This window comes from Pezoporus flaviventris, unplaced genomic scaffold (assembly GCF_033815535.1).
Source record: "Pezoporus flaviventris isolate CSIRO_AGI_PZ_B2104156 unplaced genomic scaffold, CSIRO_AGI_Pfla_v1 ptg000005l, whole genome shotgun sequence".
In the NCBI taxonomy this organism is placed as follows: domain Eukaryota; kingdom Metazoa; phylum Chordata; class Aves; order Psittaciformes; family Psittacidae; genus Pezoporus; species Pezoporus flaviventris.
Genome location: NW_026892553.1, coordinates 5570057 through 5692155, shown reverse-complemented (window position 1 = coordinate 5692155; position 122099 = coordinate 5570057). Strand labels below are relative to the sequence as shown.

At 51.0% G+C, this 122099-nt stretch overlaps 5 protein-coding genes across 12 annotated transcripts; 2 read left to right on the top strand and 3 right to left on the bottom strand.

Moving 5' to 3' along the window:
* The first annotated feature begins 9558 nt into the window (after nucleotides 1-9558).
* LOC133265356 (G-protein coupled receptor 12-like) lies at nucleotides 9559-13211 on the top strand. 3 transcript variants are annotated; one of them, XM_061445791.1, is made up of 4 exons: nucleotides 9559-9714; nucleotides 10086-10129; nucleotides 10722-10943; nucleotides 11723-13211. In XM_061445791.1, the coding sequence occupies exon 4, from the start codon at nucleotides 11725-11727 to the stop codon at nucleotides 12769-12771; it is 1047 nt and encodes a 348-aa protein (XP_061301775.1). In that variant the 5' UTR covers nucleotides 9559-9714; nucleotides 10086-10129; nucleotides 10722-10943; nucleotides 11723-11724; the 3' UTR covers nucleotides 12772-13211. The 3 variants fall into 3 exon arrangements, with proteins under 3 accessions (XP_061301775.1, XP_061301776.1, XP_061301772.1); XM_061445792.1 differs by having other exon boundaries at nucleotides 10706-10943; XM_061445788.1 differs by lacking the exons at nucleotides 9559-9714; nucleotides 10086-10129; nucleotides 10722-10943 and adding an exon at nucleotides 11345-11547.
* A 12484-nt stretch (nucleotides 13212-25695) lies between these two features.
* On the bottom strand, nucleotides 25696-41390 carry LOC133265355 (actin-binding protein WASF3-like). Of its 2 annotated transcripts, none has more exons than XM_061445787.1 (10): nucleotides 41304-41390; nucleotides 36191-36327; nucleotides 31753-31911; nucleotides 30230-30364; nucleotides 29964-30117; nucleotides 29537-29654; nucleotides 29246-29361; nucleotides 28522-28782; nucleotides 27742-28124; nucleotides 25696-27165 (listed from the first exon to the last, which is right to left on the bottom strand). In XM_061445787.1, the coding sequence occupies exons 3-10, from the start codon at nucleotides 31883-31885 to the stop codon at nucleotides 27008-27010; spliced, it is 1458 nt and encodes a 485-aa protein (XP_061301771.1). In that variant the 5' UTR covers nucleotides 31886-31911; nucleotides 36191-36327; nucleotides 41304-41390; the 3' UTR covers nucleotides 25696-27007. The 2 variants fall into 2 exon arrangements, with proteins under 2 accessions (XP_061301771.1, XP_061301770.1); XM_061445786.1 differs by having other exon boundaries at nucleotides 29186-29361; nucleotides 36191-36340; nucleotides 41304-41382.
* Nucleotides 41391-49948: 8558 nt separating this feature from the next.
* On the top strand, nucleotides 49949-84280 carry SLC16A2 (solute carrier family 16 member 2). Its single transcript, XM_061445785.1, has 6 exons — nucleotides 49949-50423; nucleotides 75780-75924; nucleotides 79301-79763; nucleotides 80178-80321; nucleotides 80852-81080; nucleotides 82313-84280. The coding sequence occupies exons 1-6, from the start codon at nucleotides 49964-49966 to the stop codon at nucleotides 82531-82533; spliced, it is 1662 nt and encodes a 553-aa protein (XP_061301769.1). The 5' UTR covers nucleotides 49949-49963; the 3' UTR covers nucleotides 82534-84280.
* Nucleotides 84281-98916: 14636 nt separating this feature from the next.
* RLIM (ring finger protein, LIM domain interacting) lies at nucleotides 98917-113361 on the bottom strand. Of its 4 annotated transcripts, none has more exons than XM_061445778.1 (4): nucleotides 113167-113360; nucleotides 103203-103391; nucleotides 102268-102351; nucleotides 98917-101422 (listed from the first exon to the last, which is right to left on the bottom strand). In XM_061445778.1, exons 2-4 carry the CDS (start codon nucleotides 103369-103371, stop codon nucleotides 99888-99890), a joined length of 1788 nt encoding a protein of 595 aa, XP_061301762.1. In that variant the 5' UTR covers nucleotides 103372-103391; nucleotides 113167-113360; the 3' UTR covers nucleotides 98917-99887. The 4 variants fall into 4 exon arrangements, with proteins under 4 accessions (XP_061301762.1, XP_061301765.1, XP_061301763.1 ...); XM_061445781.1 differs by lacking the exon at nucleotides 113167-113360 and adding an exon at nucleotides 107804-107823; XM_061445779.1 differs by lacking the exon at nucleotides 113167-113360 and adding an exon at nucleotides 106049-106230.
* Nucleotides 113362-115839: 2478 nt separating this feature from the next.
* On the bottom strand, nucleotides 115840-117979 carry LOC133265353 (uracil phosphoribosyltransferase homolog). Of its 2 annotated transcripts, none has more exons than XM_061445783.1 (3): nucleotides 117881-117979; nucleotides 117002-117163; nucleotides 115840-116230 (listed from the first exon to the last, which is right to left on the bottom strand). In XM_061445783.1, the coding sequence occupies exons 1-3, from the start codon at nucleotides 117888-117890 to the stop codon at nucleotides 116004-116006; spliced, it is 399 nt and encodes a 132-aa protein (XP_061301767.1). In that variant the 5' UTR covers nucleotides 117891-117979; the 3' UTR covers nucleotides 115840-116003. The 2 variants fall into 2 exon arrangements, with proteins under 2 accessions (XP_061301767.1, XP_061301768.1); XM_061445784.1 differs by lacking the exon at nucleotides 115840-116230 and adding an exon at nucleotides 116247-116506.
* Between the last annotated feature and the right edge of the window lie 4120 nt (nucleotides 117980-122099).

The following is a 122099-nucleotide window of genomic DNA, read 5'->3' as shown; positions in this document are numbered from 1 at the left end:
GAGGTCTCCCCTCAACTTGTATGTTTGTGATGGACTCAGTCTGCCGCTCACCCCTCAGCAGCCAATGCTCTGGTTTGGCACCATCAGTGGCTGCTTCCCCATGCTGTTCAAGCAGCATCACCTCTTCCTTGGGTGCTGGGAGAAGCCAGGCATTTCCTTTCCTCCTGTTGCAGTAGAGCTGCTCATGAGCCAGGAGCAGTAGATGGAGGGATGAGCTGGATGGTGCAGCTGAGGGATGCTGGGTTTTAACTTGTCCATTTATCCTGCTGAGCGAGTGGTACTGCCCTGCTCCCAGTAGGGTTTTGTCCTTTTCTGGGGTAGCCAAAACACTGTGTTTTGGGACATTCCTCCTAAGACCCTCCATCCCCTGTGGGTGTGCAGCAGGGGCCAGCACCCATCCTGCTGCAGGACATGGGGAAGGTGAGGACGTAGTACCAGGATTGTGTCACACCATGCGATGCTGTGGGCACCAGGATCACCCTCATCTTGGAAGATTTTGAGGATGAAAATGCAGTGATCTGGGGTAAAAGATGCCGCTGGGGTTGCCTGGTTGTGTAAATGGAGCAGAGGGAGGGAGGTGCTTGCAGGCACCTTGGTGATGCCTCTGCTGTGGCTGCCGGACCTGCATGGGGACCGCTGGTGTCCAGCCCAAATCCAGAACATCCCCAAAGGGCCTTTCAGACCCTTGTCAGAGCGATCACCCCCCCTCTTCCCTTTTAACAGAGACAGGCGATCCAAGCAGTCTGCACTTGGGCTGAAATCCCCCTTTCAGCTGGGGGTCTGGTCCCCAGCCCCAGAGCAGGAGGAGGGTGCAGGGATGCTCCCAGGAGCACGGGATGCTCCCAGGGACCGGGCTCGGCGCTTGCCTCGTTTTCCCCAGCGTTTCTGCGGCGTTTTTCCTGGATGGGGGTTTTGTTTTCTCAAAGAGCCCAAGTGGCTAAAAATAGCCCTGAGCTCGTATCCCGGCGGGAAGCGGGCGCAGGCTGCATGCGGAGCCGACCTTCAGAGCCGCAGCTCCGGCAGCGGGAGCGCGGCTGCCTCTTGTGCTGGGCTATTTAAAGCAGCTCTTTTGCCTCTTGTGTGTCTGTCTCAAGGAGCACCTGACGGGAAGGCAGGGGGATGGTTTTCCCGTGCTGAAATAGCCACCTGGCAGCGCGTTATCCCGAGCTCGGTGGGTTCGGATCGGATTGGGTTGTGCACTGGGCTATAATGAGCATTTAGTTGCATGGGCATATGGCATCTCCCCCTCCCAATGGGACAGAGGGGGATGTGGGCACGGCTGTTCCCTCTGGGGTCATGAGCCTTGGGGTGCAGCAACCCAGAGAGGCAGGATTTGAGTGTGAGGGACTGGCTGAGGCAGGATCTGGACAGTTGGGACTCAGTAAGGTGTGATTTGGGGGGAAGAGACTCAAGAAGGCAGGATTTGGGATGCAGGGACCCAATAGGGCAGGGTTTGGGGGACTCAGGCACCCAACGAGGCAGATTCAGGGACAGACACCCCATGAAGCAGATGGGAACTGCTGCTCCCTTCCCAAAGGATAAGGGGTTGGGCTCTCCTTAGTGATTTTGGCTGCAGCAGCTTCCCTGGACCTGAGGACAGCGGGGACTCTGGTGAAGGAGCACGGACACAGGAGCAGCATCACACTGGGATGAGTTAAGGGGATTCACACTCATCCTCCTCCCCGAGCTGCCTGAAAGCATGCCGGGGGTTGTGTGTAGTGCTAAGGCACGTGTAGTGCATGGAACACCGAAATGACCTTGACACTGGTTTGTGCAGGTCAGGGAGTGGGTTTCAGCTCCAGTAATGCCCTCTGTGGGCTCCATGAGGACAAACCCGCTGTGGTGCTGGCACTGGGTGCTGTGGGGTGCAGCTCGCCCCAGCCCTTGCTCTCTGCTGTCATCTCTGCAGCAGTTTCACCCGCAGTGTAAACCAGAAACAAGTAAATGGTGCTCTGGGCTGCTGCAGAGCTGTGACACCGCATGAGCCTCCTCCTGCCTCCATCCCTCCTGGCTGTCCCTGCATCGCACAAGAAATGAGTGTGGGAGAAAAGGGGTGTCCCATCGCCCCCCATCACTTGGTGTGGGTGGGATGGGTGTCCCCCCCCGGGCTGGCCATGGTGGACAGGGACAGAAGGACCCAGCTATGTGCTCAGTCCCCATCCCTGCTCCGGGGTGCTTGCAGCCATATGGCACCGGCAGCATCCCCACGTCCCCATGCCACCTGTGAGTCACGCTGCAGCTCAGCACATGCTGGGTCCCACCCGCTCTTTGCAGGGAGCTGAGAGCCAGCGCCTGGGAAGCACCATGGTGAGATCTGGGACCCCACAGCACAGGGTTTGGGGTCGTGGCACCCATGGACCAATGTGCTGAGGATGACAGCAAAAGATGGGTGCTTGAGCTGGTCCCTGTGTAGCACCTGGAGGTGAGATCATAGAATAATTACAGTTGGAAAGGACCTTAAGGTCATCCAGTTCCAACCCCCGTGCCATGGGCAGGGACACCTCACACTAAACCATACCACCCAAAATTGCGTCAGGCAGGCAGGGCTGTACCTGTGGGACCATTACTTTACCATGCGTTTTTTATCCCATTGCATCTCCTCCAGTGACAGTTGCTCCCCCGATGTTCTCATTCCCGGAGCTGCTCCAGGACCAGCTGGGTTAGAGGTTTTCTTCCATGGAAGAAAGCTGTGGGATTCACAAACCTTGTGCCAAGCAGCTGATGGAGCAGAGGGGGTGTTCGTAATTCCCTCCCCCCAAGCGTGTTGCCAGCATGAAGAACTCCCAAAACGCTTGTGGAGCTTGGCTGGATGGGGCCAAAGCTGCTTGGAGAGCACAAAAGCAATGGGAGTCTTCCCCAGTGCTGTCAATGCAACCAGGGCACCAAAACATCCACAAATGGGTTCTTCTGCAGTGCTTTGAGCACTGCCCACTGAAGAGGCAACAGGCTGGCTGCTGCCTGTGAGCGTTGGGTCGCCCCTGGTGCCATCCTCCTTTTATCTTCCCCACCTTTTATTTTCACAGTGGGATCTGTGAAGAGGAAAGGATGCTCCTCTCAAACCCCGCGCTGCTGGGGAGTCCTCCCCACTTTTCTCCGCATCATTGAGAGGCACCAAATTCTCCTGATCCGGAGAAAAGGGTGTGAGTGGGCAGGAGCAGCAGAGCTAAATATAACCCATGTACACAGAGCGAGAGCGCTGCGGTGGAACGGCATCAATGAACACTATGGTGGTAATTAAGAGCTTCCTAATGAAGAGCTGGGAAAGCAGGGGTGTCTCTGGGGAGAGCCTCGTGCAGACGTGGGGTTCCTGACAGCAGTGTGGGGGGTCTGCAAGGATGGATCCGGCAGAATCCACCCCCCATGTCCCATGTGGAAGTGGCTGGGAGTCCCAGATCAGTCCCAATAAGTGTTGGCATGAGAGGGGAGAAGGTGAAGCAGAGGATGAAGGGATCAAGCAGGCACCCCTGAGGGGTGCCTGGCTCTGGGGTGGGGATGCCCCATGGTGATGAAACCCAGCAGGAGAAAGGCTGTCAAACAGCGGGCTGGGAGGTGATGGGTACTGGTGACCTTGACCACTGGCCACAGTGACCAGTGGCCTCATAGCCAAAGGTAACAAACAGCCACAGCTCACCTTTGCCAATCAGGGCGCTGGCTGCATTGCAAAGGAGCCACGGATTTTCCTAGGATACATAGGAACAGCCTAAGGAGGTCTGGGCGTTTAGTGAGCTGGTGGTGGGGAGCTCATCCGTGTCTCCTTCCATCGCCACCGCAGTCCCTGCAGCTCCCGGGTTCCCCAGGGTACCAAAGCCAGACATTGAGCCGCATGCTCATCCATATTTCTCCCTGGTCCCCTCCATCTCCCAGCCCTGTGGTGTCTCCAAACTTGAGCCTGTCCCATGCTCAGGGACCTGCCTGCCTGTCCCTGCAGCACCATGGCTGGGAAAGAGCCCGGTATATCAAACTGTGTTGGAAAGTTGGAGTGAAGGGGAGTTTTTGTCCTGGTGTTGTCTGGGGTTGTGTTTCCCCGTCACAAGCAGTGATTAGGGTAATGAAGGGATCCTCTCCCCTCTGCTGCCATCCCTATAGCAACCAGCAGCCTCTTCCCGTTAAACAAGTGACTCATCAAACACAATTACACTGATAGCAGGGACCATGATTGTGACTTCCAGCGCTGACAAAAGAGCTGACCTTTCGGGAGGGAAACATAAGGGAAACAGCTCAAAACTGGATGGGAAGGTGCATTCCCGTGCCTCGTATCCCACCTCTCCCGCTGCCCTCGCCCTGCCTGGGGACTCCCAGGTGGGAAATCAGAGCTGAGAGGTGTAAACCCCCTGTGGCTCCGTGCCGGCGGTGGGAAGCAGGATTCCCGGTGGGCAGCTGGATGGCTCCAGTGCCGGTGCTGCCGGCAGCATGCAGGACCTCAGTCCTGGCTGAGCATGGGATGACACATCCCTGCGGGCAGGTGTGACCTGTGCCATCACCCTGCTTCTGTCCGTGCCGCACACCGTGTTCCTGTTCATGCCCTAAACCTGACTTCCCTCCGTACCATGCATTGTTCTTCTGCACATGCCAGGGAAACTGCTGTTCTGCTCCCAGAAACTCGGACCAAGACCTCCCCAGCCCCTTCACACCTGGCAGGTTTGAAGTGTTTGGAGGGTCTTTACCCTCTCCTGGTTTTCCACTTTCTCCCTCTCTCTGCAGGTCCCTTTCCTCCACAAATCCAGCTGTGGGAATCTCAAGGGAATGATGTCTCTCAGCCGAGCAACCTCCAGCATCACTGTGGGGAGAGGCTCAGCACAGCTCTGGGGTGAAGCCTCGGGGCGGAGGGGCAGCAGCTCACACAGTCCCATGGGAGCACTTGGCTGTACCTGGTTACAGCCCTCCCTGACTCAAGTGAATGTGTTTCCAAGCCAATTACTCACTTTGTACTAATTATTTCAGTTACCAGCAAGCCATGACCTCTTCCTGATGGAGTCCTAGTGCACCCCCTGTTTCAGACTGGGCATCTGGGTCCAGGCAGTGTGGTCCCCAGCCTCATTCCAGGGAATGTGCCTGTGCTCGGGAGATGCTCAGAGGGGAGCCTGGCACCGTGAATCCTTGTAGGATCCTGTTTAAATGTCAGAAGCCAGAATTAAAGCAATGAATAGGGAGGCCTGGCTGTGCCTGGGTGAGGGGGGGTCGGAGCTGCCTTTGCTACACTTCAAAGCTGAGAGTTTGCTCCCCGGGATTTATGGAACCCAGCGTCCTTCCTGCCCAGCGGGAAAGGAGCTGGAAGTGCTTTGAGTGCTGCCACGGGGGGCTTCTCCCACTGGGTGGGCTGTGGAGGGGGGACCAGCACAGGGTTAAGTGCTTGCGATGGAGCAATGAAGGTGTGCGATGGCTGCGCATCCTTCAGTGCTGATGGATCACCATCTCCAGTGGCTTTTCTGCAAGGACCTGGGACCTTCCTGGTCCTCAGGCTGCATCTCTGCGGGGCTCAAGTGATCCCAGAGTGGGTGCAACAACCGAGCTCCTCCGGAGCAGCTCACTCCAAGCTGGAAGCTCACGCTGGTGGCAGCAGGGACTCCAGCAGGCAGGGAAGGCTGCCCGGCACATGGCTGCAGGGAGGCTCCGGATTCATTCTCTTTAAGAATCTTCCTTATTCTGCCCCTTCCAAACCACAGGAAACCTTCCTCTCCCCTGCACCACGTCACGTAAACCAGGTTATCATCAATTATTAATTAACACAATGATTTGCCTTAATATTTTGCCTTGCATCCCACATGCTCCCAGTGTTCCCTATGGCGGCGTAGGCGAAACACAGTCACTGCTGATGAGGTGGCCACTGAGAGCAGTAAATACAGCCTGGGAGAAGGAGGAAAACATGGTGCAAAAGCCCTTTATTTCAGAAACATCACCCTGCCCGAGGAGCCCTGCTTGCCAGAGCTGAGCTGACATATGGTGCCATGGTGTGTGCCAGCAAAGGTGCTCCAAAACATGTTCCTCTGGCTCCAGAAAGCTCGGAGCAAAATCATTCAGGTGGGAATGAGCCCACTGAAGGAAGGAGGAAAAATCCTCCCCCTGAGTGCTTGGTGGGGATGGGGGGGGAGAAGCTGGAGCAAGCAGATCTGCTCCTTCCCTTCTGGAACAGATTGGCATTGCCCCTGCTCATCCGCCCTGCTAGTCCTGTCTCTGTGTTTGGTGTCATTTGGGTCCTGTCTCCATGTGCGCACCAGCGGGGTCCTGTCCTCCTGTGGGTTCCAATGGGAGGCAAGGAAGAGCTTCTGCCTAAGAGCTCATCTCAGTCTCCCCTCTGGCAGGTTAAAGCCATTCCCCTTGTCCTGTCCCTACAGGCCCTTGCCCAAAGCCCCTCTCCAGGTTTCCTGCAGCCCCTTTAGGCACTGGAGCTGCTCTAAGGTCTCCCCTTAAGGAGCCTTCTCTTCTCCAGGCTGACCCAGCCCAGCTCTCTCAGCCTGGCTCCAGAGCAGAGCTGCTCCAGCCCCTGCAGCATTTCCATGGCCTCCTCTGGATCTGCTCAAGCAGCTCCACGTCCCTCTTGCGCTGTTGCCCTAGAGCTGGACACAAGACTGCAGGTACCAGAGATACCTCATGTTGGTGCAAGAAGGTCTTGCACATCTCCGCAGCATGGGCTAGGCTGGGATGTGTGTTCCCTGGTGCTGCAAAAGCCAACCCTCCATCCATAGCTACCGGAGAGGTAAAAGTAGGGTTGCAATGGTGCTGCTGCAGGCAGGAAGGCAGAGGTCACTTCTGCAAGCCAGACCCTCAAATGGGCCCAATCCAGCTACTTGTGAGAGACTTTTCAGCTGAATCAGCTGTTTTTCAACAGGGATGGATGATTTCCTAAGCCAGACTCCTGCCTGCCTCCACCTCCTCCACTGCCCGGATTTGGGCACCTCATCCCAACCCCTAATCCTTCCTTCCGCCAGGATGGGAGGCTGGACCCAGCAACTGAAGCAGCACTGGGAGAAGTCCCTGCTCTCGAGCAGCAGCGTGAAACCGGCCTCATTTCCTGCTCATAGTCACCAAGATTATGCAAAGCCTTTGAATGCAGGACTTTCCGTGCTCTTTGGCGGCGCGCGGCCCCCGATGGCCCCGTTTTGGGGAGGCTGGCGCTTGTTTGCCACCCTGATTAGTCAGCACTGCTAATTATAGCTCTGCTTTACCGTCTTACAGCCCTCCAAGCCCCGCTGGAGTAACAGGGAACAACAGAGGTGCTGAAATGAGGCTGTGTCCGCTCGCTGCGGAGAAGGTGCTGGTACAAATACAGGGACGAGCTTCCAGCGGTGCGGCTTTGCACGCTCATCCCGGGGGTCTCATGCAATGAGCTCAGGCTTTGCTCTGGCAGGAGAGAGAGCTGGGGCGGGGGGAAGCTCATGATGCAGGGAGGGAATGATGTTTCCCCCAGGAAAAGAAATAAAGCTGATTTTAATGCTTTTGGAGGAACAAAAATGACGGCGAACTGCATCACATCTGTTCCACTGGATGTGTCCCAGGTGGGGTTCTATTACAGCCCATGATGGAGAGCACAGGATGCCCCAATGAGCTCCCTGCATGTCCACGGAGCCAGGGCAGTGCCTGTGGAGCCCCATTGCATTAACAGCAGTCAGCAATGGTGCAGGGCTCCCTGCATAGCCCAGGGGAACTAAACCCTTTGTCCCTCGGCTTGGTTGCCTGTGGTTTTCAGGGCATTTTGATGGCTGCAAACCAACGCACAGAGGTGAAAATGCTGCCAGTCCATTATCTTTTGCAGGGTGTTGGCATCGTGGTTATTCCTCTTGGTGAGCTCTGTACCGCCCAGAACAGCAGCCCCAGCACAAACTTTGATTACAGATGTGCTCTGCCTTGGATGAGCAGGTGATTGATCAGTGACTTGCCACCCCATACCCACCCAGGCATTCATTAGCTCCTCATAGGGCCACCCAATCACCATGAAGGTATGGCTATGGGAATAGCTGCAGTGAAGCAAATTGGGAACATGGATTCACCATCCCAAGTTCATCTCCTGCCTGCCAAGCAGCCACGTCACCAGTCATTTCATTTTTAACCAAAAAAGCACAATTTCCAAGGCAGGATGAGGCCCAGGTCATGTCCTGCTGTGGGTTGGCAGCACCCTGTGGTGTTTAGTACTGAAGCTTCCTCCTAAGGGCCAAAAGCCAAGGAGGAAGATGAGAAATGAATGCGGGAAATGGAAGGGAAAGCCTTGTCCTTGCTGAACAGCATTCCCAGGCGAGGCTGGAGGCCTCACAGTGTACTCACAGCACCAAGGTTTTGCTGGTGTCTTTGATCAGTTTGATTTTTACTGCTTGCTGTGGAGTCTAATTTGCATATATAGACAAAGTGTACTTCATATACGGTCAAAAGGTCCTTGCTGATACTCAGGGAGCTCAGAGCATTACATGCGACTATAAAAATCAGATGCTCAGACATTACAAATCATAGAATCATGGAACGGGTTGAAGGGACCTTAAAGCTCATCCAGTTCCAACCCCCTGCCATGAGCAGGGACACCTTCCACTAGAGGAGGTTGCTCCAAGCCCCGTCCAACCTGGCCTTGAACACTGCCAGGGATGGGGCATCCAAATACAATGTGCAGCATTGCATCCTCACAGGGGTAACAGCACTTGCAGTCGGGGCAGCTCTGGGGTGGCCTTGGTTTTTAAATGGCCAGATAATGTCACTGCTGTTACCACGACACTCCTGGGGTGTCCCAGCGGCCCCGGCTGCCCCAACACACACAATTTCCCCTTTCAGACAGACAGCTGTTCCAGCCCCCTGTGAACTGCTGAATCCTGACAGATCCACTGCTGAGCTCTGTGCCCAGCATGGGTACTAGCACCACTGGGAGGGTCCAGGGCATTCCCAGCTAACGGAAATACTCTGGTCCACAGCTGTGTGGCCAGCACATGGGATGGTTTGTGACCTCCTTGATATGGGACCAAAAGGGAGAGGAGGATGGGGATGTGTTGGCAAAGCCTTGAGACCCCTCTCAGCCTGTTTTGTCACCTGGATGCAGACTCCAGCAGCCCAGTTGTGGCATGGGGCAGAGAAAGAGGATATCGGGGCCACCATGAAGTCTGGGATCAGACAGAGACTTGGGTGTTTGAGAGGAGAAGGGTTGGATGCCAGAGAGAGTGGGATGTCCAAGCAACCACCAGTGAGACCATGGGGTTTGGTGTCGGCTGAGACCCATTGGGGTGTATGTGTGTCTGTGCAAGAGGCAGCTCCAGATGAGAGGATCCAAGGGCCAACTTGCATCTGTGTGTCTGAGGGCAATACTGGAGGGATGCACAGTGCATCCGCACATGTTGGACCTGGGGGTCTGGAGCTGCAGCAGCCTCTTCTCTGACAGGTAGGGGATTCGGCAGCCCCCAGCAGATCCGGTGGGGACAGCAGGGACAGCCCAGCTCAGACATGGGCTCTTCATGGTCCAGCAGCCTGGCTGGGCTGAGGCTGCCCACACCCATCTCAGCCTGGGGTCCCTGGGTGAGCCGGGTCCCTGCAGAGCATCCCTCATGGGCTGCAGCCCCCTCCTAGCAGGAGCAGCTGCGGATGGGAGTCAATCAGGGCTCCGCACCCGCCTCGCCTCTCCCGGGCAGTGCGTAATTACCGGGAGCGGGAGAGGATTCATTCAGCTCCTCGCTCGCGTTTCCTCCGCCCCTTTCCGTGCTGCTCATGTCACACAACGGCGCGCAGTCACGCGGCTGTCATCCCCAGGTAGGTGACGATCTAAGTCCCCTGGGATGGGGCTTGGCCTGATTCAGAACCCAGATGCTCCTCACTGGGGTGATGGGGTTCAGCCAAAACCACTGATGCTCACCCGAGTATCTTTGCACGTCAGGAGGTGGGGATCCTTCCCGGTGTGGAGCTTGCTGCGCTGCATAGCTACAGCCTGGAAGAGAGAGGGGGATGAAAGAGTGAAGCTGGAGTGTTATGAAACCAGCGGGAAAGGGGGGAGAAGGTGTAGCTAAAATATTGCAGAGCCGGGAGCTGAGCATCCTGCTTTGAAGATGCTGCTCCTGAGCTGAATCACGGAGCTGTGTGTGGCTGCAGAAATAATCGTGTCTTTGGGACTTGTTCCTTTCCAGGTTGATCCTTTCCTAAACAGTCAGGAAGGAAGCCTTGGGGATGGGTGGGTGCTGCGGTGTGGTGTGGGGGACAGACCCCTGCACCCAAAGTCTTTGGCCAGGTCTCCCATGCAGGAGGGTGGATGCCGGGCTGGGCATCCCATGCAAAGCTCCCGGGTGTTGATCCTCCCCGTCCCGGCTTTTACACTGGCTGCAGGGAAGCCCGTGTGGGATGAAGGCTTTGAGATGTGACATCTGCCCCAGCCTGGCTGCACAGAGCCCCCCTCAGCACCCCGGCTGCCAGCCCCGGGGGTGCGGTGGGGTTGGTGCTGCTGTCGCTGGGCATTGCCCTTGAACGGCACAGCGGATCACCCCCTCCCGCCACATCCCCGCCTCCCTTGGCACAGGAGGTAAAAATAAACCTCGGGAGCGGCGGGGCCTGGCTTGTGCCCAGACTGCATCCGCAGAACGCAGGTGGCAGGGCCCGACCTTGGGGAGGTGCGTCGGGAATGCTCATGAATGAACGGCGGGGCGGGAGCGTGCGGGGCGCGGGAGCGTGCGGGTACGCGCAGCCCCTCGTGCCTGCGGGTGTGGACGGGATGTGGAGCAGGGAGTCAGCCTCGTTGTTATTCTGATCACAGCGGCTCTGATTCACAGACTTGGATCATGAATATAAGTGAAGACTTTGACGTCAGAGTTGAGATTTATCAGCAGATCCAATGGGGCAGGAATATTAAGTGCAAGTCGATGCCAGCTATCTGCCAACGTTATTAGCAATGCTCGCCGAGGAATGAGGCTTAACACCAAGAGCTGGAAGGACTGGGAAGGGAAAAAATAAAGACGGGGGGAGACAAGCTGATCCTCGAGCATTAAAGCCAGGTAAAACAGCAGCCGGGCGGTCGCGGCTGAGGGAGGGAAGGGGGGGGGATGCTGGAGGGAGTGGGTTGTTGGCAGAGTCCCCCCGACCTTCACACCTTCACACCAGACCCGGGGGGGATTTACGCTGCCAGGGGACCGCGCCGGGGCAGGGCAGGATCTTGCAGCTCTTTGCAGCCGGCAGGGAGCATCTTGCACCGGCTTTTTCCATAGGATGGGAAAGGAGGGAGGAAGGAGAAAGTTAATGCAGGCTGTTCCTTGCCGCTGCCCTCCCGCTTCATCAGCGGCGCCGCATACATGCGAGGGCTGGCCTATTAATAGCGTTTATTTTTACTCGCTGCGCGCAAAAAAGAAAGGGCTGAAGGAAGGGGGGGGGGGGGGGTGTGCGCTATAAATAGGCGGCAAAAGGTAGTCGTGTCCCGGGGAAGGGGGGAGGACGGGGCCGCCGGTACTGTGCTTCCCCCGGCGGCGGGGTGCGCAGCGCCTGCGGATGCTGCGCGGGCTGAGCGCATGGAGGGTGCTGCCTGCAGCGGGGCGCTGAGTTGTGCTCGGCCTCAGCCCGTCGGGAGGAGCGAGAGACAGCGGAGCGGCTTCCCCGGGGCGAGGGGTGCGTGTGGGGCCGGGGTGGGGGTGACTTCCCTGGGGAAGCCGCAGTCGGGCTGGCGGGCGGGGATGCGCCCTGCGGCGGGCGGGGGCGCTCGGTGCGGGGCTCGGTGCCTCTCCCCGCAGATCGGAGTCCCTGTGCTTCGCCCCTCATCGCATCCCTCTCCCTCTCTCCCCAGCGATGCTGCACGGCCCCGCCGCCATGGGGGAGCCGTGGCAGCCGCAGCCGCAGCAGCAGCGGCTCCCGGGGCTCGGCAACGCCTCGGAGCCCAGCGCCTGGCCGGGGACGGCGGCACCGGGTAGTGGTGGTGGCGGTGGCGGGGCCGGGGCCGGCGCCGGGGGGACCGTCAACCCCTGGGACATCGCGCTCTGCGCCACGGGGACAGCGGTGGCGGGGGAGAACGCGCTGGTGCTGGCCGTGCTCTTCTACACGCCAAGCCTGCGGGCGCCCATGTTCCTGCTGATCGGCAGCCTGGCCCTGGCCGATCTCCTGGCCGGGCTGGGGCTTGTGGCCAACTTCGCCGTGCGGTACCTGCTGCGGCCGCCCAGCGAGGCGGCGGAGCTGGGCGCTGCGGGGCTGCTGCTCGCCGCCTTCTCCGCCTCGGTCTGCAGCCTGCTGGCCATCACCGTGGACCGCTACCTGTCGCTGTACAACGCGCTCACCTACCACAGCGAGCGCACGCTGGGCTTCACCTGCGCCATGGTGCTGCTGATGTGGCTGCTGTGCCTCGGCGTAGGGCTGCTGCCCCTTCTGGGCTGGAACTGCCTGCGGGACCAGAGCGCCTGCAGCATCCTGCGGCCCGTCACCAAGGACAACGCGGCGGTGCTGGCCGTCACCTTCCTGCTCCTCTTCGCCCTCATGATGCAGCTCTACCTGCAGATCTGCAAGATCGCCTTCCGGCACGCCCAGCAGATCGCCGTGCAGCACCAGTTCATCGCCACGGCGCAGGCCACCTCCACCCGCAAAGGGCTCTCCACCCTCTCGCTCATCCTCGGCACCTTCGCCCTGTGCTGGATCCCCTTCGCCATCTACTCCCTGGTGGCCGATTCCAGCTACCCCGTGGTCTACACCTACTCGCTGGCGCTGCCCGCCACCTGCAACTCCCTCATCAACCCCATCATCTACGCCTTCAGAAACCCAGACATCCAGAAGTCGCTGTGGCTGGCCTGCTGCGGGTGCATCCCCTCCACGTTCTCCTCCAGACCAAGGACATCCAGCGATGTGTGAGGACTGAGCACGGAGCGAGAGGCGCGCCCTTGCTCTCCTCCTCCTCCTCTTTTTTCCCCTCTGTCGTTATTGTTTCCTACCGGGAGGAACCCCCCGGGCAGCACATCTCGTTCCATGAAAAGATGGCCAAAAAGAGAGGGGAAAAAAAAAAAGAGAAAAGGGAAGAAGAAGGGGGAAAGAAAGAGAGAGTAGAATGATAATGGTTTCCTTTAGAAATGTTATTTTCTTACACATTTTATTTTTTATTTAAAAACTCAAAACACCAAAAAAAAAAAAAAGGAAAAGAAAAAAAAAAAACAACAAACAAAAAAGAGGATCCTCGTTCGATGGCGTTTGTCTGCTCTCGTGGTAAGGAGCCAGGGGTTCTCCCCCCGCTCCCGAGCCCCCTCCGGCGCCACATCCCACAAGTGGCAGCCGCCGGGAGGGCGACAGGAGCGGGTTAAGGGTCCGGGTGTCGTGTGTGTGTGTGTGTGTGTGTGTGTGTGTGTGTGTGTCCCCGGCGGGGCTGGTCCTCACGCGTGGGGTTGTCGTGCGGGGCGTCCATCCCCCTAAAATCAGGGCTTGCGATGCTATGCAATAACGGGGGGCGGCGTTCAGCACCGCGGACAGCTCCGGCTCGGGGGCCCGGCGTGGCTTTAGGGATGCGGAGGGGATGAAGGGGACCGGGGGGGAGACGACACACTCTTTACATGTCGTTTGTGAAGCACTTTGAGAACTTGTGGGGCGAAAGGCACTTTAGGGGACGGACGCTGTTTGGGCTGTCGCAGGGATGGGGATAGCCGGGGAATCCATTCCCCTGCCCCCCCCCCCCCCCAACCGAAAAAGGGGAGAAAAAGGTGTGCAGGTGGGGGGGCAACCGGAGTGCTGCTGTGTGCTCTGGGGGAGCCGGGAAGGGTTCTCCGCCCTCCCGGCTTGGGGCCGTGGGGTGATGCGCTCCCCCGGCTGCGCTCGCTTTCACACGGATCATTTGCGGGGGGGGATTTTCTTCCAAAGATGGGTCCGGGCTTGCTGGGGTCCCCTAGAGGGAAGCCTCTGTAATCACACGTGTTATTCCGGATGCTACCAGTTTAATTTGCTTCATTGGAGAAGCTAAAGCACCCTCGCATTCCTCTGCTGTGTCATGTGCTTTGTGCGTTAGTGAGACCGTGATGAAGTGTCCTTTACATTGTGCTTTCTTTTGGCTGAGAAGTGGAATAGCGCGTTCACTTAAAAAGCAAGCAAGAAACCCAGCAGCTTTCAGAGAGATGGCAGGGCTTGGGGTGAAGCATCTCGGGTGGCTCAGGGTGCTCACATGATGGGTGCTGCTCTGGGGCCCAGCGCAGGAGCAGCTCAACGGTTGAGGCAGGAGTCCCCCGCCAGTGGTGTCCCAAATACATTTCTCCCCTTTAAAGATGCTGTGATCTCCAGCATTCAAAATGCCTGTTTTGAGAGTAGGAGCTGGGTTCTGCTGCACCATGGGCAACAGAGACCAAGGTTCCTATCAACACCATCTAATGGCACCACCACCAAATCACAGTGTGTACACTGGTGTGCTGTGGAAGACAGAAATGCTCCTGCTTTGTGAGGTTGTAGTGGGTCCACAGCCACCTTATGGCTGGATACACACACAACCATGTTTTCCCTCTGGGTCTGTGCAATGAATTTCTTGCTCCTCAAAGCTAAATACACATGGGGAAGCTATGGATCTCCAAAGCATGCCTGGGGCTTGGGCTTTCTGCCCACCTTGGAAAGGTGGCCAGTCTCTTTGTTTTCATTTCCCTCCTCTTTCGAATACCTTGGGCAATGGGCAGTAGGCACCACATTGAATCAGTATATGTTTTAAAGTAAATAAATATATAAGAAAGAATAATATATAGGGGAACGCTTTTCTCTGCTCATTTTATTTCTCTGGTTTCTGACAGCCAAGTCCCTGCAGTTCTTCAGTGTGAAAACTCAAGGCACAGTTGGTTTAAACCATTTTTTGAGAGGTTGTGAGCATTTTTAACCATTTTTATACAACCCTATCTAGAAGACAGCATTTGTTTTCCTGTGCGGCTCGTTTTGTATCTTTAAATGAAGTGTAGTATTGAGTAATCAACTCTAGAGAAAACTTGACATGTAAAGAGTTGCATTTTTCTTGGCTTTCCAGCCAATGCCCTGTTACTGAAGGTTTTGATTTTAATCATGCTCTTTTTAGAATTTAAGTGTATACTTGAAATCTGTCTCAGTTCGAGGGATCTATTGATAAACTTTGACAAAAGCATACAAGGGTCAATGGAAAATCATTTCCCTCCACAGCAGTAGGAGAAAGATTTGGGGTGTGAGGAGCTACAGCTGAGGATACAGCCGCTACCAGACAGTGAAGCCAGAGAGGAGGTGGAGATGTCCTCGCTGAAATGCTTGGTACTAACCCAAACACATGTACAACAGCTTTGACACAGGCCAACTGAAACCTGGTCCTTGCACTAAGGAAACTTCTATTCTGCTGCACTAAATCCAACCCACAATCAGTATCAAGACATGACACAAGTATATTGTGTGCTCAGATTTAGTATAAAATGCCGATCGTGTTTTTTTTAAGTGATGGTACAGGATCCCTTTCTTGGAGTCTGTTAAAGGTGGCCATGGAAGTGTTAAAACACTTGGTAGGCTTCAGGCAGTCTCAAGAAATCTCTAAAGACCACGTTGGTAAATTGGCTTTTTGCAGTCTTTTGACTAAACAAAAAGAAATGCATTTCCTAGGTGGTTTTCCTTTGCTGGTTTTCCTCTTCTTTTTCATCAGTGGAAGGAGGAGAAACCAAGGTGAAGTGAGGAAGAAGATGAACAGGTAGAAGTTCCCTGCCATGCATTGCGTTGTGGAAATCCCTGATCATTTTACTGAGCCTTTGCTTCGGTGTGGTTTGGTTGTTGTGGTTTGTTTCTTTTACTGGGGGAAGTTTTGTGTGGCAACATTGGAGATCAGTGAGGGTGTTGGATGTCGGAACCTACTTGAGCTGGGCATCAGGAGAGCTAACTTAAGACCTTAAAATATTTACCAAGTTAGTGGTGCTGTGTGCAGGGTGGGATTGCCCTGGTGTTTGCTGTCTTCAGTGCTGGCTTTGGGACACATTTAATACAGAATACAGGACCTGACTTTGGATGAGGTTGTGTTGCTATAAGTAAGGAGCAGCTCTCAGGAATGTAATGGTATCACATGTAGTTGGGGTACCAACAATAAGAGGAACACTGGAAAACAAAAGGAGTTTTCCAACGCTTTGAATTCTCCTGTGGCCACTCCAGGTGGAAACTGGACCTGCTTGGAGAGGGATGGTCAGTGTTTGGTTGTGAAGACCTCCATTCCTCATGCTGCTGAATGGCTCAGATCTTGCCATTGTACCTTCAAAACTGGGCTTTGCAAATAGATTCTGATAAAAGATGAAAGGCCAGGGCTTGGCCCTGCTTCCATTCATATCACTCTGGACCCTACAGGAGCTAGTCTAGATCTACAGCAGCAGAAACAAGCAGAACTTTGATTCTGAACAATTACATGAGGTATATAACCAGCCCTATAGCAAAGATCAGTGCGGCCAGGGAAATGAATTCACTGCTTATTTGGTTGATTTATTCGCAGGTTTCTGCTTGTCTTTGGCTTTTCTACCATGAGTTGCAAGCAGAAAATAGGTATGAAATGCTTTCTGTGTTGTTGGTGGCTGTTTCAGTCAAGAGGATGACAAAAGAGTGAGCAGGAGAAAAGAGAAAACATTCCCCAAATATACCGTGAAAAGGCCAGGGACATCACTGGATGGGATGAAAACACAGCTGTATGAATGCCCTGAGTTTCATGGAGCTATGTTAGGGGTGAGTGTGAGTTTATGCATTTACAACAAGCCCTTGTCCCTGTCTCAGTGTATTTCAACCGAGAAACGATAATTTAAAGAAGGCTGATGAAATGTATAGGCTCTGCCAACAGATGAGCTTGGTTTGGGGTTTTTTTCCCCATTTTGTTCAGTTTGGGACTTTGAGCCATGAAAACGCCTCTTTTTAACCAGCTTCATTTCAGTAACTAGCAGTAAATAGCTCAAGGATCTCAGTCCTGATGTGGCAGCCGCAATTTGTTCATCTCAAAGAGAGTTTTAATTGAACTTTGACTAAAACCCCAAGAAACCATTACTGTTCTCAGTAGGCGATCAAGTACCTCTTCCTTGTAGAAGCATCAAATTTGGGGTGGGGAGGTCTTGAAAAAGATGTTGATCTTGGTAATCACTTGCATTGATGTGTACTGACCAGCACTGATGACTCACGTAATTATTAACAATTAATTAACAGCTCACTTGCAATTGTCAGGAGTAATTGTTCAATGCACATGGTATTTCCTTGTATCTCCTTTCATTCACATGCAACCTTTCCTCTGGGTGAGGCAGTCAAGCTGATGACTTCGCATGTACCATTTGTACCTTTTCTGTTAACAAAGCAGCTGCCTACTGCTAAATTCCTGAGAGCCACCCCTCCTGCTGTCCCTGCATCTCCTGGAACGGAGCTTTCCCATTCCCATTGGAAAACTCTGCAATACAGAACATTATAGAGAAAAAATGGATTTTTAGCAAAGACCCAAATAAGAATGGGTGGTCCAAAGCTCTTTTTTGTCCCTGACTCTGAGGGATGGGAACAGATTGCGTCCAACCCCAAGGGTAATAGTTGCCTTCACAAATCCTGCTTGATGTCAAGTGGAATTGTGTCTAAAGCGAGGTTATTCCTTTACAATTCGAGCACGCTGAAGCGGGCAGGATGCTGGATGTCTGGCAGCACATTGTATCAGTAGACACTGAAATCACAAGCACAGGTTTGTGGCCTTATTGCAGGATCTGGGAGTTGGAAAACATCTGGCTTGTCCCATGAAAGACTCTTTTCCAACTAGGCAGTATCTGGCTAAGGATGAGAGGTAGTGCTGGTCACTGGTGGCAAAACAGGTGGCTCTTGTCTCTGCCTTGCCTTTCCCCTACACCACGTAGAGAGAGATGAGGACAGGGCTTGTTTCTGATGTCCCTTGTGAGTAAGACAGAGTCAGGCCCCTGGCAGGAAAAACAGGATCCTTCCTAGAGAGTGAATCCTCTAGCATGGAGGGAGCTCATCCCCATTCCCAACCTGCCTCCCATCCTATCTGCTTCAGCAGGAACAAGGCCATTGCACAGCAATCAGAACAGCAACTTATTTTGATGTAAGTGTTTTTATTAACCTTGGCTGGGAAAGTTGATCTCAATGGAAAATGTACAGTTATCATTCAATTCTGGTTAAATCAAGCCCCTTCAATGCACTTTATGAACGAGTGAGAAAAAAAAATGCTGTTATTGCACTGTATCTCTATTGTGTATAATATTATACATTCATCTGTAAGAGTAATTTATTTTTATTACTGTAAATAAAACTGTTGAAGTGATTTGTCAAGAGGATATCCAAAAATAGGGGGAGGGAGGGTTAAAATTAAAACATCTGAAGATCTGGGCTCCTGTCCCAGGTACGTGCCATACTGTGTGTGTCTGTGTTTTGATTTCAGATGAAGCGAGTCTAGCACAGGTGTCTGCTTTCCCTCTCCCTGTGCTTCCTTCTACTTGGATTACGATTGAGGATAAGAACTGCTCACGGCATTGATTTATGGGTTGGGAAGGAACGGCTCCTGCTGGTTGGAGCCTCCAAGCACAAGGATGGAGATGTTTCCATCAGCAAGCCATCCTCTGCCCTGTGATTAGCCAGGCAGTCAGGGATTAAATACCCATGGGAATGAATTGATCTTTGAGAGCTGGTTTCTCCAAATGAAGGGTTATAGAGATATCACAGCTTTCTGCTGCTGCTTCTGTGCCCTGGCCTCTAATAGAGAAGGGAGTATCACAGGGCTGATAACTCACAGCAAATGGACGCAGCGAGGGCAAGCTGACAAAAAGCCGAACTCAAATCTACTTTAACCTCTTAAAATCTTTATTTTTTAATATTTTTTAATTTTTTTTTTTAATTAGCACATGCATAAAGTGTCAACAGTTTGGGATTAAGATGACATTGTCTGAACAAATGTAGTTACAAGCGGTGCTTCGGATCAATCCAGGTTTCCTCTCTACACTGTACAGAAGAAAGCTCGTGTTGCCACCGACATAGTCCCTACCTTTCCATCATCGTGTCACGACAGGCAGAACCCACAACACTGGGGAGAAATACACTTGTTCACACGTAGCAACTGGGTACGGTAGATAGATACAAGCAGCAACATCTACTCACCTATTGACTAAGTGCACATGGTTAAAAGATCCCATTAGACAGTGAACATCTCCTTTTTTAATGTCAACTATATAATACTGGAAACCAAGTTATGGCCTGTGGTGGGTGACCCTCCCTTGGGAGAGCTGCCCATCTCCTGTCAACTGCTTCTATCAAATGGCAAGTCAAAGGAAATACAGTAATGCTTCTCCTGGTATTAAAACCAAGCCTTTTGCAGGAGCATCAGGGCAGCCCCACTGATGCTGAGCATCCCGGGAAGCCAACCACAATGTGCCACTGGGATGGCGCCTCCCTGTCCCTACCCCTGCAGAGCTGGAGCCAACCTCTATAAAGAGCAGCCCCAGCCCCGGCTCCAGGCTGTGTGTGTGATTGAATTGACCAGTGCCAAAAGGGGAGAAAACGGCTTTTAAAATGCTCCGCTCAAGCTGGCTGCTCACTGATGCTCTGGTTTAGGAGGGTTGGTTGCTCCAGTGCTCCGGGAGGTCTCCCTAGTTCATAGCTGCTGAGTTTGGGTTGTGCACAGGGGGCTTGGGGTGTCTGAGGTGCTCCCAGCCCAGCCTGGGCAAGCCTTGATCCCTGGGCTGTTGGCCGCAGGGCACAGGAGATGATTCTCACCTTCAATGTCCCCCAAAATAACACTCCTGCAGTGCCTGGCTTGCGCTCCTGCTCACACTGAAGGTGATGGAAACCTGGCAGTGAGATGGCTCCTGGGAGGAAAAAGGCTCTCCAGCCTTTCATCCTGTGTGCATGTGTCACCACAGCAAAGTGGTGACAGGGTTTGTCCCCTCCTGGCATGCCCACCATGTCCTCCTGGGGACTGTCCCCATTCCAAAGGTGCATCTGCACCTGGAGATGTGTAGTTGCTGGAGCCAGGTTTCCTTGGGTTGGCCAAGATCGGAGTAAATGATGCTCCCAAAACTATCCCTGTGCAGCTGTGGGGTAACAACCCATGCACAAGGAAGGAGGAATCCCAGTGGATACCTTGGGGTCTGGGCAGGTCCAGGTTTCCACCCAGGTGAGGACAGCCTGAGCATCAGCAGTGCTTGGAAATGCTCTGCCCTCCCTCAGCCCTGTGAAGCCCCGTGTTCCTTGGCCATGCAGTGGGGACCTCCAGGAAAGGCACTTGTGTCAGTAAGGAGCTGCCACACCATCGTGGCCCCACTGCTGTCCTGACTGGGGAGCACTGGACCTGAGCCCCATGTGTGACACAGCGCTGCTGAAAACAAAGTGCCAGCAATGCCTCAGCATCAACCCAAACTCACACCGGGGTTATCTTGTTCCAGATTCCCCCACATGAATAAAGCAGCCCCAGGATGAACCAAGTCTTTTATGATGAGGAGCCATCAGCCCTGAAACACTCCTAAAAATGCGTTTTGGAGAAAAAGACTTTTTTTTTTTGTGGGGATTTTCTTTCCTTTTTCTAACTGCTCTGATCTGAGATGAAAGGCACCACAAAGAGAGGCCCCGTTCCTGGGAAACTGGCCAGAGCTAAAGGCAGACCTGAAACATCTCAGTATAAAAATGACTTTGGTGGTGTTTGATGCTCGTAACAGTAGGATTTTTGGAGACCTGTCAGGACTGTGCCAAAGATGTGCCAGTGGGACATCAGCAGCTCCTCCACCTGCACCACAGTAACAACATCAGGCCCAAAGTCCACTTTGTTTCTAGTAAGATTCTTATGGTTGGTTTTCTCATGGCAAGAAGATGCTTTTTATGAAGTGTTCCCAGCTGAGGCATCAGGGATGCACAAGCATTGGTAACAGGTGAAAATCAATGGGATTTGAAACACTTGAGCTGGGGTGGGTCCTTCAGGGAGAAAAGTACCTCCCATGGTGAGAAGAGACCTTCTTACACATGTGGGCTGATGTGCTGCTTCCTCTGGTTTTAAACACTGGCGTCTTAAGAGCTGCTTTTTGGAAGTGCTGATGGTGATAACTGCTCTGTTTCCTGGTGGCTACCTGGGAGGAGAGGCTGGGTCTGACTTTCCCTCGAGGTCCAATGGAAGGAGACAGAACAGATTGTTCCTTCTGGACATCACATGTAAGCTGTTTGGTTGGTTTAGTCTGGGGGGGTGGGTTGTTGGGTTTGGATTCCTCAGCTGAGCTACCCTAAATCAAGGGGTGACTTTAATTGTTCACCTTAATGTACCAGCATAGCCCACATGCTGTGGTCTGTGGGCCATGAATGGTCTGGAAGAGCAGGCTGCTGGAACTGCTGCCTTCTAACTGTTGTAGCACAGCAATATCAGCTGCACAGCCTGGCTTTTGGCAGTTAGTTCGCATCCTTCTGTCTCAGGTGTTTAATCTGCAACGTTTTTTATCACTGTTGTATTTGAGGGTCAACATCAACACCAGAAAAGGGGCAACAAAGCTAAGGGAGCACGCAACCAGGGTGCCCTGGCTGACTCCTGGATGGTGTTCTTTGGGATCATCCTATTGTTTTCCTCCCACGCTGCTTGTGGGCACGATACTGAAGGCTTTGGGGCAAGCCCCTCACTCAAGTTCTTGACTGTGGTTTTTCCTTCCCTCCCAAGCCAAATGTAGGCACAATTCTTACCTGGAGAAAGTGGAGCTTGAGACAGTGGTCCTGGAAAACCTGGGGTTTGTTAAAGGAAGATCAGATTCACAAAAAACAACTCTTTGACCCCAAAAGATGGAAATCCTTCAAAATCTAGGTTTGCATGTAAGTGCCTGAAGGAGGAAAGACACTTTCTATGAGCTTAGATGCTATTGCTTGTATTGCATGGGCAGCTCCAAGTGTTGGCAGGTAGCTGCAGTGGTGTGGCTGGGCATGTTTCCTATGGCATGTGTGGTCATCCCAGAGGAGCAGGGCTGTGTGAGGATTCGGAAAGGCGCATCCTGAGGGCATGGTGACCCTTACAGAGATAAAACCAGCATTTCTTGGCACTCCTGTACTTTGCTCAGGCACTTCTGCATGGGGGCAGTGAAGGGGTAGGGGAACCCCACCGCTGTCATCGGTGGGGGATGAGGATGTGGTGCTGGTTGTGGGGTCACCTAAGGAAAGGACAACAGTCCTCAAGGTGCTGCTGCCCAGTTGAGGGTAAATTCATGGGCGAGTGAGCATTTGAGGCTTCTAAAGTGCAGTGCAGGTTATATGGTCTTTGCTGTAAACTGTGAACTCCTCAGGACAGAGTCCTTGCCCTTTTAATCTGGAAAGTGACGTGTGAGCTGAGAAATCCTTACCCCTACATAACTACTACTACTACAGGAGAACAGGAATCATGGTGAAAGGAAGGGCTTTTGTTGCCCTTGCCAGCACCCCATGATGGGGAGTGCTTCCCACACCTCCCACAGTCCATCCACAAGGAAACAGCACAGTGCTCCTGCCAGCCATACACCTCTGGAAAACACCCCTCAAAATACCACCTCAGTTGCTACAGCCTGCATCCCTCCAAGTGGAACTTCCACTTATCATTAAAGCTGAGGTGTTAATTTGGGCTTTGTTCCCAACAGAGTCTGCAAAGCTTCCATTCAGGCCCTTGGGAGACTTGAAAAGGAGATAGGGATGGAAAAGTTACTGGGAGGAAACTCGAGGGCTCCAATGCGAATAGAACTGTCTGCGGAAGCCATGTTCAGCCTTGTGTTTGTCCCCAGAGTAAAACCTTCCCAAGATAAAACAGCTGCAGAAGCAGGAGCTCTAACAGGATAAGATGATTGCTCCTCTCTAGGACTCTATCCAGGATGGAAAGTTGGAAACTACCCAATCCCTTCTTCCTTCAGGGCATGGATAATCTAAGAGCCACTGGTGTCAGCAGCAATGCTCCCTCAAAGTCAAGAAGACTCTGAGGGTGCAAAGTCAGGATGTGAACACTGCCAGACTTCCACCAACCTTCATGAAACTTGCTCAAGACCCAGACTTCACACCTGACATAGCCTTCACAGGCAGTGACCAATGTACCATGGGCATGGTGGTCCCATTATGTTCTTTCTTGGCTATATCGGAGACGTCCAAGAGGTTCCTGATGGACTTTAAGGTCTACAGCGCTCTAAGCAGAACCAAACTGGCTTATTTACTCTTGTTCTGACTCTGGCCCAATTAATTTGTAGGCACACAGAGTATACTTCACTTCACCCCCTTGGCAATTGTATTTATTATTTTTAATCTATGCCCATCATTTGGCAAGTAGGAGAAAGTGGATAAAACGGGAAGAGAAACTCTTGGGACATCAGTTGGGCTCATTAAATGTTTGGCACTCTGATTATCTGTTGGCAATGAAATGCCACTGCTATATTTTAATGTGGAATATGATACCTTAATGTACAGGAGAGCCTCCTCAGCCCAATTCTGGTACGCTTGAGAGAGGAGCAATTCAATCGTCTGCGACCTGGATTGTATTTTTAATGGCTGCCAAGCTAGATAAAATATTTAAGTATTCACTTTTATATCAGCCCACATGAGGATTTGAGCCTTCCAGGTTGTGTAACGCAGCCTGGCCTACTTTTGGAAGAGTCTATGGAAATGGGCACATATGTACAGAATAGAGTACACAGCATATGGGTCAGCCAGCCAGTGTTAACTACTGTGGCACAACCAGGTCCAGCACAGCTAGGCCAGACCAACCAAGGAGTCTGCGTCCCTTGTGTTGGATTTCGTAGGTCACCTGGGCAAAAAATAGATGAATGCAGCTAAAATAGAGATGGTCATCCTCAAATGTGGCTGAGTCCCTCAGGCAAAGGCACTGAGGATGGTGGCTTGCCAGCAGAGCTGACCTTGCAGTATTATGAGACTGGGGCTCTGTGCCACCATGTGCTTGCCTGCCTCGTGGTGCTGCTAGAAGGGAGCTGGGAAGAGCAAGGTGCACCATGATCAGACTAGAAATGGCTGTCTATAGCCCACACTCACTATGCAGGTTATTTCTCCACCAGCTACACAAGAAACCTGACTAGTGCACTCTGATGTAGACATCTTACTGGGGAAAGGCTACCTGTAGATCAGCCCCAACCCTGGTATTAAGACTGCTTCAGTGGAGCTGAGGCAGTTCAGATCCCTGGAAGAGCTGGATCATGATGTCTTCAAGCCATAGGCAATGCTGGGAGGTTATGGTCCTACTTCGGAGTTGAGTGTGTGAAATGGGCCTGTGCTATCGGGCTGGGAATTTCATTAAGTGGGATACAAACATGAGGATGTGCTGGGATGTCCAGGGATGGTGTAAGAACACACAGGTGTGAGGAAATGGGGTGACCTTTGCTACCTGCACAGGGCAGGCTTGAGTTACATGATTGTCAAGTGCTCCACCATGCACTGGCATCGACCCCGATAGTAGCATGGGCTGACTGACTGCTGCCATCCCCAAGCACAGCAAAGTCACTGTGAAGTGACAGGGAAGTGGGGGACGGCACACACAAAGCAACTAGTGCATGGAAAGAAGGGAGGCAGCCTCCTATGGGCACTCGGCTCCTCTCCAGTTTCCACCAGGATCAGTTCAGCTTCGTGTTACTGGGATGAATCAGCCCCTTCCCTGCCTCTATGTGCTGGTGGGACAACTTGGCTCTGCCCAAGTCAATAGCTGGGTCCCTGCAGCCAGCTCTGCAGCCCTTCAACCGCTGTCACAGGTAACCGAAGCTCCAACAGCCCTCTGCTATTCCCTCTGTCACAAAGGGCTATTGCTCTTCCTAACTGATCCAAAGAAACCCAGTTTCTCTTCACATACAAACAGTCTTGTGATTGCACCTATATTAATAACGCTCCACAATAAATGCCACCAGGTGGCTGCTTCAATGCTGCTCTGAATCTTTACAAGACTTTCTTGTGACCTTGCTCCAGGCCAAATCCCAGCTGTGTTCCCAAGGAAAGGCTGTCGCAGGGGCTCTGTGCCTGGACAGACGTGCCAGGCTTTGGCCAAATGCTTTTGCAGTGAGTTCTCTTGCATCTCAGAGGGTTAATATCAGAAATGAGAGGTCTAGGTGAGTGCCAAGTATCAGGAATTTCCTGCTCACCTGCAGTACACTGTCTCCATGCCTTGGTTGGTCAGTCCTGTTTCCCTGTGTTTTGCAGGTGAGCTGTTCTATGCATCCTATTGCTCTGCTCCTCCCTGCCTGCAGTGGGAGATCAGTGAAATGGGAGGCATGGAACCTCCCAGCAGGCTGATGTAGGAACTGGGATTGATCCCTACAGTTAATCCCACACTGTCAGGTCTTCCTCTTGTTGGGAGAGGCTCTCCTTGACAGGTGGAAGAGGACAAGTGCCTGAGCAGCTTAAATGGTGCTGCTGAGATAGGAAATTCTGGGGTTAAATCCAAGGATTTTATTTGGAGTTCCTGCTCCAGCTATCAGCCCTGATGAAGTCAAGAGGAGCTTTCTCTAAGGAAAAGTGTGGGGGGGGGGGCAAACCCGGATGCTTGTGGTATCATTCACACTTGCATTTCTCAGGGTGAATGTAAGGATTGGCCTTTGGGTCCCAGCCATATCCTCCCACCTCCTTTAGCAGTGTGGTTGCTTCTGGATAGTCAAAATACTACTTTTAGAGCCATCACCCTCATAGCTACTTGGAGAGCCAGGAAGGTGGGCTCAGAGCCCAGCTTCTCCCCAGAAGAGATGCAACATAGAGGCTCCGTTTAACCCCATTCAGGGACTCATGGTATACAGGAACACAAGAGAGAACCTCGAGACACCAGGATGGGCAAACCCATGGCTGGTCCTGGCCCATTTTCTGCTGGTGGGGAACCTCTCCCTGCCCTATTCCATACTGTGATATGCTCAGTATTCCCACTCCTTTGCTCTGCCTGCCTTTGCCTCCCCTCTTCATAGCTGTGTGAAAAGCCTTGAATGAATCATGCTCTATTTTGACAAGCAAAGTGGTATTTTCAGTGCCATGCTGAAGGGGGGGCAGCTCTCCGGGGTCCCCCATCAGTGCCCAATGGTGAGGTAAGGGATGGGGCAGGATCAGGTCAGTGGGAACTAGTGCCTGGATCTGAGCTGATCCCAATTGTACAAGTGCAGTTTCTGGGGCTGCAAAGTGCAAGTTGAGAGTTTACCTAAAAGCAGCATTTTGCCTATTTATTTTTTCCCCAAATAATACTGAAATGGTGCAGCACTAAGGCCAAGGAGAGCTGGGCTTGGGGAAGCTCCCTGGACACCTCTGCTCCCTTGCCAGCTGCCCCTTTTCCCCTGAGGACATCACACATTGCACCTTTCCAAGCCTAGACAAGTGCTGTGTTTCCCTGCCAGCTGCACAAGCCTTGCCTTCACCCTTTTCTCCCCAAAAAGTAATCCTAAAGGATGGAAACAGGCTCAGGTCACCAATGCCTTGGTCTTCTCCAGGGAGCAGCAGGACAATGGTGACCATTCCTATATGAAATATGGTAAAATATTGGAACAGGTTGCCCAGAGAGATGGTGGATGCCCCATCCCTGGAGACACTCAAGGCAAGGCTGGATGTGGTTCTGGGCAACCTGACCTAGTTGGAGATGTCCCTGCTCACTGCAGGGGGTTGGATGGGGCCCTTCCAACCCAAGCTATTCTATAATTGAATGATTCTATGGGGAAGGAGGCTCCTGCCCACATGCAGCCTTTGGAGCTGCCAGATCCTGCAAATGCAGGCAGCAGAGCATCCCCAAACCGAGCGCTTGGCCACCCCTGCACACCCATGGTGGCACCAGCTGTGCAAACAGGCTTCTTTTCCAGGAGCTTTCCATTAACACATTTGATGTCTAGCTGACAAAGCACTACTGCCTCTGGGTTTCCCTTCCCTAGCAAAGCACACTCAGGGTTGGTCTCTGCTCTTGCTCCAGGTGTAAACCTGGAGTAATCCTATTTAATCCTGCCTTCAAAGCAATCATTAAAACGTGAAGGTGCTGCTAATTTCGGGTCTCACTGCCTCCGAGCTGTATCCTACCAGTGCTGCTGCTGCCCAAAGGGTTTTTGACATAGTGTAAAAGCAAAGCTCCGGAATGAGCGGGGCTGCCCGCGCTTGTTGGCATCGAGGTTGGGGAAGGTGCCTGCACACCCCTGGTACGGAGCTGGGACGCTCCGTGCCCGCCCAGCCCCGGGGCCCCTCAGTCTGACCACTCGTTATCATCCAGCTCCGAGTCGTCGTCGGACTCGCTGTACTCCACTGCGATCCGGCGGGACAGGATCGTCGCCACGTCGTTGCCCACCGGCTCCTTTTTGGCCTCTTGTTCCCATTGCTCCTGGACTTTCCGGAGTTGGATTCCTGAGGTAGGAAAGGGGGGAGAAGGCTTTAGGGGCAACGTGGCCAGCACCCATGGACGCACCTGATGTGTGGCATCCCACCAGCTGAAAGTATTGGCTGAAATGAGACGGCTGCAGCCCCCTTGCAGGAAGATGCACAGGATTATAAAGCTATACGAGATAACGTGATACATGAGATTATAAGGCTACATAACAGAATAAAGCTGCTCCTCTGCTTCCACTTGACCTGAAGAGGCTGAACTTTCTTGAAGGTTAAATCCACAGTTCAACCTAAGATTTGCACGGAAATGGGAACGACTTTGGAGCACGCCTGCTGCAACACGGAAGGAGGCCACGCACACAAAAGCTTCAAGACATCCCTGCGGAACTCCGCACCACCTCTGATGATGGGTTTCCCCCAGCTCCCTGCACTGCACCTCTTTCCCTCCCCAGGTCCTATCTGGATGCCACCATCTTCACACATCATCTTGCACTCCCCCCCCCCCCCCCCCCAGACCTATACCAAGAGGTGTTTTGCCACCATGCGGCAGCACTCGGGACCTGTCCCCCCCCCCTTCCTCCCGCTGCCCCCGCTCACCCCTGCGGATGGCCGCCAGCAGGTCGCTCCGGGCATCGCTCATGGGCATCAGCGGGATCTGCGGCTTCCGAGGCTCCATGGTGGGAGCCGGTGGCGATGCCGAGTGCGCCGGTGAGGCGGCAATAGCGGGGGGCCCCGGCGGCGGCGGTGGGGGTGCCACCGGGGGTCCCATGGGGCCGGCCTGCGGCGGGGAGGCGGAGTAGGGCCCGGGGGGCACAGGAGGGGGTGAGGGTGCGTAGGACGGGGGGCCGGCGGAGCCGGGGGCCAGCGCGGGGGGAGCCGAGATGGGGCTGTCGAAGGCGGTCTGTGCCGAGGGGATGACGGGCGGGGGGGGCGGCGGGGCGGGCGGCACGAAGTACTCTGCCATGGGCACTGGCTGCGGGCTGCAACGGGAGCAAAGCCGTGTCAGTGGGACAGGAATGACTGCACCCATCACCCATCCCGGGCACCCGACTGGCTCTGCTGTGGCTTGGTTTGCTCTGGACCCTCATGTAAGCTCTGTCCCAGGGTCATGGAGGTGGGGGGCTCTGCTGGTGGGAGGGGCAATAGGGCATGTAGTGGGAAAATGGTCCCCTCCATCCACCTTGTTGCCTTATCTGGGACGAGGTTACCCCAGAATTGCTCCTGACTCATTTGCCCGTGGGTCTCACTGGTGGTTTTGGCTGCAGAGGAGGGCTCTCCCTACTACCCCAGCCCACCAATGGGTGGTCAACCCGTCACCAAGCCCCCCTTCCCCTGGGCATCCCTCCTCCGTGAGAGAAGAGCAGGCTGAAGCCCTACCCGTACTCCTTGACTAGGTGAGGTCTCGGCCCGTTGAGGATGGCCTCGGGGGGCTGCGGCACATGGGGCTGCTGGAGCCGGTTGAGGCTGTTCTGCCGGCTGCCCGCTGACGGGCGGTAGACGTGCTCCTGGGGGGGGGCAGCCACCAGCACCCCTTCCTTGTGCTCCACAGGGGGCTGGTGGGATGCTGGTGTCAGGAGCTGTGCCGGGTGGTTGGGGCTCGCTGGGTATGAGTGGTCGGCTGCATCCGATGCGTAAGATCTATGGCACAGGAAAACCCAACTGTTGTATTCCTGGGAAGGGGGGGTGGCTGGGTGGGGGTGTCAGCGGGATGTGGGGTTTTTGGGAGTATTTTGGGGTTGAGACAGCAAAGCAAGAAATGGGCACAAAATATAGACGTGCAATAGCAGAGAGATAGCGGAGGGGAGGAGAACACCAGCACAGTCTCTTCCCTTAGCTGCTGAATGGAAAGTGCTCCAACTTTATCCCACCACCAAGGCTGCTCCTGAGGTCCTGGCTGCGACCCTAAAGGCACCAGCTGCCTCTGAGCTACCACGAATGTATGGTTTACCATCCCAACCCTCCTACAGGAAACACGTTCCCCCAAAGACAGAGAAAAGCAAAGGAGAGGCGGTGAGCTAAACGTGCAGTAGGTAAAACCTGCCTATTATCTGGGGACAGTGATCCTTCCGATGACGCCATGTGATAGGGGGATGGTGAGAACCTGTTATCGGGCCGGAACTCTTTATCATACGCCATCATGTTCCACTCCAGGCGCCGGTTGCGGGCTTTCCTCACTTTCTTCACCTCCCGGGTGGAGTCTTCCACCAGCCGCTGCTCCTGGGGGCACACACAAGCCACGGCTCCATCTCAGCCCAGCTCCTCCATGGTCACCACCCAGCACCATGAGATGTGCCCACTGCAATGGGCTGGAGCACACGGGATGCACCAGGAAGGTGATTGTCCTCCAGGTCCTGGGACATCCCCCCGCCAAGGATCCCCACCTGCCCCTTACCTTCTGTCTGCGCTTCTCCTTTCTCTTATCTTCTGTTGCCTGCAACATTTTCTCCTTCCATAAGTTGAAGAAGTAGGAGGGGTCAGTGTAGAATTTGAGGCCATCCTTTTTGTCATCCCTGGTGGGTTGGGAGAGTGGGTTATCAGCCATAGGAGAACACCCCCCTTCCCTTGAGCATGGTGGGGTGGTACGAGCACAGTCATAAGCTGTTGCCCCACCACGAACATGTCCAACATAACAGTCACTATCTGGGGTACCACTGCGTCCCAACCACCCTACACCCTGGGGATGGTGGCACAACAACTGGAGAAAATAACCTCTCAGCCCTTGCTGAGCAGCAAATGGGGTGCAACCCTGGTGTCTCTCCTGGAAAGGACCTCCAGGACCCTTTTGGTCCCCCCAAGGAGTGATGCACTGGCCACCCTACCTGTAGGGTGTGAGGATGTTGAGTGGCGGGGGCTTGTCGCAGCGCTGGTACATCTCCATTACTGGGTTGGGGATAGAATTGCGAGACACGACCTGTTGGTTCTGCACCGTGGAGCTCTTGAAGGCTTTCCTCATGTTGATGTCCTGCAGTGAAACTGGGGGCACAAGAAGAAGAGGGGATGCAGGGGTGGCCTCAGCCCCATGAACCTGGGGCTAATCTGGCCCTGAGCACCCAGCCACCACCCCAAAACAGCCCCAGCCCCTCACCTTCCTCCACCGTGGAGTCCAGCTGCGTCACCTTGATGACCAGCAGGTCCACCCTCTCCTGCAGTGAGTTCATCCTCATGTAGAAGCTGTTGGCTTCATTGAACAGCTCTCCGAAGATGTCCTCTGCGTGCCTGCCTGGCAGAGGGCAGTGCGCACACGTCAGGCAGCAGTGGCTGGCAGGCAGCTCTCGCCCTGCCCATCCCTGCACCTCACACCTTCCCTCACGGGCTCCATGGGGCTCCCTCCCCAGCCATGGGTTTTGGGAGCTGAGCCTCATTCTCTCCCAGACCTGGCAAAGTGTTGTATGAAGGGAGGTGAGCACAAACCACCCACCCTGCTCCTGCCCACTCCTCTGTGCACGAGCATCCTTTTCAGTGACAGTGGTACCCACAGGAGGCACTAAATCATCACTCTCTGTGCCATAAAAAGCCTTTGGATCTACCAGGACAGATGCAGCCAAAAAACCCACCATCATACAACATGACCTGTGGAAACCCAGTCCTGAAGGTGGAAAACCAGGAGCAGGGGAGTGGGGAGAGTGCTACAGCAGGGGGAAACTGTCATTTATTTCACTTTAGCAGTTATTGCCCTGCAGCGCTCGGTGTTATGATAACTTCATTAGGGCTGTGACTATCACAGGACTGAGCAGGGCACCTGGCAGAGCACTGCTGACATCTGCAGGCTACAGCACCCATCCCATTTCATCCCCCAGCCCAGCACCTGGAGGTTTCCTCCAAAACCATGCATCGAATGGCTCCTGGAATCAAGGCACTTCTGGAATCCTCTCAGCCTGTCACCCAACTCAAACATTTGTATTTGATTCCCTTTTCTCCTGGATGAGAAGCCATGGCCTGAGCATCCATGGGTGCTGCTCATGTGAGCGCCTGTGCTTCCAGCAGCTCCCTAAAGACAGGGTTTATTTTTCTGGGAGTATTTTAGAGAAGAATCTAGTTCTGGAGGAGGGGGAAATCAGAGGGGGGGGCCTGCAAAGCCTGTGCTTCTTTCTCTATTTTAAGTCAATACTCAGCAGTGAAATAGGTTGCCCCTATTAAATCTGCACACTGGTGTGTGCAGTGCTCTCATCCTCCCCTTTTCTGCTGAAAGCAGTCCCAGCATAGGAAGACAGATGAGGATTTAGACCTTTTATATAGACCTCTCTTTCACACAAAGCTCTAAGATCAAAATGAATAGGTTGGGGTTTTTTAATCTTCACCTGACCCTCCTGTTTCAGGCCAACTCAAGAAGCAAGAAGCTCACAAAGGCTTTTTTGTCCCCCACTGCACAGATCAACTACGGGAGGAAAACGGGTCTTAAAAATGTCATCAAGTCCCCATTAGGGCTTGACCCTGAGCATCCTCCTTTTTTAATTAGCTGGATAATTCCCACTGAATTCAGGGTGGTTGCAGCCCATATGGCTCTCACATAGCCCCATTTCTCTGTGATTGGAACTGGACCAAGCAATTGCGGTGTCCCATCAGCATCCCACCAGCATCCCACGCCGAGGTCGCTGTGCTGTGACTTACTGAGGCTGCCCAGCTGCTTGATGATGGCAGCCAGCGTGCTGTTGGTGACACATTCCAGCTCACTCGTCACCCCCTCCGGAAGAGCCCCCCGGCACAGGTGCCGGGGCTCGATATTCCTCTTCACCAGCGGCATGCTGCCGGCGAGCCCTCACGCCTCTCCTGGGCAAAGAGAGAACAAGAAACACTCAGCTTTTACCATTTGTCTGTTTTTATCCCCATTCCCTCTGCTCTCTGCCCAGGGCACTCATCCTGCCTGCACCGGTACACAGCAAGTGCAGCCCATGCAGTGGCATCAGGGCTCTTCCAAGCAGGGGATGCTCTGGGGGTGCAAACCAGTGAGCACATGAACGCCAGGATGGAGGTGAGGACCCTACCCTTGTGCTCCACTGCCAAGCCGCTGTACCCAGGGAGCTTTTCCCACTTCCCTTCCTGGAGCTGTGCGCAAACCAGGAGCAAAGCCCCATGTGCTGCAGCTCTGAAAAGCCTCATCCAACCCAAACAGCAGCCAGAAGCGAGCAAGCGCTTGTAATGCCATTACTTCCAGCTCAGTGCAAAGCTCTCCGGGGTTTTATTTGTGCACACCGAGGCAAGCTGCCGTGGCCAGCTCTCTGTCGCACCCTACATGCCCCCTGCGCTCCATGCCATCCTTGCCTGAACTGGGGATGGTTCTTTTTCTATGGGTCTTGAGGAGATGTAGGGAGATGCCTGCACCCAGCAGTCCCATCTCCAGTGAGAACACTTCTGGCAGCTGGCAAGGAAGGAGGATAATGGGTGCAGTGGGGTAGGAAGGGGGTGCTGGGGGCAGGTCACCCCACTGATGTAAAGGGCAATTGGTGTGAAATAGGCTGAGAAAGGAGCACAAAAAGGGGCATTTATTAACCACGGTGCTGTCTCCTGGGGTGCTGCAGGCTGGGACTGGGACATGGACAGGCACAAAGCACACAGGCTTGCACAAGGGGGTCTTATGTGACACGAGTGCATCAGGCCTCAGATCCATCCCTAACGCAAAGACAAACTGATGGCTTCAGCATTGCAATCACCAGGAATTGGATCCAGGGCCGGTAAGGACCGGAGGGCATGAACAGTGAGATGAATCCCCCCATTTCACACCCCCATTAACCCCATCCTTCACAAACGCCCGCTCTGCTTTGGCAGTGAAGGAAACGCAGCTCCCGAGCAGTGCTGTTAATAGCTGGGAGCAGAGCAGCTGGGCACAGCAATCCCAACCACGAACGGAGCCAGAAATCTGCAGAGTTCACATTTTTTGGCCCCGGGAGCATTCGACAGAACAGTTTCCCATTGATGGCACCCGTCCCCCCACCAGCACCGCCAGCTCCTTCGCAGTTTTCAAATGCAAATGCAAGCTGCCTCCATGAAAGAGTCCCAAACTTGTCCCTAAATCATTCATATCGAGCTTCCCAAAGGGCTGATTGTGCTTCCGGAGCTGTATGCGCAGGGTTGGGCTCCGCTCTGCCCCAGGGCAGTCAGGGCACTGGGGGAAAGACCCCAGCCCTGAACCCTCCTTAGAGCCTACCGTGTGTCCTCTGGCGCTTCCCAAAGTCACTGCACTTGCGTGGGGAGCTGGTACTGTTCCTGGCTCCCCAAAAATCCTAGAGGCTTCTGCCAGCCGGGTGTATTTTGGCTGAGAAAACTGTGATGGAGTTTGCAGGGGAGGCTCTGGATGTTGCTGATGGATGTTTGCTCTGGATACACACAGCTCCTCTTTGCAGGCACCCCCTTAACCCCACTTGGGCTTATAAAGAGAGGAGCAATGCTGGCAGCTTCACCCCAGGCTCACTTCGAGATGGTTTCACATTATCACCCCAACATGTGCACTCAGAGGCTGAGCCCCAGCATGTCCCCATGGCAGTGGCTGCAGGGACCGGAGGGTGCAGGGCAGAGCAGTTAATGAGCTGCTTGGGCCCAGCAATTAGAAACACGGAACAAAGAGCCATTCTCACCATCCGCTTGGGACACGGCCACTGGCACCGGGGCTTTTTGTCCTGCGCATGGGGCCTGGGGGGAATCAGCCTCCAGCCCTCATGGGGACCACAGAAGGGAATGAAGCAAAGAAGGATCTGAGGTCTGATACTTCCCAGCAAGGACAGCGGGGCAGAGGGTAGGGATGTGGTCTGATAACAGCATGTGAAACCATGCCACGGGAGAGCATCCTGGAGAAGAAAGGTCCCTTTAATCTCCCCCCCCAAAAGCACTAACAAGACTCAGAGCTTGCAGCAGAAGAAACCAAGGAGTTAGGCACACACATTTTTAGGCCAGGCTAGCCAGGACAGGCAACTTTTCAGTTGCTGGGTTTAACCTCCCCAGTTAATGGCTCATATTCCAAACATGGACAGAGTTTGGCCAAGAGCACTTCCTGATTTCTTCCACACACGTGGCCACACCAGACTCGACCTCAGTGCTCAGCACCACGGGCCATCACTGACACACCATGTGCATCAGGCTTAGCAGCAACCACTATGGCACCCCCAGTACAGCCCAGCTTGCCAATGCTCCAGTAAAGCCACATCTGGGCAGCTGCAGGACCAAATTACCATCTTCCCATAGGCACTATTAGCCCCTGAGCAGCCTCACCTGGGACCCATATCCCCACCCATGGGCCAGGAGTTTATTTAAGCTCAGCTGGGGTGCTAGTCCTGCCCTGAAGGATGCTCCAGCCTTGCTCCTAGCCAGACCCTGCTGGGTATCACCCCTGCAAGCAGCTCCTGCCTCAGGTGGGTGCTGGCACGGATTTGGTGCAAGGCATCTGAGCCATGGGCTGGGTTCTGCTGTCAGATGCCTGTTCTGGCACCAAGGGTGTGGAAAGGAGTTCCTAAAATCCTCCCTTGGGATACATGTCTATCCTTGCTGGCCATGGATGCTTGTAGGTGGGGATGAAGCCTTCCCTTCCTGCTCTCCTCTCTGATTGCAGCTCAGGAGAGGTACCAGCCCCTGAGGGCTCGGGTCTTTCTTTCCTTTCTAGCTGAGGGTGCATTAGGAGATGCAGCAGATGGCTCTGAGGCAATGAGGAGATTCCAGCTACAGCTGCCCCGCACAGTCCCTCGCATCCCACCCTTCTGCTGCTTTGGCATAACGGTACAAGCCCCCATGATGGTCCATCTTCAAAGCCTCACTCAGGTTTAGGTGGCTATATGGGCTTTTCCAGCCACAGTCAGCAAGGTTAGCTCCTCTTTATTTCTTTCTCATGGACAGTCCCAGTTTCTCTAGGTGCTTCCTGGGTGTGGGATTCACAGATGCAACCTCAACCAACTGCAATGGTCTGAGGCTTCTCATTCCCATGCGCATCCGTGGGATGTTGTTGTAGCGTGAGCATCTCTTCTGCTGGGTCTGGGGACATCAGCCAGGTTTTAATATTGCTCCCATGGACTAAAATCCATGAGGTTTTGTTATCTCCTCAGTGGAAGTGAGGAGCAATCAGAGGGGTAATGCCAATGTCAGGCTGCAGGAGGAGGAAAATGGGAGCCACAAACCCAGCAGGAATTTCCTGGAGGTGGAAGGCAGGAACGGGATCAACTGGGGGCTTCCCAGGAGCTGCTGCCATGGCACAGGCACACTGTAGGCTCTTCCATCACTCATCTTCTCTCCCTAACTACTGAACAGGTCAATAACTCTGGGTCTTGTAGTACTGGGAAACACTGCAGGTGAAAGGCAGTGGTGACAGCTCAGCTGTAGGACCAAGGACACAGTTGATGATGATGGTAACTAGAAAGTGCTCACTTCTCCACATCCAACTCACTGCTGCCCAAGCAAAGATCAGCTGAAATACCCAGGCAGGGGAGATGAGACAAGGAATGAGCTTTATCTTCTGCCCTAAGAAGCTGATTTCTCCCATGGAACAATCAGCAAATTGACTGCAGCATCCCAAACCCTGGAGCAGTCCCTGCTTTCCCAGGCCATGCAGGGGGCGAGAACAGGAGGGATGGAGCTCAGTGCTGCCCTGGACCATGACTGCAAGCCCCAGGTCCCTGCAGACCAGATGGGCAGTGTGATCTGCAGGTGCTGGCTTACAGGTGACCCCTACAGCTGGCTCTTTCCAGATGTCATCCTTCATCTCTGCAGGCATCACATCTGGCAGCTTAAGTCCTCGGGGTCCATCAGGGGCAGGCAAGCAGCTCTTGTTTTGTCAGAAGGTCCAAAAGATTTGAATTTCATGTCCAGCTATTGCTCCTTATATTCTTTGTAATAGCTCTTCATGTACATAACTGTCTCCTCACCTTCACTCTGCCCTCAGACCCACTTGCCTTCTCCCACTGAGACTGAGCTGTGACTTGCAAAGCCAAGCTGGATTCCTGTGCTGGCGTCCAAAGTGGCCTGAAGAATCATGCATGCTCTGGGTGGCCCTGCAAGGAGGGACAGGCTGGGTGGCAACAGGTTTCTCATGCTGGCTATTCCCCATGACAGATGTTTGGTTTGTGCCTACCTGCACCTCAGCCTCAGTGTCCCGCTTCATACTGCATGAGAGAGCAGAGGGATGATGCTCTGCTGCCATCCTCCTTCATGGGGCCAGGGTGGGACAGAAGGCAGTTTTGGAGTTTGTTATCTACTGCTGGGCATTTCCTGCAGGAGAAACCTGGACTGGAAATGGAGCCATGGCAGTAATGAGCAGAGCTGGGCTGGGGAGGATGATCAGCCATGGAGGGTACTGAAGCACAGTGCACACCCATATGGATGATATATGAAGCAGCAGCTGAGCTTGTATGAGATGGCCAAAAGAAACCTAATTCACGATGTGCCAAATGGCCAAGACCAGCCCTGAGCCTGGATTTGGGGAAGACATGGGTAAGGGTGCAGTGAGCACAACCATCTCAAGACCAGGAGCTCAGCTCTGGGCCAAGCTTTGAGGACAGTCCCTTTGCTCCACCCTTGTAATCAAAGCTCTTGCCCAAACTGGGCTCCCCAGGGTGCTGCTGAGCACCGAGGACCAGACAGTGCCAGGAACTGAAGGGTTTTGCAAGGGAGCAAAAGCTTTGGTTGGATGCCAGGAGCCCAAGCAGTGCAGAAACCAAAGGGATATGTTGAAAACTCCATTATCCTCGAACAGAAGACAAAATAGGTTACAAATTAATATCAAAACAAGAAGGGCCAAATCTCACAGTGCCTGTTCAGGACCGCAACCTGTGTTTCAGTGCAGGTACCCTGGCAATGGCAAGGTTCAGAAGGGCTGTGGGCATAGGAGCAAGGAGGAGACACAAGGCAGTCCTGAACTATTGAAAAGAGGGGGAAAAATGCCAACTCTGGAGCGAGGAAAAGGACAAGAGGCAGAGGTGACACTCAGTTGGGCTGGTAGGTGCCTGAAGGAGCCTGTCCTGTGGAGCCTGGCAGAGCAGACCTGGTATGAGAGGGCTGGGAAGGGTCTCTGGGGTGTGCAATGTTTCCGAGCAGAGAGAAGCAAAAGCAGCAGCAGCCCTTTGAGCTGTTGGTTTGTGGAGCTCTGCCCCAGAACGTGCTGTAGATCAGTGCAGGAGGGTTCAAAGAGCAACAGGACAGATCTGCAGGGTCACCAGCAGCTACATAATGGTTGAGGGGCAACCTCTGCCTCAGGGGAACCTAAATTCCTGCTTCTCAGCCTCAGGTGCTTGGCTGCTGTGGAGCACAGGCAGCCTCAGGAGAGAAAGCAGAGTCTGTAGCCTGAAGGGGCTGAAGCTTTGGTGCATCAGGAAAAAATCAACCAGCAGAAACTGTGCAGGTGGCTCTTTGCAATGCGGAGAAACCTCCTTGCTAGAGCTGGACCAGATCTGCTGATTTACTTCACTCAAAATGGAGCGTGATCTGCACCACAAGGACTCGTTGCTCTAATTTATGAAATGCATCTGTGACCACCTTTTAATCTTTTGCTAGTCCAAACAACTGAATGCTACCAACGTGACAAATGTCCCTGCTTTGTGCGAAGCCGATCATCACTCCAGAGCTATTGTCCGAAGGTGAAATGTATTAAAGCTGGTTGGATCTCCAGCATTCCCCTTGCTTAAAATAAACCAGAGGGCAGATCTTCAGTGGGAGTAAATTCTCATTGTGCTGAGGCTGATGGGTATGGGAGAAGCAACACCACCTCCTGGACCTCTCCGCATCCACGTGTCCACCTTTACACATGATCTAGGGCCATGGGAAGCATCCCAGCCCCATCCCAAGTGAGAAGGATTAGAACATCTCATGTCAAAGCATTGGATGGCAAAATGCCTTTGGGACTGAAAAGCCTCAAAATGTGGGATGCTGTTTGTGGTCCCCCACCTGCAGCTGGGGGCTGGGGACTCACAGTTGAGAGGTCTCAGCCCTGATCCTGGTGGCCCAGAGGAATATTTGCTGTTGGCCAAGAACAGATTAGGGCTGAGCTGCAGCAGCAGGGGAAGGGTCAGGCCCCCCAGCCAAACAGAAGGAGGGAGCTGGGTCTCCGGCTGGCCCTGGGGCAGAGCTGCATCACTCTCTGGGCTGGGACTGCACCAGTGACCTGTGTCCCATAGGAAGGCACACCACCCACCCCGCAGCAGCACCTCTCCTCCAGTCCATCTGCAGCTCTCCTCCCCTGCTAACTCAGCTAAAGGCAGCTCTACCACAACTAACAACTGCCAGGAGGCTTCAGCGAGCAAACACTTCACAGCAAAGTGCAACATAACGTTAAAGCACAGCTAAAAATATTCCTAAAGAGTTTTATTAGTAAATGCCACAGTAGTTTTTTCCCCCCCTCCCTTTCTACTGCAGAACGCTTCAGCTCTAGGAACAGCACTTGACTAAATTGCCTCTAAATCACAAACGCCTCTGAAGGCTGGGCTCTGCAACACCAACCTTCAACAGAAGCCTGCTTAGGAGGATGCCATAAATGCAACGGCCTCGTTACCTTGGGGTTAGTATAAAAAGCTCATCCTGCTGCTAGCTCGGTTTAAAGCAAGCAGGCTCCTTGCACTGTTTTTTTATCTAAATGATGTTTCTTCACAGGTTTGCGGGTAGCAAACAGTGATTTGGCACATGGGTTTTCAGATACTTGTTTTCCTTAGGTTTTAGTTGATGTGTGGCTTGATCTCTCAGTGATGCTGATGGAGCCAAGGGCCACTTCACCAGGTCCTTCCCATCCCATAGAAGCTGCTGCGAGCCCCAGCTCCACAGCCACCCTTTGGCTCTGTCTCTGCTTTGGATACAAACAAAATCCATGCAAACACAATGCCCCAGTATGCTGAAGGGAGAAAGGGGTGGATAAAACTATGTGTGATCCCCCTCCATCATCCTTTGGTGGCTCTGTGTGTGGCTCCCGTGCTGATGCTGGCTGGGAGCAGCAATGCCTGCCTCGATCTCCAGAGGAGGAGTCAGGGGATGGGGTGGTGGGAACAGCGGCACAGATCCCAGCTATGTTTTGGCTGGAAGAGATCCCTGCTGACCGGGGAATCATGTGTCGTTTCTCATGACTCTCTATCACCAAAGGAAAACCCTCAATGACATTTCTCTCCCTTTTGTGCTCAGCTCATTAACAGAAGGACCCCTCTTGCTCGCCGGCGGTTTGTGTGACCAGGATGCTGCTGAACAAACCACCCTTATTCTGCCCAGTATAGAAGGAGCTTTGATAAACCCAGGAAACCCTCAGCAAGCAGCGAGGGTCCTTCTGGAAAGCCGGCTCTCACTGCCTTCGGGAACAGCTGCAGGACCGGCATCTCCAGCCAGAGAGCTGGCATCTCCAGCCAGCTCAAATGCGATTCCCTCAGGGCTGTGCCATGCGCTCGGGTGGTCCCTTCCCAGAGGGTGCCTTTTGGGATAAGCAGCTCTGCAAAAAGGAAAGCATTCCTGCCTGTTTTATTTTAACACTTTGGGCTTGAGGGCTGTTATTCGTAACTTGTCAAGATCTTGGCATCTGCAGCTGATTTGTCATCCACCATAAAATGGAGGATGAGCATCTTTGGTTCAGAAGTGGGCCAAGTGAGATGATAGCTCAAAGCAAAATAGGCTTCATCTCGAGTTTTCTCCGTGGGCTTCAGCTCCTTGGGGAAGGAGCGGACATTTGGGGTCTAAGTTGCATCACAGGCATCATGTGTAAGAGCCCTTGGCGTGCTCTGCGTCTGTGACAGAAGAGCACGGTGCACATTAACCTCCTAGCTGCCAGATGAAGTTTTGCTTGGCTGATGCCCTCTTCAACCTCTCCTCAGTGCCAAGCTGTTCACCTGCCATGGGGGTGCTACTGAGATACACAAATGCTGTTATTATATATATATATATATATATATATATATATGTGTATGTTAATGAATCTAGCAACCTCTTTAAAACCCAGGCAATGAGATGCAGCAACTGAGGGGTGTACCTTGGCATGCTGAAGTTTGGAGATAGATAAATTATTAATTCTGCCATTGCTGATCTGCCCATAGCTCTGTGCTCCCTCCCTTCGGCTTGTGTCCGGCACTGTATCTGGTCCCTGGCTGCTCTCTGCCAGGCAGCCGCAGACAAAGCAGCCACAAACTACACGAAAAAGCATCTTAATCCATAGGTATTTTATCGTGCTGACACCACCACGAGGCAGCAAGAACTCGAGTTTGAAGCCATAGAATTAAAGCTCTCTGCAAGTAGCTGAATCATGGAGGATGGAGGCCCCAGCTCTGCGCTCTTTGGGGGGTGTGTGCCTGCCTGCAACCTGCTTGTGGGGCTGCTGGAGGGGCTCCAAACCCCAGGGAGGGCCCTAGGTTAGGAGGTTCCACGCATGGCAGCTGCTATCAGGTTTCTGACCTGCTTGGCCTTGTCCCCTCTGCTCCTCTAGGCTCGCACCGTGCTGCAGCCCCTCCATACCCTCCACATTCCCTACCCGGGGGTGATGAGCCCTACTCTATGCTGTGCCTCTCGCTGCACACCCTCTTATCTTCCACAATGATGTAAAAACGAAAAGCAATGGTGCATCCTCCCTCCCCACGATGCAAAGAGGTAAAGTGATGTGCCACCCCCAATGCAAGTGTGAAAGGAGTCAGTTACCCCACTGTCCATGCAGGAATGCAAAGTGAAAGCACCCCCACACACATGCAAAGGTCCAAAGAGGCTCAGAGTACCATGATGTAAATGTGTTAAGTAATTTGGGGGCTCCCCTGCATGAAAAGGTGCAAAGCAGCCTGACTCTCTCCGTTCCATGCAAAGGATCATCCTTACCGCCCCCCCCCCCCCCCCCCCCATGAATAGGTGTGAAGTGACAGGCACTCCCCACTCAGGGATGCAAAGAAGCTTGGACAGCCCCCTCCTAATGCGAGGCTGCAAAGCGACATACACACACACACACCCCCATGCACGATGCAAAGCTATGAGGGACACCCCTGCAACCCAGGGATGCAAAGCGGCCCGGACCCCCCATGCGGGGATGCAGAGTGGTGGAGATCCCCCCCATCCATTAAAGGATGCAGAGCGCTGGGGGATCCCCTCCATGCACGGATGCCACCCCCCTCAAAAAAGGACGCAAAGCCAAGGGGGACCCCAATAACGAGGCTGCCAAGCAATGATACCCCCCTTGCAACTCACAAATGGGGGTACCCCCCCTTTCCCCGTGCCGCGTCATTCCCGCATCCCTCCCCGCTCACCTCCGCCGGCTTCGGGGGTTCGGGGGGGGGGGGGTCTCTCCCTCCGCGGCTGCCCCCGGGGCTGCGCGGGGCTGCGCGGGGCTGCGCAGGGCTGCGGCGGCAGCCGCGCTCCCGCTGCGCGCCCCTCCGCGCCGCTCCGCAGTGCGCGCACGGCGCATGTGCCCGCTCCGCCGCCTCCGCCCCGCTCCGCCCCGCTCCGCTTCCCACGGCCGAGCCCCGGGGCCGTTCGGGTCCCAGCGCCCCGGGCCGGGCCGGGCCGGGCCGTGCGGACCCCGCTGCCTGCCCTGTGCCACCCGCCGGGGCTCCAGCAGGGGTTTTCCAGGCTGGCTCGGCAGCGGCATTGGGAATGACTCGCTCAGGGGCTGGGACTGCGGGTCCGAGATGCCAGCGGAGCCAGGGCGGGCTCTGGCGACCCTTTATCCCCTCCCCAATCTCCTGGTGACCCCTTACCCATCCTCGGACCCCTGGTGACCCTCTGCCCCCTCCTCAGACCCTTGGTGACCCCCTTCTACATACCGTTGGTGAACCCCTATCCCATCCTCAAACTCTTGATGATTCCCCACCACCTCTTCAGACCCCACAGTGACCCCCTCCCTAAGCCCTGGTGACCCCCTATCCCTCCCCAAGCCCCTGGTGAGGCCCCGCTCACAAACAGCCCGTTGCCGTAATTCCAGCCGCTACTAGAGGGCAGAGCGAGCCCGGCGAGGAGCAGGGATGTGGGAATTCGTGTCTGCTTCCCACTGAGGCGTATGGAGGAGAGGGAGAACTTCAGCAGAGCGAGGGATGCTGTGAAATGGTTTGAGGTTTGGAGTAGGATGATTCACGCTTTGATTTTTTCCCATGGAGCGCTCCAGGGCTGGATTAAGCCGTGTTTGCAAAGAAGATACCGCTGAGCTCCCTGTTCCCCAGCACATCAGGGTGCTGCACCTCGGATCCTGAGCACCCCCGTGGCCATTCCTGGTCCTCATCAAAGACAGAAACCAAGAATGGATGCATGGCACGGACATCCCAAAAGGGACAGCTGATACACACTCTAGGCTGGGCCTAGGGGTCTGGCACAAGGCTATGTCCCATCCCAATGCCTGTCTCTTTTGCAGGCTGCAGTGTTAAGGGCAGCTACGACATGCCTGGAGGTACTCAGGCAGGTCTGTAGCCTGTGCCAGCACCAGCCATGGGTGTCCTCATGGATCCTCCTCTAGTGGCTATAGCAGCTTGGCTGCTCAAGCTGGCTGCTTCAGATTCAGCCTGGACTTCCTTGTCTGGCTGTGCCGTCCCCATGCTGATTCATGAGCTGGTGCTACCAGAGGTAAAAGTGTTCCCTGACCCTAACAGAGCCAGAAGTGCAGCTGGTCAGGGTGAGGCAGGCTGATGCTCCTTCCAGGACCAGCACAACCTTCATCAGCACCTTGTCGCAGAGACAGGGAGATTCAGGGGATTCACCATCGGCCAGGAGGTGTGAGCATCCCCTTTGCCATGGGTGATGTATCCGAGGTGAGAGCTGAAGCAATCAGTCACACCCAGACCATACCTGGAGCAGCTCTGGGGCTTGTTGTGCTGCAGGAGCAGGTCAGCACATCATGAAACCACAAACTGATGGGTGTCACAACCATCTTGCTCCTCAGCCCCAGGAGCCCCTGATAGTACAGAGGCCTTTTCACCTGGATTTAGATGCTTGAATGCACTAAAAATTGATCCAAATCCCTCCTGTATGGAGAAATCCAGTGGATAATGCATGAGCCGGTGTCAAGCATCCCATGACAACCCACAACAGCAGCTGCTTTCCTCTGTGATCCAAGCTCTAGTCCTGGATCTGCACTCCAGGAAAGGAGATGATTTGCAGGGAATCCTAATCACTGTTGGTTTGTTCTTTTCTAGATGTGGATGAGTGTGGTGCAACCTCTGGCGTGTGCGATGGTGGCGAGGGCACTAACACAGCAGGCAGCTACGTGTGCACATGTCCATGTGGTTTCATGATCAGCCCTGCTGGATCACGCTGCATTGGTAAGATGCTAAACAGATCTGAGGACCACAGATACAGGGAGAGATCCCCTGCTGAACCCCAAAGGGGAAGATTTGCAAATCCCTCTCTGGTGATCACCAGGTTTGCAGATCAGAGGGCACATTGCTTCTGCAATAGCTGGGAAATGCTCTTTTCCATGTGCTGTCCCTCATGTGCCTGTTCTGATCAAAGGTTTTGATGCTGTTACATAGAATCATAGAATAGTTAGGGTTGGAAAGGACCTTAAGATCATCCAGTTCCAACCCCCCTGCCATGGGCAGGGACACCTCACACTAAACCAGGGCACCCAGGGCTCTGTCCAACCTGGCCTTGAACACTGCCAGGGATGGAGCATTCACAGCCTCCCTGGGCAACCCATTCCAGTGCCTCACCACCCTCACAGTAATGAATTTCTTCCTTATATCCAATCTAAACTTCCCCTGTTTAAGTTTTAACCCGTTACCCCTTGTCCTGTCACTACAGTCCCTAATGAAGAGTCCCTCCCCAGCATCCCTATAGGCCCCCTTCAGATACTGGAAGGCTGCTCTGGGGTCTCCACGCAGCCTTCTCTTCTCCAGGCTGAACAGCCCCAACTTTCTCAGCCTATTTTCATACAGGAGGTGCTCCAGCCCCTGATCATTCTCGTGGCCTCCTCTGGACTTGTTCCAACAGCTCCATGTCCTTTTTATGTTGAGGACACCAGAACTGCACACAATGCTCCAGGTGAGGTCTCACGAGAGCAGAGTAGAGGGGCAGGATCACCTCCTTCGACCTCTGGTCACGCTCCTTTTGATGCAGCCCAGGATACGGTTGCTTTCTGGGCTGTGAGCGCACACTGAAGCCGGCTCATGTTCATTTTCTCATCAACCAACACCCCCAAGTCCTTCTCCGCAGGGCTGCTCTGAATCTCTTCTCTGCCCAACCTGTAGCTGTGCCTGGGATTGCTCCGACCCAGGTGTAGGACCTTGCACTTGGCATGGTTAAACCTCATGAGGTTGGCATCAGCCCACCTCACAAGCGTGTCGAGGTCCCTCTGGATGGCATTCCTTCCCTCCAGGGTATCAACCGAACCACACAGCTTGGGGTCATCGGCAAACTTGCTGAGGGCGCACTCAATCCCACTGTCCATGTCAGCGACGAAGATGTTGAACAAGACCGGTCCCAACACCGATCCCTGAGGGACACCACTCGTTACTGGTCTCCAGCCGGACATTGAGCCACTGACCACAACTCTTTGTGTGCGGCCATCCAGCCAGTTCTTTATCCACCGAGTGGTCCATCCATCAAATTGATGTCTCTCCAATTTAGAGACAAGGATGTCGTGTGGGACAGTGTCGAATGCTTTGCACAAGTCCAGGTAGATGCCATCAACTGCTCTACCCCTGTTCATCAGTTCTGTAAGGAAGTGCTGTCCATCAGCAGCCCCTGGACCCTCTCCTGCACTGCTTGTGTGTTTACAGCCCTGCACATGCCCGAGCTTGGAGGGCGCAGGCAAGAGAGCAGGCAGCATGCCCGGGGTGCTCCATGCAGCTTGGCCATCTGGTCCACACATGGCAGGGTTGGGCAGGGAAAGGCAGTGCGCTACTCCTGTCACAGATAGAGGGAGACCCAGGGAGCATCAGCCTCACTCCTGCACACAGGGGCCTTTGCTGTCTTTCTGCTGCCTCAGGTGGTGGCCAGCCCCTGTGCTAGAGGACATGTTGGCAGACAGTCTGTCCCTGGGAGCTCCTTGCAGATCTCCTCTGACTCTTTACCAACTCTGCAGATTAGGAACTTCTCTTTCCATGCCCTCTGCAGAGCTATGGGAAGGGATGCTTTGTGCCTGGTATCTCTGCTGTTTCCAGGGGTGCTGCAGCATGGTTTGGGAAGGCAGGCAGGCAAGCAGCACCCTCAGAGCTGAGCAGCACCTCCAGCCCAGCCCAGCCTCTGCCCAGGCTCTTCCCAGCTCTGTGTACACCAGGTGTGGGTTTATTACCCAATACTTTTTCCTGTCTCACTCGCAGGCTGGGTCTTAGACCAGTGGTGCACTCCTGCTTGATCTCAGCTGCACGAACCAGCTGCACTGATACTCCTCTGCTCCCAGAGCTGTTAGCCCTGGAGATGTTTGTGCTGGCTTTGCTATGGGCCATGGGGCAGGAGCAGGCAGCCCTCCTGGCCATGCAGCTGTGAAGATGCTCCAGGCTTGCTGCAAGCAGTGGAGGGCCAACCTCATGCTGTTCTGGAGCTAGGATGTGTTCTCCACCTCCAAACTCAGGAGCTGATGGGGAATTTGCTCTGTCCCTGGATAAACTACGCAGTTATCAGTTCCTACCAGCAATTAAGGTACTCTGGGAACAACTTCTGCTAGGACCACATCCACAGACTTCTCTGCTAGCAATGCCAAGTAGGTAGCACCTACTTGGATGTCTCCCACAGTAGTGGCACTGGGGACAGTGACACTGGAGTAAGCACCGAGCCCAAAACCCCACAACTCCAACCCTCCATCACACTCAGCTCAGCAAACCAAGCTCTGTGCATCCAGAGTCAGATGCCAGGAGGCTGCCAAAACCTGGCTGCTCTATGGTTTGGGTCAAAGACCCCCAGCCAGCACAGGAGGAGGTGCTGGTGCTGTGCCGCTGCCGCACGTGCCCGCCTCCCGCGCAGGCTGCTGCAAGGGGTGAGGTAATCCTGGGTAATTCCTGACTTCCATGGAAATGCCTCGGGGCCGAGATGATTATCGCTGTAATTAGCCTCTCTGATTTTTCTTGGTGTTCTATAAAATATTAATTTACAGCTGGATCCTTGCCTCCTTTGTGCGCCGGTTTGAGCTCTTCCCGTCAGCAAAGCATCTCTGGCACCTCTCACCAAGGTCTTGTGGGGTTACACAGCAGAGCCAGGGCGGCCGCTGGCGGCCGGACTGTGGTTGGGATTGGTGGCTCCAGACAGAAGCTTCCACTTTCCCACAGGAACATGCCCTTTAAGCTCCTATTTCAAAGGAAAGACACAAAATCAGTGAAGCACTCTCGGGAAGCGCTCTTCACACCTCTTCAACTGTATGATGAAGGTGAGCAGGCAGCCAAACCACTCCAGGAAGCCCTATAATACAACATGAATTCATCTTCTTGCTCTGTTTGGTCAGAAATAGCATTTTTTTGCTCGACTGTATGGTAAATCAGGCAGGACTGCAACTGTGGTTGAGCCAGACCATGTTCCCTACCCAGCCTGCAGCTGCTAGAGTGAGCATGGTGCTGTGATTTCCACCACCAAATAAAGACAAATGTGGGGCTTGACGGCACATAGTGCCCTGAAAAGCTGCTTGCTCACACCAGCATGTTTAAGTTGCCTCATTTTTCAACCCAACTAAGTAGAATCGACTTTAATCTCGTTAATGAGGCAGAAAATGCCACCTCTAATATGTTGATCCCAACCATTGTGAAGGTCAGGCAGTGGAAGGATGCTACAGAGTGCGTTTTACCTTGGCTGGGTGTAGCAGGCAGCAGCCCTGCAGTGCTGCCCGCAGCCTGGCTGCCTGCTGTCAGGGCTGCTCTCCTTTGAAGGCAGCACCAGCAGCATTACAAGTCCTGGGATTCTCTGGTATTCTTACTGCCTTCCTACCATGACAAGCCCTGGGCTCTGCACACTGTGTCCCAGCATCCCTGCCAGTGGGTGACTGCTGCCGTGTCCCTTCAGGCTGCTCTCAAGTTGTTTATTCCTCTGGGATAATGTATGTGGTGTCTTTGTCAGGCCAGATGTAACAGCTGTCTTGACTACTGCTGAAATCTGAAGAGAAAAGCATTGCTAATGACAGGAAGGGGTCGTGCATAGCATGTGAATGTCTCTGCTGGAGCTGCTCGCTACCAGAGCTGTTTTCCTGGTGCTTTCAACCAGGCAGCAGATGCTGTCAGTGATGTTTTGTCCTCAGTGTGCCCACGCCACTGTGCAACACCCACTGAAACAAAGACAGGTTGCAAAGCCAGCAGGAATTTGTATTCTCTTAGGCCACATCCCGCTGCAATGCTTCCCAAGGTGTTTGCATAAGATGTTTTATTCTGTCACTGCCCCTTTCCGCAAAGCCAAACACACACATTTTGTAGCTGCCAATCCCTTTGGCAGAGGCTCTGGCACCACATTTTGGAGACAAGGAACAAGCTGATGAAAGCCACGCTTTGCCTGGGCAACCAGAAGCCTTTCAACCGCGACATGAGGTGCCACACGCCAGCTCTGCAGGGATGTCAGATGTGGGTACCAAAGAGCTTCACCATATCCCATACCAAGCCAGCAGGTTGGGGCTTTGGGGAAAGCCATGCCATGGACGCAGGAGGGTATTTCTATCACTGAGTGTAACCAGGCAAGAGCAGCTGTAACTGTGTTTTTCTCTCTTCTATTTTTAGCCATGGTTACTGAGCTGCAAACCCTCTGGGTGGGATGCTCCAGTCTAAATAAAAGCTGGTCTTACACCGGTAGCAGAGCTGCTTCTGCCTAATGTTCCCTGAGCTTTCCATGCTGCAGCTCCCTTGTGGATGAAGCCTCCACTAGCTCGCCCAGCTCAGCCCTTTAACCCCACTTACCCCTGCCCTGTGATTTTACCCCCAGCCCCACTGGTGGTGTTCAGCTCAGAAAGCTGCAGCAATGCCTGGCACGACCAGCACAAGAAAACACTCTCAGGACCCTGTGCAGCCAACATCCAGATGATGAGAGATGCTGCTCAGTGGGTTTTGTGCCTGCCTTAAGGTCCACAGTACTATTCACCTCAAAATTCCCACTCCATGAGAGCCTTCCTTAGCACTGGAGGGGGGAAGTCCTAGTACGATGGTGTGGGCTGTGGCTAAGGGCTCTCCCATCCCTCTCTGCTGTTTTTAATCCAGCCCCAGCTCTGCAGCATCAGGGACTTAGCACTGGAGAGGGGGCAGCTTCTTCCCCACAGCCTGGGGTCCTCCAATCCCTTCCCTCTCAGGTTGCTGGGCCTTCACGAGATAAACCCCGCAACCTCAGGCGGCCCTACGCTGAAATGGTTGTTAGAATCCAGCCCTGCGGCTCCTCGTGTCGGCAGAGGGCAGTGGAAGACGCGCCCAGAACTCCCCAGCCTCGCTGCGGAGACGGGGATCCGGGGAGGAGACTGCACCGGAGAGGAAGGGAAATAAATGCAGTTCCTCCGGCAGCGGGGCTGAGCTGAGCGTGGCCGCACCGCCGGGCACCCTGCCGGGAAGGGGGGGATTTAGGGCTCATCCATCGGCGTGGCGGCGATGCGGGATGGCGTGGGGAGGAATCCGCATCGCCCATCCCCGCAGCCCTCCGGCTTGTGTCTTTCCAACGCACACGCAGGCTACTGGGAGCCAGGGGGAACCGCTCACTGCTCCTCATCCCTGGGCGGGAGAAAGCGGACGGCAATGGAGCAGACCTGCAGCTGGCAGTGATTCGCACCTAGGAACAGGCAGGCAGGCCGAGGAGAGGCTCCTCTGGCTGTAGCCGTGTCCCGGAGGGTCTTCGCCAGGCCCGGCGAGCCGCAGCACGTCGGCAAACGCCTTCCCACCCTGCAGCCCGCCCGTGGGCCGGTGCTGCTCTGCGGCGGCGGGAGAAGCGAGGAGACGGTGCTGGAAGGGGGGGCCCTGCCTGCTGCCTCGCTGCTTGCTCCGCACCCTGCTCCGCTGCCTCGCCAGGCGATGGTAATTAATACCCCTGGAGGTAAAGAAAGAGCAGCGTGAGGTTGGGATGTATTATTTTACTCTGATAGGAATCTGACACTGACACAGCCATTAGGGTAAAGAAAGAATAATAACTTAGACTTGGCATATATTAAAGTGCAAATACCTTCAGCGTGTGAAAAGACAGGCTTTAATATATTGGTGGGTTTGTAATTATTTATTGAAAGAAGAGAAAAGGCAGAGCTTATTGCAAAAAGAGAGCGAGGTGAGAGAGTAGCTCCCTGCCGCATCCCTGCCCGTCCTGCTCGGTGAACCACAGCGCAGAGGTAACGTGGGGTGACCCACAGCCCTGGGGAACATCCCGCATCCCGCTGCTGGGATTTACGTCGTGGGCTTCTCACCTCCCCACCCCACAGCACGGAGCTTGCGTGGCTCGGGGCTGGTGTAACAAAAACGTTCTCAAAACTCTCGGGGTAGGGGATGCCAGGAAGCCAAAGATCCCATAGGCGACCCGGCATGAAATGGGATAATAAATTCCTTCATCGAGGCTGCGTTTTGCTACCGCTCAGCCTGTTCCTGGTGCTTTGTGTACCCCGGTGGGTCAGAGGGAGCAGCAGCACCAGCGGCCCCACCGCCGGGCTGCTCCCCTGCGGGATGCTCCCGCAAGCCGGCTGCCGGGACGCGGGGCCAGGGCTCTCCCGGGCCGGGGGTAGCGGGAGCAGCCGGTGTCTCCGGTGTGTCTCTCTCCCCGGCCGGGCCCGGTGGGGGCGGTGCTGGCTGCGGCCCGCCCCGGGGCTGCGCCCGCCGCAGGATGCAGCGGCGGCGGCGGCGGAGGCGGTGCGGCTGCCCGACGGGCGATGCGGGGCCGCAACCGGGCCCGGGGCCGCCTTTAAGCCCTGCGGGCGGGCGGCGAGCGCGGGCGGCGTCGGGGAAGCGCCGCCTGCCGCTGTCCGGGCCCGGGGAAGGGGGAGGGTGAAGCTTGGGGGTAGCGGCCCCCCCCCTCCCCGGCGCAGGTAGAGACCCGGGGGCCGAGCGGCGCGATGGAGGAGGAGGAGGAGGATGGAGGCGGTGGAGGGGAGGCGGGGAGTGAGGCTGCGGCAGGAGGGGGCGGGCGGGGGGGCCGGCCGGGGGGGGCGGCGGGCATCTGGGACCGGCTGCGGGGCAGTCGGGCTGCGGGCGGCGGCCGGAGCGCGGCCGCGATGGAGCAGCGCGAAGAGAAGGGGCCGGTAGCGGCGGCGGGCGAGGGAGAGCCCCCGGCCGGGGCAGGAACCGGGACAAGCACCGGGACCGGGGCAGAGACCGGCACCGAACAGGAGCCTAGCGGGGCCGCCGCGCCCTTCCAGCCCCCCGAGGGTGGCTTCGGCTGGGTGGTGGTCTTCGCTGCCGCCTGGTGCAACGGCTCCATCTTCGGCATCCACAACTCCTTCGGGATCCTCTACATGATGCTGCAGAGCGACCTGGGCGAGGGCAATAAGGACCCCGCGCTGGAGTTCAAAACAGGTACGGGTTCCTCGGTCCCTTCCCGCAGCTTGCCGAAGCAGAGCCGGGTCCGTGGCCGGCGGGGTAAGGTGCGGCTCGGCAGCCGCTGCTTCCCGGAGCGCACCGAGGTGGCTTCGGGGCTGAAAGCTCCTTCTCGGATGTGTTGAACCGCGATTGCTCCCTGCCCCCTCCATCCTTGTAGTTGTGGCGATATTTATCTCCTACAACATCATGTGTTTCTAAGCTCCTATGTACTCAATTAAAATTAATACATCTGAAAAGCATGCCCTTAGCTTGTCCTGCCTGGTGTTTTGGAGTAAGGAGAGCAGTGCTAGTGAATCAGCTGGTGTGCGTGTGAGCCACCCCCTTTATTTTTTATTATCCCTGTCATTTTGTTACGGGTTTTTCAAGCTGTTTGTTTGTCTGTCTGTCTTCTCTGCTGGATCGCTCTCGGGGGTGGCTGCAGGAGAGCATCAGCCTCACCAACATGCATCCTCCGAGTTGCATCGATTTGGTGGGAAAGCCTACATAGGGCAGGTCTGGCAGTGCTGCCTGCACGGCCACGCCGAGGGTGCAGGGTCTCCAGTAGTTAACACCTGTTAATAGGGAGACTCACGACCTGCACCCCGTTGTGTGTTTTGATAGGACCTAACAGGGTCAGGCAGCGTCAAGACTGTGTAATGTTAATACAGAGAAAAGGGCTGCTTCTCACTGCAGACACCCCAGTGTTTAAGTAGACTTGGCAGAGGGACATCAGCCTGACGGGGTGCTTGTCCCCAGTGGTCCATGGTGGACATTGGTGTTAGCATGCCTAGTCTTGTCCTAGGTCTTGGTATCCTCCCCTAGAAGACTATATCCATCCTCATGATGGACATCCATTTCCCAGCTTGCTTTTATCTGGTAGGTAGAGACAACCACTTGGTGTTGAAGGAACCTGCTTGTAGTGTGCCCTCACTCTGGATGGGACATTGGCAGAGTCAGAAACTGAAGCGGGAGTGTGCCGCAGAGAGCGGCAGTGCTGGGGTGGGGGGGGCTTGTGAGGTCTTTAAACTACTATTTTGGGGACCAGTGTTGCCTGCATTCCCTCTGCTCAGCTGATGCATGACCAGTGATCATGCTGATGAAATGCACTATGAGATACGCCACAGCTACAATCACAAATTAACTCTGAGATAGTGTTACTGGAGAAACGATGTGACCGTGTAATTATGGGCAGTAACGGAGTTCTGCGGAGAGCTGAGGACATGTGGCCGGTTGTAATTAGAGTGATTGATGGGCTGTATGTGTGTGCGTGTATGTGTGTGTGATCCCCAGGAAGCTCATCGCGTAGCGCTCTGTTTCCTGCTCTCTGTGATCATATCTAGAAAGCCTAAGGCAGAGCTCTAAAGGTAGAAGCGGTAACAAAAGAAATTAAATGCTGCAAGTTCTGGTGGTTTAAAGGCTCCATGCCCAAGACAGGGGTTGTAGGAGTCGACATTTGCCTCTTGCTCCCTATTTATTTATGGCTATGACCGCACAGAGGCCTCGAAAAAGAAATCGTGTGGGTGTGTGAGGTGAATCCAGGCTCGGTAATTAAATTGCCTGAGTGACGAATATATGCATTTTGGCCTGGGTGCTTAATGAAGAGGCCATTAATAACCCTTGTGCCGCGCAAGGGCTGCGTCTCTGCTCTGAGGCTGCGGTGCAGGGGCTCTGGCGGTGGAGGGGAGAGGAGGTGGTGATGGAGCCCATCTGCAGCCACAGCGCTGTACCTCGGGGGCTGCAGCTGCGCTGTCTGGGGCCGAGGGCAGCGGGGTGCAGCGTGGGGCCCCCCTTCAGCCCTTCCTCCCTTGCTCCCACCCCTCCCTGCTCAGGGTTGCATAATTTCCCTGCGGCGCTCGTTTGCGTGCAAACACAATCAGGAAAATATTGTAGCTCCTTTCCAAGCGCTAAGTGATAGATAGGGCCTTCCTGAAAAGACTGGTGCTGTCTGTCTGTCCTCTGACATCCCTCTGCTCCTGCTGGCTGCAGCAACAGCTGGACCCTGGGGTCCCCCTCGTCTCCCATGAACCAGCAGGTCCGGGGGATGAGGACATGGTGCAAGACCGGCGTTCAGCACGTTGCTTAGCCTTTTGTCTCTGCTCTTAAATCTCCTCTCTGTTCTCAGGACTGAGGAACAAGATGGGGTTTGTATCAAAGAGGAGATCTGGAGGCAAAATTAGGAGTGATGTTGTGAGGCATCCCTTTAAAAATAGGGTTATGTTTATGCTAAAACGGGTGCTCGTCTGCACTAAACAATAGCCGCCCCGGCACTTGGCTATAATTATCAAGGTTTATTTCTTGTTTGCATTGGTCACGTTTTCTCGCGTTTGATCTTGGGAAATGCAGGATCTGCGGAGTTCAGGTTTGGGGTCAGGCTTTGAAAACAAACCCTCTCGCAACAATGCATCGAATGCATAGGCTGCTTTGTCTAAAGAAATATACTGCGCTACGTATGTCAACAAGCAGCACCGGGCTGGCTGGGACCACCGCGTGCCCCTTCGCTGCTGGATGCCAGTGCCGGGACTTTTGCAAGGCACACTCTGTGCTTTTGGGTTTGTTTTCTTTTTGGGGGGGAAATGGAGGGTTGGGGGGTGGGGTGGGTGGATAATGCTGGAGCTGGAATGAAAAAATAATACACATGTGAGCACTCAAGGCAGGAAAAAAATCAGTCTGCTCCGCTGGAGAGGTGCTGAGTGATGCTTGAAAGCGTTTGCTGGGAAATGAATGGTAGCGTTTCCCTCCGGTTGTACAAGGCTTGTTCCGGTGCTGAGGGATCTTATGGGACACGGCTGCTCCAGCGCTGGTCCTGCCAGGTGCAGGCTGATGCTGAGCGGTCCCGGTGTGCTCATCTTCTCCAGCCCCAAAAGCCAATTTGAGTGATAGAATGGTCCTGGTAAGCATTAACTGGGCACCGACCCTCTGAAATCGATATCTGCCACTGCTTGGATGCTCTCCCAACCCTGGCAGAGGTGAGCGGAAGGTGAGTCTGACCCCAGCCAGGGCTTTGCTCTCATCCCAGGAGCACCCAATTGCACTCATGCCACCCAAGGGTCCCAGTGGGTGCTCTGGCTACCTGGGGAGAGCCAGGGAGGATGGTACCTCTTGGTGCATCTCGTTCCTCCAAATGCATCCCTGGTGCTGTGCTTGGAGGTCTGGCAAGTGCTGGTGGGGCAGCCTGGAGAGACACATTGATTTTGTACAAAGAATTTTATCTTTTTCTTCCCCCCTCCTCCACTTTGTGTCAATAGCCCAGGTACAGATTAACTCTCTTTGCTTAATATTTAATGTTTTGGTTGCTGCAAATGCTGCTGCAAGCACTTAGAAGGATGGCCTGAGGAGCTGGTCTGGCTTGCCCACAGCTCCTCTGAGTACATCCGTGTGTCCAGCAGCATCCTCTGGCCTGTGGGCAGGAACTTAAGAGAGCAGCTTTCCCACATTAGTCTAGCAGAGTGGAGGCTGATGGAGCACCCCATGCTCAGGGAATCTGGGCTGACGGACCATATCCCTGGACTTATCATATCCCATTGTGCCCATCAGGCCAGCGCATAGCTGATGTCATCTTTATACCTGAATTCCCATCTGTTGTGGGGGGAATTTCTTCATGAGCACTGATTCACATCCTTAGGACCGTGAGCTTAGCTAGAAAAGGCTGGTTTTACTCCAGTATTGTAACAGAGCCTTGGTAAGAATGAGTTTGTTTCTTGGAGAAAGTAAAGCATTTCAGTGCTAACAGTCATAGTGAAAGATGGAGAGAAGACAAGGACTCCTCTCTGGCCTGAAGAAGAGTCCCAGGGTGGGTGAGTGTGGCTGGAGCACTAGGAGCTAAGAAGGGAAACCCCAAGGAGAGCATAAATCGCAAGAGGTAATTCTTGGGAATGGTCCCAGCTGAATTTCAGCAGCACACCATGGCCCGGGTGACACCAAATAGGGGTGGCTGCCATGAAGTTGCACTTCATTTAGCCTGCTGCAATGGAAGGCACCTACCCCATGTATGAGGTTTGGGTTTGGGAAAGGTGAGGGTGCTCTTATGGACACTCTTACATACAAATTACTAACCAGTGGTAAGTTTGACACCTGTGATGAGTGTCATCACCCAGTGCTGGTGCTTAGGAAGCTCCTGTCTCCTGAAGGTGATACTGTGGTTGTCACCTTTTTACCTAAATCCACAGGATTTGGAGATTTAATTAATTGCCAGGGAGCTCCCCTGGCCCCATTTGACACATGCATTGGCCAAGGGCACTGTGGACCTCGACATTCCTGATGGCTTCCTCATGTCCAACCAGGCTTCCAGTCCTCCTCTGCATTTCCTTACCCCATGGAGGGATGCACTGTCATAAACAGTATTTACATTGCCTGGATGGGGATGTGAATCTGTCCAAAAGAGCCAAAGAAGTACCTTTTATCCCCCAGCCCTGCTATCTGGGGAGTGCAAAGGGCACCATGGAGCTTTCCCAGCTTTACTGGGAATTTCCCACAGTGGGATGCTGGTGCGCTGGGCTCTTCCCCAGCTCAGCTCCTACTGCGTTGGGAGCTGGAGCTTATGACCACAAGGGAATGGGAGTGAGTTTTGAAGGAGCTGGGTTTTCATGGCTCGAGCTGTGTGCAAGGTGCCGTGTGAGATAAAGCAGCCTGAAAAGCAAACAAAACACCGTTGCGTCATCAAACCTGCTTCTTGGGGCCATCGGGAGCGCTTGAGGTTATGAGGAGGCCAGAGCACTGTTTCTAAGGGAGGCTCTTGTTTTTAAAGACTGCAGGGGCCCTCCCAGCCAGCGCACTTGCTGGTTTAGTGGCTTTTAATTCATTTTTAAAGTCTCCTCCAAGTGTTACAGATGCTTTCCCACCTAGCCAAGGAGATGCTCCAGTCTTAGTTGTATTTCCCGATGGCCGTTGTCCTCGAGTGGTGGCAGCTCCCGTGACCTTGCTGCAGTATATGAAGTGGTGCATAGGGTTGTGCAATTGGTTTGGCTTTGTTGTTTCTCTTTTGGTCCTTTCAGTTACAACAAAACAAACAAAACCACCCCTTCTTGCGGAGATTTGATCATAGTTTAAACTGTGAAGGTGCTGGGTTTCAGCTCCATCGCTGAGACAGGGCTGAGAGGAGGAGGGCTTGGAGGGTGAAGGGGCTGGGATGGATGCAGTGGTGTGGGGTGGGATAGGGTGCGATGTACAATGCCATGGGGCTTAGGGACAGCAGCAAAGGAGCAATTTCAATTTCCCTTGGGGGAGAAATCCACGAGTTTGATCAGTCACCCTTTAATCCACTTAAAAACCCTCAGCAGATGGAAGCCAACCATCAACTGCGGTGTCTGACACCCAGCACCTTAAAATAGACCTGACCCGTCAGGTTGGGTGAAGCCCCGTAGCCGGAAGGCACTGCTGACCTCGCTGCAGTGCCCGTTGTGCTGGCTGCACATAGCTCACACGGGCGTTGTCACCCGCTCGTGTCCCAGGGCAGCTCCTCTGGCTCCCTCCCTCCTTATCCCACGTGTTACAGACACCTTCCTGGCTCATCACACTTGTGGGGCAGCACTTCCAGGCACCCATCCCACCAGGTACGAGCTGAGGGGAGGGAGAAGCTGTCTTCCCAAAAATCCAGTGGCCTGATGGAGACTGCCAGGTGGCGTGGATGTGGAGCTGGGGCTGCCGAATTCCCTGTGTGGTCTGTAGGCTGTTTGAGGAAGGAGCAATAACCTGGGTTTCCACCATCCCAAGGCTGGTTTTGTATTCTGGAGGGGGCAAATTCCCACTGGGGAGATGGATAAACCCAGGGTAGGAGCCCTGCTCTTATTGTGTTAACAGGTTGCCAATCCCAGTGGGACGGTGGCACCAGCAGCTGCTGCTCCAGAGGGATTCGGATCAGTCAGCAGCATCTCGATACAGGGTCTGAGTAACTTCTTGCTTTCTTATCCCAGTTACTCCTTGGGACCTCTGCCAAAGCAGTGTGGGGTATGTGCCAGCCATAGGGCGAAGCCACGAGCCGGCTGACAGGGACCTCAGTGGCTTTTGGGTCAGTGCCACATGTACTTGTTCTTGCCTGCTGCCCCCATTGTGGGCTCCCAACACAGTGCCCCGATGCTGGAAACCACCGAGGCTTTACCCTGGCTCAGTAATTGGGGTTTTGCCCCCTTTTTGCTGGTGTCTCAGTGCCATAGGGAATTTTCTGGCATGTCACCGAATACCTTGGTCTCTTCCACTCACTTCTTTTGGGATGACAACCTCTCAGGAGATTCCTATGAGCCAGGCAGGCATGAAGGAGGATGCCAGCATTTCCCACCTGGGGCAGTAGCTGTGCGTCCCCCCTCCTGCAGCCAGTGGTTCCTTGGGGAATCACTTTTCCCTGACTTTCCACAGCCATGAGCCTGTGGCATCACCATACCTGCTCCGGCAATGAGGGGCAAGTGGACTTAGGTACCCCCACCATGTACGCCAATATAACATGAGTACAAAAATGCTGCTGCACCCATTACAGCAGGTATTTGTTGGGCTTTCCCTTCCTCTTCCTCGAAGGATCAATTAGCCCTTATTGCAAGGGAAGGCGGTGCTGCCTTTTGGCATTCATCCCGATGGAAAAGGGCCTGGTGAGGGGCATGTTCCAGGCTGGGCATCGCCCGGGGCCCTGCCGCCTCTCGCGCCGGGGCGTTGCCGGTGCCTGCCACGGGCGCTGCGGAGCTCGGTTCACTCCGGGCTCTTTCCGTTCATCCACCCCGAGACAGTTGGGGCGGTTGCAAAACCCACATGACGTGTGCTGGGAATTGCCGTAACACGCTCCTCGCAGGCGCGAGCCATTCCGATCTCTCCCAGGCACCTCGTACAACAGGTCCTGCCAGCTCCCGGGGCAGGCGGGATGCGGGGCTGCCCGCAGCACCCTTGCCTGCACCACTGCCTGCCCAGGGCATGGGCCGCAGGCAGCAAAGCTCCCGCATCCTCCATCAAGCACACCCTATGGGCAGCGGTGCAGCCGCGGAGCGTGGCACAGCCCTGGGTTCCATCAGCACAACTTCAGGCTCTTTTTCCCATCCTTGCCCTTTTATTTGTAGATCCCTAAAAATTTACCTGGTTCCAGAGCTCCCCACCCTGGAGCACATCCCTCGAGAGCCAGAATGGGGTGAAGCGTAGGGGAAAGCCCTCGGGAAGGGCTGCCAGGTCCCAGCCTGTGGTGGGTTGCTTCGCTGGGACTCGTCGTGGGCATGCCTGGAAGCTGTGCCGTGCTGCCCTCCGTGCAAGGAGCAGCCCAGGCCGCTGCAGGCAACCTTTTCGGCTTGCATGGGATGGGCGAGAGGATGGTGATGGCATGCTGGCAGTTCAGCCCCATCACCTCTTTGCACCTTTGCTTTGCACACTCCATGGGAGCATCAGCCTGGGGATAGCCCGTACCTGCATCCCATGGGACACAGGCAGAAGAGCATCGCACCACACTGCTGTGATAGAAGCTCTCAGCGCTGTGTCCCAGTGCAGGAACCTTGGAGATGGTATTTTGGGGTTGGTGCTACCAGCACCATGGCTGTGGGAGCATCTGGTCTGCAAAAGCCTATGATGGAGGAGCCCAGCTCACCAAGACCCTGTTTCTTCCCATCTCTGGGTGGGGTTTTGGCTCTGGGTTTGGATTTAGCAGCTCAGTGATGGTTTTTATCTTGCTTTCCCTGGTGCAGAGCAGAGAGCAGGGCCGGCAGCCGGTCTCCCTGGGGCAGGGAAGCCCCACATGCTGCCGCTCGCTGCATGGGCCGACTTGTTGGGGTTTGCCCCGAGCAAACACTGGGGCCCTCCTTGGGGAGGAGAAACAACCCTCCTGTAGTGCCTGCAGTGAAGGGTCCTGCTTTGAGCACCCACCCATTACCGTATCCCTATGGATCAGCTGGAATGGAGACCTACAGTCCTCCTGCCCTGCCCGGTGGCATCCCCAAAAGCCCCTTTCTTGGCCATCTTGCGTCAGGCACCAAAACAAAGGCTTTGTTTCAAGCTCTTGGCCTTAATCTGTCCGCCCGCAGCTCCTGTGCGTAAAAGGGAGATGAAATCCTTCCCTCTCGGGGGGATGTTGCGTGAGTGACTGTGTTGATGCTTGCCAAGGAGCCAGGAGTTTGGGCTGGAGGGTTTGCACAAACCTTGTGTGAAGCAGAAGGAGCTCATTTAACAGCACACTGGGGCCCACCGAGGTGGAAACCAAACTGAATGGCAGTTCCTTAAGTGAGGGTTGTGCCTCCTGTGCTCCATCTGAATCGGGTCCGATGGCAAAAAAAACTCATCTGTGATTAAAGATTGACGGTAATTACATAATGGGTATGCACCAGATGATGCCCAGACAAGCTCCCTCCTGGGATTTCCCAACTTTTGGAGTGTTTTAACCTTGCAATCATCCTAAAGTGCTTCTACTATGGGGAGGTAATTGTTGATATTACAGCAGCACCCGATGCGATTGCACAAGGCTTAGCAGTGGCACCATGGCCACTGGAGCTGAGCTGGTGGATGAGCCTCTGATAGCCTGGACAAGTCTGGGGCATAGTCAGGTACTAGAGATGGATCTCCCCATTCCATACCCAGCATTGTTATGGCAGAAAAGAGTGAAAAATAAGAGAAAAGCTGCTTTTTTGGGTCTGGTGCTGCAGTGAGGAGGGTAGTGGGGCTGAGCTCTTACTCTATGGGCAGCTGATAGCAAGGAGACAATGTCAAGACGTTCTTGATGGCAGACCACCTATTAACGCACGTATTTTAGTAAACCCCAGCTTATTTCTTAAGGTTTGTGTAAGCAATGGAAGTGGGGAGCACTGGGGCTGTCTGGGATTAAACTCGCCTGAAAGCCAAGCACGCCAAGCTCGCGAGCCCGGGGAGAGCTTAATTAAAGTCAAAGCAGAAGCGTTTCCAAGAAAATAATACGGGGTTATTTAAACGGGATATTTGTGTTCGGGGCCCAGAATGTCTCCTTTCCCTCTTCGGTGTCAGCTTTAATAAAACAAAATGAGATCTCCAAGAAAAACAAATTGGAACGCTTAAAGGGCGCTGTTGCGGAGATAAAAATCAGTAACACTGTTGCTGGTAACACCTTGGGTTATTAAAACGGAAAGAATGCTAACGATGGGATTTGCATCGGCCTCTCTTGTGGCTGAGCCCCGCCGGGAGACCGCTGGCCCAGGGAGAGGGGCACAGTGTGGACCCGGCACCCCTCACCGTGGCCTCTGGGCTGGAGGTGCAGGGAGCTGGCGGCCTCGCTGGCTGGGCGGATTGGGGGATATTTGGGAAACGGTCACGTGGGGAGGATTTGGGAGGATTTTGTTTTTCTTTGCTACGGCTGCTGAATACGGCTCTGCCCAAAGCCCGTGGGGTCAGGCGCTGAGGTCGGATACTGAAGGACTTGGAAAATGGCAGGAATCAGGATGCAGGGACACCAAACTTAAAAGAACAAATGAAATCAGGGCTGGTTTTGTTGGGAAAGATGCCGTGGCCCATCAGAGCTCTTCCAGAGGCGCTGAATGTGTGGATGAAAAAAAATGCCAAGCTGGACTTACTATGGCCTGAGAGCTGTACACTGAGATGCTGGGCTTGGAAACCAGGGTTGCTGCCTCTAGAAGCAGTACCCTGATCCAGTGGGATCAGCTGAGTGTGCTGAATCCTGTCCTGAGGGGATGCTCTCAATGTGTCCTGGCTGTTGCTGTTATCAGGTTCTCCCGGCTGCGTGGCCACAGGTTGCTCCCAGGATGCTGAAGCAGGGATGGGGAGGGCTGGGGAGCAGCTGGTGACATGGGTTTGCACTTTGGTCTCTCGACCATCTGCCTCTACCTCCCTGCTAGAAGAATGGATTAAAAGCTGCCCTATTTTTTCCCATGTGCTTCCATCCTGTCTAGAGCTGACCATCTCCTGGTTGGAAGCTGGACGAGGCCATCAGTACCTTCCCTGGGTACCAACCGTGGTCTGTGGGGATAGAAGTGAGGCAGCACACAGGCATAGAGGTGATGCTGCTGACCCGGGTCTGGGGTGAAGAAACACAGTGCTCTTTGGGGTCCTGTCTGCCTGTCTGTCTGCCAAGGAGGGGGATTTTGAACGGGGGGGGGCTTTAAAATGCCTGGGGTGATGTTTTCCATCAGCAAACCCAACCCACTGCTGCCTGCCAGCAGGACAGGGATTCAGAGGCCAGCTCCTGCCTAGCTGCCGTGCCCAGCTCCATCAGATAAGGCAATTATAGCTTATCACTTAATTGCAGAGTATAATAATAGCACAATGTTATTGAGATTGGATGTTGCCAAGGGGTGGATATTGGTGCTGTTGGGTTTCTGTTTCTTTTTTCAATCTAAACTTGTCGAGGCCATAGGGCTGCTGGAGGTGTGAAGTCTTCATGGAGCAACTCCTTCCCCTATCCCACCACGTCCCATGCCCACAGGGAGATTCAGCATCAAAGAAGGGCCATGCTGACCATCCCAATGCCAGGGAAGCTTGCCCACAGTCAGTGAGGAGCCACCGGGAGGGGAAGGTGACAACTTACAGGGATGTCATCAACTGCTTTCTGGGTGGCTTTTCTCCTGCACACTGGGAATGTGGTTTCCATCCCTTGCAGGTTTTTCTTGTCCTGCTCAGCAGGTTGTGGGATGCATGCTTGCTGCTGCATGTGTGCACTGGGTTAATGCTGGATAGCTGGATGCCCTCGAGAGGGACATCAGGGTGTGCATCCTAAAGCCCTTGCAGGAGGTATTTCCACTGCCAGTGTTGTGTGCGAAATGCTTGACCAGTGCCTCTGCACCAACATGGGTGAAGGAAAACTTCATATCTGGCAACTCTTTCCCAGCCTTCTGGAGCTGGTGTGGGAGAGATGAGTGAGGCGTCAGTCCTGATACCCAGAGCTCTGCTTTCCTGTGGCCCGTGGGGTCTCAGTTTTCCACTGTCCCCATGGAACTCTGTGGCTGACAAGGTGACTGTGCACTCCCTGCATCAGGATTTGGGGCATTTTCCTGCCCAGACTGGCCTGGCTGTGGATTTTCTGCCTTGAATTTTGAGACCCATACTGGTGCAGGGTGGGTTTCTCACCGAGAGTGGAAGTTTTGCCATGTTTGTCCTGATGTCCTCAGGGTAGGGTGATAAAAACTCAAGATACCTGGGCAGAAGGGATGGTGTTGCAGCTGGGAGAACGCGGCCCTTGCGATCTGCATTTTGGGAGATGGCCTCTTTTAAAGGAGATTCATATAAACCCAAATATGTTGCCCAAAGCTAAGAAATCATGGCATAAGCTGTTAAACTCTGCCCTGCTCCAGTTCATCAACCAAAGCATGAACCAAGGAGTAGAGGTACTTCAGGTCCTAATTCGACCTCTGTGGCTGGCTGTTAACCCTCTCTGACCCATCCTAAAATACACCTGGAGATAAGATTAGCTCTGGTCTGGATTTCGAAGGTTGCTTCCCTCCCTTGGGGCAGCATCCTCCCAAGGCCAGCTTTCCCAGCAGCCCCATCTGCAGCTTCTCCCTGCTAGTTTGTGCCCCACTGGGCTCATAAAGCAAAAAACACCACAGAAAAAGGCAGAGAGTAGTTTTTACAGCAGGGTGGTGGGGAGTTTTTCTGCGCAATGAGGGCGGTTGCTTGGATTTTTATTGCAGGATGAAGAGGGAAGGAGGAAAATAACAGCCCAAAAAGCTTTTGGGAGCATGATGCCAGGGAGAGCAGCTTGAAAAGCAATGACTTTGAAGGTTTTAATGTTTCCTCTGCTTCAAAAAGCAGGAATTAGCTATTGCAAAATGCCATTGCTGGGTGATGGTGGCCCCTTGGCCACACACTGACACTTCTTGCAGCACACAAGTCTTTTCTTTTATCACCCACTATGCTGGAGCAAAGCTCAGGCTTTCTCCAAGCATTTGAAGTTGGGAAGATGCTAAAGAGCTGAAAAAGCAGGATGCTGGGGCTGGTGTGCAAGCAGCAGGTTGTTGGCTGTTTTCCCCATTAGTCAGGCCTGGTGTCGAGTCGATCTCTTGTTCCATTTTCTTATGAATGAATCAGTTCTGGCTCAGCCCGATGGTCAGACTGGTTAAGCGAGAAGCAGGTGGTGTTAGTCTCATTAGAAATCAAGACAGAAGTGAGCCTCTCCCTGGCTCTGCAAACACCCTGTGCTTCCCAGCCGGCCCTCAGCCGCTGTCTCGGTGCCTGGCAGGAATGGCAGCAGAGAAGCCCTGGTGGCTTCTCCATGACCCCATTCCCTCACACCTTTGTGCACCTCCCAGCTCCTCAGCACACTGAAGCTTCATGGCCAGGGCAAAGCAACTGGTGGATGCAAACAAGGATCAGCATCCCGTGGCTCCTGCTGTCCTATTGGTGAGTGCCGCAGCACAGATTTATTGGGGGGGGGGGGGGGAATTTCAGCTGCAAGTTGCTTGCAGTGGTCACTGCTTGTCTGCAGCCAGGGAGCATGGCTCAGCTGTGTTCACCGTTCCATCCCCAGGCAGCCCCAGTCCAAAGGTGGTCCTTGGTTAGCAGAAAGAGCTTTAGCTCTACACTGCTGAAGCTGCTCAGCCCCTGCTCTTCCCTTTGCCCCTGGGCATGCATGGGCTTCATGACAGAAACTGCAGCTCAGGTGCTTGAAAACAAGCCCAGGGACTGCAGCGTGTTACCTTACAGCAATCCCACACCTGCACCTGTGGAAACAGGGTAGTTCTGATTCCTGCCCCTACCCCAAAAGGCACTATTTCCATGGGGAGAAAGAGGAGGCTCCCTCCCACAGAGGTAGGATGTGCGGCTTTCAAACCTGAATTGCAGGAGAACCAAAACTTACCCAGTAACTGATAGAAACTTTCATTAACCTGCCCTGTTATTTATTTTGATTTCAAAGCCCTTGATGCAGCAAAAAGTGAAGGCATTTCTCCAGGGAAGCATATTAATGTTTCACTGGGCTTTGGAGCACTTTGCTGCCAAGGCACTTTGAGTGGAATGGGCTGTCCCTGGTTCCCCTCTGTCTTGTTAAACATTGTGTGGCTCCAGGGAAGCCACAGTGCAGCTCTGCCCACAGCCATCATGTGGGCTACAGCTCTCCAGGGATTGCTTTTTAATATATATGTATATGTGTGTACACATAGATGCTCTGAGGGTTTGAGCACCTCTGCTCTGGAGCCAGGGTGAGGGAGCTGGGCTGGTTCAGCCTGAAGAAGAGAAGGCTCCTAAAAGGGAGATATTAGAGCAGCTCCAGTGCCTAAAGGGGCTGCAGGAAACCTGGAGAGGGGCTTTGGACAAGGGCCTGTAGGGACAGGCCAAGGGGAATGGCTTTAACCTGCCAGAGGGGAGACTGAGATGAGCTCTTAGGCAGAAGCTCTTCCCTGTGAGGGTGCTGAGGCGCTGGCACAGGGTGCCCAGAGAAGCTGTGGCTGCCCCATCCCTGGCAGTTCAAGGCCAGGTTGGACACAGGGGCTTGGAGCAAGCTGCTCTAGTGGAAGGTGTCCCTGCCTGTGGCAGGGGTTGGAACTGGGTGAGCTTTAAGGCCCCTTCTAACCTAAGCCATTCTATGATTCTTTGCACACAGGCACATCTATATGCGCATAGATGGGGGGGTGTGTATGTATTATGGATCCCCATTCAAGGTGGAGGGCCTGGGGCTGGGTTCCTGGGATGCTAATGGGAAACACTGATTGGTGGGTACCAAACCCCAACACCTTAGCTGTGGCTTTTCTCTGCCCACCCCAAGTATTAAAGGGCAGGGCTGTCAAAGCCACTCCGTGTCTGAAACACTTTCAAATGAGACCAGGTCAGCTGAAAGTAACAGCCCAATGGCACAGGGGTATAACCTGTTTCACTTTGGGGAAAAAGGAAATATTAAATACAATAAAATATTGCTGTTCTTCAGTTTCCTTTAGCTATCAGATTTGCTTAATTACAGCATGGTCTGTTTCTTCTGAGCTATCCACTTGTTCTCAGATGTGTGCTTTAATGTAAGGAAACTCCAAAGAATTGAAATCACATGGATATTTCATCTCGCTTTTGGCCTCCAGGCATTTGGTTTAATGTTAATACTCATGCCTTGCACTGATGGGGATTTTCTTCCCCATCAGTAGGCTTCAGGAGCACTATCCCAAAGGCGTTAGTGTCTCTGTGTGGAAACTCTCCAGTACTGGAGGAGGAAATAATTCCTTGATGGCTATCAGAAGAGCCCAGATCTTCCACCACGGAGCCATTTTGCTGCATGGATGGGGCTGGGGCAGGTGTGCTCTGCTCAACCTGCTTACAAACAGCTTTTCTTCGTGTAGTTTAGTGTTTAAAGATGCTCACTCAGCAGAGGAGGCTCCTCAGTGGATCCCCCTCTGCGGTCAGTCATCCCCTTGCGCTGTCCCTTGTGCTGGGGCTGAGCACTGCCACCAGCCCAGGGAGCTGCTGCTATGTCGGGGAGAGCCCAGATGGAAGAGGCCATTGCAGGGGGGGTGTTATCTCCTTTGTGAATGAAGCTTGGGGGCAAACCAGCTTCAAAGCCAACTGGAGCAGCCTGGAGAGGGGCCTCCCTTCAGAAGGTGCTCGCAGCAGCCGCCGCCACTGCCTTGATTTTCCCTTTCATATCCCTAACCCCGTGTGTAGTCTGGTATTGGGCGGACTTTGTCTTGGGGGAAATTGGGGCCATGTTGGGTGTAAGCAAATAAGTAACATAACTGGAATAGTTTGATAATGTTCGGGTAGGCGGCTCTGCTTGGGTGCCGCAGGGGAGGCATCGCGGCTGCCCCAGCGCTCCCTATTCTGGGGTGTTTGCCCCAGGGGAGGCTCAGGATGAGGCCGTGGCAACATGTTTCCCCCTGGAGCTTGGGGGGTGCTCCATGGTGGGGTTATGGGATGGGGGGCAGTGGTTGTGGGGAGGATGCTGCTGTGCAGCACCATGGTGGGGCAAAGGTGGCAGTGCAAGTGCCTGCTGCTGGGACAAACATGGGGGATGCTTTCTTTCAGCATCACTCATCTTTGGGGTACCCCAGCCTTTTCCAGTGGGTGCTTGGGAGATCTGGCTCTTCCTAAACCATCCCCATTCCAATGGAGAAGGGCTGCTGGCAGGCCTCTGCCTGGTTACCTGCAGAACATACACCCAAGCTGTGCTTTCCAAAGCATCAAACAACCTTTGGGGTTCAAAACCCATCAGTGGCTGCAGGCCATGGCAAGGACACCCCAACACAGGGCTGGGAGTAATATAGCCATTAGGGGTGGCAGGAGCCCTCTGTCCCTGCAGGGCTCCTGCGGGGTGGGTATTTTGGGAGGTGCCTCTTGGGGTGCAATGTGACAAGAGCCAGGAACCACATTGCACTGGAGGGAAGGAACAAGGGACAGTTAATCAGAGGGACATGGGAAGGTATCTTCGCTAAGCTTCACACACAGTGAAAGGGTTGGGCTGACTGGGAGAGGAAGAGGAATGGCGTACAGTGCTGACAGCCAGGCTGCTAGAGGAGGGAAGGCACATCACTGCCTTCAGCTCCCTAAAAAGTTGCTAAAAAGGCAATAATCTGTTTTCTCTGTCTGGTGAAGGACAGGCTGCAAAGTGATGCCTTGAAATTGTGCAGCAAGGATGGTGTTGTTGGGAGAGATCTTTGGAGTACAAGATGAGCCCTTGTCTAGGGGAGGGTTGGAGATGCCCATCACTGGAGGGCTTGGACAAAAGTGTGGGCAGAAGTCTGTCAGGGCTGGGAGGAGACCTCAGACGTCCTGCAGCAGCACTTATTCGTCTGAAAAAAGGGTGGTTCAAGTGCCTGGGCCGGGTGGAGGAGCTGTGGCCAGGGCTGCTGGTTTGGTCTGAAGAGCACTGTGACTCTCTCCTTAATGGTCAGGGCTGGCAAAGGGCTGGAAGTGTTTTGGTTTCTGAGCATCCCCTAATGAATTGCAGGGAAGGCTGTCAAGTACCCGACCAGGAGGGGAAAAAGATCTCCATGAGCCTGTGACCAGCCCAACATTTCGCCTGTTTATTTTCCCTGGCCTCTTTGTTTTCCCTTTGAGTAAAAAGGGTGTTTCTTCTCTTTCCCTCCATTTAACTGCTATTTATTTGCTGGTAAGTGGAAGGAATTCAGCTGGGATCAGCCCTGCTCCTGCCAGCAACTGGAGTTGAAAAGTTTCCGTGGGGGAGATGTGAGAGCAGAGCAGAGGGGCTGTTTTCCAGCCGCCGGTCCTCGCTCTGTGGTCCCTGCGTCATGGCTAACCAGGTTGGGTGGGTTTAATTCTCCTCTTTTACTGGGATGTTGACAAGTGCCCATGGGAATTGCAGTGGGAGGAGCATGGACCTGAGCTGGCGGGTTTCTTCTTGCTGTTGATGGGAAACAGAAGATGGCTTGGGAGAAATTTGGCAAGGAGGGAAACTTTTCTGTCTCTTCCAGCTTGGAAAAAAGCATCCTTTCTCACCCCAGCCTCCCTGCAGAAGGCGGAGGGTTCCCAAACACAGCCCAGGCAGGGTTTGCTGGAGGGGGATGAGAGAAGACAGAAAGTGCCCGGTGATTTCACAAGGGATGTCTCACTCTTGGGCCACGAGATGCGTTTTGGGAGGGTATCCAACCTGCCTTCCATCAGTGGCTGGGAGCTGTCCTGTCTTCTCCATGAGGCATCAAGGGGTTGAGATGTCCCAGGTGCTTTCACCCGAGTAATGTTGGAGATTTTTGGAGTCTTGGGTATAATACAGATGGAGATGTGATGCCAGCCGTGGTGGTGGGTTGTGCTGGGCATAAGAACCTGTAGGGATGCACACGATGCTGTGCCTGGCCGGGAGATGAACCACTGACCTTAGTGTAAAGGGCCTCTTTGGCACTGTCCCCTTGGCCTGGCCCACGTGTTACAGTACTGCTTTGCTGTCTGCTCTGGTGCTGGCCGGGAGCCATGACCTCTGCATCCGGCAGCGTATCACAGAGCAGCCAAGCTGCTCTGAGCCAGGGAAGTGCCGCAATAGCCACCTGTGTGGGGCGGCTGGTGGGGCACTGGGGTGCAGGTTAGCAAGGGGCAGGGGGTGAGGTGCCCACAGGGTCACCCTCCTGCCCTTCTGGGGTTTCAGGTATCCCCCCAGCACTCATCTAGGTACCAGCTGCCTGTGTGCTGCAGGAACTGGGTACCAGGATGAGTCTGCCGGTAGCAAGAAGCGGCCACAGTGGGGATTTGGAGGAGATGTCATGGTTTTGGGCTGGGGGAAAAGGGGGGGGGGGGGGGTGGCACCACTGCACTGCTGGGGACAGGAGGATGGCTGTGGCATAAGTGCTGAGCTGTTCCCAGTGAGTGCTTTGTGGCTTGTGCAAGTGAGTGGAGGAGGTTAATCACAGTCAAAGTCCAGTGGAGTTTGGACGGGTCATGGCTTTTCCAAAGGCTTAAAATTTTGGACGTGCAGTAGGCAGTGTTCAGGGCCACGGCTGACCCACACCATCCCGATGGAGTTAATCATTGCCTGCTGTCAGCAATGGGAGCCCTTTCCCCAAAAACACAGGGTGAGGAGCCAACACGTGGGGCCTGGAGGAAACCCCAACCTGTCACACTGGGATGGAGAGAGCTGGGCCCCCTGACCCAAACCTTTACCCTGTCCTTAATGCTGACCAAAACCTTAAATCCTGACCCAGACCCTTTACTCTTCCTCTCATTTCATAAGGTGGATACTGTGTTTATTGCCCTGAGGAAGAAGAACTTGGGGGTGTTGGTTGATGAAGAGTTGAGTGTGACCTGGCTTCAAGTGTGCGCTTGAGCCCAGAACCCCATCATGTGCAGGGCTGCATCCCCAGAGCATGAGCAGCAGCCAAGGGAGGGGATTCTTGCCCCCCTGATGCGCTCTGGGGAGACCCCCCTGCAGTCCTGATCCAGCTTTGGGGCAACAGCACAAGGAGGGACCTGTTGGAGAGAATCCAGAGGAGGCCACAAAGATGCTCAGAAGATATGGAGCCCCTCTCCTATGAAGACAGGCTGAGAGAGCTGGGCTGGGTCAGCCTGGAGAGGAGAAGGCTCCTTAAAGGGAGACATTAGAGCAGCTCCTGTGCCTAAAGGGGCTACAGGAAACCTGGAGAGGGGCTTTGGACAAGGGCCTGTAGGGGCAGGCCAAGGGGAATGGCTTTAACCTGCCAGAGGGGAGATGGAGATGAGCTCTTAGGCAGAAGCTCTTCCCTGTGAGGGTGCTGAGGCGCTGGCACAGGGTGCCCAGAGAAGCTGTGGCTGCCCCATCCCTGGCAGTGTTCAAGGCCAGGTTGGACACAGGGGCTTGGAGCAACCGGGTCTAGTGGAAGGTGTCTGGGCCCATGGCAGGGGTTGGAACTGGATGAGCTTTAAGGTCCCTTCCAACCCAAACCATTCCATGGCTCTGTGATTGCAGGGTGGATATCCAAGGGACATCACATCTGGGGAGAAAAATTATGTTAATAAAGAAAGATAGAAGGAATCAGGATGAAGGCCTCCTGGGCTGAGTGCCATGTGTTGGGGTGAGCACTGGGAGCTGTGTGGGCAGCTGGACCCTGGGCCGGTGCCTGTGGTGCTGTGCTCACTGCTGGTGTTCCTGACGCTGGAAGGGGTTTTTTATGTATATATAAAAAAATACTTTCTTCTCCCTGTGGGTGTGTTTTGAAAAGGGGCTTGGGAACAATGAGAATTAACAAGCAGATAGAGAATTAAATGCAGGGTTTGAGTCTTCAAATGTGTGCGCATTTCAGAGCGCGTGTTTGTGCCAAGACAAACTCTGTCAGGAATAAACATCATTGGACATGAAAGGCTAATTACAGATTGGCGCTCCGCGGGTGGGAGGAGGGAATTTTCACCAATTAGAATGGAACTTTTCTGTTTTCCATAAAATTGCTGGACGAAAACGCTGCCAGGGGCTGCTGAGGTGTTTGACAGTGCAGTCGAAGGAGGGATGCTCGCTCCCAAGCCATGCTGGATTTTCCCCTGGTACTAAGGGGGCTTTACCAGTTCATTCAAGCAGGAGCTGCGTGAGGGCACTGGTTTTGCCCAACAGCAGTTGAACCCCAAGAGCTTCCCACTTGCAACCCTTGGCTCTCCCCCAGCTGGATGGAACATGGGCAAACTTGGTCCAACCCCGCAGCACTTGAAGTCACCCAACATCAGGAGAGATTGGAGTAACCAGTCCCCAGCTTCCTCAAGGGTGCAGGTCATAGAAAGACGTCTGGATGGGACGTGGTGGATGGGAGCCTGTGTTGAGATGAAGCTGTTGCAACCCTAGCTCCTATTTCTTGGGTAACTTTAATGTGTGGTAGGTGAATCATCCCTCAGAAATTGTAAGCCAGAGGCGATGCTGAGAAGAAAAACCTTCCCGGCCTGCAGAGGGGAGTGCTGGGGAGACACGATCCAGCCTGGGCACACAGTGGGTTTCAGCTGCAGAGCATATGCTGCCTTGTTGTTTTTGGATGGATTTCACAAGAATTTGCATTTCTGGACCAGCTCTGGGGCCTCCGAGGCCGAGTGGAAGCCGGGCTGTGGATGGGGAGAACGTGATGCAGCCCAGACATGAGCTCCAGCGCCATTTTGCTCTATACAGGGTTGAATTTTATGGTTTTGGAATGAAATGATTCAAAATGTGGCTGGGGCCGAGTTTCTCTGAGATGCTCAGTGCATGAACCTCAGGAAAACACTCTGCGTCTGCCGCTTGCCAAGCAAAACCACAGATCTGTCTCCATCTCTGCTTAACATGGCCACAGGACAGCTAATATTGAGACTTTCCTCTCACATAAGCTGGTATCTGCCACTTAGTGGTTACAGGAGGTGGCCTGGGCACTGTCCCTTAAAAGTCCCCTGTGTCCTTGAGAGCAAGGGAAGGCAGAGAGGCCTGATTGAGAGAGATGTGGTGTGTTTTAAAGCACAGTGTATTCCCATCCTGTCCTGCTCTGCTTCCCTGTGCTCCTGGACCAGGTAGAACCTGATTCTTTAGGTTTCCTATGGCAAAGACTGGATGGATGCCTGCTGGGTCTGGGAAGCTGTTGTGTTATCTGTGGTCATGGGAACGTGCAGCGATGATGGTAGCTGCCACTTCTCCAGTGACATTCCCACTTTTCCTTAGCCTATTCTAATACTGTCACAAACAGGGCACTGAAAGGGTCTTTAGCCAGACCTGACCTTGAATAATTCCTCTGAATAATTCCATTTATTCCAATTTCCAGTCTTTTATGGAATTGTTTCCGAAATAAGGAAGGGGGCGGGGGAGAAATCAGCCAAACCTGATAAAGAAGGACTTTGTTCTGAAGCTTTAGGGTATGGTACCAAGCAGGGCTTGCTATACAATTAATGAGTTTATCTGGCTTTTAGCTGCACGTGATGCATGGTGGCTGCCACCGCATGGCCCTACCACCACCTCCCATCCAGAGGAGCCCAGCTGCTCCTCAGCTTTGGTTTGCTGCTCTTTAGCTAAGTTTCCCATCCTGCTGTGCATTGCAGTGGCCTCCTCAGATGTGACTTTGTGTCTGCCTTCATTTAAGCCTTGACCTACCCTGCTGGGATGGGCTCGGTCCATGGGGGGTGTTGAGCACATGGGGCCAAGCCGCCGGGAGCATTTCAGGCTGTACTTTGAGCAAGAGGATGACGCAGATTGCTTTTTAAGGGCACAAGATAAAACAGCTGCTTCATTTCCACTGCAGATGTGCGGCGAGTGGCATGCATCAGCTCCACAGGGGACGGGGACAGTCATCTGCTTCCCCACAGTGTCTATGTAGGTAGGGCCATCAGATTGCTTGGACTTACAGGCCACCTGCAAAGGGAGCCGGGTGGGGCTGGGAAGGGCTTTGAAGATGTGTAATGAGGTTTATCATGCTAGCAGAGCTTCCCTGTCCTCAGAAAACGGGAGTCAAGGGGCTACTTATTCCTTGGAGGAGCAGTGCAGATGGGGAGATGGAAGTGAATTACCTTTGGCTGCCGCATCTCTCATCCAAGAAATGCCAAGTGCCGGGGGAAGGTGACCCGCTGCAGCATGTCCCCATCCCCTCCAGCAGCCGCCGTGTCCTGGCTGCACCGCACAAGCGGGAGAAGCCGCGGGAAGCGAGGGAAGACACTTCCTCCAGTGGCGGATCTGAGGTCACCTCCTGGCCCTTGATCCCTCCAGCCGGAGGTATTTGGGTCAGCGGGGAAGCACGTCTGAGAGCGACGTCCCTTCCTCCTCTCTCCCTGGAGATTAATTTTTAAAGGAACAAATAGGCTTGGCCGCAAGTGCTACGCAGTACGAGGGTTTAATGATGTTTTTTGGAACAATGAGCTAAATACCAGGATCTGCGTCTCGGAGTGGTGATGTATTCTCCTGTTGTTTCTCACCTTCCTGCCACCCACCTTGCTCTGCTCCCAGAAACCTTATTCGGCTCAGGAAAAAGCCAGCAAGGAGCTTTTCATCCTTTTGGGATGGCCACGCATGAAAGAAAGCTGATCCGGTGTCTGGCAAGTGGGACCTGCCTGGACTGACCCCAGGGGTCCTGCCTGTCTCCTGCTGCCATGAACATGTGGACATGGTGCTCATAGCCCTCCCTGGTCCCTTGGCATCACCAGCCCTATTGCAGGTCCTGACCCCCATGTGCCAGTCCTCCTCTGGGTCTGCAGCAGCATTGGCATCCTCTGGCAGGAGGAGAACGTAGTGACTGAAGCATGCCTGGTACCAGAGCTCCATCATGGGCACAGCTTGATGATGTTGGGCTGATGGTAAAATGGGTCACCTGCCCAGTTTCTACTGCCTTGAGCCCGGAGTGGTGCCAGTGCTGAAGGTTCAGCTTGGCCACATCTCCTGTATCACTGCATCATATTCTTCTTGGAGATCCTCAGCCACTGTAGTCCCGTGTCCATGTTGAAGGACTTGTTGCTTTGGACCTGCCATAGGCCAACAGTTTGGCTGTCTTTGTGAATCAAGGTGGGAGTAAACAATTCCCACCTTGAATAGCTGGAGCTTCACCCTGCTGTGGGAGGGCTGCTCCTCTTGGTCAACCTCTCTGCTCCAGCGAAGGGGCACTTGCCCCATGCTGGGCTCTTTCCATACCCCAAAGCATCCCTAGGACCACCAGGAAGGTCCCATCAGCTCTGGAGGCTGCCGGTGGCCTGAGTGGCAGCAGGGTGTCATGATCCCTGCCAGAGCAAGCAACAAGGAGTGGGGTACATGATCTGAGGGGGAGAGGGGTCATGGCTCCCTAGCTGCTGTCTCATTGCCTTCAGGAGGGATTTTGGGTGGGAGCAGGGTGGCATGGGTAGGGCTGGTCTTGATGTATCTGACAATGCCAAGCAGGGTGAGCGGAGAGGTGGCTTTTGGGGAGGGACAGCATGTGTTGAGCCACTTCTAATGCTACCAGCCCCAAATCAGAAGTCATCTTTGCTCCTCCTCACAAAAGGAGATCACTTTAAATGCTTTTTTCTGCTAAAAAAAACACCCCAGAAACAAACCCTAAAGAGGTGGTTTCTGAAACTTTTGGTGTTTCCTTAAAGGCAGTCCTTGGTAGAGGGGTTTCTTGGCCAATACCAGCCCGATCCCCCTGCAGCATCCAGCCAGGCAGCTCCAAAACCAGCCACTCCAGGGACGTGGTTGGACTCATGGCACCTTGACACTCAATCAAGTCTCAACCCGACTCCTGTCCAAGTTCTGCGCAGCTCTTGAGCTCCTTCCAGCCCCATCCCCAGCTGGATTCAGTCCATTGTTTCTTTCAGGATCTGCTTGATCGCACCATGCCACTGATAAGGCTTCGCGCCTCTTGTGGGGGCTTGTCTTTGTGTGTTTCAGTATCTTGCCCACGTTATCAGCCACAGAGGGTTGCGAGGTGTGGCCGGGTGAGGAATTAACAATCTCATCCAAACCCTATGGAAATCAGAAGCAAAGATTCCCCTCTTTTTATTTTTATCCCGTGGGCTTTAAATCAAGTCGTAACTTCTCCAGCATCGGAGGAGCTGCCGAAGGGAAGCCCTGACTCAGGCTGGTTAAGCCCTGTCTCGTTTCCACCAGAGGAATAGCTGCCTCTGCCCTTCATGTCTAGGAAAATCCAGGAGAAACTCCAATACTGTGTTGCACAGATTGCTAAAAATAAACCCTCATTCCCTGGAGCGGATCCAGAGACTCCGGCTCCCTGTCTAAAGGTGCGGGTTTGGGGCCACATTTCACCTGAACCTCATTTTTATCCTAGCCTGTGGTTTTCTGCCTTGGCTTTCCTCCAGCCTTGCCCTGACCCAGGTGAAGGAGATCACCACCATCACAGTGAGGATAAAACGATGGGGAGGGAATCACAGAGCCCCTTCCCCAGGGGCTGCCTTGGTGTGAACCATGCTGGGAACAGAGCTGGGACCGAGGTGACTTTCTCCTGCCCCCAGATCTTGCTGAGGTTTCCTCCCAGTGCTGGAGCTCGCCCAGCCCTCCTGGCTTCCCGGGGCTTCGCTGGGAAGACAAAACCCTGCTCTGGAAGTGAGGCTATTGTTCTTACTAATTTTAACTTCATGTTCTTCCCCAAGCCTATTTTTATTCATTGCTTGTGGTAAGCCCTTTCTCTAAGGTAGAGCAATTTGCCACGGGACTCTATTTTTGTGTTTACCGGTTTTAATTGAGTGCTATCTCCTTTTGACAAACCCAAAGCTGGAGGAGCTTTTAAGCGCCTGTTGCTGAGCCTCTCACCCTGGGTTTGCTTTGATCTCTGCAGGTGAGTGCGTGTTTTTAGGGCCAGAGATTGATACTGCTTATTTGCATGTAAATCTCTGCGTTATTAAGCTCTGAATCTGGCCCTTTAAATTTAATACTTTGCTTTATGCTTTTATTTCCGCGTTTCTTAAAGTAATTTCCAAAAATAACAAACTTCAAACATGATGGGGCCATCTAACGTTTTACTGCCTTGGCTGGAGTAGAAGGAACATTTCTGGAAGTATATTATCCAATTTAACGAGCCTTTTCCATCTTGGCTTTGCTCCCACCCCTCACCCCCTCTTGGAGTTGTTTTGGACGGCTCTTTGGAGCCGTGCCACCTAATCCTATTAGAAGGACTTTCATTGCACTGTGCCTTATGTTTATAACCAAGAAAATCAGCTGGAGAGGGGGGGTCCTCTCTGTCTCCCTCACCCTTCTGTGTTTTGCCTGGTGTTGAGACAAGAGCCTGGCAAGTCCCAAAGGTTCCAGCTCGGACCTTACTTTTCTTTTCATTGCTCTGCTCTGCATTTGTTAAGGAAGACTTCAGACTAAATTGGGTCCTAGAAAACTTATAACTAATTTGGAAGGGTTAGTTCTTCCCAGGCTAGCAGGGGCTCCTTTGTGTGGTCCTTTTTGAAAGGCAGAGGTTGGAGAAGCTCTTGTATAACCAGGGTTTGCTATTTTTCTGAAGGGACCTGGCTATTTTCTGAAGATCCCACAGCTCTCGGAGGAGGGGTTGTTATTGTACAGGGCTGTGCTAAAAGGGTTTGCAAAGTGTCTGGTTTGGGTGCAAAAAACAACAGCCCAAAAAAAAGGGATTAAAAAAAGCAAGGAGCACATGTCCTGGGGCCTGTGTGGGGCAGATCGTGCTTGGCAGCCCGGAGCTGGAGCTGGGAGATGCTCCAGGAGGTCCCTCCACTTGGTGCCAGGTAGGGCTGGGGCCCCCTTGTCTGTCCATCCTGCCTCACACCCCACCAAAGGGACTGCTTTCTTCTCCTCAGAGCTGGTAAACTGAGATGTTTTTCCTTACCACATTGCTGTTCTTGAAATCCTGCCTTTCCTCCCAAAAATAGTCACAGAAACCATTAAAGAGAGACAGTGGAGGGCAGGGAGAAGATGATGAGCTGAAATAATCTGGGAATAATAAAAGCTTCTGGAAAAAAAGATAGACAGCCAGAGAGTGGTTTTCTCCAGAGGTGGGTTGGAAGGAGACATGAGATCATGGTTCACTTGGGCATCACCTGGCAGGGCCAGGGCTGTGATCCAACCTGGCACAGCCCATGTGTCTCCCATCAGCTCAGCTGCAGTGAGAAATCCCCAATGAACATGGGGCAAGGGGCAGGTGAGACAGTCCTGTCCCTGGGGAGTGGTGAGTGAATAAGTGTGGTACCTGGGGACACAGAGCTCAAGATGGGAAACCCTTTATAGCCAAAGCCAGGGAACAGTGAGCTCTGAGGAGCTTGTGGGGGGCTCCTTATGGAAACAGCACAAGTGGAAGCATCATTAGGTATCCTACATCACAGGACGCAGGGCTCCTCATCACACAAGGGCCATTGGGAAAAAAGCATGGAAAGCTCAGCACCTTCCCTATGACACATGTGAACCCAGTGGAGGGGAATAGAAGGAAAAACTGACCAGTGAGATGCTGCAGATTGCACCCTGTCTGTGATGCTGCTGGGCAGCACAGTTGATAATAGTGTTCTTTGTGAGCTGTGCCATTAGTAACAGTGTAGTGGGTCTGCGTCTCTGTACGGCCACCCTCAAAGCTTGAGTTGGTCCCTGTTTTTTCCCCTCCTGGCCCCTATTTAATGTTCCACCCTGACCTTCACCTTTCTTCTCTTTCTCCCCAGCATGGGTCGGCTCCTTGGCCATGGGCATGATTTTTTTCTGCTCTCCCATTGTCAGCATCTTCACCGACCGGATTGGCTGCAGGACCACGGCAGCAACGGGAGCTGCCATCGCCTTCATCGGGCTGCTCTCCAGCTCGTTCACCAAGTAAGGCTGTAAAGAGGCCATCCAGCTCCTCAGCAAGCTCCTCTTCCTCGCTGTTCCCTCCAACCCCTCTGCCTACATGTTGCTGCTGCCTTTTGGGGCTCCTGGCATCCCTACAGGCCATGTGCAGCTCATGTGTGCTCAGTCTTTTACTCTCCAAAGTGAACCAAGTTGCTCTTTTGTCCTTGTATAACAAGAGAGCAAATTTTACTGGGGTGAGGGGCTTTAGCTTATGGGATTTCAGTTCTCAGGTCCTTCATTTGGTCTTTAAAACACAGTGAGAAGTTGGCAGTGCCTCTTGCAGGCAGCTCCAAAGAGACACTCGTGCACAAACCCATTCTCTTTTGCAACCAATTTCACATTTGGTACTGAAAGTGAATTAATGCTTAGTAAATTTAGCAGATGCATTTGGATGTTAGGTATACTTGATTCAGTGTGAGATTTTTTCCAGCCCAAGGCATTTGCCTCTTTGTGGGAGCAAAAAGAGGTCACCTCTGGGCTCCTTTATGCAGCACTTGTTAAAGTGGAGTCTCAAGGGCACTACGGAGACACCCTCCAAAGAGGCATTTTTCTGTACAAAAAGCATTGCTTTGGGTTGGATTTCAGTTAAAATCAACATTGTTTTAATTAAAATGCTTTAAGTGGCTTTTTTTAAAGCAAGTACACACTAGTTTCCCAGCGGGCAAGTTGCCTCTGCTGTGCTCCTCCCTGCCCACCCTGCCTGCACAGGATAGCAGACCACCAGCTCCCTTTCACCCTGGTCATTGAAACCTTCATGTTTGCCCCAGCCCTAGTTCCCTGTGGATAGGTGCTGTGTGATGGGTCCCCAAGTCCCCAGTGGTGGGAGCCCCCCACGACATGGAGGGAGATTGGGTATGGGGGCAAATTTCAGCCAGTGGCCTTGGGGTGCTAAAACCACCTTGGGAAGCAGCATGGGCAGCAGTGTGGAAAGAACCACACTCTGCAGCTTCCTCTGCAGGTGCCACCCCTTTGTGTTCCGAAAGATAATAGTAATCGGAGAAAGTGCAGTCAGTCCTGAAGGGATGCTGGGCTCCTGGCAGTGCAGATCACAGGCGCTTCCCATGTAATCTTGCTTTCCTTCTAATCAACGAAGCTTGTAATATTCTCCCCCCTCCTGTAAAATGTTCGTGCAAAGAAAAGGAGCTCTTGGGACCGTATCGCTGCCAGTGGTCCGTTGTGTTTGGCTTAAAAAGAACCCAACCGGCACAGACAGAGAGGAGTATTATTTCCAGGAGAGCTCCAGAGCTGAAATTCCCATTTCCTGCCTTTTTGCTCTCGGTTCACATTCCTTTGGCTGCCTTTTAAGGGAGAAAGGAGCCCCTTTGCAGCTGGACTGCAGCGAGGGAAGCTGCCTTCGGCACAGCCGAGCCGGAGGAAGAGCAGCAAGGCTGTGGGATTTGGCACTGCTCCATCTGGATGGCGAAGGCCAGTCCTGAAATTTGGAGCTAGCAAGTCCTCCTCACCCAGAACAATGGAGAAGCTTTTCTTCCTGGTCCCCCTTGCTAGCTCCCCCAGCCACAGCTGGAGATGACCCACTCACTGCCAGCTGTGCTACATGCACTGGTGCAGAGGGAGCTGCTGTTCAAGAGCTGCTGCTGCAAAGGGAGACACAGCCTGGGTTTGGTGGGCTCAGGCAGGGTTGGATCAAGCCTGAACAAGCCTTTATCTCCTGGTTTCTCTAAAATGGGTTTTATTTGTCCAAATGGAGGTTCAGGGGGTTCCCAGCACTGCATCAAGCTGATCCAGAACCCCACTCAGCCACCGAGCCTCCAAAGCTCACGTTCAGTACCTCCTGCTCTCAAAGTATTGGGAGTTTCATACAAAAACGACTAAAGGAACAAAATATGGTGAAAAGTAGAGCTCTGGGAAAGGCTAAAGTTTTCTGGATGGGGTTGGGGCAAAGCTTTTTCTCTTCGCTGCACACATCAGGATGTCTCCTGCACTCATCATCAGGTCTTTCCATGGGAGACCTTGTTAACCAAGGGAGATGATGCCCATCCCACCACAGGGCAGATGGCCGATTCCCAGCAAGCAGGGTGGGAAATCCTGGATAAAAAGCATGGCTAAAAGGAGCCCATGCTCATGCAGGGGTGTCTTAGCATCAGCACGGAGCAGATGGCCAACCGCAGCATTTGTCTCCATTTATCCAACACGTCAGCTTAGTGCAGTGCCAAAGCTGGTGTGACCCAGCTGAGATGACCAGGGCTGGTGTGTGGGAGGTCGGTGACAGCCTGCATGGCCCAGCTGCTTGCCTGGCTCCTGCAGAGGGGGTTTCTGATGTGGCTTCATTCTGGAGTAGCTGGAAATTGCCTTTTGTGACAGTCGTTTGTCTTTGAGCCGTTGGGTACAGCAAGCGTGCTCTGCTCTCTGCTTGGCTAGCTAAAGAGACAAGCATGTAATGGAAGAAATTATGAGGTTGTAAATGTTTTGTCAGCTTCAAACTCTCTGTTAGATCTGGGCTGCTGTCTTCTTGCTTACTGCATGAGCAGCTCTCAGTAGCGCACGAGTTGGTCTGAGTGTTGGTGTAAAGACCCTGTTTGTGCAGCGTGCATAGCGGGTGAGCTGCCCAAAAGGTCCCATCACACTCTCTTCCCAGACTTGCAGCTGAGCGTACTGCATGGGGATGAAGAGAAGTCTTTCATGTGGGGAGCAGCACAATGGGTTATTTGCGCTGCCTAAATTTAGGCTCCTTTCTCTGCTGCTTTTGTTGACAAAACTGGGCTGGCAATTGGGAAATGGCTCCTTCCAAGGACTCTCCACCTGTTGTGTAGAGCAGGCGCTTTGCTCCCTTCTTGAGAGCAGCTACCAGTGTAAGGTACAAACGAGATTGATTAACTGTCTAATTGAAGGTCCCAGAGCAGCTTAAAGAGCAACAACTTAATTACCCAGCCTGGAGTCTGGGCAGAAACTCAATGTTTCCTTCCTAAGTGCCTAATAACCAGCAAGGCCGGTGCCTTCTGCTTTCAAACACTGGGTGCAGAATGTTTTCAATTAGCCCTTTCAGTGGGGAAAAAATGTATTTCCAGCTAAAAATAACCCACCCTGGCTACCTTTAGAAAACCTTGCTTGTTGTACTTTAAAAACCATTCCCAAGGAGGGCAGGTTGGCTGCTGCCCTCTCCTCTTTGCAGAAAGCACTCCCCAGCTAGCCTTCATGTTCTGGAAGATTTAAAGTGCCAGCTGTGAAATGAGGATAATCCTTGCTTTGGCTAGGAAATAAGCTCCTTGAGGCCAGCCTGTCTGTGTAGCACCTGTGGCATGTAAGACCTGGGTCTTGACTCAGGACCAGGGGGAAGAAGGCTTCCTTACCTGTGCGTAACGTAACCACCTCCATGTGTTTTGGGTTTTTTCCCCACTAGGTCCCTGGAAGTTCGCTATTTCACATATGGGATCCTCTTTGGCTGTGGCAGCTCCTTCGCCTTCCAGCCCTCGCTGGTCATCCTTGGTCACTACTTCAAGCGCCGCCTTGGCTTGGCCAACGGCATCGTGGCCGGCAGCAGCTGCCTCATCTCCGTGCCTCTTCCCTTCTTTCTGAAGGTTGTTGGGGAAGCCATTGGGCTGGCACATACTTTCCAAGTACTCAGTGCCTTAATGCTCATCCAGATATTCTTGTCCATGACCTATCGGCCCATCTTGCCGCCTTCTTGTGACTCTCGGCAGGATGGGCAGGACAAGCTGGGCAGCCGGAGCATGCGGCAGCAATGCTGGTCCCAGACACGCAAGTATTTCAACTTGAGGATTTTCCGGAGGAAGACCTATCGGATTTGGGCCTTTGGCATCGCTACTGCTGTCCTGGGATATCTTGTACCCTACATGAACCTGGTAAGAGCCTTGGCTAGGTCTGGAATTGAAGGGAGGTCCCTCTCTATGCAGGCAAGGAAGAGGTGGGAAGGTGGAGATGGGTATTAGGGAAAGGGCCACCAAAAGCCTTGAAACTAAGAAACTGCTGCAGGCAAGTCCTGTAAACAGGGATAATGATGGGAGGAAGCAGCTTGTTAATGCTGCCGTGTGTCCTCTGTGCCCGGGTGTGCAGAGTGGGCACTTCACATGGCTCCTGAGAACAAGCATCGGTAACAGGAAAAGAGGAGGGTGTTGGGTTGATACGTGCAGGTCAGCTTGGTGTAGACATGAGGGTCACACAACCACAAGCTCTCTGTGGGAAGTCTCATTCTTTTTCTAGGATATGAGCGGGATTAACCGAGGATTCACATCCTTGCATCCTTCCCTCCATCCTAGGTAAAATACGTGGAGAAGCGATTTCAAGAAACCAAAAAGGACTGGATCCTCCCTGTTTGCCTTGGAGCCATGTCAGGGCTGGGGCGCTTGATTGCAGGCCGCATTGGTGACTGCATTCCCGGGCTGAAGAAGATTTACCTGCAGGTAAGTTGTGTCCAGCCCTCCATGTAGCTGCTGGCTAACCACTGTGGGTCAGGGGATAGCATCTCTACATCAGAATTGGCACTCTGCTTAATCACTGTCAACTACAGACTGCAAATCCTTTCCTGGTTATTAGCTAACACCCTTGTCTGCTGTTAGGGAAGAATATTTATTATAGAAAGGTGCACAGGGAAGTTACACGCTTGATTTGAGGTCTCGGTGTGCGTTCAGTAATCAAAATCTGCTGTCTCAGCTCATCCCAAATTGCTGGACAGCCTCTCACCTTCTTGTGGTTTCTGAAGAACAAACTGCTGAAATGTAGCAGCTAATCCAGCAGATAATCCTTCCCAAAGCTTCTTAAAAGGTTATTCATAAAGGCCTCTCCGAGATGAGAGCAGAGGCTGGATGGCATTGCTGGGTCCAGAGGAGGCAGCGATGTCATTGACCTGTTCAGGATCATCCTCATGATACTTCCTGCTGCCCATCCCCACTCATCCTGCACCCCAATGATGTGCCCACTTTTTTCTCCCCAGGTTGCATCCTTCGTGCTGTTGGGCATCCTCTGCATGATGATTCCCCAGTGCCGAGGGTTTGAGGGTGTCATTGTCATCTGCCTCTTCCTCGGCCTTTGCGATGGCTTCTTCACCACCATCATGGCCCCCATTGCCTTCGAGCTGGTGGGGCCCATGCAGGCATCCCAGGCCATAGGGTACCTCATGGGGCTGATGGCTGTGCCCATGACCGCGGGTACGCCGATAGCAGGTTGGTAGTGCCGCGGTGCCGGACCTGGACCCAGCTGTTGGGAGTGAGCAGATCCTTGTAGAAGCTTTCAGCTGTGGTGATATTTTGGTGTAAGATGAGATATATTGAATATGTTTGAATTTTCTGAGTTACCACATTGCATGGGGGCTGAAGAATGGGTGTAGCATCACTTCATCGCTATGTCCTGTAGCATCTTGGGGCCTTTCTCCAGGGTGATGAAAGGTGACCAGAGGGGAAACAGTGAGAGTGACCCAAGATCACATTAATTGATTTCTGTTTGAATCTGAGTTGAAAAATGGCAGATAATTAGGTTTTTAGAAGTCATTTTAGATATCTGAAGACTGATGGTTAATAGATAACTTCAGCCCTTGGATTGTTGAATCAAAGTAAAAGATGGAACCACATGAACCTATGTCTTCCCAAGACTTGGGTATGGCCTTAAGCACAGTAATAACCACAATGTCCCTGACAGTGAGCAGCAGAATGTCTGCATCAGCAATTGCGAAGCTAAAGCTGTTTAAGTGCCTCTGATCTCTCTGCTTCTGGCAGCCAAATTCAGTTTAACACCCCCACGAAGGAACATGGGGTTTGCAGATGTCTTGCTGTTAGGGTGCTGCTTCAGGCTTGCTGAGTGAAGGGGCTTGTTTCATGGACATAATCCCCAGGCAAGAGGGATATTCCAGTGCTGATAAATAGCAATGTGTTATTCTCCAAGGATTCCTGGCTGTGTCAGAACTTGTCAAACCAACAAGTGCAGAACCCCATTGGTTTTTAAGGGATCGGTTATTGTTTGTAACTGACTGAAATCCCCATAGATAAAACATCCATAAGCACACCAAGGAGGTTTGCCTTCCAGATGGGGGTCATCTGCAGAGGAACAGCCTCTGCCCATTTTTCTTCTGAGATCCTGGCCGGCAAGGCGCTGGGAAGAGTCACCTGAAATGTTTGGCTGTTTAACACTGCCTCAGCTTGTGTATGGGATTGTTTGGGATGTGTGCCAGTTGCGTCCTGTTCTGGTTAAATAGGAAGGACAGCTGAGGCTTTCCTTGGCTTCCTTGCTGCACAATGCTGGCTGTGCACATCCTTTAATCAGGAGCATACAAACTCCAAGGAATGCAATGGGAAAAGGATTGGTTTAAAAACCCAGATCTGGTGGTTGGAGCACTCAAGGACGGAAACGAGTTGGTCATTAGACTGACAAGGCTATAACAGCTGTTGTTCCTCTCTTCCAGGATACCTCAATGACTATTTTGGGAATTACGACGCAGCCTTCTATTTTGCCGGAGTGCCCCCCATCATCGGCGGCTTGGTGCTCTCTGTTGTCCCACTGGTCCATCAGAGGATGCTGAAGAAGCAGCGCCTGGATTCTGGCAAAGACAAGATGCTGTCCTCGGAGGCGGTGGTGAACGGGGAGCTGCTGCCAGGCTGTCCAGCCTCTGAAGCACACATATAACACCCCGCTCACCGACACTCACTGTCACCACCAGCAGCCTCTCCATAGCCCAAGCACAGGTCCTTTCCTCGATGGACCATAATTCCCAGTGATTGCAGATGCACTATGTTTGTAAAAGAAAAACCCCCACAAAGTTCTTCTAGTTAAAGGCTTTTAACTAGCAGAAACGCTCTTTTCTGGGGACAATTTTGGTTTCAAAGCCTGTTTTTGGTGGTTTTTTTTTTCCTTTAACCATTTTTCTAAGGAGAACTTTCTCACCAGGATCCAAACTTGATCGATCTCCTGCTCCTCTCCCTGGTTTTCTATACGTCACAACAGAGGTTTACAGCTAACAAATGCCTTTTCAAAGCAGGCTGCAGATGGAGCTTGTGGAAGCAGCTGCCCATCCTTTGCCACCGACTGGTGCCACTTGGGTGTCATGTCCAAGCAGGACAGCCCCCTCCCGTCCAGCACCAGAGGCTGGTTTGGAGCCAGCGGATCAGAAGAAGGAAAAAGGCTGCTTTAGTCCAGTGCACAAACCAAATAAATGGTCTGCATGTCCTGCTTTAACCTTCTTGTTTCCTTTTCCGCTGCTTTCCCACACACCAGGGAGCTGCAGCTGGGACCATGGGGAGCTCAGCCAGCTCCAGTCTTTCCACCCTCATCCACCAGAGCCACGCAGGAGCAACATGTTCCTGCAAAATATGCCTTAAAAATACATGGACGAGACCAGCAGGTCCCTTAGCCACTTTCCACCTCTGTTTTCTTACTCAGTGACTAATGATTGGGCTTTCAAGGTGTGAAAGAGAGGAGCAGCTCCCAGCACAGCCCACAGGATCTGGCTCTGCAAGGTGAAAGCCATGGGCAAGCGGCTGAGATGGACACATTGGAGATATCAAGGCACACAGGGTTTGGGGTGGAACCCCATGGGTTATGGGTTCACTTCATGCCAGGAGGCAGCTTCCCTGCCAGGCACAGGGCACCCATGGGTGCATGGATGCAGTTAGATCGGGGTACAGGGTGTCACTGCTCTTTTTTTAGGGCCAGTTGTGTATCATGCAGCAATAACCATATGTTAGTATTGGCAGGGGAAGCCCGGTGTTTCCAAAGGGTTTGAAAGCCCTGGCAGTGTTTAACTCTGAGCCTGTGTGTTGCTGTGCAGAGCAAGTGCAGGGTCAATGCTGTCCCCAGAGGGAGAGAGCTCAAGAAAGCAGCACAGCCCATGGGTACCCACCACACAGAGCGAAGGCAGAGCTCAGCCTTGTGTAGCCCTCCTGCCTCGGTGGGTCCCCATGTCAGTGGTGCTGGCCAGGACCAGGGTACCTTTTCCTGGGAATAATAACCCAGGAGAGAGCAAGAAACAAAGCTCATGTTTATCCTGGCTGCAAAACCATCCTTTGTTGGGTTTTCATTTTGTTCATCTGCCATTACAAAGTGAGAAGCCTGAAGAGGGTTGTGTGCCATGGGAATCATCCCTCAGTCCCCCCCATCCCTCATGTAGGGGTTTGTAACACCGAGACAAAGCTTTGCTGTTGAAACTTGGTTTCATTGGAGGCCATCCTGTGAGCAGCGGTGGGACCTTTGTATATAGGCTCAGGATCCTGCATGTCCCTCTGGTCCTGGTTTTAATCCACGTTGGCTAATGCATTAGAAGGTCTTGTGGTTTTGTGGCCCTTCTGTCCCCGTATGAGCTTGAAAATTAACTGGTGTCTTGTGACGTGTCTGTTTATGACTATAAAACAAGATGTCCATTTGCCTCTTTCTTCTCTATGCTTTTCTGTGACTGTTATTACCCTTCATTGCCCATATTGCACCATCTGCTACAGCTCTGCTGACCCATCGCTTGGTTTAGGAGGCCGTAGGAGGCAGCAGAAGCTTCACTGGGAGGCAGGACATTGCCAGGAACTGAATCATGGTGTCCATGCTCTGGCCGCATTGGGATTTGCTGGGTTTATCCTAGGGCAAGGCATTAAAGTGGTGTTTTTCAGTTGGGAGCATTGGCAGTGGAGCATCTTCAAAGCCATCTGATAACTGAATGAAAGAAGTAAGTCTTTTTGTGAGCTGGGGCCTTTGTTCAATGAAGTTCTTTAAATCATGTTTTTCATCTTAATGCCCCCTGAAGGAAAGCTTATGAGGGATTTCAATACAAGAAACAGCTTCTTCAGATCAACAAGAGGACCAACAGAGCTGCCTCAAACCCATGTCTGGCCTGAGTGAGAAGCTGCACGGCAGAAGCACCAATGACTGCACCCTCAAGAAACTTTGTTGTGGTAAAACCTTGCTGGTCCTAAGGTGATTTATGCTTCAAATGCCAGATTTCCACAGATTTCTACTTGCCTTACATGCTCTGCCTGCCTGCAAAGGTCTTTGCCCCGGGAGGAGCCTGCATTCAGTGCAATGTGTGCTTAACGCTGCAGCAGCATCAGACCAACTCTGTGTCAACCAGGAGCCAGCGAGACTCCCAGGAGGGATGGTGGTACCCATGTTCATCCCTCCTGAACTGTGGTCTTTGCCTACTGCTCTTTTTATCAGCCCTCTAGGAGATTTCAAGTGATGAGCTGCATTCATGGACTACCTGAGTCTGGTCACCCTCATCCTATCCTGGACCAATATCTGGGACCAGCCTCCCAAAACAACTTTCAGCATCTTTGTCTGGTCAGGAACCTGTCCTTGATCAAGATGAGGGCAAATTCTGCATCAGAGAAGGCATGTTTGAGCAACAGCAATGAAAGGTTCACCTCATCTACAAACACAGAGGGGAAGAGGAAGGGCAAAGGTTGGAGTAGTCTGTCAACATAAAGGGGAGTATTTTGGGGTTGGTTTGTGAGCTAAATGCTGCCTCTTGTGTGTGTGGTTTGTCCCTTGAGTATCAGGCAGTTTAAAAGAATTTTTGCAGACTCGTGGCATGTGAGAGGTGGGATTGTGGCCATTTGAACGTCTATAAAGAGGGAGAAATTGCATTGGTCTCCTAAACATCCTCTTAGCCTGTTGTAGTCTTCTGCTGTGACAGCAAATAGGTGCAAAAAGCTCAGTCCTAAAACCCCCCCTGTTTCTTCCTGTCAGGATCTACTTATCTTTGCCCAGCACATCCATGTCCTCCTCTGGACGGACGAGGGCTGAACAGGAGGCAGCATTCACAGTGATACAAGGAAGAAGCTCTTCCCTGTGAGGGTGGTGAGGCACTGGCACAGGTTGCCCAAAGAAGTGCTAAATGCTTCATCCCTGGTAGTGTTTAAGGCCAGGCTGGACAGGGCTTGGAGCAACCTGCTCTAGTGGAAGGCGTCCCTGCCCATGCCAGGGGGTTGGAACTGGGATGATCTTAAGGTCTTTTCCTATCTGACCCATTCTGTGATTCTATGAAAACTGCTTTTTATTCAGCTTCCTAATAAACCCCCCCAAACTTGTCCCTCCACTGTGAGTGCCGGGCTGTGATTCCTGCCCTGCTCCCTTGGTATGGGAGGGGAAGGTGGAGCCTGGCACTCCGGGCTCAGCCAGTTTTGGGGACCACGGGAGCAGGTTGAGTGCCCTGGGTGGGAAAGGGGTGGAAGGGAGTGGGGAGGGACCCGCTTTACTCCATGGCCAGGGTGTTTGGAGAGCTGCAGGCTCGCGTGTAGCCTTATGTAAGTGCACAGCAAGCACAGGGCATGTCCCAGCAGCGCCCTGCTCGGGGCTTGGCTGGGGCTGCCTTTCTAAATCTTTAGCTTGAGGGTGTTCAAAACCGAGTTGTCTTTTCTTCCCTTTTCCTTCTGTTTTTTTTGGTGCTGCAGAGTGAGGCCTGGGGTTTAACTCCTCTTGCTCTGGCTGAGGGATGGAGTGGGAGCACCAGCCGAGCTGGTAGGGCTCGGGGGGTGCTTGTTTTCAGCTTTCGGGTCTCCTGGTGATGGGCAAATGAGCAGGGCAGCAGCTGCAGGAGCTGCCCGGGAAGTGCCATGATTCATGGCTTAGAGCTTTTTTGCAGTTGTGAAACAAAGCTGGAACCATCTGTGGGAGCTGCTTCACTGCAGCGTGCCCTGCCTTGAGGTCCTGTGGCCAGGGAAATGCGTGTTTGGAAGTCACATAGCTGAAACTTCACAAATTCTGGCCACTCATTGGCCGGGCTTGAGGTTTCCTACCATTGTCCTGCTGTGGGAGCTGTGGGAAGGCCTCATGCTAATTGCCATCAAAGCTTGAGGGCTTTTGCAGGTCCGCTGCGGTACCATGGGGTTTGGACCCCTACTTTCAAGACGTTTTGGCTCTGCCTCCCACCATCGTGGGTGGTTTGCAACCCTCCGGGCTGAGCTGCCTGGTCCGGAGGAGCCAGGAGCAGGAGGTGGCCTGCAGCTGGGCCAGGACATTCCTGACCTTCCATGCCTGACAGTGCCACGATGATAGAACGTCTCTTCTGGCGTTGGTACGTTGGTGCTAGGAGCGATTTGCACTGGGCAGTCTGATTTGGTGCTGAGGATCTCATCTACGCTTGCTCAGATCACTCTGGTTCAGCATCTTGGGAGGCTTAGAGAAAACCCTGGCTGACATCTGCATCTGTATGTGGTCATACAGACCTCAGAGTAACAACCTGCATAAAGGTAACGTGGACCAAATCCTCTGGACTCCGAGGGGGGCAGATCCAGCTGCCCCTTGCCCATCCCTCCAGCCTTCACTGCAACCATTACCAGCTTTCACGTGCCTCCGTACTCAACAGTTTCGTTTGGGGGTTACCTTGGTTATTTTGGCTTCAGTAATTTTCACGTTGGCAGAGTTTGCTTCTCCTTATCCAGCTGGAAGCAGAAAACTGGAATGACTTTGAAAGCCCCAGCTCCTTTGCCAAGGCAAGCGGGGCAGCCCCCTCCCACCGCCCAGCCGCTGCCTTTCTGCCACAAAACCCACACTTGGGCAGCTCTTTTGGGCATTTTTGTTTAACCTTTGGGGAGAGTGATGTGATTGATGGGTGATCCTTAAATACTCCTCCAATGTCCTCTGCATAACGCAGGGCAGGGATGGAGCTGGTACCGTTATAGAGGGGCTCAACCGGCAAGCAATAAACCAAAATAGAGCTGTTTCCCTTCTTTTGGAGAGCCTCTGGAAGGAAAGCAGACACAGGGACAGATAGAGCTGCCATCCCTGGGCAGCTCTGAGTGGGTTTTGTGGCTGAGCTCCAGGGGTGGTTGCAAGGGTGACCGTCCCCTTGGCCAGGGGTTGACCATTGCTCCAGGGGCTTCATCAGCTTGGCACAGAGGCTCCATGGAGTTTAGTCCTGGCGACACTGAGGTTATCACTGGGCTGTGGCAGGTCCATCCTGCACAGCCCCTTTTGGGGTGATGTGTTGCTTTATCTTTGCAAACATTGCAATCCCCTTAGTGCTCCCACCAAGGACAGACGCTGCCAGTGTCCCCGTGTCCCCTCTTCCCACACCAGTCCTGCCACCAGGGTGGTAAAACACCAGCACTGATTGCAGGAGCAGGGCTTGGGTCCCTGCTCCCTGTGGAGGCAAAGCAGGAGGGGAAAGTAGAGCAGACCCTCCTGTTTACTGCAAAACATGGCTTTGGAAGGAGGTTTTATACCTCTGAATTTTCTCCTCTTTGTGTAGCATTACTTCCCAGCACTCACCCTCATTCCACCTCCAACCAGCAAGGCACACGTAGCTCTTAACCATAGCATTATAGGCAAGACTTAGTGTCCATTTTACTAAGGAATGAAGCTTTTCCTCTTTTCTGTTTGTTCATTTTCAATCACGGCCTGTAAGACGAGTTGTTTACTGGAGCAGGTTTTTGTGTAGCATCGTTGCTGGTTGGTGACGGCCAGATTGCCTCAATGCCGTTGGGTTTTTGGCTTCAATCAAATCGTTTTGGGAAAGAACACGGCTTCTTGAGGCCTCAACTCTCCCAGCATATCCTGTTTCAGCCATTTAAACCTATTAAAGCTGGAGACAGGACATTGCTGGAGAGGCTGAGGGCAATTAGGAAATTACCCCGCTCTCCCTCCCCTGCCCTGGAATCCAGCAGGATGAAGCCAAATATTTGCTTTCGGATGGGTGGGTTTGGAGCCAACTCCACATAAAAGCACCGGGGCAAGGCTTGAATTTTGGGTAACTCGTGAGACAGCTTGTTTTTGAGGCAGGACCTTCAGTCCTGCTGCCATCACCCCCCGCTCAGTGAAGCCTGATGTGGTGCCTTTCTCCTGCCCTGCCGCTGACCAGGGCTGTTGTGGCCGGTGTTAGCTCCGGATGGAAAAGCTCCTGCCCCAGCCAGATCCTGTAAAGTGTCCTGGGCTGAAAGCAGTGGCCTGAAAGCAGCCACAATTCCATGCAGAAGTCAGGCCTTGAAGTCCAAAATGATTCCTTTTGTTGTGCCATCTGTTCCCTTGTAAGCCATTTGTATTCCCTTCACATTTTGTATCTGCAAGTCAAGTATTTGAATGTGTGTCTTAAACAGTATGAGCATCCTTTCAAAATGTGAATTCCTGGTTGTTGAACTGCAAAAAAGAAGAAGAACCCAACCTCCCCCCTATTAGCACATTTTTGTAATTAATGTTTTATGAATGTTGTTTAAAAAAATGGTGTAGAATAAAACCAGTTTAAAAAGGAACAGTGTCCATGCCTGCGTCTTGCCAGGTTTCCTCTCCCTGTGGCTTTCCCGACTGCTGCCAACTCTCTGCCTGGTGCCTCCCCAGGATTTCCATAGAAAAGGGGCTGGGCTGGTGGCAGTTTAACATGGGAGTTGTTCCTATCAAGCCTTTAATACACCCTGAGGAAAGGCTGTGTTGAGGTACTGGTACCTAAAGGAGAGACGAGCTCCTGATGCGATGCAGAAGGATGGAAGCTGGATGTGGTGGTGGTGGGTGGAGGATGGTCCTTGTCCCTCCCAAGGCATAAAGGACTAAAACCAATGAAGAAGCTGAAAGCATCTCGGTGCCCAGAGTGGTGCCAGTGAGATCCCTGTGTGTCACAGGGGCAGGCTCCCCTCCATTGCCCTGGGCACTGATTTGGCTCCCATCAAGCTTTTGCTCCATGGGGGCTCTCACACAGGGACAGCATTGTAGCTTGTCTTTTAACTATTATTAATAGCATCATTTCTCCCTTTTGGCAGCAGTCTGGGGGCATGGTGAAGCCTCCCAGGTGTTAGCACTGATCACAGGAGAGCTACTCTTTTCTGTCAATAAAAGCAGTTATGGGAGGGTTGAGGGTGGGAAACACCAGGGCTGATTATGCATAAGTGATGCTCCTGTGGCTGTGAGACATTGAAAACAAGGCTTTTATCAAGGGATTTGTATTAATGATTTGTTTATGCTGGGTGCTTCAATTGCCATTAGATGAAAGCTGATGGATGCATTAGTTTTGTATAGCTCAGGGTTTTTGTTTTTTTTTTTTAGTTTAAAGTGCATCTGAACCCTTTTTCAAGTTAGGGATGTTTACTGCAAATAGTCTTTAAAACCAGGAGATAACAGCTGGTAAATAGAGATTCAAAGGGAATGAGAGTACAGCAACCAGCTCCTCCGGAGGACTCGGTGCAGTGCATGCAGGGACACAGCTGCGTCCCAGGCCTGAGAGTGGAAAGCACCGTGTGAACATGTGGAGCTGCACAGAGCTTCATTTACAGGTAACACAGCATCAGTGTGACCTGGACGTTGTGATCATTCCTGCACATCTGGAGAGGGTGCTGGGGTGTGTGATAACAGCGGGCTGCACACCCACAGAGACACCCAGAGAGGGATGGGTGAGCCCATCTGCTCATCACAGCCCATCTCCACAGGCTCCAGGTGAATCAATGCATAGACATATATGTACAGATGTACCTCCATAGGTGTGTTTGGGCATGTGCCCAGTGGGAATCCCCACTCAGCCTCACTGCTGGCTGAGACCAAGGCTCTGCCAGGCTCCTGGGGCTGGCCCTAATGGATGGAAAGCTGGAAAAGTGGGGAAAAAAAGAGTATTTTAGATGGGAGCAAATCCCTGAGTTTTCCAGCAGAAAGGCTGCAAACTAGAAAAGACCAAACCAAGCAACAGCAACAAAAAAAGAGTGTTTTCATTATCATAACACAATAGTTAAGTGTTTATGTAGCTATTCATGCATTAACATTGCAAGAGCATGGATTAAAACAAGCTGATTCTAGATAATGGTTTACATTTGTACTTACAAAAGGCAACATTTACATGGATGTTTTCTATCTCAAATGTGAACCACATGGCAATGTTTTAGGTTAATAGTTACAAATTACATATGGTTTTAGCTCTGTATGTATGCGAACGGCATATATGGTATCTACAGCTCCATTTAGCTGTTATTGTTAATTTATACATGCATACTCCCACATATATACATGTGTATGTGTGCCAGTGGGGGAGGCTGACCACCTGCAAGTGGTTACTGGGCATTTGGAGGGTGCTTTTTTGCTCCTCTCCCTGCGGGCTCTGGGCTGGGCTTGTTCTCTTTCATTGTCTTCTCCATCTGTTTTCTTTCTGCAGGACGCTTAAATATTATAACCCTTAAATAATAAATAAACCACCCAAAGCCAGTCTGCAAATGCCTTTGAAGGAGGCATTGATGAGTGGCCGAAGTGTTTCTTTTCTGCCTCTAAACGCTACTCCTTCCTAGAGCCATTGCTTTGCTGTCGTTATTTAAAGCAATCAACCATTTGGAAACGATCCCTTCCCAGGGCTTTTCAGCTGCACCCATGCTCAGCAGGGATGGGAGGGCATCGACCTGGAGGGGTTTGGGATGCTCTGCCCCAGATGGAGTGCTAGGCATCCATCCCCAGGTCCTGGGATGTGTCAAAGAAGGGAAAGAACACGCTGGAGGGGGTGAGCGTTGGGGTGAGCTCAGGATACACTCGTCTTCCTGCGGGTTGGGTCCCAGGGACTTTTCAAAATGCAATAGGGGAAACCACTTAATACTGGCAGCAGGGCAAAGCCAGGCAGGAAAAATGCATCTGTGCTTAGATCTAAGGCAAACAGCACAGTGGAGGCATGGAGAAAGGAGGAGAGGGGGGAGTGCAAGGTATGTGTGGCTGGGAGGGAGTGAACAGACCAGGCTCCCTGTGGTACCCAGGAGCCAGACCAAGCCCACCCCACCGGTGCGGGAACAAAGCAGCACACTGGGCTGCAAGAAGCACTGATTGTGTTTGGAGTTTGTTATTCATGCTTTATCCCGGCCTAGGCTTCGGGGTGTGCTGCCTTTTGATGCTGGCACAAGAGCTGCACCGAACAAGTCCCTCCCCATCTCCTGCAGCCCCACTGGATCCCGCACTGGGAACACACACAGCATGGGGGCTTTTTCGGCTGGGTTGTGTAAACAGCCCCTCCTGTGGCTGCAGGGTGTGAGTGTGTGTGTGTGTGTGTGTGTGGTGTCCCCACTGTCCTCACCTGCTCCAGCTCCCGCTCTGGCACGCACCTCGGGTCAGGGTTGTGTGGTTATCATCTGGTGCTGCTCATCTGGAGCATTGGTCAGGCCGAACCAGCCCCGTGGCTGACCCTGCATCACCCCCAGCAGTGCCTGCAGCCCTTCCACTCAGCCCCCAAGGACCCGAGCCCATGGTCCCCAGACCTCCTTTGCACCCTCGTGACCCAACCCTGAGGATCCCATGGTTTTCCTCTGCCCGTGTTCTTCTTCCACCTGTGTTGATGTTTTCAGCAGTCCCATTCAGATGAGCACAGCTCAAAAGCCTTTTCTTTATTCACCTTTACCCAGTTTCCCTTCAGTTTAATTCACCTTCTTTTTCCCTTCCCCTCTTCTGTCCTTCATCCCCTTCCATCATTTCCCACACCCTGTCCTTCCTGGCCACCACACATGCAGGGAAGATGGATGAGCAGCACTGCCAACAGCAAGCAGCTTTTAGGGCATTTTCCAGCCTCCCACAGTATTTCAGTTTATTCAGATGCATCTTTACAAATTAAAGCAAGAAGATGCCAAAGGTGCCAGCAGCAAACACCGAGTCATTTCCAAGTTTATTCGGGATTTATTTAGGTTGTTTAGAAGTCAGAGATTAAACTGTTCCTCCCACTGCAGATCCTCCTGCCTTTCACCTGCCGGGCGCTGCTTCCCCTCGGCCAGCAGCGAGCGATGCTCAGTGCGGGCGCGCAGCAATCCCACCTCCCTTCCTGTCACAGATCCCTGCGCTGGGATCAGATGAACCCTGAAATAGCTTCATTTCAAGAGCTTTCACACCCACAGCACCCTTCAGTACCAGGCAGCCTGTGGGCAAGGTCTTGGTCTGGGCTGGTGTCAGGGCTGTGAAGGGAAGCGACCAGAGCAGGTATTAAAGCCAAGAAAACTAGCCAAGTGCTTTTTGCTTCATGGCTTCTCATCCAGGACCCATCACAACAATACAGGAGCAAAGCTCCTGCTCCAGAGCAAAGAACCAAAGGCCGCGAACTTTTAGCCTGGAGGAATCACGTTCTGCAAATGCATCCCCAGACATCAAACCGGGGCAAAAAATAATCCCTGCTGATGACTAGGCTGGTGTCCCTGCTGCTGCTGCCATGGGAGAACCCACCACAGCCCCTGTGCAGCTCCCATAATCCGACTCCCAGTGCTATCGCAAGGATGCCGCCTCAGCCTTTTCCTTAGGAACCGAGGATGCTGCTGGTGTAGGGTGCCAAAACCCAAGAAACCCTCAGCAAATATGGGAGGACTCCTGGTTTATGAAGTAATCATTGTTGAGGGGACTTGCCGCCAGCGTTTCCACATGCTTGGCTGAACAGGGGATTTATTCAGGGGAACAGTTGGAGCATGCAGCACCAGCATCTCATTAGCGTCACAGACAATGCCCCTCCAGTTCAAGACTAAAAAGTAGGTTTAATTTTCCCTATATAACTTCATTGTAAGGGTTTAGGGAGCCACAACAGAGCTGAATTTAAGATCATTATATTAACAGCCCTGAAACAGGTTCAACTGCGCTTGAAGCAGCCGGGAAGGGCAAGAGAGCAGCAGCCAGCCTTTGCTTTCCTCCTCTCCTATTTCCAAGCACTGGATCCCACTTCTTCCAGAAGAGGCCTTTTGGAGGTGAGAACCCCCCACATACATGGATATTCCTGCACTCCCATCGCTCCGGGATGGACAGGTTTGCCAAACACGACGTTTCTCCTCCCACCCAGCAGCAGGACCAGCAAAGGGCCAAACACATTCCCCCGTGAAGGTCTGGATCCGCCACAGAAACATGCCCTGAGGGGAGGACCAGTACAGTGTAAAAGGTTACAGGTCTAAGCACCAAAAGGGAGGAACAAGGTTATATAAAGTTTTACAGGTCAGGACAAAGACCTCAAATATATTAAAGAAAACAAACATAGGGATGAAGTCAGCCACACACGTGCTCCAAGGATGGTTTGGACTCTAAGCAATTTGAATCACAGAATCCCAGACTCCTTTGGGTTGAAGGGACCTTAAAGCTCATCCAGTTCCAACCCTGCCACGGGCAGGGACACCTTCCACTAGAGCAGCTTGCTCCAAGCCCCTGTGTCCAACCTGGCCTTGAACACTGCCAGGGATGGGGCAGCCATTGGGGTTGATCAGCAGCTTTTAAGGAACAAATACAGGGCTGCCCAAACCAAAGGACTTCCTAAAGGGAGATGTGGGGCTGGAGAGAGCGACCTAGCAAAGAACTCCTGATGCAGAGTGTGGGAAATGCTTCATGGATGAAGTCACCGAAGTAAGAGTTAACACCAACATTAAAGACAGTTTCAGACGGAACTGCACACTTGCAGAGCAAGACAGACCGCAGAGCTCAAGACAAATCACATGGGAATGGAAGGGAAATAGCAACCACCCTTATCCAAGAGCTTTCCCTGCGGAAAGAGGGAACTGGAGCTGAATCCTGACTCAGTGCAACTCTGGAGAAGCCCACGACTTTCCTCCTTACCCACCAAAGAGCAACACTCACAGTGCTGTTGAGCATCAAGGCACCCAAAACACGGGGCATCGCATTTCCAAGCTATCCATCACCTTCCTCCCTTGTCTTTTGTTTTACTGTCATCACGCCCCTCCCGGGGAGCTGAGGTGAGGGAAGCTGATAATGAAGATGCCTTCCCACACCCTAAAAAATTCCCTTCCCACTCAAGTATTTGCACGTACATCAGCTACTGACTTTAGGATGGTTTTAGCTTCTCCTGAAAGCCGCTGAACACTAGTTTTAGGGAGACTCAGCCCTGATCATTGGGCCCTGATAGCGGCAGGCATCCATAGGAGTCACAGCTATGACCTGAAAGACCACGTGCAGACACTGCTTTGGTATCTCACATCATCCACTGACAGATTTACACTAGGCTGGGACAGTGAGATTTATTGCTTCAGTTTTATGTGGTAGAGAAGCAATAAATCCTTCCAAGAAGTCAACTCTACCATTCTGGCTCCTTCCTTTCTGCCCAGCCTCAAGCAAAAAGCCTATAGAGGAAATAGATTCCTACCACATCCATCATCGTTTACTCCAGCACGCTCCCACCATAAGAAGGACAAACCCAAGGAGTGATGATTAAGCACAAAATGAGCACTTCATGCATTTTATTGTCTATTTAAATTTGCATTATGACATCTTACATAGGAAACAAACACCTCCTAAATGTTAGCTAGCAAATCTGGTCAAACTCTTGTCCCATGACCTCAGAGCACCATTTGGTATTAAACATGTCCAGTAGAAACAGCTGTAAAGCACTGTATGAAAGAAAAAAAAGGGGAAAATAAGGAAAAATAAAGAAACCTGTTACATTCTCAGTGGAATTCAGGGCTTCCCAACCAACAGCCTTACTAACAGGTAGTGAAATGCACGAAGGGGCCTCGGTATTTTAGCTTAAGGGAACAAAACCAGATGAAACAATCAAAACAAACTCAATGGCATGTTTTCCCATAAAAAAAAAAGAGGTAACTTCTATCAAAAGGAGGTTGGGAAGCCCTGGTATAACGGATGAAAACACAAGTTTGATGTACTTTGGGCAAGTTACCCTTGATTCTCTCTCCACCCTCCTCCTTCCCTCCCTAGCCAAACAAAAATCCCAGTGTATGCGAGGGTGGGAAATATGTCTGAATTAGTTATAAATTCCCCTAACGGGGCTCCAAGCCAAGCCTCATCCAAAGCACCTCCTCCTGGGAGAAGGCAGAAGCGCAGGCAGGCACTGCCGTAACCACAGAACCTCACCAGCTCCACCAGTACTACACACCCTTCCCTGAGCAAGGAGCAAGGATGATCAGTGAGAAAAACAAGACATCAGTTACATGAACACATACACTAATGAAAAGCATCCCAACCTAACCGTAAGGCTGTGGCTAAGCCAACATGATGCTTTGTATCATAGAGCGATGGTGAAGATCACGCTGGGAGATTCAGAAACTCCCTCATTGCACTGTTAAAAGGCAGACACCCATGGTCAGACTGTAACTGCGTTTCTTTTCTCATCTTCACATTAGACCCTCATCATTAGGAGAGCACGGGGAACCTCCTCTTTGTGTAGGCAACCATTTTGAGACAAACGTGGACACAGATACACCAGGAAACATCACTTGGACTTGCCACATTTGCATAATCCAGCCAAGTGACAGGAAACTGGAGTGACAGCCATTGTGGTCCATTGTGCCAACTGTGGTGGGAAATCCATTCATCTTCAAGTGGGCACAATGGACAATTCCAGCTCCTTCAGCACTGCTGGGATATTCGTGTCAGTGCAGCTGCTGCACCTGCACATCCAGCCTCCTCACAAAAGGTCATTTATTGAGCAATGTGCAGTACCTACACCAATCAAATCATTTCTAAATGAGATCAATTCACTGCCTACAATTTCTCTGCAAAAAATACCCCGACTTGTGCAAAGAGAAACGTAAAAACCCCAGGAGTAACTTCAGTCTTTTAATGGACAAAGCCCCAGTTAAAAAGAATCCAAGCACCCAAAAGTCTGTACTGGCTTATAATCTGAGTTAAACCATCAAACATACTGTTAAATACCACCACCACTGTGCGTTCTTCTCTGTTTTGGCCGTGTGACTTGCTGTGTATTAAGGTCCTGTTGGTAGAAGGAGGAAAGGAATTAAGCTCTCACAGCAGATAAGATATTCCCAGCAGGAGCGTGGATGGTTTAGCAGTGTGACAAAGCCACCACGATAACTACTGAGGCGAGCAATAACAAAGAACTCCCTTCAAAAATAAAGCTACAGCCTTCAGTGTGAAAGGAACCACGCTGCTCCGAGCAAGGAAGGCTGAGAGGCTCCCACATGGTGGCACTGCAAACCAGGCAGCAGAGGCAGCCGGGCAGCCTCTGCCTCTTCACTCCCATTTCTGCACAACCAGGCCTCTGAACACAACAAAACTAGCCATTTTAACCCTTCTGTGGCTACAGGCAGCAGTTAACACGGCTGGATCCCTCCATGAAGGTGTAACCTAAGGGAAAGGTTAAAACTTAGGGGAAGTTTAGATTAAGGAAGAAGTTCTTTACTGTAAGGGTGGTGAGGCACTGGAATGGGTTGTCCAAAGAAGATGTGAATGCTCCATCCCTGGTGGTGCTCAAGGCCAGGTTGGACAGAGCCTTGGGTGACATGGTTTAGTGTGGGGTGCCCCTGCCCATAGCAGGGGGGTTGGAACTGGATGATCTTAAGGTCCTTTCCAACCCTAACTGCTCTGATTCTATGATTAAGTGGCAAGTACAAATACTCAATAGCAAAATGATCCATAAACTGTGAATTAGGCTAATTGCGAGCCCCGTTATATTAAGAACATCCTTCGTATTCGGTTAGCAACCCAAGAGTTAATATTAGCTTTTTCTAACTCCCATCTAACTTTAAAAGAATAGAAACTGAATTACCAGAGGCCAACAGATGACTCAGCTACAAAAAAGAGGTCTTTGCTGTATCAGCAATTTAATTCTGCCAACTCCTCCAGACATCAGACAAGAACCACCCCCCCCAGCACCTTCAGCACGCTCAGCATAGGAAAAGGCACAGAAAACATTGAGAACACTCAAGGTCTCCTGACCTGAGATTAAATTATTTGTTCTTGGTACCATTTGGGAAACCTCCAATATTTTATTAGTTGCTATTGTTACAGAAAGATAAAATGTTAAGGCATGCCACTATTAAGCTATAACAAAACTGTAAAGTTGATTCGACCAATGTGAACAGTTACTGGAAACTCGGAACGTTAAAAAGAAAGCTATGTTGAATGATAGGTATCACAGCCGTGCTTCACATTGATTTGCACTAGCGGGCTCCTCTCTGGTCACCAGCATTAGTCCTCAGAGATGTACATCAGGCTTTTGAAATCTAATATGGTATTCACATAAAGAGGGGGTTTTCCTTCTAATTCTATGCTCCGTAGTCAGTAAAGCTACTGGAAACTGCAACTGATAGTGTATGTATTTGCAGCGTGAAGGCTACTAGAAGAAATTCAGAAGTGTTATTTTGTTGAGGAAATTTTGGCATAGAGAGTCCAGCACCTGAAACAGCTCATTTCCAATTATACAGTGATGCATGTCAAGAGGGAAAAATGCAAAACCCACAAGCTTATTGATTCATCTGTTCAAGAAGAATGCACCCAGGAAGCCCCACCAGGAGGAAAGCAAGCTCAAGAGCCAGTCAGGGTTTCCCACTGAACCAAGCACCACAAAATGCACACGTAGGAAAACTTTGGAATTTTGGGATGTTGTGGAATCATTAACTAGCTGATGAGATGTTCAAATGGCTTCGAGCAGAGACTACAGTTTATGCAACCACCACTGTAAAACACCAAACATGTGTTTTAATTAGGAAAAGAAAAAAGAGATAAGCCAGCTTTGGTTTTATCATGTGAGGAACAAGCAACATTTCCCACAGAGCCAGCAAGAGCAGTCCATATCCCTCAGCAACTACTGCCCTGGAGTCCAGATACATACTGCTTTCCCTGTCACATGTGAAAGCCAGGAAATAATCATTACAGAATAAAACAAAACTGATCACTGAGGGTGAAGGATCTTTTCCCTGACACAGATGAGCTGAGGCACATTCTCCAATTCTCCATTTCAATGTCACACACCATTTAAAAAGTAAATTAATCCGCTTTTAATCTGTCCAATAGGAGCATGAAGAGTTTGATATTCTTAGACCTGGCTACACAGTTAAGTGTAATCCCATAATCAATTATTTTCAAATTTAATCTAACTCTGATAATGGTTTCCAGTTAATACTTCAGTTATTTTCCTGTGGCACTCAAGTCACAGGCTACTAACACTGGATGCATCAGCATGTTCACTCAACAGATGCAGAGGTTGCCAATATAATCAAAAGTGTTTGGGAAGAAAAAAAACCGAAACCCATCAATACTTATTTGCTGAATAGTTGCAGAGAGTTGCCTCAAAAATTGGAAGTAAAAGCTGATAGAAAATTAAGCATAAACCTCATTGAATGAACTGGTACATACTGGTTTGTATTATCATGTATTAGCAACCATACCAAGAAATAACCAGCCCCTAGAATAGTCTCCTTTTTGGTGGCATTACCAAGCCAAAACACTGCAATTGTAACATTTAATTTCCATTTTTTTAATGCAATTAAGATGTCTAATTCAACTGGGTTTATATTACAGTAGCTGTTCACATAAATAGTACAGATATGCACTGCTCTTGACAGGTACACAGTTACAAAAGCAGCTCTCTTGTATTTAGTTTGCTCTCTGTGTGGTGGGTTTTGTATGAAAAGCATTCTTGATTTCTAAGCATGGTACAATTTTAATTCTTAATGCGTTAGTACAACAGTGCATTGGAAAAGTACTGAGCTTCTACAAAAAAGCTTTACAATTTTAAAACAGATTTTTTTTTTTCTTCTTTATTTAAACAAGCATAGGCAATTCTTATATTTCCACAACAAGATAAATATCCCAGTTAAGCTAACAGCTCATCCTACAGCGTGTCATAGTGATGGGGAAAGGGCTAACTAACATTAGTGTTATTTACACAGACATGTCCAATATCAACCCAGGATGAAACTTAAAAGTAGGTTCAAGTGTGCAATTAAGTTCACATTATTCTTTCAGAGAGTTGGATTTCTTGCAAAAACTCCTCCTTGACTCAAGTACGTTTAGCTGGGATGACTTCTCAAAGAGCTCCTCATAAGCACAATCTTGAGGACATAACGTTTATTGGACTGGGATGGCAGGGGCTGGGCGAGAGAAAGAACTTAATACTCTTCACAAAGAAAAAAAAAGTATGTTTAAGTGAGTAGATGCCTTTGGACAAGTGAAATTTAACACCCAAACTGACTAAATCTCGAAAACTCTAATTAAAGAAACTTTCCAATTTTAAAAGCTTGAATCCAGAGAAAATGCTTTCATGAGGGAAGATTCACTCCAAGTCATTACTATACATTGAGGTACCACTCAAAAAGTGGCCATAAAGGAAGTGACTTCTTTGCCCATCACTATCACACTAGCTGCTTGGCCATAAATCCAGATCTCATTTAGACAACACTCTCTCTGTTACCAGAAGCTAAGACTGCTCTGCGACAAATGGGACAAGTGGAATTCTCTGATAACCAGCGATCAATGCAGTGGACGTGATATTCGTGCGAACAAGGCAGCTTCCGGAGCTTGTTGCCTTCCGTGTACTCGGTAATACACACACTACAGGTTTTCAGAGCATCGCTCTCACCAAAATTCCTCATTGCTAGGTTGTCAATTTGTTCTTTGGTGAGTCCTCTTGGTTGGTCATCGTCATCTTCATTTAGTAGGAAAAACTGTGCTAGGCTAAGGAATGGTAGAGAACCACTTTCTTCAAACGTGACCGAACCCCTCGTATTCCGACCTTCCCGCCTGGCACCAGATGTTGAACCACCTTCATTGCCACCTTCATACACCTCTCCTGAGCTAACATCTGTACTTTCATTGCCTGAAGTACCACCACCTCCATTCTGTGGCTCAGAAGCATCCACATTCTGATTTGGAGTTGGGCCACTAGGGTCTGCATCACTATCACTATACATAAAGTAACTCAGCTCTCCAAAGCCTGTCATTATCTGCCTTAGCATAGTTTGAATAGCAACTGATGTAGTCTCGCTCAAGCCTGTATTTAAGATCCTACGGATTGGAATCCTAATGGTACTGACATAAGTTCTCACTCCAGCCCTTTCTGAACGTGAAAACGTGCGCCTAAACCCTCCCCGTTCACTTTCGTAGGTGACGGTGTTGTTGGGTGTCTGGGACCTGGACCGAGTTCTGTTGGCTATGCTGTCTCTTTGCCGGTACTCTCCTGGACGAACTCTTCTCACCTGAAGATCAAGCACTATGGTAGGAGGCCTCTGCCCAGGAGCTGCAGACTCACTGGTACCGTTAGTTTCTGAAGAGCCTGCTGCTTGAGGAACAGGTCTTGTTTCAGGGGTTGAAAACAGAACTGCATTTTCACTTGGCATCTCAGTCCCCACTGTATGCTGCCTTAAAGTCACATGCTGCCTAGTTCTAGAGCTTCCCTCGACTTCATTCACTGAGGAGTGGTCAAGTGTTTGAGATGATGTATTGTGATGAGACCTGCGAGGAGTCTCACTAACTGGATTAATAGGTGACCTACTTCTATCAGTCCTAGCCCGTGTTCTCCGCTGTTCTGGACTCCTACTTCTTGCTCTCCTCTGCCCTCTAGGAGGGGAAGCTTCCTCAGCTGTTGGCTCCTCTGAAGTGCTCCTTTCTGATCCAGGCTGCCTTACAGATGGTGATTCGGACCTTGGAATTTCAGAGTCACTTTGGCTGTTTTCCAAATCCTCCCCACTGGAAGGCTCTACAGATGGCTCATTCTCAGTTTCTGGATTTGTGTTCCCATTATTACGGTTGACATTTATTTCCAAGCTGAATCTGAAGTCACCACTATTGGGGTTAGTCCGGCTCACTGCTCTCCAAGACTGGTTTCCTCGTTGCCCACTTCTTGTTGTATTTCCAGTCTGTCGGACTGAATTAAGCCAGTCTATTATAGAATCTCCATTTGAAACATCTTCTGCGGACTCTGCACCTGTGAAAAAGACAGGGAACTACCAACATTAGAGTACTGAGCTAATTTTGGAGCGATCTTTTCCAAGAACATAATTGCTTAGTTTAACAAGTGACAATTTAGAAGTGCTTAATCCTATCAAGTGCTATTGTGGCTTCACACGCAGCATTACAATTCTTAGCTACCAGAGCTCTTTTAAGGGAGCAGGAGTGGACATTTTTCTAGTAAGTACAGATAGGCTGCAGCCATCACTTAGCAAACAAGTCATCAAAATAACACACTATCTATCATTCAATGAATGGAAAGTCACATTTCAGGTGTCTTAACACATCAATATTCTGTGTTTTCCTTTCCAGACAATTGGATGATCTATCAACCCCTAAACAGACAATTAAAGTTTATCTTGACCCTTCACTTGAAGAATAGCTTTATAGCAAATCTATCTCACCAAAGAATGAACCCCAGTGGTAAGCTCCAAGCGTCCTCCACCAATCTCTATAGAAGGGGGATAAAAGCAATGTACCATCTTTGGAAGGGAAGAATGGTGACTAAAAAGAGAAGGACTGCCAGCGAGCATCCCAGAAGGGAGCACACAGGAAGACAACCTTTGAAAACAAAAGAGAAAAACTAAAAGAAAACAAAACCAAACCTAAATCAAACTTAATCTTGATACCAGTAACAGATGCATTACGAGTGAAATCTGTCCCAGACTAACCTCTGCAGCACGTATCAGACATAACGTTCACTTAGTTCCAGACCAAAGCTCACCTTGCACCTGCCTAGGCTTAACTTGTTCCACTCCTGCACTCAAGTTAAGGTCCGTATGGGGTGCTAAAGTTAAGAGTTTTCACAAATACTGTATATACCTCTATTCTCATCACTGTTTTGCTGTGGCGGACCTTCTTTAACTTGGTGTAGCCTTCTCAGCAACTCTTCTTCAGTAATTTCACCTTAGAAAATAAGCAAAATTTTCCAAAAATATTTCCAAATCATATGTATGGCAAGCATTATCAAAAGCTTCTAAAGAAGGTACAAGCCACTGCTTGTCTTTTTGTCTAATTAAATCCTGCCATAATTAGATTGCCAAGCAGGTTGCTAAGGGGAAGTTCTGACACTTCAGCATGACTGTCCCAAGTAAGTTTTGCTGAAGTGGAAAGATCCAACAGTTTCACCTATTCAAGACAGATGTGCTTTCTGGTTCTGTAACCTCTACAACTTGTTAGCAATTGTTGTCATCCTATACCAATTAAATGGCTGTCCAGAGTAAAATACTTAAAATAACACCTTCACAAGCATGAAAAAAGTTTAGGTTAGTTCAAGCAACGTTTTAAATGAGAACTGGTTTGAACTGGGTATCATCCTATAAAGAGTCAATTTAAAGTCAATTGAAAACTGACATTAAAATGGCCATGCAGAATCTTGTATTAGACTACTTACCCTAGTTACAAACTCTTAACTCACCAGCACAAAACTTTTATATAGATGCTTATGGGAGATTACTTTTCAATCAAAAATGTCTAAGGGTTCACAACTGGAATAACTCTGGGTGCTCCCACCAAGTCGTGTAAACACTAGGCTTTCATATCTGATGAACCCACATCATCCTGACTACCCCTCCAATAGTCAGGGGACCACTCAAATTTGAATATGCACAAATCAGCAAGAAGCTGCTTCACTTCCTACCATGGAACACAACTGCAGCACACAAACTAAATGGGTGAAACAGTTTCAGGAAAACAGAAAATGACACAAATCACCTACAAGCAATCCTTGCAAACGTACACACAGAAGCATTACCTACCTGGTGTTCCTAGCAAATTGTTGTCTCTCATAAGCCTGTAGTCCTCTTCACTCAGGTTGTTTACAAACTGATAGAAAGCTTCTTCTCGATCTAACCGATCCAGCTGCCTCTGACGTTGTGCTTCCGATTGATCGATATTCCCTTTATCACTGGAATCTGAGCTTTCCATCTTGATGAGTGGAAGAGTACCTAAAAAGGACAAAACAAGCCCTTTATCCAGTGTAGTGAAATACTGGCATGGAATTCTGGCATGTTTACTCTGTGCTACAATCTTCATTGTTATCCTTAAACTGGGGGGAGAAGTAGGTTATTAATGAAGCTTCAGTTAAGATGAGATGCATAACTGCAAGGGATCAAAAGTGAAATCATTCTCCAAGCATAAACCTCTTAACGAATTACAAACAAAATCTATGCCCATCAATAAAGCAGGAAATATGAACGCATGGAGTATCATCAGCCATAACCCTTAGTCCATCTTTACATTTACTTAGTTGACTTGCTGTCCATGACACTGCTTTTTAGCATACAATATTCCTAACACTGCAATTGCCTCCCAAAGCACGCCTTACAGTGCCATACCAATACAAGGCATAAGCCATCCTTGATTGTACCCTCTAAAAGAGCACGGGATTATACATTTATTGCTTCTTCCTACCTGCTACAACAAACACCCTCGTCACCATCCAAGTGAATTTTAACAGAATGAAGGGGTTTATGAAGAATTCAAATACAGAAGATGAAGATGCTCCGAAACATCACGTGTCCTATTCTTTTCCTCAAAAAAGGAAAAGGGCTTGTAAAACCAACTTTATAGTTTTAAGTCAGGAGAAGAATTTGCTTGCATTTTCAGCATTTACTGAATTATTAATACTGCTAACTAAAATTTTCAGGACAAAACTCCACAGCTTACACCAGATACAACTCCCAATATAAAGAGCTGTCTTCTGTATTCCATATTTTTAATTATAATCGTATCCTCCTTGGTTTTCATTTGCATGAGATACTTGACAATGTCTCCAAAAAATTATTGATGAATGACATGTCGATATTTGATAAATATTCTAACAAAAGACATGCAAAGCAGGAGACATTCTGACACTAGTTGCACTATGCAAATATATCAAATGAGTTAAAATAATAACTAGTTTCCTTAATCACTACGCCTCGCTATTCACAACATCAAGAATTTTCCCCTACAACTGGTAGAATCTAGTTACTCAGAGAGGCGATTAGCAAGCTAATCCTCTGCATGCTAAAAAGCTCTGCAATAATGTTCCCCATCAGAAAACATTCCTTTCATTTAAACCATACTTCATGTGACACAAAAATACTGGAAGAATAAAGCTTTTCTGTTTCTCACTGGAACATTTCCAACACTTCGACATCTGTCTAGTGCAAAAAGCATCTTTTTTGGGTTTGTCAGCACAGCTGTCAAGTCAAGACTGCCCACAGTTTACATTAGTGCTTCTCCACGGAACAGCAGCACCACACGCTCTCCAGGGGCACTTTATTTCAGCTGCTATTGAGAAAATTAAAGTGCACTGAAAACCTCAGTGTGCAACAGTACAAGAATTCCAGAGGATGGGGCATCTCATTATTGCAGACATGTAAATTATAAAATAGCTGCTCCAACCCTCTGTCTTCAATTCTGACACAGTAGAACTCACTTTTAAGTTAGTCACACTACAGCATAAGTGACCTATTGCCACTCAGTAATACAGTTTGCAAGGCTACCGGTGTTACTTGGTTCTGTGAATTTCTGTCATTTTACCAATTAGGCTTATTTCTGACCTTTTTATCAGTAAGCAGCAGCGATCTCTAGGGTTGCTACTGTTTAAACTGGAAGCCTATCGGCTTTCTCTGCATTTCTAAATCTCTAGTGCAATCTGAAGATGTCATGGCCTGCCTGAAGACTCGCATGTGACATGCTGTCAAATAGGCTGATAAATGAACCCTCTCACAGTGGAAGTTGTGCAATGGCTTCAGCAGGTATGTTCAGCTCTGACTGGGCTCAGTGATGAAATCTGTATGCCCTTCAAATCTCAGACGTATTTCTAATGAGAACATAGCTTGGCTTGAAACTCAAACAACTTTTTACAAGCTTTCTGTAACAGAATTATGATTCCAAGTAACTTCATTTAAAGACATAGTCATTCCAAGAAGACACCAGAAACACAGACAGCTGCTTTTAAAGGAAACAGCTGAATAAAGCCGTAAGTAGAATGAGCCTCTCATCCAAACTGAAGCCTTGAAAGATGTAGAAGTTCTCCAGGGATACACATCAAAACTAACCAGCATTCCCTTTTTTAGGACAACAATAAAAAAAAGCTGACAGTAAGATTAAGAAAATAAGAGAATGTATTAAGATGCTAAGGGATGGAAGCAGCATAAAGTTGTGTAAAATATCTTCCTCCAAGTGACTGCCACCTTGGTATTTACTGACTTCTAAAGACATAGAATGTCTTCATAAAGATGGCAGTATTAACATATTTGTAAGCATTAGACTAACTCTACAACAGCTTTTAAGAAAGAAAAACCGCACTATGCACACAAAGCATGACATTTGTTTACTGCTTATGCTTTGAAATTTTCCTTTTAACTGCAAATTCCAGTGCTTGCAGGCACCTTAACTATGTAATGCCTACTGAACTCAAATACATTTACCTATTCCATTTCAGAAAATTAAGGGGCACCATTCCTGGTCATGGAAAATAGGAGTTTCTAAAGAAGCTTCAGAACAAGTGAAGTATGTGTGCGTGGAGAAATAAATATCCTCTTTACCCCCAGAGCGATGTACACTCTAATAGGTGATGCTTTAGGAAATGCTCAGAGTAAGTCAGTCTTACTGATTTAAAAGTTTGCTCCTCTTCTCTCCTCCATCATCTCAGCTCTTCCTCCCTGAACCATAAAATCAGCTCTTGGTCAAGACTGAAAAGATGCTATCGCTAAGAAAAAAGCTGCACAAGTAGGATCCTGGATTAAGAATTTAATTTACATTAGGACTATTTTTACTAGTGACAAACTCACTGTGTTTTCCTTTTGCAAGCTTCTGTAATAGATTACACTCCCCCACCATACCCCAATTCCATGCTGTTTAGTTTCAATGTCCTAGGAACGCCATGAATCTATACAGGATATTTACACAATGGAAATACAGAAACACATATATGTGCATCAGCACCTTCTCCCTAACTTACTATTGACAGCAATCTACCCCAAGGCTTCTGCTACCTTCTGTCTTTTCACTGTCCACTTAGCTCATTGTCCACATTGTCCTTTTTAAGCTTCACACCTCACACCACTGCAGAGCTCTACCAGACTGAACTTACTAGAATATTTAGACTACTACTGCCTCAGCATGACTCCATAGATCCCATCTGGCTGTAGCACAGGATCTCCATGGTGGCAGTTACTGTATCACCTCCTTCCTACTTCAGCATGGTACAGTACTGTGAAATAACATGGCCCTCACTCAGGAGTCTGCTCTCAGCTCATACACGGCAGAAGATTAAGACCGTCTTAAGGAAGCCAACTACAGTAACACAGGGAAACCCAACAAGTATACTATTACCTTACAACAAAGCAACCAACATTTGATTATCTAATAAGCAGGTACGCTTCAACTCTGCTTCTCCTAGGGGTTTAGTTCAACTCAGAGGAAGACTTTGTTCTTAGCCAAGTTAAAAGATTCACAATTTCCTTCTTTACTGTCCTTCCTTGTCAGCAGCGAGTTGACAAAGGGTGGGGAAGGTCATGTCTATGAGCAGGAAGTCCAGATCTGCTGGGATATCAGGTGATGAAAACCTCTTTATGGAAAAACAGGGGGGACTGCCTAAAGGTTGCACAAAACAAGTGAATTACAACTAGAATAAATAATTTTCTTCTATAAAATAAAAAGGAGACAGGGAATATTCTTCACCAGCTGAATATCCACATTAACTACAGTGAATTCTTAACTGGTGTTCCCATCCTTCCAAAAGTCAGCAAAGTATCTTCCCTGCATTTATGCATTAACAATCTCAGAGATTTCAGAGCACAAATGACCAAATGTCTCTCCACTGCTGCTAGAGACTGCAGGAGCTAAACCAGTAAGCCCACAAAACATACTGTTTGTTACATTCTTTTATTCAAAAGGAAGTAATACTGTGCTCATTTGGAGAGGAAAAATTTAAGAGTACTAGATATTCCTTCAATAAACTACTACTTATTCCTTCAATAAAGTACAATAAGTATTTTATAATTTCCCTTATGCCAAGTCATGTGTAAACTAAATCCAACCCATCAGGAATTTACTACAGCTTAAAACCAACCTAGTGGGACAGCAAGCAGTGGTAACTTACTTATGCTACCCATTTAGCTTCAACAATAACAGCGTATCTCCATACTGCAGAATTCTTCCCAGGAAAAGTACTAATGGACCATGAGGCACAGTGATAAATCACTAGCTCTTCCTCCTTCAAAAATGTGTAATATTTCCTGCTATCAGTTATCTCTATCAAACACCAAGACACTGCTTTAGCCTGCACTCCTGATTTTTTGAATTAAAACAAAAATTACATGTAACATTAAAACTCTCATTAAACTAACTAGGTAACACTTACCAGATGTGTCAAACTCAAAAATCCCTCATCTGCACCGTTAAACAGAAAAGCAATACCTAGAAATTAGAAAAAGCAATACCTAGAAGTTAGAAACCATCATGAGATTTATGGGGCAAGACTCAAATTCTAACAAGGATAAAGGCACTGAATTAAATGGCAGAAACAACTCTAACGCTCATGTGCTGTCTGTAACTTCCTCTAGAACTCCCCATTTAGGTGTTACTGGTATTTCAACGTTACGTGAGAATTTGTAGCGTGCTGTATGTTAGAAATGCTTCCTGAATCACCTCCTGTTTCAGCAACATAGTTACCTTTGCATAAACAAAAAAGATGAGGGCAATATGAGTGTTTCATAGATGTGTTCAGCAGAAGGCTAATTTCTCATTTATGATTCATAACTTCATCATAATTAGGTACTTAAACCGGTAGAGCACCTTGCCTACTTCCAGTCTGCCGAAATTATCAAACCCTTTGACTACAAGAAGTGACTCAGGAGTGGAAGCCAGAAATACTTATTTTCTGGTTTGGGTTGTTGCAGATTAACTATTTTTTCCCCTTCCCTGCTTTCACTGAACATAACTCAAAGACATTTTAGCTCTACAGCAGAAGTACAACACAGCTGTCTGTTTGAAGCACTTTCCATGAACTCTGACTTCAACAGCTCTAACATACCATCCCCTTTGGCAGGACCAGCCCCAGCACTCTCTCCAATTCCATTTCTCAAATGACATCAGAACAGCAGCCAGGACAGGCAGTTCTGTTACGTTGGGTTCTCTATGCTTAAACAGAACCAGCTGCATGTGCAGTGTTCATCAGTGCCACCCCACCTCATAACTACTAGGTTATCCTAGAAGAACTACAAGTTGAAAAATAGTTTTCATGTCAGTCAACATCCAGTTCCTCAATACTCAAAGCTAGCAGAAAGACATTACAGAAACTACATTTTCATCTTAAATATTTCGTCATTCAAGTCTGCAAGCTCAAAAGCAGGAGGAAAACCTGACTGTCAGTGAACCACGTCATTAAAGGAAAAAGATTCCATAAACCAGTGAAATGAAACAGTGAAGTATTTGCATTATACATGGAGCTTCATTATGTCAAGTTTGGTTTGTTGATTTTTAATTTCTGTACAGGTGCACAAGTTTCCTTTTGTGAGCACAGCAATGACTTTGACAACACAGGTACAATTTACTCACCTACATCTTCAAAACAGTAACAAGTAACAAACTTTTCTAGTTTTCTGAGTTTTGGATACACTCTTTCTTTTCCTGCTGTTCTTGCTTTGTATTGACACTCAGATGAGCAGTATCTACACTCTTAACTAGATTTCTACTATATTTTAAACACTCAAGAACTATGTCCTCTTTGCCTCAAAAAATATCATGGAATATGTAGCACTTTTGAAAAGCTAGAAGGAAATTGTCTTCTATATAGTGTTCCATGTAAGCTGCTACAGAATTTAAATGCCATCTTAGCAAGGAGTGTTAAACATGGACTCAGCTATTTCACTACCCCAAGTATGTTTCAAAGGGAAAGCCCTAAAACGAAATATCATTCTGAAAATACATTTTAAACAATAGAAAGCAGTTGAATACTTTTGCAGAACAGTTGCAGAAAACTCCACAGAATAAAAAAGGAAGGAAAACATTTCAAGGGAACCAACTGCTGAAATTAAGAGAAACACTCTTGGATGTACTGTGAACTCCTGAGAAGCCAGAAAGTGAAGAAACCAGGAGTACAGAATCCCAGCACTCTCCAACAGTCCCACAGTATCTAAGGCACAGAAGGAAACTTACTGTATAAATTCCCAACTCAAAAAGACCTAGTTATAAACCAAAGAAACTCATTACAGTCTTCCAAATTTATCTTCTGTATGAAAGGGTAAAGCTTAGCAATCCCAGAACACTGAGCCCATGTGGAATGAAGACGGAGCTCTGAAAATAAATGCACTAAGAACTGCCAGAACGCAGGGCTTCACATTAGCATCTGCACTTACTAAACCAACATTTTTTCATATGCAAGTTGAAAAAATTAAGATACCTACTGCCTTTAAATTCAGATAATCTGCTTAGTGTGTACACAAGATGTAGCAAGTTTCCAGGAGTGGAGTCTCACAAAATGATGCTCTTTTCCACCAGAAGTCAGCTTCCTGCTAGGTCAGCAAGCAGAAGGGCCACTCTGAAGCTCAAAGGAAGAAGTAATGGAGCACGCAAGTAACCAGTGTTGATACTGAAAGCCAGTGGTATAAACAAGATCGATACCAAAGGAAGCTGTACCCACAAAACTATACAATGACCAGCATGTACTGCTCTGATTTCTGAAGAAACAGAACTTCTGGTTAGTGAAAGCACTGAGCCAACCATAACTGAGTTTCAATTAGAAAAGAAACCCGCACTTTTAAATTTACTGCCAAATCTCACCATCTCCACAACAGTGCTGCTAATACAGCTACTACTGAAAGCAAAATGCTGATAAAACATTGACAATCATTACAACCACAACCCACACAGGAATTCCGATACATGGATTTTGGTTGTTGAGGTCTAGTGCCCAATAGAGGAGCAGAAAATCAAATTAAGCAAAAATTTATTTGAATTAAAGTATCTGAAGCTTCAAATTCCATTTCTGATGATACACCAAGGCAGGCAAGCTCAAGCATTTTAACATGACTACGTGCACACACATCTTGCATATTGAAATTGAGAGTGCTCCAAGCAAAATGTTTTTAAGTTACTAAATTAAGAGAAAATGTGAGCTGACTTTTCCATATTCATTTATTGTTAGATGGTTTTATGAGACCATATGACTGCAGACCTCCCTGAGTAAAAAGCTGAGCTTAAATACTGCACATCAGCAAAAAGTTAACACATACCTCATTAATGTAAAGCTAAACAGTTTGAAGGAGACACAGGCTTGTGTGCTTCTTATGATCTTAACTGCAGCCAGGAACCCATGCAAAAGCTAAGTCAAGTCTCTGCAATGCTTCTGGCTATACCTGCTCACCATCTGAAGCTTCTGACTAACTTCTGAAGCTGCTACACTGTTTAGAAGTATTGTTTGAGATGCACAAGGCCATCATAAAATTATCTTGAAGAAGGAGGCAGTCATGTTTGGGTTCATCCCTTCCAAGGTTCATTTCTGCAAGCTCAAGAGATGGTAAGTACTCAAGGCTGAGATTAAATTGCAAAACCTTAGATAAACAGCCGATAATTTGGGTTTGGGGATTTCAAAGTTTTAATATATGGAAACTGAGTTCTCCACAAAAACAAATCAGAACAGTCCAGTAACACGTTAAGCTGTATTAAATTGGACTTAAGCACAATCTTTAGACTCAAGTATATGAAGTTATAACACTATGTTATGGCTGTAAAAAAAGTAGTATACCACTTCCACTGCAACTACAAGCATTCTACTAAGATTAAGGAATTTATTTTGCTATATTCCCATAGAGAAGAGAAATAAAGGAACAAGCTAGGCAGATACATTAATATATGGGTGTTTTGAAACCATTTCAAATTAAGAATCACACTCTCAATCCCCCTAAAAATACCAGTGCAAAATGAGGAGGGAAAGGAAAAAGAAAAAGACACACAATGGAGATTCCAGAACTTGTAACACTGCTTTCCAGTACATTTGGGCATGTCTGTGAATTCAGGAATAGGGAAAATAAATATGATACAGATGACAACCACTACACGCTTGAAAAATGCTGGTGTGGTTACTTCAGTGACAAACATTCATGTAGTCAGAATTGCTGATGAAGAGAACACTGTAGTTGTTGAGCTTTAGTGGTCTAACATAACAAGAAACCCTTAATTTTATAACATATGGTGTGCTTGCTCTTGTTAGGAGCAGGCAAGCCATAATTCCAAGCTATAATTCCTTTAATTCCAAACTGGTAAACCTGTGGAGGGAATACAGTCTGCTTAACTGCTACAGTGGACCACTACAACAAAACTAAGCTTCTGATTTCCAATTATGATAATTAAGTGCACAAGAAACAGCCAACTGTTTAGTTAAAGAAAAAAGTAAAAAGAAAAGGCTTGACAAATCACTGCAATTGAAATTCAGGGACAAACTGGTGTCAGAGCTTCTTTAGCATTCTGACAACCATTTTCAAATAGAAACTAACCAGATCTGCTCATACGAACAGGGAAAATAAACGAGCTCTGTGATGGTACTGCTGGGTACAATTGAGTCTGAATTCTAGCTTACAAGCTTCTCTGTATAGACTCTATCTTCCTGAAAAATGGTGAAACAAAAAACCAACCCTGTATCTGTTGCTGTGACACCTTTTGTCAGGTTCCTTCTATTACACACTAAAATAAAAAACATAACAAACCTTAATAGCAACATTATATATATATACATGCACTATTATATACAACCAGATATTGCTCATCTAGTAAAGTAAATCACTGAAGATAGAATAGTATGTATATCTAGCTGGACCTGACGATTTTGAAAACACAGTAAACAGAAACCTTAACTGTCAACAAACTATTAAAAAGGGAAGGAACAACTTGCACAAGAAACTAAGATGACAGAGCAAAGATGACGCGATTAACTGGAGAGAAACTCGTAGGGCAGGGATAGCAAACATCACGGGTTTTAACAGGTTCCAAGCTGATCACGACCCTCACAACACAACATGCCAAGGGTTCCTCTTGCCCGTGTCCCACGAGAAGACTTCTCGTCTCAACTCAAGGGAATAGCCTGAAAACACCACCCTGAAGAGCTACAACTCTTTAAGTAGGCACTAAGTCGTATAGCGAGGCCCAAGACGGTGCCTATAATTCCCCCAAGCACCCTACCCCTCCGAAAAGGGGCTAATTTCAGTTCCTCCTCCAGCCCAACCAGATGCCTAGAGAGCGAGGGGCCCAGCAGCCCTCCCGGAGAGGGAGCGCAAACCCTCCTCCAGCTCCAAATGGAGGAAGAGGTTCGCCCCGCTCCGCCGGGAGGCCCTGCCACACACCCCGGGAGAACGGGAAAAAGCGCCCAGGGTGACAAAGCCCGGCACATCCGGGGGAGACGGGGCCGAGGATCCCCGCAGTGCCCCGGGCACACCCGCGCCCAGACCGCCATCACCGCCGCCAGCTCTATCACGGCACCCGCTCCGCCTCTGCCGCGGGGCGGCTTCGGCCTCCCAAGCCCAGCGGAGCCAGGAACCGCCCTGCGCTGCCCGGGACCCCGCAGCCCGCACGGCGAGGACCCAGAGCAGGGGCAGAGGGACCCCACAACCCCCGGCTCCCCCCCCACTCCCGGCTCCAGGCGGGGGCCGCAGCCGCCGCCGCCTCCCCTGGGCCTGGGCCTCTCCCTCCTCCGGGCCATTTTGAGAGTTCCCCTTGGGCCTCACTACTCACCGCCCGCAGCCGCCGCCCGCCGCCGCCTCCCCAGCGCTCGTTCCGCTGCTCTCCCCGCTCCTCAGCGGGCTCAGTCCCAGCTCGCCCCGTTCCGTCCGTCCCCGAACAGCCGCAACGTCGCCCTCCCTCCCCTCTCAGGCGGCCATTTTCTGCTCCATTGTTACCAAGGAACGGGGGGCCGGAAGCGGCCGCCGGCCAAACGGAAGTGAAGGCATACGCGCGTCTGCGCAGGCGTCGCCGCCCCCTGCGGGATGGGAGGAGTGGGGTGGGGAGGGGAGGGGGAAGGAAGGGGGAGGAGCAGCGCGGCCCAGTGAGGGGAGGAGGAGGATGGCGGGGTACAGCGGGCTCCGAGGCGCCGCCATTTTGGCGAGGGGTGCAGGCCGAGGGCTGCGGGGAGTGGTTGATGGGAGCCTCCGCAGGCTCCCGCTGCCCCGAGGAGGTGCGGAGCGTCTCGGCCCTCGGCGGGTCCCGTTAGAGCGCAACAACACTGGGGCCTGGTTTGCCACAGCAGCAGGGCCTGGCAGTGTCGGGACCATTTCATGTCACCTCAGTGTGTGGTGGGCAGAGGGGCCAGCGATCAGGGCCGGGGTGGGCAACGGTTGTGAAGGACGAGTTGAAAAGCGGCAGTGAGTTGGTGGGGACGCTTTCCTTGCCCTGTAACCGTGTTGTGGTGGTCTCTGCTGCTGAAGTGTGTGTTGTGTATTCAAGCCAACTGCCAGGCTGTATAAAGGGCGAGATACTCCTGTTTTCCATAAGACACTGAATTAACACTGGACTACACATGTTCTCTAAGGCTGGTTCTTAAGTTAAATTTTTCTGCAGTTCCTCTTGCCACTGAAACTCCAAATGGCATCTGTGATACCTCCAGGGACAGAACATCTCCTTAATGGCATCCCGGCAGAGAAAAGAGGTCAGGAACTGGAAACACACAGTGGGAAGAAAACTGGCTGAAAGTACATAGAAACAGGAGATAAAAAAACCCTCCAGTCTCAGCTTTGAACCCAAGGGGGCTTGTGCCGTATTGGGTATCAGTGCTAGTTTGAGGAGAGGGAAAGGTTGCGGCTCTTCAGACTTGTCTCCCATAGAGGATGGAAGGGATTCCCACAGAGTTCTGAGAGCTCCCATCTTAAAGCCTGAAAAGTTTATTTTGCAAGGAATATAGAGGCCATTCCCTCTTATATAGCGATACCTGGGAGAAGGGACCGACACCCACCACACTACAGCCTCCTTTAGGCAGTTGTAAAGAGCAGTAAGGTCTCCCTTGAGCCTCTTCTCCAGCTGAACACCTCAGTTCCCTCAGCCCCTCTTTGTAAGATTTGTTCTCCAGACCCTTCACCAGCTTCACTGGTCTTCTTCAATCATAGAATCATAGAATAGGGTTGGAAAGGACCTTAACATCATCTAGTTCCAACCCCCTGCCATGGGCACTAAACCATGTCACCCAAGGCTCTGTCCAGCCTGGCCTTGAGCACTGCCAGGGATGGGGCATTCACAATTTGATTGGGCAGCCCGTTCCAGTGCCTCAGTCTTACCCATCTAAACCTGCATTTCTAATGTTAATTTCATGGAGTACCCTAAGCTGTGTTTGATGAAAGGTGCAGTAAAAATAATCACCTCATTGCCAGCAAAACATGTTCTGGAGGGGGCTGGTGAGAGGAGGATGGCAGCTAAACACAGTAGGAAATGTGTAGGAATTTAACTCCCACAGAGGTGCCATTTGTGCCTTTTAAAACTCAGTTCCTCGTATACAGAAACAGGAAGATGATCTGGTGACCTCCCGTTTCATTCTGTCAGCTGAAGTGCGATTTTAAGGTAGGAGTATGAGCTGTGTCTGAAGCCATGTGGATTATCTGAGCAGGTTCTTGTGCCCTGGCTGGATTTGGTTCTGGTCACGGCCATGTCATTGTTCCAGTGCTGTATCTCTGCCAGGCAGCAGCAGCACAAGAGCTGCCTAGAAGATGTGCAGGCAGCATCCCTGCCTGCTGGCTGCAGCGCTGCTCAGCAGGTAGTAGAGGATCCGTTTTTGTCTTATTAAAGCAGATGTCTTTATGATAACACAGCTCTCCTGCTCAGAGTTAGAAACAGCTTTAAAGGTTTCCAAGTGACTTAGAAACATTATTTGCAATTGGTTATGGCTGATTTTCTCCTTCCTTAACAGCAGCTCCGTCTCACTTGGTCCAGGTAGAAACAATAAATAGTTTGAGAGCTTCAGAACTGCTTCACATCAACAGTCACACATCGGGGTTTGAAAGCTTCAGAATGAACCAGGAAACAAATACAAATGTGGTGTAAAAATGAGGCAGAAGAACATGCTGGCAACCCACATGTCTGAGTGACTGATCCAGCTCCATTTTGGCTTCTTCTGCTGACCTAAAGGCTAGATCCTTACACTGTGCCTAGTGCTTGCACCGTGTGTGCTACATTCCTGTGCACGGCACGGTCAGGCAGGTTCCTCTGCATCCCTTGGGTCAGGCTGAGGACAGAGCTGCAGTGAAAGGTGCGTGTCCAGGAGCACAGTGTCAGCTGAAGACACAACGTGTCTTTGTTCTTCAAGGCAGCCCAAAACTTCAGGCTATGAAAGAATAAACAAGCTAAAGCAGAGAGTGCAGCAGTTTAAACAACCCTAGCATTAATGCTTGACTTTGTAATGATGGAGTGCTTTGTTATTATACCTGATTCGATGTTCAGGCTGGAGCTGTCCAGAGCCAACCTAAGGCAAGTATTTCCCCTTTGGTTAAAAAGATTTTTAAACATACCCTGATTCAACTCCACAATAATAAAACGTCGGAAGAAACTCTGGTAATGTCATGGGGTCACATTTGTTTATTCCGAGGGGGTCAGTCTGTTCTAACATACTTCCGTCCAGAGTGTGTTGGTAGAACAGGATGAACATCCGTCATTAAAAAGGGAATTCCTGGATGATAAATTTGGCACCTTTCAAGAGAGGGCGAAAGCCCCAACTTGCCATGAGGTGCAGAGAACAGGCTGAGCAGGATAATGACGCTTGGTTGTACGCCATGTTCTACAAGAACTTTGACAGCCTCAATGACAGTATTGCCAGTACCTGAAAGGGGAAACAATGATCTGTTTAATATCTCCCCTCTCCCCTTGTTGGAGAACTTGTCCTCAGCCACCCAAGGACATCCGTGCTCTTACTGGGGTGTGACTGAATGACAACACCGTCCTTTCCCCCTGCAGAACTATCGCCTCTGCATGTATTAACTGTAGAAGGCTTTGGTATCCTGAAGAAGGAACTTCCTCTCTGCTCTGAAACAGCTCTGCTGGGTTTGAGCACTGAAGTCAGTGGATTTGATTAAAGCCCCGAGGCAAGAAAGCTCATCTAAAATAGTAAAATAGCAATTAAGAGCTCCATGTGTAGAACCAGAATTAAATCTTACCCTGGAAAAGTTACTTCATCCTGACGAACTCCTCACCACACTTACCAGATTATGGGTTTTTTGGTAGTATTAACTGTATTTAATTCTAAAGTAATTTACTTCTAGGATTCTAATACTAATCCAAAAATGTCTTTGAACAGCATGAGAAAAATACGGTTTGAGTCTTTTCTCATGGCACGTATTAAGAAGTTAAATTGATAGCAAGTCTTAATGCTGCAGCCTTTCTCACAAACACAGGCGTGCCCAGGTGATCTGCTCTGCATTCATGCTGGTGCAGGCTGGCTAACACGTATTCTGGCACAGCCTGACCAATTCCCTGCTATGGCACCTAAACCAAGGGAAAAACCTAATCAAAGCCCCTGAAATTTGGCAATTTCCCTTTCAATTCCACGTCCTCCCTGTCCAGATGCGTCGAACTGCACGAAACAGACACTCACTGAGTATCGGGTACATGAGCAGAACCTTTCTCCTGTAGATGTCTGGTGGGAACTTGGCGTAGTACACTTTGGCTCTCTGCGTCTCCTCGTCGCTCTGTATCAGGATCTTCCCAATGCGGATCGATCTGCAGCAGTCTCGTAATCCTTGTTCCATTGCCTCTCCTAAGAGGTGCAGCACCAAAAGCCAACAACAAATTGTTACACGCTAAGAAAGGGCACAATTGCATGAGGCTACGATTGAGCAGACCCTGCAGTGCTGTACTGCTCACAACAGAGATTCTCCCCCTCCCATTCCAGGTGTCAGAATCACCTGAAGCTCTTTTCTCTCTGTCTGGGCGGAGACAGACTCTGCTCGGTGTCACTCCGCTCCTGGGCGTCAGTGTTCACACACAGCAGCACTGAGCCCTCAAAGGAAACGTCAGAACAAACGTGGGGTTTGGAGAACATCTTTGAGCTCTGCCCAGAGATGCCCCGGTGCAGGATGCAGTGCAGGAAGCTGTGGGGCCACTGGATTTTACATCCCAGACACAAAGGACTCTGCAGCATTGGGCAGAATAACCCTGAGCATGGTTCATTTGGAGCCCTGTCCCTGAGCTGCAGTGGTTGGAGCACACAGGACACTTGGCCTGGCCTCCCACAGTGAGCAGCTGATAGAGAAGAGGCCAGATTAGATCTGTGGCAGCTGTTTCTCTCCTAAGAAGTTCATGACAGACACTGCTTGATGCTCTGGGATCAAGGATACCTAAGAAGCAGGAACTGCTGGTGGGTTTGGGTAGACCCTTGCTGTAGAGAAGTGCTGTTGCACGGTTTTGAAAGGAAGTTGCTTACAGGCTTCCAAAACATTTAATTAATCTCATTAAGCAACCAGAAGCTGCCTACCACTTCTCATTATGCTGACTCCACAGTTTCCCTTTTCAGATCTGCCTCTTTAATACTTGTGTCCTGTTGAAGTGCTCACAAACAGGCACAAGCCTGCCTGCAGAAGAAATGGTAGGGGTATCACATTTTGCAATAAGAGGGCCCTACAAAAGACTCAGTTGAAGGCTGAGCCCATCTGGGGATGGGAGTGAAAGCATGGCCTTTGCTGGAGCAAATGTGGTATGTCTCTGTCACGCTGACAGTAATGCCAAGCAAAATAATGTAGGTAAGAGGCCTCACTAATAAAACATTTCAGGAAGCTACTGTAACATTATGAAAAGTAGGCTTTGTCGAGTTAACCAGACGCTTTCCTGAATGTCATGGTTTCAAGTAGTACCGCTGGTAGAGTAAACCTTGAGTTAATGAGACATCTGATCTTGTCTCTCACGATATTTTGATGGAGGAAGAGGAACCGATGTAAGTCAATATGACAAGTATTAATTGGACTGAAAACGAACTGACAGGTCTCCAAGTGTAATTGTAAGCAGAGGCATCACAGAAGGAGGCACAGCTCCTTTCCTATGGGTTCTTGACCCTATGCCACTCAGTGTGTGAGCAGTGACCTACAACAGAATGTAAAATCGTTACTGGTGATCTGCAGGTGCGCAGAAGTTAAGGGCAGGTCGCTGATACCAAACCTAATCTGAATCACTTAATGAGCTGAGCTTAAGTAAACAACATGTTTTTCAATGCCAGCAGATGTAAAGTCGTTAGCCTATGAATAGAGCCGCAGCTGGACTACAGGGTGGGTGACAAAGTCATAGAAAACACTGATTCAGAAGAGGAATAATCAGCTGAACATGAGCTCCTAATGAGATGCTCTGCCAAGAGGAGCTGATGCTTCTGTGCAACCAAAAAAGAGACACAGACAAGGGAGATTTTATTACCTAGGTTGTGGGCTCCAGGAAGACTTCCCTGAGGGCCAGAAAGCACACCTTCATGAGAAAACACCCAAGGAACACAGCTTATTAAGACATTAAAGGCCATGGGGCATTTTAAACACAGCCCCTATGAAGGCAGATGGCAGATTTGACGTTACAGGGTTCTTTAGCTGGCAAAGTAGTGTTTGATAGCTGGACATCCAAATAGGCTGCTGTGTATTTTTAGCAGTGGTGAAAGTTGTCCACTGCAACAGTCCACCTACGGTTTGCCGGCTGGCAGAGCGCCTGTCACTGCAGAATCACTACAAACACTTAATGAGATTGGGTTTTTCCAAAGGAAACGCTGTAGTTTGAACAAGGATTAATTCAGAGGAATTCAGCCTTCGTATGTGGCTGGGATTGGGAGCAGGTTATTGGAACAGCTCCTGCTAGGCTCCTTCTGAATAAATACAGAATCACTGTGACTGCAGGCAGGGGTGAAGGGAGGAGGTGGAGCAGCTGCGCACTGCCTCAGCTGTGATTCGTGTGTGCTCCCAGTTAGGTGTAAAGGACATTTGGAGTCACCTCTCCTCCCTTTCCAGGTTTAGGCCATATCCATAACGGGCTGCAGCTTTCCAACACTTTTTTTTTTCCTGTGTAACATTATCAGTGTGAGCCATAGCCGCCCTGAGCAGCACAAGCCGCAGGGCAATCAGCATGTGCAAAAACACAGCTACCAAAACCTGCCTCTCGCACTTCTGTTGCCGTGCCTTTTGCTTTAACTCTGTGCTGTAAGAGCAGTATTAGTCACTGGGAAACTGAAATGTGTTACAAAGTGAGAACACAAGGCAGCCTTGGCATTTTGAAAGAGCTGTGTATTCACTGGGGTTTAGGTTTTGTTTAGGAGAAGTAGGGACTCTGGGCAGGCAAGGACCCTGGAGAGGCAAGGACTCTTGTATCTTTTCACTGATGTGTATTCAGAAAACAGAATGGAATATTTTGTGTCTGAGTCCATAAGAGAAAAAGGGAGAAAGTGGGAAACACAGGATGGGGTTGAGGGAAAGAGAGACATCTTTCAAAGACATTTTCTTACTCAGTGTAGATACTTGCCCTCTTATTTACTCCCAAACTGCGGTTTTGATGGTCACTCACCAATCCTCATCTTCAGGCGTGATTTCTAACATCTGATATGTAGCTTGAGCGTGTGTCAGTGACTCTGGGTCCTGCTGCCTGGTTAATCACAGGGCTGGCAGGGGGGACCCGCAGTGGGTGTCTGCCTGTTCTTCTCTGCAGCTGTTTCAATAGCAAATGCTAATTCCTCTCTCAATGTTTTGCTCTTTCTGGGAATTTAAAAATAACTCGCCTAATGAAGCAGTGCTGAGCAGCTCATATGTCCAGACAGATAGGAGTGAAATGCTTCGCTTCAGAAAGCAAAGCCGCTCGTGGTGGCAGTGCCTTTGAACAAGTCCCCCAAGGCCCTTTTTCTAATAATCTCAGGACTGGCTGAAATTAATGCAGGAAGAAATCCAGAGGAAGGGGGAGAATCACGTCAAAGGGCCTGGGACTTGGGAAGACGTTTCTGGGTGAGCTGTAATCAGTCCCATCCTATGACATCCCTTTAGCGCTGCCATTTAATTACTCCGTTGCGGGCAGGGTTTGATGTGTGTGTCATATAGCAGAGACATGCGGAACATGAAGGAAAAATGTGGTGCTTACTGAGTGCTTTACTAAGATCAGTGAAGCTCCTTGTCCCTTGTTAGTGCAATGGGAAGCTGAGCACAGAGTGACAGAGCTGCCTGTCCAAGAGCAGCCACCAAAGCACAAGCAGAGATACAGCTGTGGCACTTTTCAGTTTCTCCCTCAAAACCCCCTTGTTTTGTTACTCAACTTTAGTTTTCTGTCCTCTGTACCTGGAGATCACCGTCCCCATTGAACTTTACCCTGCAATGAGCACATCTGCCTCTGTAGGACAGGACACATGAGAGCAGCAAAGGGTGAATACCCTTGTATTTTCAGGAGTAGCTGTAAGAGTGATTACAAAAACAAGCTGGGCATGACATGCTGGGAAGCAAAATCGCTATGGAAAGGGAGGCGTGGGGTCTGGGGAGATTCTGGGCTTACTTTGGGCCAAGACTGGAGGCAGAAACCCTTCCCCTGCCCACTTCTAGTCTTCATAGCCTCTTGGATTGATTTGCAACGTTATTGTTCTCTTCTTCTTTGAGATTAAATCATTTATGGTGCGAGTCCTTGAGGTTTCAGGCGTACTTCTGTGGGTGCCATAATACCTATCCTCGAGTAAATGTTACCCTTTCTAGTGTATCGGTGATAAAATCCTTTTTCTCTACAGCTAGATGGATGATTATTGCATTCTTCAAATCAATTCTCATTTTTCTTTAATTGCTTCTGATGCCCTTGGCACTGTTGAGCGACAGGGTCTGCACTAGGAGGCTACCAGGGTAACCCAGCAATCTCCTCACCTACCTGCATAAGAGGAAGTTATTGATCGCAGAAGGCTGGTGGTTTTATTTGGGGCAGAGAGGTTGAGGAAAGCATCTGTCAGAAGAGTTTGCCAGGCAGAGGCTCACGCTAGTACCTGTGTTAACCCTGCAGAGCATGTAGGTCTGTATCATGCAGCATGTCTGTATGTTTTTCCTGAACTGCCCTTAGGAAATGCCAGCTCTAGGGTGCAATTCATCATTCCCTTGAATCTTGCATCAAATAGGCTGTACTCTAAAAGGATGGAATGAAGCCAAACCTGAAGGATCACGTGTTACTTTGGCTCTGTCCTTGTGTCAGGGAAATGGAGGACTTCCACCGCTGGGATGCAACTGCTGAAAACCAGGAGCTTCTCTCCCTCTGCACAGAATAATGAATTTCATCCTCCTCCTCCCTCCTTCCACCAAGGATGTGGCCTGTGCCATGTCCAGAGCAATCCAGGCAACAGCACTTTTCCTTTGTCAAACTGAAATCTTATCCCAGTTTGTAACCGCAGCCCTAAAGTTACACTGGTGATCACTCCGTGCTCCACGACGCAGCTCAAACCTCAGCCTCCATCAGCCTGTTTCCTCTAAGTTAGCAGAACTTTACACATAGGGCAATAATGGAGAGATTTTTATCTTCCTGTGCTCAAATCCTAACCCTAACTTCAAACAGCCTTGACCACCCAAGACTTGGAAGGCAGATGCAGGGACTGTGAGAATGAAAACCTTGCACCCACTGTAGGAGAGGAACTGGTTCAAGAGCATCTTAAAAACCTGAAAGTGCACAAGTCCATGGGTCCTGATGAGATCGATCCGCGGGTCCTGAAGGAGCTGGTGAAT

Bases quoted from the DNA above. Each gene is read 5' to 3' on its own strand.
- LOC133265353 (XM_061445783.1), bottom strand. The intron at 116,231-117,001 runs GTGAGTGTCTGT...TTCCCCTTTCAG, and splicing joins GCTCATGTACCCGATACTCA to GTACTGGCAATACTGTCATT.
- LOC133265356 (XM_061445788.1), top strand. From the start codon at position 11,451: ATGGAGGGTGCTGCCTGCAGCGGGGCGCTGAGTTGTGCTCGGCCTCAG. The intron at 11,548-11,722 runs GTGCGTGTGGGG...CTCTCTCCCCAG, and splicing joins CGGCTTCCCCGGGGCGAGGG to CGATGCTGCACGGCCCCGCC.
- RLIM (XM_061445778.1), bottom strand. From the start codon at position 103,371: ATGGAAAGCTCAGATTCCAGTGATAAAGGGAATATCGATCAATCGGAA. The intron at 102,352-103,202 runs GTAGGTAATGCT...TTATTTTCTAAG, and splicing joins CAATTTGCTAGGAACACCAG to GTGAAATTACTGAAGAAGAG. The intron at 101,423-102,267 runs GTATATACAGTA...TCTTTTTCACAG, and splicing joins AAACAGTGATGAGAATAGAG to GTGCAGAGTCCGCAGAAGAT.
- LOC133265355 (XM_061445786.1), bottom strand. From the start codon at position 31,885: ATGCCGCTGGTGAAGAGGAATATCGAGCCCCGGCACCTGTGCCGGGGG. The intron at 29,655-29,963 runs GTAGGGTGGCCA...CCAACCCACCAG, and splicing joins AACATCCTCACACCCTACAG to GGATGACAAAAAGGATGGCC. The intron at 28,783-29,185 runs GCAGGTTTTACC...CCTGTGCCATAG, and splicing joins TCACTGTCCCCAGATAATAG to ATCTTACGCATCGGATGCAG.
- SLC16A2 (XM_061445785.1), top strand. From the start codon at position 49,964: ATGGAGGAGGAGGAGGAGGATGGAGGCGGTGGAGGGGAGGCGGGGAGT. The intron at 50,424-75,779 runs GTACGGGTTCCT...CTTTCTCCCCAG, and splicing joins CGCGCTGGAGTTCAAAACAG to CATGGGTCGGCTCCTTGGCC. The intron at 75,925-79,300 runs GTAAGGCTGTAA...TTTCCCCACTAG, and splicing joins CTCTCCAGCTCGTTCACCAA to GTCCCTGGAAGTTCGCTATT.